The sequence below is a fragment of the Vespula vulgaris genome, chromosome 2, assembly GCF_905475345.1.
Source record: "Vespula vulgaris chromosome 2, iyVesVulg1.1, whole genome shotgun sequence".
In the NCBI taxonomy this organism is placed as follows: Eukaryota; Metazoa; Arthropoda; class Insecta; order Hymenoptera; family Vespidae; genus Vespula; species Vespula vulgaris.
Window position 1 is genome coordinate 14,689,390 of NC_066587.1, and position 139,726 is coordinate 14,829,115.

Sequence of the window (139,726 nt, forward strand, 5' to 3'; positions counted from 1 at the left end):
TTTATATGAGTACTTGCATATGACAACAATGCGATATTATCATAAATGAAAAACAAAATAATTTAGACCAAACAATAATTTTTTCTTCAATTATCATAACGCATATTTACATATATTAATATAACAAGGACGTAAAAAATAACATAAGGAGCACATTTATCAATATCAAATGCACATAGTAATTGTTTTTCCATTGTATAATAGTAAATATCTAATATATTTATGTTCACAAACGTTTTTCTACGAAAACTTCATAAATTATTCAACATTCTTAAAATTTTATAATCTAATTCTGTGTAAATGTAAATTAATACGAATAAATAATATATTAGTAATTTCAACAAAAAATGCTGTTGCTTTAAATTAAAAAACGAAAATATAAGCGGACAATAAACTTTCAAAATAATAATGTACATGTATAATATTTATTACATTTCATTATTAACTGCTGATATATAAAAGTGATATATAGTATATAAAAATAGATAAAGTGAAGTATTTGAAAGACTATGACGAAGCAAGAAATAGTAATCTAAATAGTTGAATATATGCAAGTTCATAAAATTAGTCATGAAATCGTTGTTTACTTAGAAACAGTTTTAAACGATTACAATAGAAATAGCTGCGAATGTATATAAACATTCGTGCGAACGTTCATACGATTTATTGTCGAAATTTTCCGAGTCGCGACGATATTAATTCTTTTTGGCTATAGAACTTCTCATTCTTCATACAGACATGAAGCTGTCGTTTCAATTGTTGTTACCATTCCTTTGGATACATATGTCCTCACAAAAAGTATTGTACAGTTGGAAATATATAGATTTTGATTTTGTTACTGAGAAGGAACGGGACGAATATATCCAGAAAGGACAATATCAAAAGAATGCTTCAGTACCTATCGACACAATGATTACAAGTAATAATTTGAAAATATTAAGAAAAGAAAAAATTCTATTCGAAATGATCAAATAACGATTTATTGTGTAGGTGACAAAATATTTATTACCATACCACGTTCGGAGGGAGTACCTGCCAGTTTAGGAACGCTTAACACAAAAAAACAAAATGGTGGAGGTCCCTTAATTCGGCCATATCCAAATTGGAAATGGGCAACTAATATACAAGATTGTAATAACAATATCATCAGTGTTTATAGAGTAGACGTGAGTATCAAACAACGAACGCAAATTTCTTTATTTTTTCTTTTAAAATCCTCTTGTTATTCTAGTTGGATGATTGTAATAGATTATGGGTTTTGGATAATGGAAAGATTGGAGAAGAACAAAAGTGTCCACCTAAGATTTTAGCGTTCGATCTGAAAACTGATACAGTGGTGGTACAAAAAGAGATTCCAAACAAATATGCTTTTAATAGCAATGGCAACGGACTATTAGTAACTCCTTTGGTAAAGACTTTAGGAGAACAATGCGAGCATATAACGGTGAGATTATTATCTTTTTCATTAATTTTTCCTTTTTGGAGATCGATTAAAACGATTATGATCGTTTAATTTAATCAAACAGGTATACATGGCGGATATAGAGGGTTATGGATTAGTAATATGGAGAGGTGGCGATAATTTTCAAAGAATCGATTCGCCAGATTTCGCGGCTGATAAACCATATTTCAAATTAAATGGTGATAGTTTTTATCTATCCGATGGTCTCGTTGGTCTGGCATTATACGAAGGCAATAAAAAAAGTAAAATATGATCTTCTTTGTTCTTCAACTTATCGCTAATCATATTAGTTTTTATTTTTCTTTTTTTCATTTTTCAGATAACAGTAAATTATACTGTAGTGCATTGGCTTCTTATAATATGTATCATATATCAGTAAATTCATTGGAACAAAGTATTAATGGAAAAGTTGATATCTACCAAGATAAAGGTGACATTGACTTTCACAAAGTAGCATTGGCTATTAATGGTCATGATATATTTTTTGTTCCTCTAGAAAGTAATGATTTAAGAATGTGGGATATAAGAACAAAATTCACCAAAAAAAATACGGTAAAAGTTTTATTATCATTGGATAAATATTATATCTGTGATCAATTGATTAGATTATGAATAATATGTATGTAATTTATTTTCTTCTTCTTTTCATTTTATAGAAAATAATAAAGAAAAACAATAACGTATTACAATTCGTTAGTGGTTTGAAAATTATGAAGGATAATAATATATTTTCGGGATGTACGGCCATCTATGGATTGTCGAATAAATTTCAGAAAACAGCAGCTGGTACACGAAGTTTAGATGAAATCAATTATCAGATTTTCAAATATCATTTATAAGGCGAAACTTCGTCTACGAATTTCCCGATCAGAATTATCTTAAGTATTGTACGTTTATTCTTCATTTCGAGGATAAAAAATCAATCATATAGATACGTTCTTTTGTTTTTATATTAATCTTTTATTTTTCTTCTTTAGTTGACCATTGCCTGCAATTCCATGGACTCTGGAAATATCTGTGCTCGGTAACAAGAGCATTTTTAAATATTATATAAATAATACATTAAAATGAAATAATAAAAAAAAATATATTTATTCGTTGAAAAAAGTTTATTATTATTAATCTTCGAAATCTATTCACGCGAATGTGAAACTTTTATAAGTTCGTTTTTCTTAAATTTTTTCCTCAATCTGTAATTATTAAATCATTAAATTTATTTTTAAATTACATTTTCTTTCTCTTTCTTCTCTCTTCTCTTCTTTCCTTTTTTTCGATCATATCTATGGGAAGTCACAAACATTATTATCGTTTCGTATAATGAAAATGGCGAATTAATCGGTAACATGCGAAAATACGGAAAGAGGTTAAAGAGTAAAACGTGATAAAAAGCGTTTTGAAAACTCAATAGGATCCTTTAGTACCGTGGTATCTACATACCAAATCCGCTTGTCGGCAGACTATTAATTCCAACTCTTTACTGCTAGATAGCGATACCATTTGTTATACCATGGAAACGCCAATTTCACAAAAGTTTCATTTCCTTTGCAAATTAGAACGAAACTCGAAGGGAGAATTCATTAATTTCCTATGCATCCCGATGGAGCCTAATATTCGTTCTTACTTTCATAGCTTTTCAACCAAAATTATATCTTTCAGCGAGTCATAGTTAGTTCATACGAATACTTGTACAATATTTCAATAGACTTTTGTTCCTTTTTTTTATTATTTAAATATATAAATACTTGCACGATTCGAATGTTAAATCAAAAAATATCGTGTACGACAACTTAAAATCTTTTTTATCAATAACACATATGTAAGTATATGTACATATATGAATTTTGTTACTATTAAACATATTAATCAGTATCGTGTAAGTTATGTTATCAACATATTATACATAATTAATTTAATTGTATACTAATTCTATTACATATATGAATTCATTAATAATATTAATGAAATTTCGTTATTTTTATATCTATATATTGTTATATCGTATAATAACAATTGATAATATGAATACATGTATTATTAAAATGTAAATCCATCGAATTTTTATATTGTAGTTTGATAATATATATATATATATATATATATGCGTGTGTGTGTGTATGTAATATTTTTCTTTCTCTTCTTTTATTTTTTTAATGAAGTCGAACGAACGTTTCTACGTTTGAACTGATCGAAAATATACTATTCAATTAACTATTACTGTTCGTCGTTTTAATAAAAACAAAAACAAAAAACAAAAAGAATCACGAGGGAAAAAGCATTCTTTCTTTAAAACGCAAATGCAAATAATATTACGCAGATGCGATCGTTATCGGTATATAGAAAAAACTGTACGTTAATATGCGCTCTTTCTTTTTTCTATTTGTTCAGCAATTTTTTCACGTAAAGTCCCGATTACACGCTCTGGAAATATTCTACGATAAAAGTATAACTTTTAGCATGTAGCGTTGCATTAATAAAATCGATAAGAGCTCAAATGGAAATATACGTTGTGTAATTCCTCATATATAACATTGCAACGCATTATCGTACTGACAGCGTAACGTTGAAAATAGTATCTTTGAATGAGATCTATTTATATCTGAATGAATATACACCAATTGAAATCGAATTAATTCTTACAATGCATTTCCTGTTTCATAATATATAAATAAATTTATTTTTTCCTTTTTCATCTACGCTTTTATATTTTTCCACTTTTCGATTGTTCGCATTTCCTTCGCTTACATTTATTTATTATTTTTATATTTTTCCAACAGAAAGATGTAAGCAAATCGTTTGGTTTCCATCGATCCATATCTATATACATAAGTAACATAAATCGTCGAATTATTCAATCGCATTCGATTATGGATTTGCCTCGTACATACTATGAAGTAAATAAATATGATTTATTTCGGAAGTAAGACCTTTTCACCTAGGCATCCATTTTCACTATCCATTCTCGAACGACGAATAATTCGCCTTTGGGATATATATATATTTTTTTCTTTTCCCCTTCGGTAATAGACGAAAAGACGTACACGTTCGAGAAAAGATTTCTCGACTTTTCGCTTCGGGTCGCTCTCGATACTCGATTCTTTGAAGAGGAAAGAAGGAAGGCTTGCAATTCGTGGAAGATCCCGAAAGGGCTCGGAATTTCCTTCGGAATCCTTTTATGGAGACTAATGCGTCGGTTTGTCATTTTCATCTTCCATTTATCTCCGTTGTAAGCCGTCGATATCGATATCGATTCACTACCCCCTTTCCCCTTCTCTGGCATATCGTATCACGGGGGTAACACCACCCTCAGAAATATTTCTAATCCTCGCGTAGAATCGAGCCAGCAGGAAGAGGATGAGCCTCACGGATTTTTCTTTTCAACGAAAAGCAGCCTCAGAAGTTTGAGCTTGAGCTTTTGCATTATCGGATTTCGTCAAAAGAAATCCATCAAGGCCGTTGCCACACATCGATATTCACGTTTCGTATTAAATATATCTTTAAGGATATTTTTGAATTTTATTTTACAATATCGTATTCCTTTATGTCTCGTCGGCTTCTCAATATTTTAATGTCCCCTTTTCTCGCTTTCTCTTTTTAAACATAATAAATTTATTTCATTCAATAAAAAGATGTTATTACACAGTAAATAATTTTAATTTTGAATTTGAGAAGCAATTTAAACTGAATTTCTCTAATCTTGTATAATTCGCTTGTTATAATTATTCCATTTTTTTTTCTCTTACCCACTACACATTTTTCCGTACGCTTTTTTCCATATCGAGCTTATGCTCTTGTGAAATAAATTATATTTCTCTCTCTCTCTCTCTCTCCCTCTCTTTCTCCCTCTCTCTCTCCCTCTCTCTTTCTCTTTCTCTCTCTTCTTTTTTCCTGTCCTTCCTTCGTCCTTTTTACGGCCCTCCATCGTCGAGTCCCCCGACGCGTTCTAGCACTTTTGCCTAAGAGAAATGCCTCGACTAAGAGAATACGCCGGATTTATTGAATTTCAACGTGGAACGACAAAACGTGACGGAATCTGGCATAGCTCGTATCACGTAAGCGTAATGGCCCAATTCGTGCTTTCGTGTTTCTCTCGAATATACGACGGCTGTGTGATATTCGTTATACGTATGAACAAGTCCAACGAGTGAGAGAAATGTTCAACTCAGAGAGTTTGAAAATTCGCGATATCGTTGTATTTTCCGAATTGTTTTTTCGATTTGAAATTCAACGTAAATTGAAACGATTCTCGCGATCCCAAGTTGTCTCTTTTGCGAATATGCTTATAAATGCTTACGAATATCGGTGAATATTGAAAGGAAGCTTAGTTCTTTCGCACGCGTTTCCTTTGATATGTAGACGAACTCGGGCAATATTAATAAAACCTGATGAAAGTAACAGCTCTATGGTACAAGTTAAAAGGAATTTTTGAATATTTCCGAGAACTACTGTCTCTCCTCTCTCTCTCTCTCTCTCTCTCTCTCTCTCTCTCTATATATATATATATATATATATATATATATATATAGACACACACACACACGCACATTCTACGAGTTAATCAAATTCAGAAGTAATGTAGAAGACTAATAATGAAAATTATTATTCGAAATTAAATTGCGAAAAAAGCAAAATAGTTAATTTCAAGTAGTTATCATAAAAATCAAATTATTACGAAATTTTATTAATCATTATTTCATAAACTTCCACGTATAATATTCCACGTAATTAAGAAACATAACTTTGAGTTTGAAACCTCTCGCGAATATATAAAAAAAATTATATCTCCGAGAGGAAAGAAAGAAAGAAAGAAAGAAAGAAAGATAGATGGATAGATAGATAGATAGATAGATAGATAGATAGATAGATAGATAGATAGATAGATAGATAGGTAGATAAATAGATAGAAAGAAAGAAAGAAAGAAAAGGAAATGGAAATCGTAAGAAATCGCCTGTTTTCTTCCGATTTAACCACTGACGGATCACAGACGCGGAAGTAACTTCTCCATTTGGTCACACGACACGCTCTCTTGGTGAAATACGATTTTCTTCTTTTACTTTTTTTCTTTTCTTTTCTTTTCTTTTCTTTTCTTTTCTTTTCTTTTCTTCTCTTTCTTCTCTTTTTTTTCGCGTACATTGTCGGACGACAGGTAAGAAAGACGGATGAAAATATTCAGAGTGCTTTTCTCGAGGACACAATCGCCGGGGAATCGAAATGTCAAGGAAACTCGTCAGGAAGACCGAGGTACGACGACTGCAAAGAGGTAGAAAAAAAAGAAAAAGAAGAAGAAGAAGAAGAAGACGAAGAAGAAGACGAAGAGGATAGAAGAAGAATTTCATCCTTTGTCGGTTTCTTCGCACTACTGTGCAGCACAAAGTTACTTAAAGGAACGGAAGGAAAAGAAGAGACTTTCTATCCGAGGCGACTTTTCTTTTGTTGAATTATGACTGTTATTCCATGCATTCATTCGCGATAACATCCCTCAAACCGGCCGTTAAGAGTTTGATAAAAAAAATCTTCAGACTTTTCCGAAATCTTACGAAGATAAATAAGAAATTTTGTTTGTGCGAAAATGATTTAAATAATGTGGAAAAATCGTCAGAATCCGAAAAGAAACGAAAGAAAACGATGGAAAAATCAAAGATTGTTTTGAACGTTGCTTTTCGATGTTCTCCTTCTTTTTTTTGTTTCTTTGTCTCTCTCTCTCTCTCTCTCTCTCTCTCTCTCTCTCTCTCTCTCTCTCTCTCTCTCTCTCTCACCTTCATATTTCCAAGGCGAGGCATTTACCACTTTCGCTCGATTACGAAGGCTAATTTCGATGAAAGACAATTTTCTTGAGCCGTTCTCCTATGCTTCTTTTCTTTCTTCTTTTTCCTTTTGCACAAGAATCTAGAAGGATGACGAAGTACATAAACCGTGAGATAAATTTCCACGCGAATTTTCTCAAAGTTTATCGACAAGAGAAAAGGCAAGAGCGTGCTGCCTGTTCGACGTTGTTCGACGATAGTTTGTTCCAAGTTGTGCTTCGTCGTTCGGGCATCTCGAACGTTCAAATGCAATTACCACTTCCTTGCGAACATCAAAGGAACCTAAAGGGATCTCTTGAAATAAATCTCTCTCTCTCTCTCTCTCTTTCTGTTTCTCTCTCTTTCTATGTTGCTAAGCTTGGAGTATTTCGAGGAAATGATAGATTTTTATCCGAGGACGTGGCTTATCTGTTTCTTTTGTAATCCATTGTTCCACGAAATTGGAGCTTATGAAGAGACATGCGTTTTTCCGTTTCTACGTTTCACCTAGCTGTGCACTAATACGTAGGTATGTGTAATCTGTACCTTTACCCATATATATATATATATATATATATATATATATATATATATATATATATATAAAGTACAGGGTGTCCCATTTGAAGTTTTGCATGTAATTATTTCCCAAACTCTATAGTTTGTTTCAAAAATTGTTTCGAATAAAACTTATCCTATTTTGAAAGGGGAAAGAGGTTGAGATAACATTTGAAATGGCTGAGATGATTATAAATTTCTAGGTGAACGTGCTTCAGAGATTTCAAAATGATCTTTGTTTGTTTATACGAAAATGTATGTTTTTATATAATTTAAGCGCGTAGACCATTCATTGATCATAACAATTTTTTGTTTTATTTTAATGTAATATACAGTAATTCCGTATAAAAAGAAATACAAGGGTCACTTTGAAATTACGGAAGCATGTCTACTTAAAAAAGATTTGTAACCAACTCCTCCTCCTGTCGCCCTCGAAACAGGGTAAGTTTTATTTGAAACATTTTTCGAACGATACGAGTTATAATATGGGAAATAATTGCGTGGGAAATTTCAAATGGAACACTCTGTATGTATGTACGTATGTGTGTATGTATATATGTATGTACAAGGAATATACGAGTTGCTTTAATTTAAAATTCCAAATCTAAAGAGAAAACGCGTTATCTCTGTAAAAAAAAAAAGAAATTCGCGATAACGAATATAAAATGAAATAATATTCTACAGTTATGCTGGTTAACTTTCTCCTCTTTTCTTACTTATCAACAACACGTGTTAGTTAAATCTGTTAAACGATCATTAAACACGATGACGAACGATGCCACAAAGTATATACATATATACATATGTACATATACCTATGTATTTTTATTCAAATAGGAAACGTATCAATACATAGATTATACATATATATATATATATATATATATATATATCTGCGTACATGTATATAGATATAGCGAGAAAACCAATATTGGTTATATATACATATATGCGATGTATCATGCGGCAAAGGTTTAATATCTCAACATGATTACTCGAAAATTAATGTTTCATCAAATGAAAATACTTTTTACTTAAACGCTAGAAATGAAGAATATTTCTCTCTCTCTCTCTCTCTCTCTCTCTCTCTCTCTGTATTTCTCTTTGTCTCTCATTTTCTTCTTTTATTTTTCTTTTTCTTTCTTTTTTATCATTTTTATCCATCCATCGACGGAAAAGCAGAATATACGCTCGAAAACGGTCCAATTCCACATCATTGTCCTGTCACCACGATTAACCTACTTCCATTCTCATATGAGAAAAAGGAGAATGTCGTTCCGTCTATCCATCCACTTATTCCTTTATTATTCCTTCATACATTTAGTATCTGGTCAATTCTTTCTTTTCTTTTCTCTCTCTTTCTCTTTTTCTCTCTCTCTCTCTCTCTCTTTCTCCTTCTTTTTATTTCTTCAAGTTCCTTCTCTTTATCCATTTATTTCCTTCTCGTGCGAATAGTCAAAGGACTTATTGCCCGAGAGTTTCGTTCGTATGCGAGTTTCTAAAGCAGCTTAGAGTCACGACTGCAAAATTTCAGCGCGTTTCGGTCGGCGAAATTGAATCCAGCCTCCGGGGAAATGTTGCTGCCATTCTCTTCAGAGTCCAGCGCTACCCTTGGCCAACCTTCGGCCGAAGAAACTTGATTACCAAATATAAGCGAACGGTACCTCTTACAGATAAATATATATGTATATATATACACATATATATACACGTATGTATGTGTGTATACGTAAGAAATATACAGGAATACGATCTTACTTGTGTAAACTTATACCTGTCTATATATTTAGATATATAATGTTTAGATAAGTTCTAATTGGGTCAAGAGAGAAGATATTGTGTTCTGATCGAAAACGGTACTCCAACGTTCTTATGATATTTCGAAACAAACGAATTGATTTTCTATAAGAGAAAACACGATAAGGGAATATAAAATTACAAAGAAGAAAAGAGCAGAAAGTAGAAAGTAACGGTAGATACATTTTGTTGAGTAAATGTTAAAACAGAATTATAAATTTGAGAATTTAAAACGCTTACGCATCTAGAAAGCGAAATAAATATCACGTGGAAACAGTAATGAAGATAAAGAAATAATACTGGTAAGTACTCTTATGTAGATCAAATTTATGTGATACAAAAATTACTATACTGTGATGTAAATATAATAGTAATAATATTAATAATAATAACAACAATAATAACGATAATAATAATAAAAAGAAAAATAATAATAATAGAAAGAAAATCGAACGAAATTATTTCTCTTCGGTTGGCCAATAGCGAGGAAATCGATTTATCGACAATGATAATTTAAACACGTTTATTTACCTGCATCGCTTTTATAGAGAAACACGACGTAGAACGTAGGAGCTTCCTTTTCGAAGCTTTCGCCGGCGATTTATCTTATCTCGGCATTCATTGCCGTTGCCGCTACCCTCGGGCAACACTAAACTACCGGTGAAATAATAGCGGCGCTTAATCCGCGTGTAGACGTTCACGAGTGGCGTATCCTCGAGGATTTACGAGGACGGAATTCGGATCTTTGCAAAACGAATAGATTCGTAGCGTTACGGGTTTGAGTGGTGGCAAAAACTTTCCTGATACTACCGTGTACATACATATATAGATATCTACTTCGTTTGTGTGAAAAAAAGTATGTGCACTTGATAAATCGATGCGACTTTTATTCGAAATAGGACGAACAGTGGCTGCTTTCTTGTTTCCTTTTCTTCCTTCTCTTTCTTTCTTTCTTTCTTTCTTCCTTCCTTCCTTCCTTTTTCTCTTTCTTTTCGAGTTCTCAACGAATTATCGAACTGCGCTTTGCCTTATGTATTCACGTTATTTTTTCCTGGAGTTTTCAACCTATATAGCTCAATCGAAACGCGTATAATGAGAAACTACGAAAATGTTCCTCTCTTCGTATTGATTAATAATTAACGTTTAGCCAAGCCTAGATTGGCATGACCGAACACTAGCGCTATCCTGTAAATTAGGTTTTACATATGTATGCTCGTTACTTGTGCAACGGACATCGTATCTAATGAACATGAGGAGAATATTAATGAAGCATACGAATTTAAAACTGTTTAATCTTAATATTCACGAAGAAACAATGCCTTACGATAAATTCCTTTTCCGAAACTTATTATAACTAAGTTATATCTACACATAATAGAGATATTTCTCAAGTGTTTTGAATAGTTCGACTAAGTATTTGTAAATCAGTGAAAGACTTTCGACAAACAAGTAGTTTCAAATATCTTTGAACAGAAGCATCCTGTGTAATATGAAACTTATAAAGATTCTAACTTTCAAAGGATTCTAATTCATAGCATATTATATTATTATAATAACGAACATTTATATATATTTATATATATATATATACTCCTCGAATGCAATGAAATAATTATATAAGTAGAATTAAATGGAGAGTTTCGAATAAAGGAAAAATAAGAAGCTACGTTGCTTAATAGGAAACAAAATTATAAAAACATTTAATAGCTTTATAGACAGTGAATGAATCGATACCGATACTATTGATGATATTCAATCAATTCAATACGAAAATACTCAATAGGAAGTATCAAATGCATATTGAAATTTTAGGTACTTGGTATCAATTTTCAATATTGATACTTCTTGGATCGATATCAAATCGAAAATTGCTTACACCGAATCAATGTCTATTTGATAACTCATGAAAGTATCGATATGTGTTTGATATCTCTGTGACGTATCGATAGAGAAACGAACGAAGAATGGAAACGATATGAAATTAAAGAACGAAAGCCTAAAGATAAAAGACAAATAAATGAAAAATAAAAAATTCTACTTAAATTTTATATAAGAGTATCAAATAGATATGGATACTTCCATAAAAGTTACATAAATGAGTATCGATAGCTTTGTAGAGGTATTGAACGGATATCGATAGCTTAATACAAATATTAAACGGTTATCAATATTTTTGATATTTATGACTTGTTAGATAATATTCGATACGGCAGCATAATTTGTTAGCTGATATCGATAATATCGATTTGGTATCGGTCTGATCACTAGCTATAGGCACGCGTACAAAAGAATAACTGAATGGCTTGGATAAGAAACGAGAGAGAGAGAGAGAGAGAGAGGAAGAGAGAGGAGGAACCGACATAAACGTTAAAGTAAAAAGAACGATCAGCATTGGTCAATGGTCTAACGGATTATATATACTAATACACGTATTCACAAATGCTGTAAGTATTTACAATAGATATCAACTCGACAGATTGTAATCTCTCAAATTTTGAGTCTAAATGGGATGGAATCTGCAGGCGAGATAAACCAGAGGCAAAGAGAAAGAGAGAGGGAGAGAGAGATAGAGAGAGATAGTAGACACGGATGTCCAGGTCAAACTACAGTTAATATAATAGTAGTAGTGATAGTATTACGAGGGTCGAGCTCTGCGGGCGAAACGATTTATTGAACCCATTATACGGTTGCAAAGCTCACTATCCTCAAATCCAAAGCCCAGTAGGAAAGAATCCAAGCGAAATAACGAGAGAACAGTAGACATGACCGTCTGAGTCGGACAGCAATGGATACGTTTCGAGCCACAACCAACATGATGTATATATTAATCCTTTAAGTGCTAAAATTCGTTTCCCTCCCTTTTCCTTTCTATCTCTCTCTCTCTCTCCCTCTCTCTCTCTCTCTCACACACACATTTTTGGTCCTTTGAACCTTTGCAGGTAGTACGTTTTTTTATAGAGAGAAAAAAAGATAGATAGATAGAGAAAAAAAGAGAAAAAGAGAGAGAGAGAGAGAGAGAAAAGAAAGAGAAAGAGAGAGAGAAAGAGAGAATGAGAGAGGGAGTTGATGAATATTCTGGAGAAAATTTTCCGTCATAAATTAAGGCAGCATACGGTAGAATAGAGATGCTGTGTTCCAGAATTTAAAAGGGAGAAAAAATAAAGAAAGAGATCTCTCTTTGCACGTTTCGGTCTAAAAGTCGAGAAAACATGGCTTCCCTAAAGTAATACCGTAAACGTTCGAGACTATAGGGTTGGAAAGTTTGCTTGGCCGTCGGTATAGTTTCGTGAATCTTTTTCGAAATTCTAGTTCCCTCGTGGTTAAATCCATTAAACGATTACATAGAGAGAAACGAAGAGAGGAAGATAGATAGAAAGAGAAATAGAGAAAGAGAGAGAGAGGGAGAGAGAGAGAGAAAGAGAGAGAGAGAGTTGTTCACCCTGTATTCTCGACGAATTCGAACTTCATCGTAAAGGAGACCGAACTCTAAATAACAAGCGAACGATAAAGGTAGACACGAGTGTCTCCGTCATGCGGTGTAGTATGTACGTGTATAAAGTACGTACCTAAGTATAATTCTATATATATATATATAGTTAGTATATATGCCGAGGAACGTGCAAAACGATTTATCAAAGCTATTATACCGTTAGAAACCGTGCCATCCACGGATTCAAATTCCAACGGGAGGAAGTAGACAATGCGAAATAACGGAAGAACCCTACTCTTCTCTGTGTTTGGAGCCACGTCGTATAAATTTCATTCGTACGAAGGTAACGGAAGGTTTTTAGAAACGAGGGTTGCTAAACTGAGGGGCATAGATAGATTGATATATTTTCATGTTCCACGTTTCTTCCAACGTTTTCCCTTGATCGTAAATAAATCAGCCAGATAACCGAAAGAAAGATAGAAAGAGAGAGAAAGAGGAAGAGAAAAAAGAAATAAGGAGAGAGAGAGAGAGAGAGAGAGAGAGAGAGAGAGAGAGAGAGAGAGAAAGAGACAGAGAGAGAGATTAACTCGCTAAATTCTTCACAAATCGTATTCGGCGTGAATGAAGGTAAGCAAGCTTAGTTTTACGTGCACGTTTGTTAGCTTATCCCGTTTTACGATCAGTAGGAAACACGATCGTGTCCAGTCTTCTTCTCTCGTGGTATAGTACGATGGTGGCAGTGATGATGGTGGTGGTGGTAGCGGTGATGGTGGTGGCAAGTAACAGAAAGGGGAAAGATCGAGGCCATTACACGTTTACAAGCTCTGGAATTCAACGGCTCGAATTCCAACAGGACGAAGAGTCCAATAGGAAATAACGAGCGAGAAGAGAAGGAACAGTAGACAAGGGCTTGCCTGAGTCAGACAGCTGCACTCGGATAGCCACTCGATTCGTTTCAGTTTCACATTGGGATAGTACATACATACATACGTACTAGCTAGCCCAGCTAGTAGAAAAAGAATTCACTGGTATTCTCGTTTACGACTTATAGACCAAAAAGATAACGTTTGAAAAGAGAGAAGAGGTTGACCGTACATTATTGTTGACTTGAACATGTCATCAACCTTATCTGATTTGGTTCGTAGTGATGTTTCGCTCATCAGCAAGGATTAATAGATCACTGGAGAAATTGTCAATCTCATCGGCGAAACCTCCTCTGAATATTCATATCCTTTGCTATACCTTCTCGCTGTCTCTCTCTCTCTCTCTCTCTCTCTCTCTCTCTCTCTCTCTCTCTCTCTCTGTCTGTTGGTTATAGAGAAAGCGGTAGCAAGCCACCGTTTCGACTACCGTTCGATCGAATCCCATTTTGTCGTTCAGCCAGCCACGAAAAAGCGATTCGTCGCTGCTTTTTCTCCAAGTCGAAGCTTTATTTACACGCCGTACTGATTTCCTCACAATTCTTTTTTCTATCCTTTTTTTCTTCTATTATTCTTATCTTATCGGAATTTATATAATATAAGCGAATAGGTATAATAAATCTGAACAGCGACTACTAACCACAACTACGACTACAACCACGACGACAACGATGCACTAAAAAGTCGAGAAAATCATTTTCCGTTCTGTTTGTCGCGTTAAAACGAGAGATTTCATGACGGCCATCGTGAAAGCTAATATAGTTTCTGCACGAAAGTTTTCGTCCATGGAAGAAGAGTAGAAAGAATCGTTTGTCTTTGCGACGCCAATAATTTTTATCTATCGTCGTTCGTGACTATACCAGAAAAGAATAGGATCTACGCCTTTCGAACTTCTTCCTATCGTAACTATCATAAAAATAAGAGGAAGAGAAGTAAAAGTAAAGAAAAGGGAAGAAGAGAATAGAAAAAAAAAGAAAAAAGAAAAGAAAGGGAGAATGAAAGAAGAAGAATCTTCTTCAAGGCTAGTACCTAGTAAGATACGATAGTAAGATCGGGAAGAGGTGGTAAAAATCGAAATAAAATCGATTGGAAGCTGATGATGAAAGGAAAATCTATTCTGACTTTCTTCTCGCGTTACAGATCGAATTGCGATGAAGAAAAGAAACGAAGAGTAATGAACAAAAGAATGTAAGTAAGTACGTCTTTTGCTTGATACTTATGTACAGATATGTCATATCTACATACATATAAACACATAATATATCAAGAAAAGATCTCCTTCGAATCAATAAGAAATGATCGACGGTCGTGGATTAAGCTGATGGATTATGTCTTGTAGGCCTATGACAGGGTGAAAAGGAAAAGGCTAAAGATTCGCCGAGGAGGAGATGGAGGAAGAAAGAAAAAGATGAAAAAAAAGGAAAATGAAAGAAGGTATTTTAGAAGGAAGTCAATTCTTGTTGATGTAAGTTGCTCGTTTCAACACGTACCAACGGCATATCCTTGCCGTTAAATTAAACCTTAATCGCTTATTCCAGACGGAAGGAGCGATCAAGGTAGGAAGATCCGGCCGACGCGTGTATTCTCCTGAAAGCGTACACAATTCAGGAGAGTCGTTGAGTTTGAAAGACTTAGAGCACGCGCGAGCGAGAAAGAGAGAAAGAGAGGAAGAGAGAAAGAGAGGAAGAGAGAAAGAGAAAGAGGAAATGATATAGTAGGGATAGGAAGAAGAGAGAGGAGAAGAGAAGAGAAGAGAAGAGAAGAGAAAGAGAGAGAGAGAGAGAGAATGATATAGTAGGAGTAGGAAGAATAGAGAACAGAGAAGAGAGAGAGAGAGAGAGAGAGAGAGAGAGAGAGAGAGAGAGAGAGAGAGAGAGAGGGAAGTTGAAGGGGAAGCTATGGGAGGATCTCAAATTTTCCCCGCGGGTGTAATCTGGCTGCGAAGTCATTGACTGGGACCGGATCTCTCCCTCTCTCTCTCTCTCTCTTTCCTTAGTCTAGGGGAAAGAGGTTCGTCAAGTATAGAGGGACGACAAGTCGAGTCAAGAGGGAGAAAGAGTGTAAAAGAAAAAGAGAGAGAGAGAGAGGTACCATCCCTCTCATCTACCGTTCGTCGATCTCGAAAAAAGGAAGATGGAAGGAGAAGAAAAGAAAAAAAGCAAGGAGAAGTACGAAACGAGGGAAGTAAAGAAAAGCAGTGAGTTTTAACGAAATCGATTAAGTGGTGTAAGTCCTTTACCGCAACTTCGTCTTTCCTCTTTCTTTCTTTCTCTCTCTCTCTCTCTCTCTCTCTCTCTCTCTCTCTCTCTCTCTCTTTTCCTTCTTCTCTTTTTCTCCGTTTTTTTTGTGGATAACTCTGGTTTACGAGAATGTGAACAGGCGATTTAATAATGAAAGCCGATTTAAGAGGGTATACTGGGTGTGGCTTAACTAAGGAAATAAAGTATCGTCTTTGACTCGTTTCTTGTCTGGTTTTACTCGGAATTGTAATTTTATTTCTTTTTAGAAAGTTCCTAACATATACCCTCTCTCTCTCTCTCTCTCTCTCTCTCTCTCTCTCTCTCTCTCTGATCGGTTAACACAGCGATGCCGGTTAAAGCTTACCCGAGGCATTCTCTCTTTTTCTGTGATCGCTGCACGTCGATTTGTACGAGAAAGAGACGAATAAAAAAGAGGATCCTCAAAAAAGGAAAAAGAAAAAAGAACAAAAAAAAGGGGACCAAAAATAAAGAAAATAGAAAAAACAGACCAATAGAAAAAAAAAGGATATACGAGAGAGAAATCGTATAAAATCGATTCGCTGCCAGATGAGATTTATCGTGGAGGGTAGGAACCAACCTATTGCGGCTTGCAACTTGTTTCCTCATTCGCTAAAGCCGCGTCCCGCTTTATATTACGCGTATAACCATGTCGTACAAGTACATGCATGTACGTCCAGGTATATATACACCTATACGTGCGACATACAAGCACTTTCTCTCTCTCTCTCTCTCTCTTCCTCTCTCAACAAGAAAACAACTACGTTGGTTTTGCCATTACGAACGACAGAACGGATTGTCGGTTTACACGAACATTCTACTCGCAAACTTGGAAAAGACGAATACATCGAACGTTATCGATACTCGTCGACATCGAACAAGAATGTAGAAGGGTGAGACTTCATTTCATCCCTCCCTTCCACCGCTCTCCTCTTCTCTCCTCTCGCCCTTTACTTCCATAAGTACGGAAATAAAAATCCCTCTTATATTTCTTCGCGTAAACACCTTCATAAGGCATTGCTACTACTAACAGCGCAAACCCCTGTAGCAAAGAACGCGGAGTCTGCGAGTCTGCGACGTCGAAGATAAACGGCATATCCGTGGACAGATGAGGCGGACGCAAGCTATACGCTAGCGTTAACATCCTTTTAATGACGCGGCCATTAAGGGTTGTGCGCGCGAGCGTACGCGCCAACGTTAAGCGACGTTATAAAGTATCCTGACAGTAAAGACTCTCCATTTTTGACGGGGCAACGAATTCAAGCTGGGCTTCCCTGGGCTACGACTACTTTGGGAACGGGTAATAAAGCGAAAAACGAGAAAAAGATATAGAAAGAGAAGATTCAGTTGGGAACGAATTTTCCTTCTGCAATTTTAAAGATACCGCCACGTGAATTCATCCAGAATTGATTTCATTCATCGACGTACCACGACTACGTATAGAATGCTCTATTAAATTTATATATACCTAGGTATATATAGAAAATACGAAGTTATACAGGAAATACGAATATTTTATACATATATACATACATATATATATATATATATGTATGTATGTATGTATGTATATATATATATCAGCTAGAGAAAGAAGTCGTCCGATTGATTCAAAAGGAAATGATTTCCATTTTTCATCTTTAATCCTCCTAATCATCTAAAGTTAAAAGTCATTATTAAACATTATTAGTTTAAATAATAGAAAGTATGATTTTTAACAAAATAACTTATTTCTTATTAGAACGTTCAATTTATAAATTAATCTCGACTGTATTTGACGTAAATCGAAAAGACTCGAGTATCGAAAAGCTGACTCGTAACTGGCTTTCATTCTTTCTTCCCCTTTTTCGTTTTCTTGCAAGACAAGAGAAAACATTCGCAATAGTGTCTGAGATAACGAGTGCAAGATGCAACCTCGGTGGTAAAAGCTGAAAATAAAGGAACGTTAGTTCGGAAAGGTTGAGATGGGTGAAAAGCGTGAAACAGAGATGTAGTAGAGAAGTGAGAGGACAAAGAAGAGGAGGAAGGAAGGAAGGAAAAGGAGATTAAAAAAAAATTAACATACCTTTTCGTTTGTTGTTTACCGAAAGGTGGCAATCCACTTGTTCCCTTAGCGAAAATTAATTGAGGCAAGTTTACATGAAAGTAATTATGCGCTACAGCAGGCACAAAGGTAGTATTGCTACTGAGGTAATTATTATGCTTGTGTGTTCGTTGTCGTCGACATTCACGTGTTACTTGTTAACGATGCAGATGCACGCAAGGAGAAAGCGCGTTTGAGTCGGATGAATGAGAATTTCTTTTATAGAATCTTTTACCTTTTAATCTGATCTGATATTATCCATTAGAAAAAGAATTCATGCGTGCTTTTATGTATGATAAATACGAAAATTTTTAACATACTTTAGTTTAATGTTTGACAAAAGAATTTAATAGAATATATATATTTATAGATACATACACACACACACACACACATAGAGAGGGTGTGTGTTTCGAAACTTAATATATATATATATATACTGTAAGGAATAGTTAGGGAAACCAAGACAAATATTTTTTATCCGACAACATGAAGCCAGAAATAGTTTGTTGATGCAGCATAACTAATGGGCAAGTATTGAATGATAACGAAATGAACCACTTACACTCAGTTACACTGTTTATACAAACAAAAACTTGACAACTGACTGATGGAAATCATTCCATCTGTACAAACTGCTTTTGCTAGTGCAAATATTGATTGATAACTTTTACTCTATGCCGACTAACTTAGTCTCGTAACGGGATAACGACACCTCATCGACCTCATCACGTTATCTAACAAAAACTGTTTCCCTTGACTTCCTTAACTACTTCTCACAGTTTATATATTGAATTTTGAACGCACTGTGTACATGCAACTAATATCAGAATTTTCAACTTTACGTTCAGAATATTTTCCATTAAAAATACAGCGCTGGTTATTTAGATATAAAATATTGAAAATTCCGACATTATTTATTATCCAATTCAATATAATATATATATATATATATATATATATATATATATATAAAATTTACACTGTTACGAGTTATCGGAATAAATAAACGAACCATCGGTATTCACCATCTCGTTTAATTTATACGTTTCTACAGAAACAATGGAAATAGGTGGAAGTTGGGAAAAAGGAAAAATAATGTGCACTCGATTGCACAGATTTAGAGTCAGCCATACCACAATAGGATAACGTAAAGGGATGATTCAATGCTTCTACCTTCTCAACCCATTTCTCTCTCTCTCTCTCTCTCTTCTTCTTCTTAAAAGTTTTATGGACTTATCAGAAGACGAAGAAAGAGAGAGCGAGAAAGCGTGAAAGAAAGAGAGAGAAAGAGAGAGACAGAAAATTCTTCGGAATTTTATTTGAAGATTTCTCGGTATTCGCTCGTACGAAGAAGAAACAACGAGGGAAGTTGGCGAGGATAAGGGAATGGCATCAAAGGAATGTGGAAAGCATAGAAGGAAGGAAGGAAGGAAGGAAGGAAGGAAGGAAAGAAGAAAGTAGACGGGTTCGTTGAGGCGATTCCTTCGAAAAATAAGATGCAAAGATGCACCCGTGTGAGCACGTGCTTTTAACTCCGGTGACGTTGATCAAGCGTATCACCAACTTCCTCCGAAGGATATATCGTGTAATCCTCCGCGAAATGCTACCCGGAAATACCTCGTGTATCTCGTTTCGATGCATATGCTGTTTGTCTGACCTCCACGTTCTCTTTCTCCTTCTTTTTCCTTCTCTCTCTCTCTCTCTCTCTCTCTCTCTCTCTCTCTCTCTCTTATCTCATAACGTGTATCTACATACATATGTCATGAATACAAAACGATATATCGAAAAGGTAAAGTCATTTTAGCACGACATCGTCCTTCATACTACTTTCTTTTCCATTTTTTATTTAAAAATATGACGATTTCAAAACGCTCTTTTTTTTCAACGAAGACATTCTTTCTCTATAAATTTTACTAACTTCATTGAGAACTTTTGAAAAAAAATATAGCACTTTGTAATACTTTCTAATATAAGAGTTAAGTGTACATTGTGATGTAAAAAGTATGATAATAAATTCTTATATATTTTATATTTACAAAAAGTTATGAAAAGATAACAGAGGAATATATCGATTTATGCAAGAAGTTAACGCGTTATCGTGCATGTAATTCGTAGATTTTGGAATATTCGAAAAGATCGTAAAGAGAAATGATGAGAAAAGGAAGGAAGGAAGGAAGGAAAGAGTTTAAGGGCGGATAATGATGACCGTGAAAGCTCGTAAAGGTGTTAGGCGCGATTGTGAAATCCCCGAAACGATTCCCGAGTGGTAACGAAGAGTTTTACGGAAAACTCTAGGAGGAAATCGCTGTTCTAAGGTCGGTCCGGTCATAAATCCAAGTTCGCTAGTGTTATCTAGCTTCCAGTATAGTTCGAGCCACCGCTTCGAGGCGTCCAGAGGTGACTCGAAAAAGAAAAGATAGCGAACGATGAGCGAAAGGATAGAAGAAAAAGAAAGAGAATGAGAAAAAGTGGAAGAAGGGGAAGGACTTTGCTCTCCTGGAACGACAATGCAACTCTCCAGGGAGAGAAAAACAAAATAGAGGAACGCCATTCGAAAGATCGTTACTTCTTCGTAACACGTTCGAACCGAAATGTCCAAGGGTATAAAGTTTTCACGAAGTGGTAATAGAGGAAATACAACGCTTTATTGTACAAGCTTGTTGATAAACAAATGAAAAAACAAAATAAAAGAGAAACTTGGATATAGTATCTTTTACGAATAATAAATATATACATATATGTATGTATGTAGGTATGTATGTATGTATGTATGTATACATATATATAAATATTCTCGCTCTGATTCGTACGTTAATGGATAGACCCAGATATTATTGTACGATTGTGCCATAATACGTAAATATAATTCCAGAGATAGATTTAACGAAAATAGGAAAAGAAAAAGAAAGAAAAATATTCGTAATAAAAGTAACAATCGTTCCCGTAATCAAGAAACTCTTGTTGGAATGATAAAAAAGAGATTAATATATTCTAACGGAGAATATTAAATATTATTATTAAAACACGAAATTATTCGATGCGATAGAATATTTGTATTTTCACTTTCGTATATCGAATCATATAGTTTCCAAGATATCAAATTTACTTGAACTTTGACGACAAACGCATTGGGTAATTTAATCTTATAGTATATACCGTTAAGAAGTGGCAATTTTCAAGGGTAGGTAAAACGGAGTCATCTCTTTCTCTCTCTCTCTCGATTTCTCTTTATGTTGGACCCCAAAGGTTCGTCCTCAAGGATGCGAGATTCCAAGGTGGTGATGTGGTCACGGCTGACGAGCTTTCATGTACATACACACGGAATTAAAGGCAATAGGAGTTCGCCACTTCGGCGAAAGTGCAGAGCGCTTCGTTAACTCGTGGCATACTCGAAGGACGTGTCTAGGATGCGAACTAAGAGCCAACGAGGCTGTCTCTTCGAATAGAGGTGATACAGCATTTATGGGACATCGCAGGCGGTTACTATCGCCGGTTACCACGATCTAACGGTCGTTGGACCCTATACTGTATTGCTTTGATCGAAACCCGAGCCTGGAGGAGTTAGACCACGACGAAAAATGGACGGGAACGAGGACGACGAAAAAAAAATAAATAAATAGAAAGAAAGAAAAAAAGAGAGAGAAAGAGAGAAAGAGAGAAAAATTTCCTTTCGAGCTTTACTAGTTTTTAAATAACAGTACATTGTTCACTCTCTCTTTTTCTCTCTCTTTCTCTCTTTTTTAATAACAAGTAATCGAGAATCGGTTATTGGCAAAAATCAAAAACATTAACTAGCATTCAGATTCCACCTACGTATTTTGCACGCCCGATATAATAGAAAGTATTGATCTATTGTTAGTAAAGCATAAAAGGACAACATGGAAATAGAAAGAGGAAAAAGGGGAGGTAGGAAAAAGGAACTCTCACGAGTGTAAACATATACAAATATACATACGTACGTATGTACATACATACATACATACATATATATATATATATATATATATATATATATATACCCATGTACCCTTTAAAGGTACATGTACATATATATGAACAAGTACATATGTATTTGTACGTTTGGAGGAACGTCGACGAGACAGACGTTTTTCGTTCGTCTTTTTTTGGTACTCCCGTAGACCAATTGAATCTGCAGTTTCAGAGAAAGGTAGCCGTCTCGCACGGATGCAGAGATTTTCTTCTACGAACTCGATCGGAGAGTTCCTTATAGAATTTCAAAGTCCAGCGAAGTCTTGCCAAAGCTAGAAGGCGTGGTGACACGCGCGCCATGACTCGAACCGTTGTACGTGAGCGCCAAGGCCAATCCTTTTCTTAATTCCACTCGAATATCACGTGGCGTCGACATCGAAGATCATTGTCCCGGCAGGTGAAACGATTCAAGCTTGAGATCCGTGAACATCGGTCTTTATTTCATTCATCCTCTCTCTCTCTCTCTTTTTCTCTCTTACTTTTAATAAAAAATTTATCTATAACAGTTCTCGAGAATATTTTCATCTTATACGTTTACGTTTGTCTTTTAATCCGATAAAATAAAATTGCAAATTTCACAAACTTATCGTTGGAAGAAGGAAAAGAGGCTTATCTTTGAAAGTGAAAGTATCGGCGAAGGATCGAATGATAGGAGAAAGAAAGAAGATAAAAGAGATAGAGAAAGAGAGAGAGAAGGAGAAGAAGAAAGTTGGTCCGTACGAACTTTTGTCTTTTCCTTTATCCTCCTCCCCTTTCTCTTCTTCTTCTACTTCTTCTTCCTCTTCTTCCTCTTCTTTTTCTCCTTCTGCAAGTCGAAGAAAGATCAGGAGAGAGTCAGATAGGCCGAATCGAATAAACCTTTCAGACCGGCTTGGTTATCTCGTGGGACGCGTCGAGAGTAAAGCACGAGACGAAAAGAGAGAGACAGAGAAGTAAGTCTCAAGAGAGATAGAAGGAGATAGAGAGAGGGAGAAAAAAGAGAGAAGAAGAGTAATGATTACTGGATTCGAATATCCACTAAAGAACGAAGCAAGTAAGTACGAAGGACTCTATATACGATGGCAGATAAAAAGAAACAAAAAGGATAAGGATATAGAAAGAGAGAGAAAAGAGAGAGAGAGAGAGAAAGAGAAAGTTGCCAAAAGGGAAAAGGGAAACGATCGTGGAAACCGTTAATTGCTCATGGCTCTTGAGCTTGGGAAGGATGGTTAGTTTCTTCGGTACTTCGTCGAAAGACTCTTTTTCTTCTTCACATCCTTTCCAGTCTTTCTACCGAGAAGAAAGTTAAAAAAGGGAAAAGAAAAATGGCGACGGCCATGTTTTCGATCGAATTAAATACAAGTCAATCGAACGTTCGACCACGAAGAGGAGGGCCACTGGTGGTGTCGCGCTTTCGCCAAGCTTTAGGATTCCTCGATGAAAATCGAAGAGAGAAAGAGAAAGAGAGAGAGAGAGAAAGAGGGAGGGAGAGAGAGAGAGAATGATGCAACGGTGGTCCGTTTGATCGATCGGCACTAGAATGTTCGTTGGCTCCGAGCCGTTACGGAGGACGCAACGTTGATCGCATAATTACTCTACGGATTGACGTGTATAGCACTTCTCGTCGACGTTACGAGGAAGAGTGAAAAATAAAGGATAAGGGGGATGCTGTCGAGAACGAACGAATGAGAGAAAGAGAAGGACAGAGTGGCTGATGGAATCGATATCAAAACCTTCAAACGTATGTATGTGTGTGTGTGTATATATATATATGTATATGTATATGTATGTATATATGTATATATGTATGTGTATATATGTATCCTCTCGACGCGGTTAACATTTAAACATTTTCATTTCAGCCACTTTCGGATTGTCGCTTAAACGAAAGCCACCAATTTCGAAATTGAAATTCAACTGAAAATAAAACCGATCTTTTCGCGAAACTCATCGATGTTTGCAGACGTTATTATGAGCTATTTTCTCTCACTCTCTCCCTCCCTCTTTCTCTGTCTTTCTCATGATTACAGAATATTTTCTCGTAGAAGAGATTTCAAATGTATAGCATAACACTCGTTGAAACTATAAAGTTTCAAGATTGTAGAGAGATGGGATATAAAGTAAACGCCTCGAGCTTTGTGTTTCTTTTTAACGTATCTAACGTAATGTGTTCGAGGAAGAAAAAGAGAGAAAGAGAGATGATGATTGTATCTCGCCACCTTTCTATCGAAGTAAGGGTGAACGTTTCACCCGTACGATCGATGCGAGATGGAATGTGAATCTTCTATCTTTTAAAGTATCATGCCGAGATTCGTAGACCCTCGATAATATACGCTTGATATCGCTAGAGATGCGAAAAGCATCGATATACGAAAACAGATCCGGAGAATGTATTGAAGGCGATACTACAAAGATATATGAAAAAGGAGCAAATGGCGATAGCGAACATTTATGCTCGCCCGATTTCTCTCTCTCTCTCTCTCTCTCTCTCTCTCTCTCTCTCTCGCGCGCGCGCTTTCTTTGTCTCCTTGAAATTTCTGATCGTAAAGATCGAAATCGATCGTCCGAGGACAAAGAAATAACGATTTTATTTCTGTTGAAAAGAGCAAAACAAAGGCTACAATCGGATTTGATAGAAAAGTTAAAATAAAATAGATACGTTCGCCATGTTCGAAATAAAAGAAAGAAAAACAAAATGAAAAAGATCTCTGGAAAACCTATGTGTGTGTTTTAAAGGATAGATATATAATATTTAGATATATATCACGAACACGTAGGCAACGTTTTCCTCCGCTTTTGACGAGCCCTAGACCAACCCTTAACCGTAAAGTGGAATGTTAATTTGCCATGAACGTCGTTCTGCATGTGAACGTCAAAACTATTTACGAATAACAGTTCGTATATGTTGGTTCGTAGTATGTATGAACGTTGAACGAAGCTTTCCTACGAATATATGCGTTCGCGACTCTCAAACCTGTTTCCATCGAAAATTTATCGGAACTGAAAATTCATCTGATACTACCACGAGATCGCCATTACTATCACGGCAAAGTTGGCTCGACTTAACCTGGATTTTTTATTATTATTATTATTATTATTATTATCATTATTGTTTATAATGGAGCTGGTTAATTGCTTTTTAAATTAAGCCTTGAGGAGAATTAACATATGTATTCAAGTATCTGTGAAAACGTAACCACCGGCGTTTTACGTTTGCTCACCTACAAATTCCCTATCTTTCCCCTCTCTCTCTCTTTCTCTCTTTCTCTCTCTCTCTCTCTCTCTCTCTCTCTCTCTCTCTCTCTCTCTCTCTCTCTCTCTTTCGCTTTTTCTCGTTTTGCATCTTTCCCCTCTTCTCCTCTTCCTTCCTTCGCCTCTTCAACTTCTCACGAAGCAGGAAATTAGCAGCGTTTTAGAGCGAATCGTCTCTCCGCTCGTAGTAAACGTAAATCGGACGTACGCAAACCAGCTTCGTGTGGACGCGACACAAATGCGAATTGGATGTCCAAACTAAGTAATCACGCGACTCGCGCTAACAAGCTATCTCGTTAATACCCTACGGACAAGATCATCTCTCTTACGAAAGAAACAACCTCATTGTTCCTGTCGAGTCGTAGGATATCTCTGAAAAAGTATGTGTGTGTATGTACATACATAAGAGAGATTGATTGTTTATAAAGCTTGGGAGTCGCGTGATATCGACCTTCAACGCTCCAGGCTAGGATCTTCTCTTTTTTCTTCAAACTTTTTCAACATGCGTCTCGTTAAGAATATCTCGATATCATTTGTCTCTCGCACGATGAATTTACAACAAAAAAACAACTTGTTCTCTGTCCTTCTCAATTTCTCTCCCTTTCTCTCTCTCACTCATTCTCTCTCTGTCTCTGTTTCTCATCTCCGCATATTATTGATCTTCGTATTTTCATTACTTTTAAATTTATTTGAGGGTAATAAAAAGTTAAAATTTCGATCAAGTTCTTTTATTTAAGTTTCATCCAATACGTGCCGGCATGCCAAAACGAAAGAAGGAACTTTCGTCTGACCGAAGTTGAGATCTAAGGATCGAAGGATCCACGAGATCGAGAGAGAGAGAAAGAGAGAGAGAGAGAGAGAATGAAAAAAGATGGTAGAATTTAACAAGGAACTTATTAGAATTTATTTTCTTCAAGACGAACTCGAGACTAACGAACTTTCGCACAACAAAATTATATTCCACGACGATTTCCATCTTCGCGGCAGGATTAATTAAAGTTAAATTTATCTTCGTATCGGGGATGGAGGCCGCATTCGATGCGAGTTTCTTTCCTTCAACTTAGCCGCTGATTGTGGATTACGAATGAACGAAATCGAATCGAGTATGCAACAAGCAATTAAAGGATACTTTTCTCTCTTCTCTCTATCTTTCAATGTCACTGTAAATACGAGTTTGAAGAAAAGTTAAAAGGATATTTACTTTCTATTTGTGTCAAACGTTCACTCGTTTCTATGCAAATTACGAAAGAGAGAGAGAGAGAGAGACGGCTTACGGTATAATAAATACACACAAAAAAGAAAAACGAAGAAACAGAAAAAGTACTTAAAACGAAAATATATAAACTGATCCGATATAAACGTAATATTAAAGTTTTTGTAACGGCGGAAGAAAACAAGGGCTCTTTTCAAATAAAAAAAAAAAATTATCTCCTATTGTATAGGAAAATCGGTTGAATATCGCATATATACGAGAATCTACGTGGATATACCTATATTAAATTATTACATTTACGCAACGCTCATTTTCGAGAGAAAAACCTGACGCGAGTCGAGCTTAAAAAGAAATTTAATATTTTCCACTAATTAATAGTTTATTAACTTACTCTTTACATAGGACGAATAACGTTAGCTCATAACCAACGTCACGTTTTCGTTCTAATAGGATCGTTAAGAAAAAGTCCGTCTAATATCGCGTTTAATTGCAGATCCGACACGTTGTTCTTGTCGGTCGATCAAACGAAGCGAGTAAAACGAAATTCTACCTTCCATTTTTCTCTTAATTTCTCGTGTTTTTCTCTTTGTATAATTCTCTTCTTTTTTCATTTTTTCTTCTGTTTTACTTCTTAAAAATTATTTTTATTCATATACCGATAAACGTGTTTCGACGGTAAGCAAAATACCTAATGTTTACCATTAAACTATTATCGCACGATTCTGCAAAAATGTTTGTTCGTTGTAAACGTAACCATTGTGCATGTTTAGAAATAAGAATGGAAATTAAAAAGATTCGAATAAAAACAAAAAGGATAAAGAAAAAAAAAGAAACTAAATACTTGGTTGAATATCTGAATATCGAATAATATTAAAACGATTTAATAAATTATCTCGTTGGAAAATGTTCAATGTAGAAAACGCTTACTATATCTACGAAGTATTTAAGACTGAAAGGATTAACAATAGAATATCTGACGCTGGTTCCGTGTAAACACTCGTATCACCCTAGCTTTTACCGTTTGCCATTCAACCGTTCTCTCTCTCTCTCTTTCTCTTTCTCTCTCTTTCTTTCTTTGAAAAGCAATGTAAAGCGTCGGTGCAAGTGGAAGAAGCAGTATGCTTTTCCGTTCTTTATCGTAGTAGTTAAACAAACAGTTGACTAAATATTTCATTGGCAATTTCACGATCTCACAAAGCTTGATCATCGAAAATCAACTAGCCCGAAGCTTAACTTTTCTGAAAGAGAGAAAGAAAGAAAGAGAAAAAAGAGAAAAAGAAAATATAAGCAAATATAAAATATATATATATGTACGCATGTGTAATCAAGGCTAAATCTATTGTTCATTGCTCTGTTATGTGCTTTTCTCTCGTCCTTCAATAGTCCTTACATTTCCTTTGTACCTTACTGTCTCTCACACGTTTCGTGTGTCATTGGGAAAATCACACGCGAGTAGTTTCGCCTTTCTAACGAAATTCCACGAAACTTTGCGTCTCTTCGCAAAAGGCTTATCTTTCTTCGCACTACTCATTCCTTTCTCCGATAGAATCGAGTCAAAGCGAATCCTCAACCCTTTTCGAAGTTTCTCTCTTTGCTTTTGTCGTGAATAGACTCTATTTAACACTTTCATTCGAAAGTATCGAATGTATACAATAAGAATGAAAGATTCAAATGAAATGTATATGTGTATGTATATATATAGATTTGTTCTTTCACTATACAAAAGATTTATCAATTAATCCAAATGAAAGTGGTCTCGACCATTTTCATAAAACGTTATACTTAAAATCTAATCGCATATTTCTTCGAAACATTATAATTTTTCGAAATATATAACGATGCAATTGTATTTATAAATACCTTTTGTTTTGTCTGATATATACGATAAGAGGTATATTTTGATATATTAGAATAATATTGTCGATAGTTCTGTATTCCGTTCGACGAGAGTGGTCAAGAGACGTAAACAAACCAGTTGCATGCTAAACGCGTGATAGATGCATGAGAGTCCCTAGCCATTGGACTGCGAACTATAGCCAATTGTTGAATTCAGGAACTATGAATTCATAGATCATGTACTTACTACAAGCTTGCTTCGACTTCCCACTTGTAAAGTATTACGCTATTTAAAGCTTATGAATACGCACTTGACCCAATCACGTAATTTGTTTATGTCTCCTGACTCACCTCTATATTAATTACTAATTAATTTTTCTTCGTGTTGCTGCGCTATTTCCAACCATCTGCGTGACGATATTAATCCTCCATATATCTTCCAACGCAAAATTGTACAACGCTATATAACGCTAACGAGAAATTCTGTCTAAAGTAATTGCTGTTTTAATTAAAAGAAAGAAAAATCTACGGATAAGTAATATAAATTCAAGACGTTTAGAAGCTGAACAACCGTCACGGTCGAGTGCCTACTTTCGACTGCGTCCTTTCGTTTTCTCTATCGACTTCGTCGTCCTCTAACGCTTATCTGTTCTGTTGTTTATTTTATCTCGCTCACATCTTTGTAGTTCTCACTCTTTGTCTCTCTCTCTCTCTCCCCACTTCGGTATCTTTTTCTCCCCACTTCCCCGCTAACCCTCACTCCCTCTCTCTCTTTTCTCTGTGAAAGATGATCTAATTTAAATCATACATCTTTCATTTTGAGATATTTACTTTATCATATTATTATTATAAAATAATTCTCTCGTGTAATTTAAAAATCGTTAAAGATAGAAAATATGTACGAAATTTTCTATTTAATTGGATCACATTCATGATCGTCGGTGGACATATTTTACGTAAAATTGCTTTACGTAAAAGTGATAAATCGAAAACTATCGAAAATTCTAACGACCATAATTTATATCGTTGGAAAGGAAATCTTTTGTCCGTCGAACAAAATCGAATCAAAAGATATCGAAATGGTATCAACTATAACAGAAATAAGAAGTTCAACGAAATATAGAATTCCGCATATCGATGAAAGATATAAAGACGAAGGAGAGAAGAAGGATGAAGAAATCTTGAAAGAAAAGGCAAACGCTTATGTAGGCAAGGAAGCGAGTTTTCTAGGAAAGCTAGGGAATCGAGTGTAGCAGGTGCTTCGCGGTCCGATGGCACAGGTCATCGTCGGATTTCCATTATGGCGCGATGCTCGATTCACCGGTCTCGTTGAATAATGAACGAGCAGCCGGTAGATAGGGCTGACGGCAGAGAAGCGTCCCTCTGAAACCACCAGTAAAATCGATGCGGGACGAGTTCGCAACCTCCTCTTCGTTGTTCTCTTTCTCTCTCTCATTCTCTCTCATATTCCCTCCTTCTTTCTCTCTCTCTCCCTCTTTGCCCCCTCTCTCTCTGTCTCTGTCTGTCTTTTACTTTTATTCTTCTATCGCGAATGAGAAAGCAGTCTACCGTCGCGTTGAGACGCACGAGAAATATGGAAAAGAGAAAGAGATAGAGATACAGATAAAGATAGAAAGAGAAAAAAAGAGAGAGAAAGGGAATGGAGAAAGACGACCTCGTGACCCGAACGCGTGACCTCGTCATTTATAATTTCGGCCATCCGAATCTTTAATATCCGGTCGAGGGTGCGATGATAGAGGAGTAAGGAAGGATAAGTAAAACGGGACGAGGGAAAGACAAGGGTATCTCTGTGGTTCGCGAGCCGAGGGCAAAGGCTATGAAACGACGAGTTTCTACGCACCTACCTTCATCGATCGTATGAGTGCGGGAGAGATAGAGAAGAAGGAGTTAGAATAAGAGAAAAAAAGAAAGAGGGAGAGAAAGAGAGAGAGAGAGAGGAAGAGAGAGAAAGACTTAGCAAGCGATTATGACGAAGCGACTTCCTTCAACTTTTGCAATTTATACTTTCGAGTTTCGGATTGACAAGCATGAATTTTTAAAGGAGTATACGAGAGCCTCGCTTTTCCTTCTTCCTTCTTCCCCCCCCCCCTCTCTCTCTCTCTCTGTCTCTTATACTCGTATGTATCTTATACGAGTACCGAGAGTCTCTTCTTCTTCTTCTTCTTCTTCTTCTTTTCCCTTCTTTTCTTCTTCGTCTACGTAGATCTTTGGAAGCGTCCCCGATGAAGAAGATACGAACATCGTCGATTTTAGATATCGCCAAAGGCTAGATTCTTTTCTCATTACGTACTTTTCCTCTTAGCCAAAGTAAATTAATTTTGAAATCTTAATTGAAACCAATCCTTCGAGCTTCGATATTAAGAAAATATTGAAAAAGGGGGAGAGAGAGAAAACGTGAGATAGAATTCTTATTTCTAAATTATTTAATCGGTTTGATTATCGAAAATGAAACGTTGCGAAAAAAAATGTTGTTCTCCTATTGCCTTATATTAATTAAAATCGCGAAGGACGTGATACGTGTGCCATATCGCTTGACTTGCAAATTCAATGTAATGTAACAACGATCGTTAGCAACTTTCTCTTCGAAAGTTCTTCGTGCTCTTAACAATATTAATGATCCTAATCGCGCGACGTAACCATTAAACTTCTTCTTTTTCTCTCTTTCTCTTTCTACCTCTTTCTCTCTCCCCTATATATTTTTTTTCACTATCTATAATGCCAGTTGTAAATCGCATGATGCTGCACGGTCGGAGTTTGACTCCGACATTCGTCAAGTATAAAAGATAACGGACTGGTTCGTATACATTGTTCTGGAAAAACGAATAAATAAATTCAAATCGGATATTAATACAATATCGAATTAATTAAAACCTTATACGAAAAATATAAAGGCTCTCTATATATAAAGGGTCATGAAGAAGTCGTTAGTAGGGATCGACCAAAAAAAGAAAAAGAAAAAAAAAAGAAGCGAAAAATTTTTTTCGTATCAAAATACGTCACTATTCGATGCGTAACTAAACGAGTTTTTGGAATATGATGGAAGGAGAAAAGATGCTTATAGGAATAGAAAAATATGCGAGATATCTACGGAAAGTTTCTTGACAGTCAGGCTAAACGTAAACACGTTGGCCCGTTCGTCTTCTAAAAGAAAGGGTATGAGGATGCCGAACGTGCGCGAACCTCACGTCACGTACATCTGCGCGTAAATTGAACTGCAGCCCGAATGTCTGCATGTGCGAGCGATAAAATACTTTTCCCATTCCCTGTCTCTGTCCAACATCCCCACCAATCTCTTTTCTATCACCCCGCTACCCGGTGAAGGGAGAGATCATCCCAGGTGTGTCGTTTCAATTAACGATTCATCGAAATGAATCTTATCTCTCACTAGACAACGCTAACGATCAAGATCTAGCGTTAATTACGAACTGTCGAGCGTTTATTAATTAGCGTTTATTTTCAGTTTTACCAAGAAGCTATATGGAAAGTCCTTCTCGCACAGCTAACTTCTTCTCACCCTACGAGACTTAACGTCTGGTAGGAAAGACGATGGTAATGAATCTTAGATACGAATACGTTCTTCCATTTAATGTTTCTTTAATGCTCACGTTCCTCCGCCTATTTTAAATATCGATCCAGTCAAGAATTATCTCTCGTTAACGTTAAATTATTACTAAATTATCAGGGCCGACCCTTTAGATCGATAAATGATTATCCAACTTCTTGGAAGTACTTTGCGTTGAATAAATATATGTGTTTATATATAATATAATATATAATATATATATATATATAAAGGGAGAACTATAATTTATAAAATACGTGTATATATTTATAAATATATATATATATTTATTAGAAGAACTGAGTCATCGATCAAGCTGTTCTTCCTACGTAAGCTGTAATACATCATAGAATTTCCTGAAATAAATATACATATACATATTTCGCGTCGTATAAAAGTCGAGAGATCTCATGATTATTAAAATACGTGGCGGGGGCGCGTCCTGTTCGACGTAAAACCATTCATAGGAAAAATGATGGACGAGGATGTGTCGAAGGGTGCGAGAGGCGAATGTGTGTTTTTTTTTCATTTATGCACGGCCGCGTACAAAAATAGCGCGAGTCGATCGAAGTCAGACGACGTTTGCTCTTTTTTAACCTATCTTTCTATCTCTCTTTCTCTTTTTTGCTTGAACTAGTTATTAACGTCAAAGAACGAATTTTACCTCGTTGCAGTTCATTTATCTATATGTGTATGTATATGTATATATATATATATATATATATATATATATATATATATATTTACGTTTGTATATATATATATATATATATACCTACCTGACTTTGTTATTCGACGATAAAAGTTACTACGATCATTGTGAAAAAGAAAAAAGAAAAAACAAACGTAAAACTTCTTCGAATGGCTGAGTGAATCTTCTCTCATGGCGTATCTTCGTCCTTGCTCTAAAAAGGAAATTGTTAAAAGAACAAACATTTTCAAAAGTTTTACTCTTTCTTTTTCGTTTTTATTATAAAATATAATAATATTTAACACTTACGTCACATCGAATATACATAACATGTATGTACACGTGATCGTATACACCTACGTATGTATATATATATATAAATATTTATGCATATGTACAGTCACCACATAAATCTTCTTAATTCCTTTGATAAAAAAAGAAAAAAAAACAAGCCATTAAAATGATCTTAGTATTAAAGTGAAAACGATTAGATCGTTTATAAAGATCGTTTCTGCAGATTATTTGCTTCATTATGATATTCGAGAGACTCAACTTTATATAGTCTTAACGTACAATATAACCATAAGCTTCCTAATCGCTTATCGCACTCACTCATATAATTTATTTGAAATTCTTGCGCAATATTTCTCTTTTGAATTTTTTTTATCGAGAAAACGAATCTCTCGTACGGTTTAAATAGTCACAAAAAGAGGAATACTTAATGTTCTCGTTATATTAATGTACAGACGAAGTAAACGCTCTCTCTTTCTCTCACTCTCTCTTTCTATTGCACACATTACTTCATTCCTGTCTACGTCTACATTTACACATATATCCGATTTCGTTTTTAACAATCATCCGTTATGTGTCACGTAACGCTTTATCTTTTCTTTTAGCAGACGGATATCCACTTTGCAAAGGGATAATGAAGAATAATTAGATTTCGAACAATGCTTCGAAGCCGATACTCCGAGCTAGATTACGAATTATCAAGGACGATATGCTCAATAATCAAAACGCGATGGGGCTGATAAAATCGTCTGGTATTCGGATCGATGCGCAAAACAAATATAGAAGGGTCGATGTACGATCTTGCGAGCGTGAAATCGTTTCATTACAGCAGACCGAGTGCATTTTTTCATTCCTATAGGTATATACCAGACGTATACACACATATATATGTGTGTGGATATATATATATATATATATATATATATATACGTCTGTGTATGTTTACTATATATGTACAGTCTTGCATTTATGTCACAATCTAAGTTTTCACGTTTTCCACATGCGACGAGAACACGTACATACTCTCTTAAATTCAATTTAAGACAAGCAGAAATAAACAGGGTAAAATGTACCTAGAAAAATATATCAGTACGTTTCATGACTTTATTATCACGAAATTTCATTGCCATTCGTTTCGCTCAAGAAGATAATAAAAAAATAAAGAAAAAAAAAAAAACCGATGAAACACGTTTTGACCGTACGCAAAAGATAATAAAGATAATAGTGATTGCGTTTATTTCGTCCTCAAATAAAAAAAGAAAAAAATGAAACAATATAACAGAAAAAAGAATGAAAAAAAAATAAAGAAAGAAATATAAATGATTCGTCAAATGTACTATATTAACGAAACTCATTTCGTTACGAAGACTTTGCGGTTAACGACATATTATGCGACAATGATATCTCTTCTCTTTGTAATGCAAAATGTTGTGGAACGTCGATGGCCGATTCGATATATGCTGCGTAAGGTCGTTAGAAGCATAAGCTCGTTCATGCGAGATAGCAAAATGAAGAGAGCTTACACAATGGCAGAAATTGCTTTACGAATTTCCAACTTGCATCGCACGAAGAATTAAGTAAACTCGATACGAAATGTTATTACGATAGATCGCGACAATATTGTATTATCTATGTATAAATACATATGCATAGTTTACAAGGCGTTAGATAGAAATCGTGGTCAACCTAGGAAAGTTATTGATTCATTAGAAAAGAAAAATTAATAGACATTGCGAATGTTCTTTTCTATTTCTATCGAAAAGAAAAAAGAAAAAGGAAAAGAAAAGAAAAAATAGAACAAAAAAATCAACTTTGCGAAAAACGTTTCTTTACTTTAATAGATCTGAAAAAAAAATAAAACGATAATTAATATAATGACATATTATTAATATCTTAATAGATATAAATACATTAATACGCATAGTTAAAAGCGTAATTAATCGTATATAATAAATGCATGCTCAACGCGTGCATCGTCGAGAAATATATTCGAGATAATGCATCTCTGATTTGACTCTAATCCCGACATCACTTTTTCAAGACGGATCACCTCTTTACAAGTTTAATCACGATTCCAGCAAGTGCTGACGAAGATCACCCTCAATTTTTATTCATATCGAGCTATTATCTTCGCCGCTCTTTCAACCGTCCTTTATTCCTCTTTTTTCTTTTCCTTTTTCTTTGTAATACAGATTACCCTTCAATACTGTTCACGCGTATCCCTTATCCTGATCCTTAAAGAAACTATCTCTCGTGGTAATCCCTAAGTTGGCGAATCCATAATGAACGAGAGAGTCTTCACGATTTTTAAAGAATCGATCGAGCAAAACACACACACACACACACAGATATATATATATATATATACGCACACAGGCATACAGAAAAATAGAAGGAGAAAGAGGAGAACTCGTTCGTCGAGCAGCTTCGACGTTTTTACTCGTCGGTATTGTAATTCGTTAAACCTTCTCTTCCTCTTTTCTTCTTTTCCTTTTCCACTTCAGCAAATCCCGCTCCTCTTACCCTCCCCACCCCTTTTTCACCTTCTTAGAAGATAAATGTGTTTCTCTCTTTCCTGACCAATGAATTCAATTCATTAAACTTTCAAGGAAGAAAAACACTTTGGTGTATTCTTTACGCTCAACGAACGAATGTTCGTTTTTTGTGTGTTCTCTCTCTCTCTCTCTCTCTCTCTCTCTCTCTCTTTCCCCCTTTTTTTATTGCCACTCTATTTTCCCTTCCTGCTCTATCGCACACACAACAAACGTGATTAACACTCACCTGCTTCATCTTTTCACATTTTTCGAGAGCCGCACATTCGAAATTAGGTTTACCATCAAAATTATCGAGGATTTCGTTCGTTAACAACTTAATGGGTACGCCATAACGGACGTAAGTGAAATAATAACGAACGCCTGAGGGTTTTAGAGAGCGGGGGAGGAATGGAGGTAGCGATGAAAATTATTGTCGACGCGACTCGTTCGCTCTAAACGTTCTTTTTTTCGTTTTTTTTTCGTTTTTCTCCTTTCTCTCTCTCTCTCTCTCTTTCTCTTTTTACGATCGATCGTCACGTTCGAGGACCGTTTCCTTTATCTATCTTTTTCCGTCGATGGTTCGAGTTATCTTTACCAAAGGATAGGTGTAGCAACTCTAAACGACAAAGTTACAACGGCAACGTTCAGCTTATCGGAATATTCTGGAAGTTACAAAGAGAAAAAGAAAGAGAGAAAGAGAGAGAGAAAGAGAGAGAGACGTGATGAGAGCGAAGCTTCCTGGCTATAAAATCGATCGGTGGTACGTGACCGTACGCAATTATATATTATCGTGTTTTCCTTAGCGAACGAATTATTAGCGTTGATTAGCGATAAATCTTAACCGGCTAAATGAAAGGGCATCTTGTGAACTTTGCGGCTACATCGAGCAACGACGAGAAGAGGAAGAGGGATGGATCAGTACGATGGAGTATTACCGTCGTCGTCGTATCTGGCCACGACTTCGGATACCCTAATTAATCACCACGTCTGCGGTCATGCCTGTCGGCAAAATCCTATTGTAGAGAGCATTGTCGTGCATTCGCACTGTAGATTCGACGCTTCGGTGAGCCGAGCATTTCAATGCTCGAATGGAAACTACGGTTCAGTGCTATCCATTGTATGCTGAATTCAGAAATCGCACTTGGGCATAGCGATGAGAGGGTAGATAGAGGAGGACGAGGAGGAGGAGGGAAAGGGGAAAGAGTGAGTGAACTCGAAGATCGATGTAAGGTGAAAGGTGTGGTAACGAAAGCATCTAGAAAGACGAAAAATTCGATACGGCCGATATAGTTTGGTCTAGAGAGAGAATATACGATGTATGATGTATATACATATGTATATTCGGTATATATATGTATGTGTGTATGCACCTAAATACATATGTATATATCGATACGTATGTATATATGTATGTATAAAGTCGAGAGCAAAGATACGACGTTCTTCTTTGAAGTCGTAAGAGATCGTATCTCTTTCTCTCTCTTGCCCTAGGTCGACTGCCCTCGACGTTATTAAGAAAATTCATTAAAGAGGAGAGACTAATTTCAACTACTGTCGAGTAATACTCCCTTTCAAAGTTATACCAAAAACGAAATCTTTTACGAGGCACTCGATAAGATATCAAAGCAAATTAACAGACGTCCTAGATATTCTACTCGCACATGTATATGTTAGGTCAGGAAATGATTACTACCATAGATAACCATTGTTAATAAGCTCGCTTAATTCGAATGAGTCGTAAATTTATCAACACGATCAATACGTTAATACGATGTTTATAAGTATAGTTAAAACGTATATATATATATAAACGTATGTATATAAATACATATCCGTATAAACACATACGGACGAGACGACTTTGCTGCTTTGACGCTCGTCAATTTACGAGTAACTATGTACACATGCATGTACGTAAATAATAGGTACATACGTTCAAACGTGATAAAAATTTCCATTACGATGCCATCGATTATTTTTACATGTCCATCGTGTTTACGTTAATATAGGCGAAACATATAAAAGAGACGTATTGTGCCAAACAAAAAAACACGAGAAAAAAAAGAGACAAAGAGAAAAAAAAGAGAGAGAGAGATCGAGTAATAAAAACGAAATTCTAAGTCTGCGACAACGATCGAGTAGGCGTGAATAAAATAAAAAGAATTGGTACAACGAATAAATGTATGCATTCTCGCGAGAGAACATTTTAAAACACATTTTATGAGACGTTTCTTTTTCTGTCTGATTTTTATATGTATTTTTATTTCACTATTTTTATTTGTGTTTCTCTCTCTTTCTCTCTCTCTCTCTCTCTCTTTTTAATCTTTAGGAAATAAGATGATAGCCTTTCCATCAAGACTTAAAACGACACGAAGGACCATTTAAAGGAGTTACGAGATGCGTTGCTTTCTCGTCGAATCTTGCAACAGGTAGCGATCGTCGATCGGCAATGATCGAGAGATCGTCGTCGTCGTCGTTGTCGTTCTTTAAGTTCCTTCCTTTTGTCCGATACTCACGACATAAAATTTCTTCTGGAAAGTTCTTTGATCCAAAAGAAATATCGCAGAGAAAGAGAGAAAATAAGAGAGAGAGAGGGAGAGAGAGAGAGAGAGAGCCAAAGAAAATTTGAACGTAAACGAGTAGTAGTATCTTTGAGTGTGCCAAGTTCTTCGTATTTCCAAGAACTTAAAGATCCATCCCCACTCCTTGCGACTTAGCATCGACATCACCAAGCACCAGGATCACCATTGGCATCACTCGAACAACTTCTACTACTCTTCTTTCTCTCCTCTTTTATTCCTCTTCCTCTTTCCAAACTTTCATCGTGGTACCATTTACTAAACTCTTTCGTGCTTCTTCTTACACCGACTTTCCGCGCGAAAGAATCCGTTCGGATCGCCGACAGTAATAATAAAATAGGCCATTCAAGTCGAAATACCCCGTGAAAGGCGTCCATTGTTGAGTTTATATTCCTCTCCACCCTTTCGTTCTCGTCGTTGTCGTCGAAGAAAGGGGAGAAAGAACTCGATCATTTTGTACGACAAGAGTTAGAGAGAAACAGAGACAGATAGATAGCCAAAGAAGAAGAGAGAAAAACACAGAAAAAGAAAGACAAAGAAAGGGAGAAAGAGAGAGACAGAGAGAAAGAGAGAGAGAGAGAGAGAAAGAGAATAAAAATTAAAGGATCATCTAGCTCGACTTTCCTGTTCTCTGAAATACTTCGGACCGTTGGAAGATCGATCATTCGTTGGAAACTACTTGCTCCGCGTCTTTGTATAAGTTCAACGAGAGTTTTAGCCCCTTCTTCCTTCCAGTTTGTTCACTCTTCCTCTCACTCTCTCTCTCTCTCTCTCTCTCTTTCCCTCTTGTCCCTTATCTCCCCTGTCTTAGACCCAGATTATCGGATACTTCCGACGACTAGCTTACCGCGTTATGAACTTGACAGCAATTTTCCTACAATCTCGCGAAGTAAGTTCGATCGCATAATCAACTACATACTATACATACCGGATTTATTTCATCGTGCTCTCTTTCCCTCTCTCTCCTCTCTTTCTCTCTCTCTCTCTCTCTCTCTCTCTCTCTCTCTCTCTCTCTCTCTCTCTCTCTCTCTCTCACTTACTCTTCCTTGAAGTCTCTTCGAACTCCATGAAATACGATTTATCTTTCTCGAACTGGAAGCTGTTTGTTCTGTTATTGTCTCGCTAATGAGATTCGCTGAAAACGTAATACACCAAATTAGAGTAACACAACAATGACGATAACAATGATAGATTAAAGAAGAAAATTTATAATTAAATGAAACATCGAATGTTATAAATCGATATTACTCCGTTAAGAGAATGTTACAAGGGGAATTTCAAAGATTTCTTTTAAACTTACTTTAAAGGAGGAAAAAAAGGAAAAGAATAAATAAAACGGACGAACAAAAGAATCGTTTCCGACTTTAACGCATTTTACTTGGCACCCGTTCCCGTGGTTAACGTTACTTGCTTTATACATGCGCACGCTCGTGCACACACACACACACACACACACACACACATACACACGCACACGTACACTTTCTCTTTCTTCTTCTTCTTCTTCCTCTTCTTCTTCTTTCCGACCACCTCCGTCTCTTTTGTACCACGAAAAGCTAACACAAGAGCCGTTTCTTCGGCGAAAGAAAACGGAAGGGAAACGGGAAAAGTCGCTTTTGTACGAACGATCGAGCTTGACAATCGCCTTATGGAAACGCTGTGCGTCTTGCTAGCAAACCGATAGGTCGATTAGTCGCTCTTGTCTTCGTCATTGTAGTTCTAGTCGAGAGAAGGATACTTTTCTCTTTTTCTATCGGTCTCCTTACTTTCATCCTTTTCTTCTTTACCAAGCTCGACGATTTCTCTCTCTCTCTCTCTCTCTCTCTCTCTCTCTCTCTTTATATATATATATATATATATATATATATATATATATATTCTACGCGGTTTTTCCTCTCTAAGTCTACCTTTCCACGATACGTTGTGTTTCTACAACGATATAGAAGCAACACGTCGAGTGCTTTCGGGAAGGAAGAAGGAAGTCGATAAAAGGCAAAATGGGATCGGCTCGATTGCGTAAGGACGTAGGAGTACGCGCATTTGTGTTGGAGTACATACGTATGTACTTACGTGTTTGCGTGAGAAAAATATAAAAGAGGGTAGACAGAATTTAACACGAGATGAGTTCCTTCGTGCACTGAAACAGAAAGGAGACCTTTTTGCTAGAGATCGCCGAACGATTCTCCGATCGTTCGATCGTACGATCGATCGATCCATCGCTCGAAAGTGATCCCTGAGAAAGCTTCTTCGTTGAGAAGTCGTTGCTACGCGAACTCTGTATCTCTCTCTTTCTCTTTCTCTCTCGTTCGTGTAGTACGACTCCATTTATCGAAATCTCGTTTATCGGAGTGGATTTTCATTGCGGACTACCGCTAAACCGTATCGAAACTCTCATTACGCGGTTAGATTCTACCCAGCAAATCTGGTTATACGTATACGTCTGAAACCAAATAAGTATATATTTACCTTCGGTCAAATAACTTTTTCATTAAACAAGGAATCATCTTGATCTTTATCTATACACACACACACACACACACACATATACAGATAATATCATTTTCCGTTGTCGATTACAAACAATTTCTTCTGATAATTTTCACGTTATCGGAAAAATATCGTATTTAACTTACCGCAAACCCATCGAATACACAAGCTACGTACGCTTTGGACTATACTCATTTTGCTTCAGTCACGTTCTCTCTTTCTCTTTCTCTCTCTCACTCTCTTCCTTTTCCTTTCTCTTTCTTTCTCTTTCTAATCTCCACTTTTTTTCCATCGTCGACACAATCGTTCTACCAATGCCTTTTATCAAAAGAAAGGAAAAAAGAAAAAAGGGTCTATCGTTCTTCTCGCTTTTATAACAAGTGAAATTCACTATAATGAATCAAACCATCATCGTAATATTGTAGTAGTAAGTGCGATTTTCAACTGGTGCATATAAAAGAAATACTTTTCTAAAGTGGATTACATTTCATTATATCCTCAAAATAAAGTTTAAAATTATACCTTCGAAACAAGTTCATTGTACCTTCAAAGAATGTTTCTACTTTTCTTCTTTTTTATTTATAGCATGAAATACATGAGCGCTGTAATCGTATCCTTAAATATTATTGCAAAATAAAAAACTGAACAAGAAAAAAAGAAAAGTAATGAATTTTATTATATTATATATTCCAAGAGAAAAATTCAATTTCCTAAACGTCAGACGTTAATGCGGAATGAACATAGTAGCTCTAAAGAGTTAATATTACGTCCTGATAACGATGCTCTTAATCATTCTTCTTTCAAAGAATAAACGTTAATTCAAACGAACCGATCGATAATGAACGAGACGATGGAAAAGACGTGAATATACTTAAAAAATATTCCAAAATGGAATCTTGTTACGTAAATGCTATGCCCTATTACTTTTTTTTTTCCCTCTCAACACTATTGTCATCATCCTCATTATTATCGCCATTGAACTTCATTATGGAAAAAGCATGGAATTCGATCTCGATGGAAAAATGTTTATGAAGTATCGCAAAGAAAATAAGAGTGTCTTTCCATTTTCGGTTGCAATAGTATCCGATTTATTTTTTTTTTTTTTTCGTGTTATTTTACTATCCTTTTATCGGTGAAATATCTCGACTGGCTGATTCTAACAGAAAAAAAATACACCTACATACAAACATAGACACAAACACACACAGGAGAAAAAGAACAAAAAACACCTTGGATTTTACCACAGATTTTCGTATCCATTGAAAAAGTTCGTGTGATCGTATTGTTGAACTCATAGTGAGGGAGAAAGAGAGAGAAAGAGAGAGAGAGAGAGAGAAATAAAGGGTGAAACACGCGTAGCGCGTACTACATTTCAGTAAAAGGAAATCCGTATTAGTGTGTAAACCTAATAGAATTTGCAACTCGACACTGAAATTTGCGTTTAGTCAAGCGACCTTTCTCTTTCAATATTTTATCGAGATTACAAATCCAATATTCGTTTTATCCTTCGATAAAACGAAAATCGAAATTATGTGAATAAAAAAAGTTCTAAGCTTATCATTGTTGTTAATTCTTTGGAAATGATAAGAATCAAAATATATTTGATGCATACATGTGTGAGTATAGCATACAATGACAAAGTGCTATAACTATATATATATATATACACACATATATACATACATATATATATATATATATATATATATATAGATACATACATACATGTATACATATGTGTGTGTGTGTGTAGAGAGAGAGAGAGAAAGAGAGAGAGAGAGAGAGGAAGAAATATACAAGTAGAGAGAAGTTAAAGCTTGTGTATGTACGAGCTTTAAATCCGTGCACAGGGTAAACGTACTTACGAAGTATTTGTTTACGACCTAAAACCCCTGGGAGACAAGTGTCCACGCGAGAGGGTAGTAGAATCCAGCAGCAGCACAACGCGGCTTTGCCAGAGATAAGCGTGCCACGCTGTAAATTCCATCACTATATCGTTAAACATATATATATAAATATATATATATTCACATATATATATATTATACACATATATATGTAGATATATATGTATGTATATATATATATATATATATGGAACTGCATAAAGTAAGAGGCATCCGAATTTAACGCTTCCATTTGTACGTCATTTTCTCTCGTCGTTTCTTCATTCCATCTTTCTCTCTCTCTCTCTCTCTCTCTCTCTCTCTCTCTCTCTCTCTTTCTCTTCATCTCTTACTCTCTCTCGCGAAGAAAGACGGAAATCTACCTGCGGCCAGCTTTTAAAAGCAACCTCAGAAAGACAGATAGATGGATGAATAGAAAAGGAAAAAGAAAGAGGAAACCAGTTTCTCTCTTTTTCTCGAGAGTGGTTTATAAAGGAATTCAAATCTTCACAAAACGAAAGGATTCGAATGAGTTCGAAGGCCGCGAGCAAAAGTGGAAAAAAGATGCCAACATGAGAGAAGGTAAGAGCCAAAATTCCTTCTCCAATGCAATGTAATACTGCGCTGTGCTATGCTATGCTACGCTATGCACAAGAGCCAAAGGCGGTTTTGTGAGAATCGATTTTACAAGAAGTATTCGTTCATTTTGCCTTAGGTAATTTTTGAATGGAAATATTTAAAGAATAAAAGAAGCTTCATAGAGAGAGAGAGAGAGAGCGAGAGAGAAAGAGAGAGAGAGAAAGAGAGAGAGAGAGAGAGAGAGACAGAAAGAATTCAAATCGAATCCTTTCGTTCGAATTTCCAAGAGAATTCCTCTTACGACGGTACAAGTAAGGAAGAGAAGGAAATGATAGGAGAGTGTCAAGTAGGATGGCGACTCGACAACGAACCCATTATATAACAAGTGCGATTGTTGAAATCGCAAGTACTCGACTCTTATATTAGATAGGTCTTTGTCTTCTTATTTTCTCTATCTACTAAGTCATACGTGCGTATACACATAAACAAACACGCAAATACATACGTACACCTACATACACGTCAAAAGATGACACACATACATAGATACGTAAAGATACATACATACATTTGAAACTCTTAAAGAACAATCGATTTCGTATTCTCGCGAGTATACGTAACAATATTCGAAGAACGGGAATAGAGAATCGATGCTATTTCTCGATGAAATACGAATTTCGTAGTCGCGTTAGTGCTTCTTCGATGAAGTATATGGATGCACATGGTCACACGTACACATACATACACACGCACACACGTATACACGTATACAGACAAACGAACACACAAGATACGTACGTACGTACGTCATCGGTTGACTACAGAGTGACGATCAACAGACTGTGACGAAGGAGAGAGTGGTTGTTGTCGTCTTCGGCGAGGAGTAGGCGCGAATCGATTGTCAAATGCGCAGGGGATCCGTGTGCGAGTGTGACGGCTTGTGTCGGGCAGTGCAGAAACTCAGACCGAAGCACAGCATCAGCAAGATTACCGAACCGATGAGGAGATGGCTGGACCAGGACAATGAGCATTTGCCTGAAACGTACAAACCGTTGACAGGTCATCATCGACTCTAAACCTGTCCTCTCTTTGACCGATGAATTTCTGCTTTGCTGCGGGACTAGTCTCTGTTGTTCCACCGTTCAAATACAACTTGATTCTCTATCTCCATCTGCATTTCTATCTCTATCTCTATCTCTATTTCTATCTCTCTGTCTGTCTCTTATATATGGTTACGTATCACCGTTCTATCCTATCCCATAAGCGATTACGTGCACTTGTCACAACAATACGCTTACCCTAAGGGACACTTCAAGTTCAAGATTTGAGCTTAATCGAGAGAAAGAGAGAGAGAGAGAAAGAGAGAGAGAGACAGAGAGAGAGAGAGAGAAAGAGAAAGGGAGAGATCTCTCACGAGACACCGTCGAGCCAATTATTACGAACGATGCATCATCCTCGGTGATTCAAACGAAATGTTATTCAATTCGATTGAAATTCTAGAAGCACTTGTCGATTCCCCTAAAGAATCATCGTAATTTAGTTCACGAGCATATTACGAATATACATATATGTATCTTACGAAAGTTCGTTTATTATTTTTTCCGATGTTAAATAATTCCATAGTTGCGTTTAATTCGGTGAAAAGGAAAGTGTCGTTGGCGTCAATAGTTTTTACGATAGAACGGATAATATTGTAAGAACTTACTGCTTATTGTAGTACGTAGGAAGAGTATCGGAAAATCTTTTTTTGAAAATCGAAGAAAAGAGAGTATCGGAGAATAGGATATACTTAGCGTACAAAACGTGTGAAGATAGAATCGAACTCACGTACATACATATACAGACACGCACAAATACGAATGTGTGTGTGTGTGTGTGTGTGTGTGTGTGTGTGTGTGTATGTATATATGTACATGGCAGTTTTAAATCTATTTCGTTAAGGAAAATGACTTCCCTTTCCCTACAATCTCTCTCTTTCTCTCTCTCCTTCGATTTAAACTTTCTACAAAAATCCTTTTCGACAGATTTTCTTCCAAAGTACATACTGCTACTATTCACGAAAGCAACTTTCAGAAAAGCTTTCAGAAAATCTTCCAGCTATGTCAACATAACGGAACACGAAATATCGTTAAACGTCCATTAAAATTGCTCGAAAATTAAATGGATCACCGAAGTTCGATTTAATAGAAAGTCTGCTTATAATCAAATCGTTGAACGAACCGTAAGAAACGTGACTCGACAAACGTCTCTCTCTCTCTCTCTCTCTCTCTCTCTCTCTCTCTTTCTCTATCTATCTATCTATCTCTTTTGCTCCTTTTCATTCCTCAATAAATCGCGGAAAAATCTCGGTGATCGAAAACGTTCTCGCGAGAAGTTAATTCCAGGGGCGGTCGCGCGTCGTAACAGTTTCCTGTCGGGTCGATCGGTCGCAGATAAGTTCATTTCTCCTGGAATCCTTGGGGAATTCTTTGGGATAGGGTCGCGACGGAAGCTTCAAATTGATTAACCCTTTCCGGGGAAACGGAAAGAGAATAGGAAGAGAAAGAATATAGAAAAAGGGAATGACTGAAAGAGAACTGAAGACGAGAGCAAATTAGATTAGAATTTTAATTCGATGTTTATTAGTACTGTCTGTATGCAATAAATTAAAAAAAAATATATATATATATACATGTGCATGTATTATAGACAGATATGGAATAATAAAAAAAAATAGATGAACAAAAAATGAAACAGAGAGAGAGGAGAGAGAGAGAGAGAATGAGATATAGTAATGTAGAAACAAGAGAAACAGATAGCAATAAACGGTTAGGAAGGTTAGTGTTAAGGTCGAACGAATAGCGTAAGTCCGCGAAACAGCCTAGGTTCATAAACTAACACGAAAAGGGGTGAGAGGGCTCGTGCCTGCCTCGAGGATGCAGAAAGTTCTGAGAGAGAGTGAGAGAGAATGAGAGAGAAAGAGAGAGAAAGAGAGAGAAACCGACAGTAAGAGCGTCGTTAGTTCCGTGGTTATACGAGGTGCGTAATGATCGTTGCGCGGTCGACCCTTACATCGGCGATTAGCGCCATTCTACGAGAAGGAAATGACGAGCTTGCTTCTACAACGAGAGAGAGAGAGAAAGAGAGAAAGAAAGAGAGAGAGAGAAATAGAGATAGAGAAACAGCTTACTCACCGAGATTGTACACGTTCGCAGCCTTGCCGCAGGACTCACGTACTTCTTGATTGTCCCATCCAATAGGGTACATCACCAAACCACCACATATCATTGCAGCTGTAACATAGAGACATAAGACAGCTGGAATTTCTCTCATTAGTTTTGATATTCTATGCTATAAGATTATACAAACTAGAGAATAAGTAAGGAGGATAGGAAGAAGGAGAAAGAAAATGAGAATAGAAAGAGGAAACGTATGTTGTTTCTGTGCCTCCCTTTGTATGGGTGAACTAACTTTCCACGTAGAGATACCATCGATCTTCCCACTCTCCTTGATAGAAACACGCTTGAAACCGAGAAATTCCAGAAATGTCACGGTTCACCGCTGTAAGGTGGTTGCTCGACGAAGAAGAAGAAGACGACGACGACGACGACGACGACGACGACGACGACGAGATAAACTCGATTCTGCGGTAGATTATCTCAAGGATAGCAACGTCGATCGAAGGATTACCTCGAGGAACTCGGTTATAAGCGGGACCATTTAACAGGAACGTGGAAAGTTCGATAGGCTTTCGGTAAAAGGATAAATTTCTCGATTTTCCGAGAATTCCAGATTATTGCGTGATCCAATGTGGTTTCTCTTTCGATGATCATTCAAATTAGACTTAAAAAGTACGAGGATAAATTCGTATCGAGGTAAGACACGATCGAAGAATATTAATGATAGCGAATAAATTGGAAATATTTTATTCGGGCGAAACGCGATATAGACATTCGTAAATCTATTAAATGTTTTTCCCATTATAAATGTATTCGTTAATTTCGTTTGAAACGCCCGGTATATAAACGTACAATTAAATTAAATTGAATAGCTACCTTAGAAGCAACCAAATGTTCTACGTTCCATTACGGTATACTAGCACAAGTCGTAAAGCTATTTACTCTCGATCAGAATCGACGAGAACGATCGAGTAAATTTTGAATGCTATGATACTCTCCTCTCCTTTAGGAGCAAATTGCCGACAAGACGCGAGACGAGTTAATTCGACTATTCCGGCAATTGGAACATGGTACGCGTTAGAATCGAAGTTAGTTGTTAGACGAGACAAGGATTACTCACCGGCTATGAAATGTATGGAACCAAGAAGCCTCGTATGCTTCGGAGTCCTTAGTATATGGGGTAGAAAAGAAGATGCTGCTGCTAGAAGAGTTAAAGCACCGATCACAGCAATCGATACACCGATCCCCATCGTTACCGTGCTAGCTTGCCACCATGCGCTTGGTATATCCCAGAAACTGCAAATTTTATTTTATTTTGAAACCTCTTATTATGAAATATTCCTTAAACATTTTCAATCTCTCATTCTCAGAGAAGGAACGAAGGGGGTGAGAGGTTGTCAAGAAAATATTCAAAGACTTTTTCAAATTTAAAAATATTTTCTAAATCGGACGAAGTACTTGAAGTTTTTATATATAGATATGAAAACAATTTTTATGCTCTATAAAGTACGTAAAGAATTTCAAAGAGGGTAATGTTTAACACGTTAACTGAAAGTACAGTGAAAGTTACTACTCACCGACATTCGATTTTGCAAACTTTATTTCAAACATTTTTAAGATATCTTTTGTAATATTTAATATGTAACAAAACTTTGTAATATAAAAGTAAAAAGTATGGCAATAAATTCTCATGTATATTTTATTTGCAAAAGGATATTAATCGTGTGTATGATAAAAGATATAAAAAGAAAAAAAGAAGAAAATTTCTTCGTCATTTTTCTTCGAAATTAACTCTTTAAAAGGATATTATTTTATTCCAATGCAAACATTTTTCTGATAGTTGCAAAAGATATCTCTGAACGTATGTATGCATGTATTATATGTATATGTGAGTATGCCGTTCACAGCTTCGCTTGGGATACTCCATCCCGTGTTGATAGTCGTCATTGTTTGCCTCCGTTACGTTACGCTCGGGATATCTGTTGCCAGTTACAGAATAATTTATACGTCATCCCTACCGCAATATACCTTACACACTCGTAATTAATTCCAAGTTCGGCTATCAACGAATTGTTGAGAAAGCCGTTCTCGCATTGTTTTGAATGCTATGAAATATACATATATATGATTATTATATTATGACTCAAAAGAATATAGTTTCTTAGCCGAGTTTGAAAATTAATAAAAGGATTTCGAGTTAAATAAAATAACGTGTTCAGTTTAGCAGAACTCTATAACGCATAGTTATGTACGTATAATAATAAAGTTATTATTTAAATAACAGTACCTATATACTTAGTATTAAGTAATAAGACGTATGAATGTATATATTTGAAATTGAATGCTTTAACAATGATTAGTATCGTCTCAAAAACTTAATGCTTTTAAAATATTTCATTCTTAATCGAACAAGAAAGTTTCATCTCTTTCGAAAGATTATTTTTATTTCATTTCGATTATTCGACGATTATTTCAATTTATCGTACGACGTATATTTCAAATGGCATTCGTTTTGTTTTCTCTCTTCTTATTTCTTTTACCTCGAAACTAATATCGAACTACAAATGAAACATTTGACAGATTAAATGAAAGTAGATCGATTAATGATGAACAAATATTGATGCATATGCACGATATCGATAGGTAATCATTAATGTGAAGGATTCCTCTCTATCGAATACGCCTGAGGGAAATGCAAGAGTTAAATCAATTGTATCCCTCTGAATTTGTCGGTCTCACAATTATTTATTTTGCATAGAATACTAAGAGACGATATGTTTTTTTAATTTTCTTTCTTTTTTAAACTGTAATCGGCCGTGAACGTTCGTTCAATTTGCATTTTGTCGTGAAATTAATGTTTTATTAGTATGTTTCTTTTACATACCTCTTTCACGGCTAGTACTTTGACATGTTCGTTAGTAACAATTTATTTTCAATAAATGTATTTACGCTCATCGATAAACCCCGTAAAATTACATTTTTATATAGTACACATACGAGAGTATATATTTATACCTACACATATGTGTGTGCGTGTGTGTGCGCGTAATTCAACGCACGCTCAAAAAAATATTTCCTCGCTACTCTCAAGGAAAAAAGAAAAGGACAACAAAAAAACAATGATAATCTAAACAAATTCTTCCTCACTTGTATACGATATAAAATGAAAAATAAAAAAAGAGCAAGTAATTCTTTTTTCTTCCTTTATTCGTCATACTATCCATAAAACCAACCTAAAGGCATCCTATAATAAATATACAAATATAAATAATATATATATATATAGATTAATAATTAATTATAGGAAATTTCAAACGAACTTGCACTTAACAAGATTTCAAAGGGAACGCTTTGTTTTTCCATGCGTCTCGAATTTCTGTATACCTCTCGAATATCTTTCCGCTTCACGTGTACACGCGTTATGTATTTATGTGTACTTACGCACACATACAGGAAGAAATACACGCACGCACGTATACGCGAAAATTCAGAGGAAGAGATTCAGTTTTGGCAAACAATGGGGCGGACGATATTTGCCATTTTCGAGCAGGCACAGTGGTGATACATTCAGGAATTTCTGGTCGCGCTAAACGAGAAGGATGCGGTTCCGGTCGCGGAAACGCGGGTAAATGGGCGGCACGTGTATACACAAACGTACCGCAAACATATACATAGATATATCTATAGGGACTGTGGAGAAGGCAATGAATGTGAGAATACGCACAATCAATAAATACACAAATGCATACATACGTACCTAGAGTACCGAGCACACTCGTAAACTATCTCAGGAGTAGCGTTAGGTGCTCTGATTCGTGGATAGTTGCAACGCCGAAAGGAACTGAAGTACGCGTCGGCCTTTCCCAGCAGTCGTCCCTGAAAAGTGTAGACATAAATCTAAACAGACGTTGGTGTGCGCTTACCGTTCGCTATTTTAAGGTCGTATGTACCAGAAAAAGGTCTGCCTCGCGCTTCACGCACCGATCTTATGCGGCCGTGTTTTACGAGGCGATTCTGTAGAAAAATATGACGGGAAACCTTTGCTGGAATTTCATCTTAGAGAGGAATATAAAATGTATAGAGTATTTCAAAGGGAGGAAATGCTAATGACGTATAAATTCAATTTCAAGCCCTTTAAAAAAGTGTCTTTAACGATAATGAGTTCATGAACGTTATAATCAATGAATATGAACGAATAAGAAGACAGATCGAGCTTATTAGAGAGAAAATAAATTTATCATTGATGTCAAAGATGTCGTTGATTTCATTTTACATAAAAAACAAGTGAGTTAACGAGTTGTAATGAAACGAGGAATCAATACATACGTATGTACATGTGTGTGTGTGTATACACATCATACATACATACATACATACATATATATATATGTATATATATATATAAAAGAGAAAACCAAAACGTTTCGAAAGAAGCTTCATTAAACATGAGCTTGATTAATAGATACATAAACGAACGCGTGATTAAATTCGTATCCATTTAATTTTTCCGCGTTTACTCTGCGTAAAATCGGATTAAAAAAAAAAAAAGGAAAAATACAAAAAAATAAGAGAGAAAGAGATAACGATCAGAGAACGGTTTCTAAATATTATCGCTGCGTTGAATGCGTTCATTTTTCAACGTTCTCGTTATTTCGCATTTCGCATTACGCTGTATATCGACCAACCCGCTAAAGTATTTTCATAAGTAACTAAGTACGTAAATAAGTAAGTAAGTATGAGGAAAAATTTGCATGCAAACGACGAAAGAGGGAGAATATTCTCCGAGTAAAACGGTCACACGCCGTCATTTTTTATTTAAGAAAAAATATAAAAGTAAAAAGAAATAATCTACTTACAGAAATCCGTGTAAAGAATTTCATCGAGTCGCGAAATACCCTTTTCGATCAACGATAAATCGAATTTCGCACTGTGCGAATTTTACGACTTTTGTAACTCCTAATTGGCTGAAGTCCTAAAGTTTCGTACATAAATCACACGATAAAGTCGACGAAAATGCCGACTTTCCCAAACCACATGTCTTTCTAAATCGAAATTGCTGCTCGAAGGGGTGTTAATCTAATTACTTGCATATGATTTCGTCTTTCCTTTACTTCGACCGAATAATCGTTAAATTATATATACATTATAATGTAAAAGAAAAAAAAAAAAAAGAAAATAGCTTTGTGTTACGAGAAGGGTTCAATTAGAATGTACATATTATTTTATTATATATCTGTCTCCCTCTCCTCTATATACAATTTCTCGTTCGTGCTCCATCATGCTCGACGAAACGTTTAAAACCCTTACCCTTTCTCTCTCTCTCTCTCTTTCTCTCTCTCTCTCATGCAGAATTTGTAATGTGGCAATTTCGAGAACCATCGGTATGCTAATAACCGCGTTACCTCGGGCTCGTACGCTCCGCATATTCTTCCAAGGTATCCTTTGCCAGGATACAGCACACTATCTTGGCGTTATCTCGAGCAAAAACGCGCGGCGACTTCGAAACTACAACGGCGCCAGGTTTCGGTCGATTAAGAATCCTAATCAGGCAGCGTCTCCTTGAGAGGAGGCTCGAAAAAGAAAAAAGAAGAAAAGAAAAGGAAAAGGATAAAAGGAAAACGAAAGGAGGAGACAAAAAAGGAAAAAGAAAACTTTGCGAGTTCGTATAAATCACGGTAGAGAAAAAGGATGGCAAAAAATCGTAGGACTTTACATACATATGCAAGATGTATGGTACATCATTTCTTAAAAATTTATGGATATTATCCTCTCTCCTTGGATCCTCCTTATATATAGCTTCTAATCCTTTATAGTTTGATCTTTTAAAGATAGAGATATTTATTCAGGAAATCTACGTATTTTTTAACATTTTATCTTTATTATTATCAAATAAAAATAATCTTCTCATACGTCAAAGTACTAAATTAAATATTTAACATCGTTCTCTATCACAAATTCCTATTATTTCTCTTGAAAGATTACCCCTAAAGTAATTCCTACATTGTCGTGAAAAATAATGGGAGAAAAAAGCTTATTCGAAAGTAATCACTCTGCGGTGTTTGAAACTCTTGACTAGGGAGATTTTGTGAATGTGTATATGTAGGTGTAGGTCCGAGGAGAGATAAAAAAGAGGTAAATTCGCAGTTGGCCGACATATTTGCGAATAAAAAGGTAGGATAACGCGTTTGGAGATTCCTGTTTTCTTATGCAAATGTAACGCAGCGGTGGTTCTGCACGCTTTGATCCTATATGCGTAAAATTTTGTTCGCTTCTATCTTCTATCTATTTCTTTCTCTCTCTCTCTCTCTCTCTCTCTCTCTCTCTCTCTCTCTCTCTCTCTCTACTCATACATACTCACTTACTCGCAACCGTTTTGTAACGAGACGACGCCGATGAATATAACATTAAATATCCATTGTTTCGTCAGAGTGCGCCCGCTTCAGTGCGACATTACGCAGATAATAAAGTTCGAATCCGCTAATACTCGAATATTGACTCGGTAGACCGCGTTCGCTCGGTGGTAATTCCCAACAAAGGAATACCTACTACCGACTAATTTATTGAAATATACCGACGTTCCTATAATCCGATTACGTCATGTAATTACGAGACCAAAATCAAGTATTAACCACGGTGGCCCTTAACTGTCACATACAATCCTACGATTCGTAACTATTATATTAAGCGTTTGTGTGCGTGTGTATGTATATATAAATATATATTATATATATATGTATATATACCACATACATACATACACACACACACTCGTGCACATACGCATAAATTAAAAATATAGTATATTCGAAATCTGTTACTTCTTCTACTTAATCTATTATTGGATCAAGTTCGTTTATTATTTTTTCACGTGTTACCCTTTAGGCTTATTTCGGTTTGCAACGCTGTTTTGTCGAAAACCGAATATAATAAATCAATCTAACTCTCCCTCTCTCTCTCACCCTCTTTTTTCTTTTACTATTTTATTTTCTTTTATTTCTTTTGTCTATCATTCTCACACGTACGCATAGATATCGATCGACTCTCTCTCTCTCTCTCTCTTTCTCTCCCTCTTCCTCGCCATATCCTTCCATCTTCGCGAGAAAAGACAGGAGGGAACAAAAAAAAAAGAAAAACAAAGAAAAATAGAAAAATAACACGGAGAAAAAAAAACAAAAAAGAAAAACTGCGAGTACTATACTTTTGCTCGGCGATAAGTCTCTCCTTTCTTCTCCTTTCGTTGCAAAAGCCCGATATTTATGTGTGTTAGTGTATGTCGCAGAAGAAGGCGTCTCTAGCAAAAGGAAACGAGTGTAGAGAAGCCGAGAAGAGGAAAGGAAAGGAAGAAGGAGAGAAATACCGTAAGGAGGGTGGGTCTATGAGACGAACATTTCTCAACGGAGATCGGCCAATTGCTCGGACGTATCGCGCTTTTCCGCGAAGCAACGAAGCAACGGCCGGATATCCGTCGCGGCTAGAAACGTCATCCGTATCGTCGTATAAAAAAGGTACGAGTAAAGTTCTACGTCGGGGCAACCGCTCGAAGCAACCCCTACTTTTCTCTATCTCTCTCTCTCCACTCCCTCTCTCTCTCTCTCTTTTTCTATGTTACACTACTTACGGACGTAAACCGATCGTACGGCAAAGACGGATTTATGTGCTACTAGGAAAAGGATACATGTGTACGATGTTCTACGTTACACCGCCATCATTTTTCTATTTCCCTCTTTTTCTTTTCTTCGTTCGTTCATTCGTTCGTTCGTTCGTTCGTTCGTTCGTTCGTTCGTCGAAGAAAAAAAAAAAGTTACCTATCTAGGTAATATAGAAATATAAATGTGAAAATTATTTAAAAGAAATAATATTTATATCATACATTATATCGCCATTGTCAGACCATCGACACAAAATAATTTCAATTTCTATAATATATCATTTTTAATAGTTGATTGAAAGGGAACATTTTATCGTACTAGCATTTCTAACCGTTCTGCTTTGTGCGGTTTCAAACTCATTCTTTTGCAAAATGTTAACAAAGTGTGCTCGATCAACGATATCAACGAACATATAATATTCATGCGAACGTGTGATGTATGAATGGAACGTGCATGTTTAATTTCTATGTGTATATACGATGTATCGAAGCACTATTTTGATTTTAACGAATAAAATCGAAATAAAAAGGATGAAAACAAGAATATGTATGGAAATATATATTAAAAAAAATATATATAAAAAAAAAACAGCTCGAAAAGATTTTCGACTAGGATTTCGAACAAGCTTATATAACGTACAGTTTTTCAAATTTCGATTGGAATATCAGTGATCCGTGAATTTCTACGTGGTGTATGATATAGGTTTATACGTGTCTCTACGTCCTTTGATTTGCTTTATATCGTCGATCGTGATTGTTAAGCTGTTTTCATACAAACGTGTTCGTGGAAACGTATCACAGAAATACGTTACGAGCATACACCACAAAACGTAGCTACTAAAACGACTAACGTGTAAACTATTTGATGGATAATAGTGGTTTTGTTTGTTTGAAATGATCGCGCGTTTCTATCATAAGTTCATTAACGATTTCATTATCACTAATAAGTAAATTAGTTTGATGGAAATGTTAAATCCGAAACGGATTCGTTGTGCATTTCTGCATAAACGATTACATTTTGTGATACTACAAATGATACCAATGAAGTTTATGGTAAAATGAAATCGTAAGCACTCCTTCAATTAATACGAACGAATTCTATTGATAAACGATTTTTAAAACGAACATCTATTAAAACATGTATAACGCTTGATGTAAGAAAGATATATATTCGTGCTTTCGAAAAGTACGCATAACTCTAGTACATACGTCAGCACAAGTAAGGATCTCGTTCGTTCGATGTGTGTGGTGATATCGACTGTAAAATAAAACTGAAAATATCTACACGATTTGCTCGTATCGCTGAACGTAATATACGTGCTAAACGATATAACAAGGGACTTCGATATATCTGTCTCGTAACGCATCTCGTTCGAACGAAACGAGCCAAGAGTAACAGCGAAATATAAGAATGGGAAAAGAGAGAGAGAGAGAGAGAGAGAGAGAGAGAGAGAGAGAGAGAGAGAGAGAGAGAGAGAGAGAGAGAAAGAGGGAGAGAACAACGATTACAAAATAAAAATAAAATGCAATATCTTCGAAAACGAAGATATCGAGTTATGTACCGGATCTTGTGTATGTATATATATACATATATATATATATATATATATATATATATATATATATAAAATATATACACATACACACACAATATATATATACATGAAACTACTTTCAAGTAATTACCGACGGAGCACGGTTAGTTAGAAAGAGCGAATTAAAGCCATTCGATTTCAATTTATTGCAGTCCATTAAAAGTTCGAGCTGAAAATTGGTAAATCGCTTAAAGCTTTGACTGTAGAAACCACGGCTCCTTTTTTTTGCTTCCTTCCTTTCTTTCTTTCTTTCTTTTTTCTCCCTTATTCTTTATTACTGCTCGAAACAACGATTTCGACGAGCGAGCTTGAATTTCTACGTGAACAAGCGCACGTAATTTGTAATTCATAACTAAGAACACACCACGAACGGGAAACGAATTTAAATAATATATCGTGCGTCTATATATATATATATATATACACACACACACACACACACACATCGTATACTTAAATATTACTATTATAAAACGTTATCGCAAACGTTGAAACGTCGAGTTATTTGCAAAGTAATTAAATCAAATTTAAAGAAACGAGAAAGAGAGAGAGAGAATAAAAAATATTATATATCATTTAGATTGATAATTTGTTCGAATTTATAACTAAATTATTATCGGTATTATAATAGAAATGGGAAATAAAAAAAAAAAGAATGAAGAAAAAAGAAAGAAGGAAATTTTTCCTCGAATGAAACGTATCGTTCGACGGGAGAAACTCTTGCAAATAAACAAGTTCTTGGGTCGAGAGAAAAGAAAAAGCACACTGTGCTGAGAGTTGATTTTCTTAAGAAAACATTAGTAAGGAAAGGTGGATGCTGTTCTCCTTCCTCGTCTTTTTCCACGTGGAAGCTACGTGAAGAAGATGAAAAGAAGCTAATTTAGCGTTGATTCTCCGTTACGATCGAAGATGAGATAAACGAAAAAAATTGAGAGAAAAGGAAAACGAAGGAAATGGGGATAAATGGGAAATAACGAAAAAGAAAAACAAAAGGAACAAGAAGACAGACAGAGAGAGAGAGAGAGAGAAAGAACAAGGACATAACTTTTAATAATTTTGATTATAGAAAAAAGCAACGAGATGTAATGAAAAAATAAAAAAAAGAAAATAATAAAAAAAAAAAGAGAGATAAATAGAAATGGAGATCGGGCTAGTGAATGTCGCTTACCTGTATCCAATAAGGCAAATAAAAGCCAGAACACGCTAGGATCGATGCCACAGTGGACAGAGTAGCCCACAGCACGCACAGCACTGTCATCTCATCGGTTTGAAAGCGTTCGCCTCATTCGCACTACCCTTTCACGTCGTTTCACGAGGTTCCAACGCTGAGACGAACGTCGGAAGCTCGAAAATCGAAGCCCGTACTGTATTCTCCCGCTTTCTTTTTATCCATAAAATATTCTCGTTCGAATAACTTCCGTCAATCAAAAAGATTCGCAATAGAAAACTTTGTATCTTCTGATGATTATTATTTTTTATTAGGATTATTATAATTTTATTACTACTACTACTATTATTATTATTATTATTATTATTATTATTATTATTATTATTATTATTATCTTTCTTTCTTTCCTCTATTATATTATTCCTTTCCTCTTCACTTTCTTCGTGTTCTCAGTCTCTCGATGAAATCGAGAAATGCCATAGTATCAATTGAGAAGAAATAATAATCGTTCGGAAATCATTAGATATCAAGGAAACTCTTCGATTCGTCTTCTTCGTATTTCTCTATGACCTTGTCCCACTGTCTATTTTCTCGAGGAATATATCAAAATTGTTTGTGTCGTACGCGTTGTATACATACAGAGGAGAGACTAACTAGCGATCGGTTTGCTTGCTTGCTTGGATGACGTTAAAGTCAAAATCGGAGCTTCCCAGCCGAAGAAGCTTTGTCTCTCTCTCTCTCTCTCTCTCTCTCTCTCTCTCTCTGTCTCCCTCTCTATCTTTCTTCTTCTTTTAGAAAGAAGATGAGAAACACGCTCGAAGCTAATTATAACTTAACGCATGGTCTCGTATACACATCTCTTTATATATTTATACACACGCGTATAAGCGAATGCGTACAAACGAACGTGTATACTTCGAAGAACACACGCGTCCCTAAAAAGAAGAAAAAGAAAAGAAGAAGAAGAAGAAGAAGAAGAAGAGAAAAAAGAAATAAAGGAAAAAACAATCGACCGTATTATTTATGACTTTTTCTTCGCGTGTTTTTTTCTCACCGAGTCGAACGCACGAAATTATATTTATGAGAAAATTTCCATTTCGTTTCGACTCGTCCGAAAAAACGAACGACGGTTAAACGTTAGAGTGGACGTTGAACCAGCGAAAAACAAAAAAAATATCATGCACGAATTTTCTGATACCTCGTATGTGTCTCTATCTAATCCGAAGTTGACGCGCACGATGCCGCGTCGGAACTGCGACTGGACCGTTCTCCTCTTCGTTCTTCATCCCTCTCTATCTCGTTCTCTCTCTCCCCCTCCCTCTCACTCTCGCTCTCTGTCTTTCTCGTACTCCTACTCTGTTTCTCTCCCACCACTAGCATCTCATCGCTCTCTCGCTCGCTCCGTTTGCGTCCTCTTCTCTCGAACAGCGTGGTGCCACAGCATCTCGGTTGAACCATCTGGCGAATGTACCAAAATATATATATACATATGTATATATATACATATATATCCATATATATACATATATATATATACTTATATACATGTATATACATATGCTATACGTACGTACCTATATATGTATTATATTTCTATATACGTATAATACATATATACATCGAATTACCGGTAGGAGACGCGTGCACGCTTCTCTCCCATTCTCTCTCTCTCTCTCTATCTATCTCTCTGTGAAGTCGCGCAAGCTCCATGTATATATACATACATTTACTCGTACGTATTTAGCTTCCCAAAAGATAGAGAGAGAAAGAAAAAGAACAAATAGAGAATATACATGAACGAACTAGTATACCTTAAACACCTTGTGAGCTTTGATAAATCATGCAATTAAGACGGATACGATACGATTACGATTTTATATACTTCAACGTTATTTAATTTATGAATTAATTGTATTCAATATTTACCATACAATGACAATCTTTTGTATTATATCAATGAGACGAGAAAATTCTATGGAACTTGTTTATATACTCTAGATTTACCTTTAGCTGATTGTAAACCTATCCATTAAATTCTCCCTCTTCCCTTTTCCTTCTCTCTCTTACACACACACACACACACACACACACACACACACACACACACACACACACACACACACACTATTCTTCTTCCATTAAGTACGTTCTCCTGGCGGACAAGAACGCACCTGCACGTGATCACGGCCAAGTACGAGGCTTACCGCTGTATCTAACCCAACGTTGAGGATTCATACCACCCCCTAAACTACCCCCCTTTCTATCACCGCAACCACCGTCACCACCAACATCATCACCACCAACATTACTAGTACATACACAAACGGACGCACGCATGCTGTGCGTGCTAGTTGCGTTCTCCTCTCCTAACATCTCATGGTTAGCCAGAAAGTAGTCTGTGGTTTGACCTAGTTAACACCAAAACGTTACTACCTTCGATTCGTCTCTCTTCCTCTTCCTCTTCCTCTCCCTCTTCCTCCTCCTTCTCCTTCTATTTCTCATCCTTCTCCTACCAAGGAAAATGTCAACAGCATCGACGAGCTTGCCATTGCACCAATTGGTTTCCGTGTTTAACCGACACAGTCACTGATTCCTGCTTAATCGCTTCGACGTGAACTATAATATCAAATTGACTCTGGCCGACACATTCTACGGTTCAGTTATTTTCTTATAGAATCTTATATATTATGGGGAAATTTTTATTTGATAAAAAGTCTAAAATTTAAATCGATTTTAATTGGATCGTTCCAATGTAAAATAAATAAATATAAGTATTTCATTCCTTAGCGAGTATTTTTATCTCTCTATTAAATCAATCTTTAATTGGCATTTAAATAAAAATTATATATAATGTGATAATTATATAATATTATTTGTACTAATATATTATACTATACTGTAATATAATTTATACTTAATAAAATATATATATAAATACATATATAAAAAAATGTATAACTAAGTTAATGAACCTTTAAGGAAACAAATTTTTATCCTAATTTCTATCAAGATAAAAATTTCCATATTTTCCAATCAGTGGGTAATAACCGAGTAATTATCTGTCAATGCCACACGATGATAATATAATTTGTAATAAAATATTTTTCTTTCAAGAAAATGAAAAAACTACAATCTATTTTGAAATACATGAAGAAAAAGGACCAGTGGAAAACTAGCGAGAACGTCATAACATCTCCATGGAGTATTTACGTTATTACGTGATACTACTTTGGCTGGTAATTTTACGTCGCTACTCATTCGCGTTACATCCTTTCTCTTTCTCTCTTTCTCTCTCTCTCTCTCTTTACCACCCTTTCTCCACGAATTGGAATCACACGAGAAAAGACGCATGATAGCACATTCGCGTGCACGGCCTCCCTCGTCATAATTTTCTCATTCGCAACGACGATAATGCTGTTCTCTCGAAAACGGGCAAAATACGTGATGTCTCTGGAGATCAACGTATGTTGGTCTCGAAAAAAGAAACGTTTCGTTCATCTTCTTAGGAATGGGAGAGGAAATTTCGGAGGTAAAAATTAAAAGCTTTCTTAAAGCGAATATGTTGGGATCTATAAAAAAGAAAGTGAAAAAAAAAAATGTAAAAAAAAATCTTTTCCTTACACAGAAAAAGAAAGACAGAGAAACGGGGAGAGAAAGAGGGAGGACAATATTTTACTTCCATCAAAATTAGAAAAAAAAAATCATTAATATAAATAGAAATAATATTGTTAAAGAGAAATAAGCGATATAAAAATTGTATTATTTTCTTTCATTTAAAAAAGCAGATAGAACTTTCCTATAAACCTATTATTATCTAAAATATCGCCAAAGAAAAAAAAAGAGAGAGAGAGAAGAAAATGATGATAATAATTCAACAAATCATAATAATTAACAACAATCTCGTAAAACACAAACTAAGAGAGTAAAAAGCAATATCACGGTAGTAAAGTTAGAGGAAGAAGTTATAGAGAGAAATCGGAGGAATGAGTAAAGACAGCAAACCGAAGCGAAGGAAAGCACAGAAGTAAATATTTTCTCTTAGTACGAGGGTTAACTTTCCTTCATATCTTACGAGACGTAAGGCAACGCGTTTCCATGTAAAATATAACCATCGTGGCCTTAATTTTTTAGCTTTGGGTGCCTACAACATTGGGCCATAGATCTCCCGGGTAAATAACAACCCCCCGACATTTCTCCCATCGCTCTTCAGCAAAATTTTTTTCTTCTTTTTTTCTCTCTTTTCCTTGCTTCCCTCCCTCTCTCTCTCTCTCTCTCTCTCTCTCTCTTCCTTTCTTTCATTTCTCTCTCAAGCTCAATTTCATGTGGAACCACTCTCTCACCCTTTTTATCGTTTCTCTCTTTTTGCTATCCTTTCGTTTTACTTTCTTTCTTTTCGGAAGGACTCGATCACCAACGTCTCGGACATTACGTGATCTTGGAGAAAAGCAAGAAAACGAAGAACGAGTAAAAAAAAAGGAGTTCTGAAGGTAAGCTCGATCTCCCTTAAAGCCAAGGGACGAAGCCGTTCGCGGTAGGATTCGAGCCATCGTCACTGCCCTCCGAGTTCCCCACCCCCGTTTGGCACGACTCGAGCGCTCGCATTAGGGAAATGAACTGCTGGTTTTTATGGTCTCTGAGAGCTTCTCGCATAGAGAGAGAAAGAGAGAGAGAGAAAGAGAGAGAGAGAGAGAGAGAGAGACGAAGGAAAAAGGCGAGTGGCGAAGGATCGTATAGGAAAAGAGAGAAGGTGAGTATAGAGAAACAGTAAGAGAGAGAGAGAAAAAGAGAGAGAGAGAGAGAGAGAGAGAGAAGAGTAGAGAAAAGCGACGATGCAGAAATGGTACGGTGTAACGTTCTATTTCGTAGAGAACGGAATGAGAAAGTTGCCATTCTGTCGGAGTGGTGTAGGAGAATTACCAACTGGCTCGGTCGTCCTCTGTCTCTATCTCTCTGTATCTCTCTCTCTCTCTCTCTTACTAACTGACTTTCCAACCCTTTCCCGTTTCCTTGATAAGGGTGGATAGGGACGCAGGGGTTGTCGCTCGGGATGAACCTGGCAGGGCGGTAAAGTCTAATTTCGGTGTAAATTCCGGAGAGTTTTATTGCCTTGAGTCCGTGGCTTTAGCCTGCCACCCTCGAAATCTCGTTCGGCTAAGCATATATTTATGCGCATACCCGTTTCGAACCTTCCCGACGAACCCGACGTTTGAGATGATAATAAAAAGCGATAATTTTGTGCTACGGACAAAAACAACGTTGATTTATGTAAAAGTATATGTATATATATGTATGTAGGTATGTATGTATGTATGTACGTGTACGTGTGTGTGCGTTAGGAAAGACAAAGGATATCTAACAGTTGAAGATTCAATGTAGTCATTTTTTTTACGGTAATCCGTAATTGTCTGGCGACACCATCAACTGTAATAACCGTAACAATCACAACGATGACGCTCGAGAAAGTCTGTAATGAAAATAACGATAATAATAATCTTGGTTGAGTCTCACTGTCACGTTCTTTCTATGAAAGCAACGAAAGAAAACTATGGTAGAAAATTCTCTCAGCATATCCATCGTCCAAGACCGTAAGACGAGGACAGTCGCTATCATTTCGAACGGATTATGCCAGCAGATTTATTTTTACGAGCGGCCAAATACACTGGCCGATCTCGATCTTCTTCTCGAGACGACGAACCGATAACGGTTTCGCCGATTTACAGAGAACGTCCAATCGATAAAATACTGCTCTCTCTCTCTTTTTCTTTCAGTGAATTCTATGAGACGTAGGGAATGCTATTTTCCATAACGTGCGTTTATACTCGACTCCATGAGTCTATAGGGCTTTTCGTAACGGACGTTATTCTTTAAAATGGTTTCGCATTTAACTAAATTTTACGGTGTCTTGCAGAAGTTTTCGTCTTTCGTTGTAAACGTTCATCGCCTTGTTACTTTACTTTCGAAAGCGTATAAACGTTTATTTATGAAATATCTTATAGTTGTACTAAATTATAAGATGAAAAATTAAGGAGTAATAATTTATAAATAGACGTAATATTTCGTTGATAGACAATAATGACAACGATTGCGACGAAACAGAACGGTTCATCGACGAGCTACCAAGCGATAGAACTTCAACGACAAAAACCGGCGCCAACGTCCGACGCATAGTCTCTTCTATAAGATGAAGTAGCTAAAGTACGTTCGTCGAGATAAGAAACGATTTCACGGAGGTGAACTCGGCGAGATAAGAACTTTACCAAACGACGGTGTAAAATATATCTGTAAAGTGGATGGTCTACGCTTCGGAGTGCGAGATGCAAGCGAATGAAAGTAAATCATTCGTCGAGGTACTCTCAATTCTTAATCGTAAAATTGTAATACCTTTAAAGAGACCACCAAAGGATCTAAGCTTTACTATCAGCTTCGCCGGATTCCACGAGGCAGAAAAACTGGTAATCCTTTCTGTAAGATAAGAAGAATTTTATTAAGGTCTAGATCCTTCCTAGATCAATTCTACCGATCTATCTAAACAATTTCATCAAAATTGTTTTTAAAGATAACTTTTCTTACTGAAAATAATAGTATTCTATAAGAGTCAAAGGTGTCCTCAAAGATCTAAATCATCTTGATCATTGATATGATACAAACATTATCTTAGAATATAGAAATAAACAATTGTAATTTATATTTTTCATGAAAAAGATATAAATGATATTACATCACTCTTTGAACATTATATTAATTTCATATCTTTTTTATATAAAAAACTCAAATAGCATAGCTTTTTAAATATGGATTTAACATTCAAGTTTGTTCCATGTAATATCTTTATTATTATTAATATAATTATTATTATTAATAATAATATTATTTTGTTTTTCTATATTGTATCACCATACAATTATTCTCTTACCTATATCTATTATAAGTACGACTTTTATATTCATAAATTCTTATAAAATGTGATATTTAGATCAGTTTCCATGTGCTACGTAGATTTATATGAAGAATTACAAATTACCTACAAAAAATATCTTTATCATTAAACGCTTTCAAATAAAGTAAATATTTAATGAAACAATGAAAACCTATACTTACCGTAAATTCTCTTGCTTCTAGTTTATGGACATATAACGAATTATCAATTTTAATATACTCGACCGAATTTAATGTACAATTTTAATTAATCTGCAGTTACCTATTTAAGCAAGTAATTAAAGAAATAAATAATAAATCAAATAAAAAAGATAAACAAGAAGTAAAACAATTTTAGTTAATTAATTCTATTACCATGAATATTATATCAGCTTCCTTACAATTTACTCTACGTTGCTTCTACAATTTCTACTTCATCCTCTTCCATTATTCGAACTAATCCGATTAATTTCCTTGCACCTATAATATAAGCACTATTAATATTATACTATTAATAAAATTAATAATTTATATACTTATAATACTTTTAATGAACTGAAATTCATTATACGTTTTCACACATTTTATATTTATTACATAAATAACCACAAGCACAATATTATCGTTATTAGAAAGAAAATAAAACAGAAAAATTAAAAAATATGAAAAAAAATACTTGTAATATTTCTTCTTTATGTCTTCTTTCGTCAAATTCAAACAGCACGTTAACCTGCATGATGCTTCTTTCGCGATCATCGTATCTAACCTTAAAAATACAATATTGATTATAGTTATCATATTGAAATAAATCTTATTCATTAAAAGCTTTCAAAATGAAATATTATATAAAATATTCAATCTATGTCAATATTCGGTCGAATTCAATACTGCGGATTTAATTCGTACTGCGTAACATGCAATATGACGATGTCGAGAGTAACGATTTAATTTCGATTATCGATCGAGATTCGAGTATTGAATCGAGCGCCATGTACGGCCCTCTTTATAACGATCACTTCGTATGGTCTCATCCGTTCGTATTCATTACCACATATTAGTCAGTTATTCGATTCTTTCACGTCAACACTAAGTACTTACTTATCTAATTTCCGAAGGATTTTTTTATATTATTATTTGTATTATAATAAAAATCGTATATATTCGTTAATATATTCGTTATATGTGAAATCGCATTTACGGTTTCCCGCTTTTTTAACGCAACGACAAGCATTTTAATCGAATAAATAGTTTTCCTGAAAGTTCCCTAGAGCAACATCTATAGATCAGTCAGATGCATTTACATACGATGCGATGCACAGCCTCAACAAAGCCGATTGCGACAAATTCTACAGTGAAAACCAAGCTGGTTAATAAATTCGGTGTAAAGGTGAGTTTAATTAAAATAATATATCATCGATAACGTTTCGAATAATCCTTTCATTTTTGTTTTATTTCCGTCCTTTTCGTTACGTTAATTCGAAACAAAAGTACAGGTGTCCTTTCGTCAATGTAAATTCGAATCGTATCGTTCTATAGTCAGGATAATACATGTAAAAACGCAACGACATCATCGCATGAGAATTTCTTGATGAGTGTCAACGATATTTCAGTTTTCTTCTTTTCATACGTATGCGTGTGTGTGTGTGTGTATAATATATATATATATATATATCGTTGATACAGCTCATTATAACTCTCGTAAATAGAATGATCCGTTTTATTATTTCCGTTTTACATAAATACCTAATTTTACATAAACATCTGATTTTATTAACCTATTATTAAATTTATATTATTTTGGTCAAAAAAGTAGCAATAATTTATCGTTCAATATCAATTATTTTGTTCGATCTTTTATACGGATGACGTCAAAAGAAACGTGGCAAGAGTACGAGAAATCAAAAGACACATTTGTCATTGATCGAGGCTGATTCTATTTCCATAAAAGTATCGAACTATAAAACTATCGAGGAGTCTCGATCTCGATAACTATCGATCTATTCCCCATATATATCCTTTAGAAGATTACAAAATTACGAAGGCAAATCGATTCATCAAATACGTAAATTCGAAAGGATTTACCATTTTTAATGGGACCGAATAAAAATCAAAATAACAATGGGAAACAAATGAGAAGCGTTTTCTCTTTTGGTAAAACGTTTCCCTCTGAAAACTTTCTTGCAAAATTTCTTTGCTCTTAAACAATAGCCAAATCTTTTCCGAGCATAATACAACGATTCCGTATCTCCGAGAACGAACGAAGAAAGAAGAAGCAAGCAAGCAAGTAAGCAAGTAACCAAGAAGAACACATACAAAGCCAAACACACAGAGAAAGATGGAGAACGCGAGAGTAGTAGTCTGAGGAAGAAGTTTCGAAAACTTTTCCTTTCTTCTCACACCCTTTCTCATTTTCTGTCTCTTTCCCTCTCTCTTTCCGTCTCTCTTTCTCTCTGTTCTAAGAAATCTGAGAGCCGAGTTTAACGAACGAACTTAACAAATTTTCACTGAAGATCCTTAAAGACTCCATTGGAGTATATAAATCGACGATACTGCACAGGTTAAGCACGGATTTTCACGTTTTAAGACTTCTGTGTTCCCTCTTCTCTCTGTCTCTTTCTTTCTCTCTTTCTCTCTCTCTCTCTCTCTTTCTTATATTCTCTGGCGTGGTAATCGCACCGCCATCTTGTTTCGACGATTTAAGCGCGGAGTTTTTGGACGGCGAAGGTGCGCAATGTACGCGCTAAGTAAAAAGAAAGAGATAAAGAGAGTGAGAAAGAGAGAAAGAGAAGGATAGACTAGGATCTCATCTCGATGAGTCCGTTGGATATTTCAGTCTACTAGTCGCGGCAGTGGACGTTAATACGCGTGGCGTAGAAGAGGCCGGTAGAGCGACTACAAACACACGTATTCTGACTATAGATACGTATACGCTCTCGCTTAAGTGCTTAGTGTGCTCCTCTCTCTCTCTCTTTCTCTCTCTCTCTCTCTCTCTCTTCTCTCTTTCTCTCGTGGCTCCGCCATATCTATTATTAGTCCTCAGTCATCGGAGTCGGTTCTCTCTTCGTACGGTCGACAACGTTACCGTAGTAGTGTTCGAGATACGCAGAAAAAAGGTGTAAAGAGAATTTTTCTTCTCTTTCTACTTATCCATCTCTCTCTCTTTCTCTCTCTTTCTCTTTATCAATCTATCTTTCTTTCTTGTTCTCTCTCTTTCTATCTCTCTCGTCGCTCTCTTCGTTACTCTCAAACTTACGCGCGTACAGACGCAAAGAAACTCTTTCTCTCTCTTTCTCTCTCTCTCTCTCTCTCTCTCTCTCTCTCTCTCTCTCTCTCTCTGATATTACTTTCTCGCTTCGCCGCATCGTCTTTCTTTTCACGTCGGGCTAATCACGAAGACGGGACAATAGTCGATAGAAGAAACGAACGAGTGAGCGAACACGAGCGAGCGAGCGAGCGAGCGAGCGAACGAACGAACGACGAGCAAGCGCGCTTCTTTCGACGCCAAGAGTAGCGGCGCGTTCTAGCGACGCGCTTTTGCTAGAAGCGTTGTTCGTTCTCCGAGACGAGGATTTACCTTTGCCGATACTTTCAAGGATCTTCAAAAGGATGATCCTCTCACGTTCTTCACTGTAAGTTTAATCCCACTCCGTTTTTCATACTCGTCGTCTCCGTCCTTGCTATTTTCTCTCTCTCTCTCTCTCTCTCTCTCTCTCTCTCTTTCTATCTCTATCTATCTATCTTTCTTTTTCTTTTTAGTTTCTATACGTCTGTCTTTTTTCTCCGTCTTTCTCTTTCTCTCTTTCTCTCTTTCCCTCTTTCCCTTCCTTCTCCCACCCTCTCTTTTTCTGGCTTCGAGACTTTCTATACACAGTACTATATGGCATTGACAAACGTATGAAATCGAACGTCGAACGTCGTCGTCATCGTTGTGTCGTCGTCGTTGTCGTTGAAAAACCTTCGTCCAATTCGAGAAATCAACGTCAACGCGTGTACGTCTCTCGCTTACGCGCGTCGGTTCATTAACCGTCATTACTGGCGCGAAATTCAAATTGACGCTCGCCTTTACGTTCGAAAAGTAAGAATCGATCGTCGATTTCGTCGAGATTTTCTTTTTTCATAATAAGTATTTTTCTGCTTGCAATAGAGTAAATATTAGAGTTTGGTAGACGTAGCTCTTTTATTTTGTCAAAGTTTATTCTACGTGCGAACGAAAGATATGATTTCGAAGCACGAATATATATATGTATGTGTGTATATATATATATATATATATATATATATATATATTCATTCATTGTTTCATGTGTATTTTGTGAACGTGTATGAGTATGTTACATGATATATACGAACGAATGGCAAATACGTGAGAGATTGCTGTGCGAATTCAAGTAGTCAATAAAAAAGTATTGAGAAATGAAAGGGTATATCAAAACAATAGAAGAACTACCTAATATCACGTGCTGTTATTGCTTTTCTCGTCCCTTTAAAAACCTACGTAATTGTTCGATATTAACACTTAAATGCCCGGTCACGCGTTAATGCGTGCTTTTATTTATTGCTCTTAAAACTTGATCACATGTTACTATTGTTTCTTTTTATTTTCTTTCTTTCTTGTTTTAATCGTAACAATTTACTTTTTTAATACGTAATAATTTAATTTATTTCGTGCGAATCAGAGTAATTAATTTTTGCAGAGCAATTTCATAAAACGTGCGATATAATCCCAATTGCCGGGAGTTCATCCAATTGTTAAATAAAGTTTTATACGATGAACAATGTACGTTTTGTTATATATTATTTTAGATGAAGGATGCAATTCAGCCGAAAGGAACTAACAGCATAAACAGTACTAAAACTAAACCATCGTTAGAGATTTATCGACCACCAGGTAAATTTGTTATATGTTATTTCACAATGTTACTGTATTCGTCGAATTGATATTAAATTTATCGTAGGTTTGTGATCCAAGTTGTTTTTGAAAACTTCATTCATTCGTGATTTTCATAGGTGGAAGAACGGAAGGAACAACGGCGAACGTCACTAATCCACGATTAAACGTACATGCTAAGGAGTTCACTATGAAGCAGAACGATTCGCATCCATCTAAGTGAGTCCGCGTTAGAAGACGTACAAAAGAAATATCTAGGATCGAAGCCTATTTGATAACGACGAATAAATAGGATTTGAAGCTTATTTGATAACGACGAATCGTTATTCTTTTTATCTATTTTAAGATAAAAACAAGTTCGGACGAAAGAACGCGGGCGCGTTCTAATATTTCATTGAAACAGAAAGCGATTTAAAGTTCGTATCGTCGATGCATACGAAATCGATTAAAATAGTATGAATCGTAATTGATATGTGCTGACCTGGCCATTGATAGTTTTTAATCGAATATGAGGACGCTTGTACGCGCGTAAAAAATGCAGAATATTTCGAATGAAAACTAAAATACTTTCTCTCGAGTGAAACGTTGTGTTACATTTATATTCAACGTGATACATTCGAGTTTTGCCGATCTGAATACCGTTCGATGATTTAATTTAATCATCCTGGTGATATAATGAGTAAGAAAAATAATCATCCGATGGCAATCTACTTACTTAGCTTTTTCTTTTCGATGCACGCGTTATGTAATTGCAAGAATACGAATTAACATATAGTTTGACATTTAAATAGACTGACATTTAAGCGGGCATGTCTGGATCAGGTCTCGGACGAATGCTTCAGAGCGTACCCCGTATTATCTACAGCACAGCAAATCGAGTGGGAACGTTCATCGATACCTCTACGCTCAGCAACAACAGCAACAGCAACAACAACTGCATCATCCTTTGCATCAACAGAGACATTCTCATGGTAGCCATCATTCGAGCTCATCGAGACAGGGACATCCTTTAGAAATGGTTGCTTCCAGCGGAAGTATCTTACACGTGAGCTCGATCAGAATATCATAATTGACAAGTACTCTATAGCGTCCGATCCGAACCAGCTCGATATATTGAAAGATTTAGCAGTAACATGGATTACTGAGGTTATTGTTTTCGCGTGACAGGGTACAAATAGAGTTCACTTTAACGTGGATCAAAACGAAGGCAAATCTAGCACACCAAAAGTAGGAAGACTTACGAAGTCTTTATCCTTCGTGTCCACTTACGGTTTGAAACGTTCGAAAAGTCTGAACGCTGCTGATGCTCTCGCTGCTAAAGCAATTAATATCTCTGATGCCTCGGAATTAGGAAAGTTTCCAGGCCCTGTTCAGGACACCCTTTTAAGAGCCATCGATGGTAAGTGACATCGATGTCTAACTTTAATATTTTAAGAAATATTATCGTTAGAAAGAAGTTTGAAAAAATACTCATAAAATTCTCTCCCATCAGATCCAAATCTATTGAACGCACGGTCGCTTATGGAACTCGTACGACATATATTAGAACGGACCGTTGAAAATCGTCGATATGCGGAACCAGCGGCAAAGATTTGCATTACTATAATAGAGGTATCGATTGATAAATCCATACTTATTTTAATGCGTTCTTGCGATGCTACATTCATTCCTACTTACGTTTATATTTTGTCATCCAGAAAGAAAGCAAGGAGACCTTCTTGGAATCTCTCTTGAACATATGTCAACAATGGTACCAAGATCGTGCGAGAATACTTCGAGACGAATCAGGTTGTCACCGTTACTCGGCCTTCATGATGTTCCTCAACGAGATGTACTGTCAGGTGTGGAGAATGTATCTTCTACTGAATTGATTTGTGTCTTCTCGTAGCGACTAACTAAACAAAAAAGCAAATCAAATCTGTGTCTCCTGAGTAACTCTTATACAGGTACAAAAAAGCTTCGCATAAAAAACTCGTTGAATTCATAGCATTTATTACCTGCGGCAAGTGATTGTTCCTTGTTTCAATGGCTTACTTACCAACATATTGTGCAACCTTGTTTAACTCGAGAATGTATATGCGCGTAATAGGTATGTATTAAGTTTATCTATGTAATTATATTGCACTGCAGCTGAAACGACGGCAACTTCAACTCAAGACGCAACAAGAAGGAGTACCGCCAGGCCGTGTGCTTCTCACATTACTCTGGAAATGTTGTCAGGATTGTTTGCAACCACCGGTTGTAAATTCTCTCGCTGAGGTAAGAGTCAACAATTCTTTGTATGGAACGAAGGTGAGATACAAATGATAGTATTTATCATTCAAAAAGCGACGTATACGTATAAGATACAAAAAAGTATTTTTTAATTACGTCGAATGAACGCATATCTATGGAATACGTGTAATGAAGAAATATGCACATTACGCGAATATAACTATGTACACGTTTGCGCTAATATCGTTGCTCACCTTCGTTCAGTTCTTTCCACCTTGACCGAGTAGTAGTGATCTATTTAGCTCAATGACATAACTTTATGATCTTGATATATTACTGGGAATTCCCCATTCACCATAGACGGATTGTCTCTTCTTCATTCTCACCTGCATCGGCAAGGATCTTGATGCCGAGTTACCTGCACAACTTCAACAACTTCTTGGAAGTCTACGAGACGCTTTTCTAGCCGACGAGACGACTCTTCCATCCGTGAGGAAAACGCTTTTACAATTGATTGAACTCCATGCCGCTCATTGGCAATTACCAGCGCCAGCAGTCGTCTACTATTATCCTGGATCGACTTCCAAATGATCTTTGTTCTTTTTTTCGATCTATCCATCCATCCATCCATCCATCCATCCATCCATTGGTCTTCACATTTCTTTGTGTGTCCTGCGTTGTCGGCGCTCGAACTCGCGTACGTGCGTTTATTCACGTTTTATTTTTTTCTACTCGATTGAAAAAGTTTTCACGGATTGATTCTTTTAACGGACCATTCGCTCTCTCTGTCTCTCTCTCTCTCACTCACTCATTTCCTATTCTCTATTTTCTTTTATAAATCACGACAAATGTGTATGCTATATATATATATATAGCATATATATATATATATAGAGCAATACGTATAGCAATCGTGCCATTCGCAAAATAATCCTGTGTTTTCTGATAGGAGCAAAACAATAATCCTCGCTTCGGTGAATCGAAAGGAAGAATGCATTTAAAAGCTTTTTTTCTTTGCTTCCTCCTTTCCTTTATCATTCAATGGACCTCTCTTGTGACATGACTTATATGATGCTTATAACATCAATAGCCGTGATCTCGTTTATATAACGAAGTAAAAGCTCCCCTATCTGTATATTTTTGCATTTCCGTGGATTATAAAAAGCTCGCATCAAAGATTCTTCATTGCAACCGTCGACGATACGGAATATTGAATATCGAACGTTGAACAGGATATTAAAAATATTCTTTTCATTATAAAGAATTTTGTTTGCTAAAGAGTAATATCAGGAAATTCTTACTTTACTTAAGCAAATCATTCTAAAATAAAAAAGAAAAATAAAGAAAGAGAAAAAAGAAAATAAACAAAATTAAATGGATAACTTAGACATAATATAAGCTAATGAGAAATTCATTATTTATTTACTACTCGAGTGACTTAAAAAAAAAAAAAAAAAGAAATCATTGAAGATAACGAATGCAAATAATTTCTTTCATTTTACAACCCGTTATACGATATATTATACGAGTATATTTATTTCACGATAAAACGTTTCTCATAGATTTAGACAAGTAACAAGAGTTATAACGAAAGAAAATAAGAAGCAATGAGGTGCATTGTAATCTTGTAATTTGATTAAGTAAATCAATATTGAATTATATATGCGTATATCTAATATTTTTTCTTTTTACTGTCTTGAACGATCGTCCAAAGTTTCCTTTACTTCCTGGTTGAAAAGATGCCGTTATTTTGTCGAATATAAGGTGAAAGACCTCGGTCGTATAAATCAGTAAAAATGTATTCAAGGCACGAAGAGACGTATTCCGACTGGAACGTATGGTCTCAACGAGGGAAGTATACTCGATCTCCACCAAATGTAACCGTCTTTGCCGATCCGTGCCAAGGGCGATAAAAATCGACCGGTAGCCGAGTAGGCGCGATCTCTCTTTGTGTGGATTGAGTCATAACATAAGCCTCTGTATATACACGCTTTTATATACTTACATATATGTATAGATACATACATTGCACCTGTGATTCTCAGGCAAAAGAATGCGATCACCAAATATCTCGTGCGTGCGGTGATTGATTATATACGAATACCTCTTTAATTAAGGAAAAAGAAAAGCAAAAGTTGCTAATGTTACTTTACAAAGTAAGAAAGATTTCACTAGGAATGATACTAATGTCTATTTAAAAAAAAAAAAAGTTAGAAAGTATCAGGACGAATTGGACTTGAGTCAAGCCGTACAAACTCCAATTATTTGCTTGATTCTGAAAAATAAGCTTTCTCGTCAAGGTTGTGAGATTATGAACGATTAAAAAGTGACGAGAAAACGATACGGATTATTGCGGAAGAAAACTTGCTTATCCGTCAGACATGCCATTCGATAGGTCTCCTGTTGTTTTGCGTATATATAAATATTTATCTAATGTCATACAACAGGACGAGTTATTCATATAAAAGATTATGAAAATCATCCGGATAACTGCACTACCATTAAATTTCTTGTAAGTAAAGACTATCTTTGGATATATTATGTGATCGAATATATTATGTAAAATGAAAAATATACAATCTCTCAGTTTCACTGATCACACTTAACGTTTCTTTTCTAGCTCTCTGAGAGACTTTTCCATATATTTTAATTTGCAAATAAACTTTCTCGAGCGTTGGGTTAACAGAAAACAGTAAAAATAGAAGAAAATATTGCGATATTGTCTAGACTGTTTCAAGAAGATGACTCATGCGGATCCAGGAGGTAAAGAATATCTCAAAGGCAGTCACGATGAGGGTCGCTCAAATGTTGTTGAGAGAATCCTTCTTCGTTGAAAGGATCAGAAAGAAGAAAAAAAAACAAAAAAGAAGATGAAACGTTGAAACACGAGGCTAGCGAGGATCGTCGTGAAGCGTCGACCTTGAAACGTACTCGAGGCACAGAGAGACTCGGGAGAGGTTTCGCCTTGGGTAATCGGTGCCGCGGACTCAAAAACTAGGCCTGCGCATATGGTGACGTCACGAACGATGCCGCCTCGGTAAAACGTGCCGACTGGAGAAAGGAATCGCTTGCGAGTAAGAAACCTGGTGGGGGTCTGCTTTGGTTAGAGAGGCTTTACGTATAGAACGGGTAGGCTCGTTCGTTCTCGTTGAAAGGAAAGAGAGAAGAAGAATATGAGAAAAGAGAAGGAGAACGACGGTACTCTGGTGGTGGCTGGTAAGAACGAAGCAAGTAGACCGGCGACTTTCACCGTGCAGCTAAGATCGGCTGGTGTCGGTTCGTGGGTTGGTTCTTAACAACTTGGCCACGCTCTTGGCCCAAACCACGTTATAAAAATCCAAGAGAAAAAATTAAGAAATAGAGAAAGAGAGAGAGAGAGAAAGAGAAAGAAAGGTTACCGATCTTCGATACTTCTTTTTAAAATCTCATCGTGTTATCTTCATTTTCGTTGTCCTACACACCAAAGTGGAAAAAGACTGATCACTACGGACAAGGATTCTCAAGAACCAGCAAGACTTTTTCCAACTCGATCGACACGCACGTGACGTCCTGCATTGTTAGCTGTACCCGCATTGTTGGTTTTGCCAACTTTTTGCTTCACGTTTCTATCTTAAAACAACTTGTGAGGTGACTCAATTCAACATTTCGAAACGATTTTCTGGATTTTACGTACAAATGTGTCCTTTTACCTGGTAATCCGGTTTGTGGATTCAAAAGAAGTGAAACAAGGAAAATGGATCGTTCCAATTGTCGCTGAGAGAACGTGAAATCCTCTTCTTTCTTTCTTTTCTTTTTTTTTTGGGTCACATAGAGATCCAACAGATCCTGGTTTCCTTCGTACGAACGAGATATGGCATTGGTTTAGATCCTCCTGAAGAGAAAAGAAGAACAACGATGACAGGGAAACGTCTTTTTTTGGCCCGCTTCTTCAAACGATTGCGTTTGTTTCTCTGGGCTCTCTGGATCGTGTTACTCGTTGAAACCGGTAGGTGCTGGCCGCGCAACGAACTTTCGCTCTTGCCAGAACCAAGCTCGCCATGAGCTCCGTTTTATGAAGCTTTCGTTTCTAAACATTCATACGTTGCCCCATTAACGATGCTCGCGTTACATATTTTTCATTCTTCACACGAGTCACTTGTACTTTGTTTCTTAACGTTACGCTTAAATCTTAATAATTAACGTTGGACCACGTAAGATTTGCGAATTTAAAAGAAAAAAATTAATCTTTCATGGAAACGTCTAATTAAAATGTTATAATATCGCTAATCGTTAATCTTGATATCTATAGGAGCGTTTCACAATGATGTGGAAAAACAAAGATACGATGGATGGTACAACAACTTGGCTCATCCGAATTGGGGATCGATCGGCAAGTAAACGTTTATCTAGAGGAACTTTCTCAAGGATCACTTAATTCAGCCTCTAAATTCCATAGGCAGTAGGCTGATAAGAAAGATACCTGCAGCTTATTCGGATGGTGTCTATGCATTGGCTGGCCAAGACAGACCCTCGCCAAGAAAGCTAAGCGATCTCTTTATGCAAGGGGATGAAGGTTTACCCTCCGTTAAAAATCGAACTGCTCTCTTCGCCTTTTTCGGTAAATAAAAACATCCTACAAATGTTTACCGAGCATAAATTTTAATAAAAGGTCTTTTTTTAAACGACAAACATGTTTTTTCTGAAATATTTGTAGTCGAGTTTGCTCAGAACTATAGTCCGATACATATGAATGAAATACGTAATCCGTAGCCGGAAGCGTATCAGTTTAGGTCCTGTTTAGTAAATCCTGTTATGACTAATCTCGTTTGACTTCCAATCTATAACATCAAGATTTAACAACGAGATTTGAATTTTAGTGTACATAACGAAATCATTTCAGGACAACTGGTCACGTCGGAAATAATCATGGCCAGCGAAAGTGGCTGTCCTATAGAGTTCCATCGTATCGACGTGGATAAATGCGATCCGGTTTTCGACAAGGAGTGCCAAGGTAACAAGTACATTCCTTTCCTACGTGCCGATTACGACCGCCAAACTGGACGTAGCCCGAACAGCCCTCGCGAACAGGTAATTTCCTACTTTTCCGTATCCATTTTGAATCGATGACTTTACTATTCTTACTTTGCGTGACTTGAAAGGAAACGATTGTCATCTTTTTCCAATTGAATTTTTTTTTCTTTTTTTTTTTTTTTACAAAAGATAATTTAATCTACAACGCGCGCACGTTAGACATGACTTCATTACGTTGTATGAAAATAGAGAAACGTGAATGACACGGTTTTCTAAAGTATCGATAGAATTACGTTTACTTTATGGACATTCGTATGAGAGAATGAAACGGATGACACATTGTTTTACGTGCATGACCGATGACGATGACGTAAAAGAGAAATATTGGCTTATAAACAATAACATGAAAAATAGCTCTGAATATGTGAGGTTGCAGATAAATAAAGTAACAAGCTGGATCGATGGTAGCTTCATATACTCCAGTAGCGAGGCATGGGCGAACACGATGCGAGCATTCAAGAACGGAAGTCTCCTCATGGAACCGAGCAGAAAATTTCCCGTGAGAAACACCATGCGCGCTCCACTCTTCAATCATGCCGTTCCGCACGTTATGAGAATGCTCAGTCCAGAACGGCTTTATCGTAAGATTACACCTTGTTCTTGCCGTTTACCTTAAATTTCTCTTACAACATAGCTTGCTCATAATATCGAAATCTCTTTATCTTTTTCTTTTGCAATATCCAGCCACGAATGCGATTCGTATTTGTTCGAAATAATTAAACGCGTTGGCCGACGTATTACTCTTATCGAAACATAAGATCGATCATGATCGTTCATATGTAACAACCAAATTTCATTAGGTTCATCGTACTCTCAGGACTATTTACGCCACAATAATATTTCATAATCCCATTATCGAGTACGATCTATCTACGAGTGCTCTTTTTCTTATCTTGACTTTAATCTGTTACATAGTACTCGGAGATCCAAGAACCAATCAACATCCACCGTTACTCTCATTAGGGATCCTATTCTATCGTTGGCATAACGTTATAGCGAGCCGTGTACAACGAGAATATCCCGACATGTCCGACGAAGAAATCTTTCAGAAGGCACGACGTATAGTTATAGGAACACTACAGGTACAAATCGAGTTTCCATTTTCTCCAAGTATGAGAGATGAATAGGCGATTCAATTAAATTTCTCCCTTGTCCTCTTTATCTTAGAACATCATTTTATACGAATACCTTCCCACGCTGTTGGACGAAGAATTGCCAGCGTATACCGGCTATAAAACTGATCTCCATCCAGGAATAAGTCATATTTTTCAAAGTGCTGCTTTTCGTTTTGGACATACTCTTATACCGCCTGGTATATACAGACGTGACGAAAGATGCGAGTTTCGAAAGACTAACGCGGGTCAAGCCGCGATCAGACTCTGCTCTACTTGGTGGGATTCGAACGTGAGTATTCGTAATAAATCAAAAAAAAAAAAAAAAAATGCTTTGTGCAGTGTCAAGAAGTTTGTCGACTTCTTAAACTCTTCGATCGTTTCTTTTCAGGAAATTTTAGCGAATAGTACGATAGAAGAATTAATCATGGGAATGAGTTCTCAAATAGCTGAGAAGGAGGACAATCTTCTCGGTACGGATATACGAAACAATCTATTCGGGCCAATGGAATTTTCACGCAGAGATCTCGGTGCTCTTAATATCATGCGTGGTCGCGATAATGGATTACCGGATTACAATACCGCGCGAAAACATTTCAAGTTAACGCCAAGGAAAACATGGAACGAGATTAATCCTGACTTATTCAACAAAAATCCATCTCTACTGCGTACTCTCGTTGAAATCCATTCGAACAATTTAAATAACGTTGATGTTTACGTCGGCGGTATGTTGGAATCCAGTGATGGACCCGGGGAACTTTTTGCTGCGGTTATTAAAGAGCAATTTTTACGCTTGAGGGACTCCGATCGCTTTTGGTTTGAAAATGAAGAGTCTGGGTAAGATTGATATTCGCTTGGAATTCAATCGAATTCCGCCGTATTCGAGCGTATACGTAATAAAGTATACCTTTTACATTAAACGTCTACCTTTTACATAGAATTTTTACAAAAAGCGAAATTGAAGATATACGCCGTGTGACATTGTGGGATGTGATCACAAACGCAACCAATATTTCGCCGGACACGATTCAAAAACGAGTATTCCTATGGGAGGAAAACGATCCGTGTCCTCAACCTTTCCAATTGAACTCATCCGTACTCGAGCCCTGTTTACCGTTGCAACGATACGACTACTTCGAAGTAAATCACGTGAAATTATTTTTACGAAGTTACTTTTTATAACGCCAAACAAACTTTCGAAATATTATTTTATCGCCGGGAATCATAAATCGTCGTAATGTTGTTTTCATTTTCTCTTTTCTTTTCTTACTTTGCACAGGGTAGCGAGTTCGTCTACATCTATGCCTGCGTTTTCCTCGGATTTTTCCCAATTTTATGCGCTGGAGCCGCTTATGGCTTAGTAAAACTACAGAACCGACGGAGACGTCGTTTACGTATACTTCAAGAAGAAATTCAAAGGAGAAGCGACAACCGAATTTGCGTCGACAAGATGGTCGTTCGCGAATGGCTGCACGCAAATCATCGTCGCTTGGTGAAAGTTCGTTTCGGTCCTGAAGCAGCTTTGCATATCGTCGATCGAAAGGGCGAGAAACTTCGTACGTTCGATTTTAGTGGCGTTAATACAATAACCATAGAAGAGTCTCAGGTACTTTTTTCTTTTTCGTTAACGACTTCTTCTTTCTTATATAATCAATTTTCATCGATTTTTTTTCGCATACGTTAAGAACTTAAGATCTCGTCCAATTGATATCGAACTTCAATAAATATTTAAGGAAAGCGAAAGCGGGCATAGAAAGGCGCTGGTATTGTTACGTATACCGCGTGATTACGACCTTGTCCTTGAACTCGATTCCTTGGCCTCGCGCAGAAAGTTCATTGCGAAATTGGAAGCGTTCCTGTCGTCCCACAAGAAACATTGCACGCTTTTCCAAGTTAACCGCGATGTTATGCTCGCAAAAGCGGAAACTAAAGAACGTCGACAAAAGAAACTCGAACAGGTTGGTAACTACTTGTTCAATTTCAAACGAAATTTATATCTCTTTCTTTACGTTAAACGTTTCTAAAAGATTTGCAATAGTTATGAAAACCAAATGAAATCAAAAAAAAAAAAGAAAAGAAAGCAAAAAATAGAGAGAAATAATTGTATTCGAAAAGAAAAAGAAAAAAGTAAAAACTTTAACAGTTTTTCCGAGAAGCTTACGCGCTGACATTTGGTCTACGACCTGGGGAAAGACGACGACGATCCGAGGATAGCGATACAGGCGAGGTTATTACAGCGATGCGCACATCTCTGTCGAAAAGCGAATTTGCTAGTGCTCTTGGTATGCGTCCTGATGCAGTTTTCGTGAAGAAAATGTTCAATATCGTCGACAAAGACGGCGATGGTCGCATATCCTTCCAAGAATTTCTCGATACCGTGTTGCTCTTTTCTCGTGGCAAAACCGAGGACAAATTGCGTATTATTTTTGACATGTGCGATAAGGACAGCAACGGTGTTATCGATAAAGAGGAATTATCCGAGATGTTAAGATCGCTCGTTGAGATTGCACGTACTACCAGTCTTTCCGATGATCATGTCACCGAACTCATCGATGGAATGTTTCAAGTAATTAAACGTCAATATCTTTTTTTTTCTACGTTTAGGCAATTCAATTTAATTTGGAATGAGTAAAGCCAATTATTTTTTCATGACATAGGACGCTGGTCTTGAAAGAAAGAATTATCTTACTTACAATGATTTCAAGTTAATGATGAAGGAATACAAAGGCGATTTTGTTGCAATTGGATTGGATTGTAAAGGAGCGAAACAAAATTTTCTGGATATGTCGACGAACGTCGCTCGAATGACAAGCTTTCAGATCGATCAGCTGCCACCCGAAGATTCGAAGAATTGGGCCCGCAAACAATGGGACGCGATATCGACTTTTCTCGAAGAAAATAGACAAAATATATTTTATCTTTTCGTGTTTTACGTTATCACTATAGCTCTCTTCGTCGAAAGGTTTATACGTGAGTTTAACAAAAATTTTACTGATTAAGAGATAACATAATGATTAGCTTTGAAACGAACCTTTCTTTTATAGACTATTCATTCATGGCTGAACATACGGATTTGAGACACATTATGGGTGTTGGTATTGCGATAACTCGGGGATCAGCAGCAGCTTTGTCATTTTGTTACAGTTTATTACTTCTCACGATGTCTCGTAATCTATTGACCAAATTGAAAGAATTCTCGATCCAACAGTATATTCCACTGGATTCGCACATACAATTTCACAAAATAGCCGCGTGCACGGCTCTCTTTTTTTCCATTTTACATACGGTCGGACACATCGTGAATTTTTATCACGTATCGACGCAACCGATAGCGCATCTCCGCTGCCTCACAAACGAGATCAGTTTTCCAAGCGATGCGAAGCCAACTATTACATTTTGGCTCTTTCAAACGGTGACAGGTTTGTAATGAAAAAAGTTATTGAACTTTGAATACTATCCATGCGCATATAATGTAATTAGATTTTATTATCTTTTTCTCTATTCTCTTTTCTTTTTGTTTAGGCTTAACCGGTATTCTACTTTTCCTCGTAATGACGATCATTTTTGTTTTCGCACATCCTACGATACGCCAAAAGGCATATAAATTCTTTTCGTTAACTCACAGCTTGTATGTATTATTTTATGCATTATCCCTGATCCACGGTTTAGCCAGATTAACTGGTTCTCCAAGATTTTGGATTTTCTTTGTTGGTCCGGCGATCATCTATGCTTTGGACAAGGTATATCCTCGTTGTTATATATTTCACTGGAACGATTAATAACACGTGTTAATTTTATTCAGGTCGTAAGCTTGAGAACGAAATACATGGCTCTTGATATCATTGAGACGGAATTGTTACCCTCCGATGTAATAAAGATAAAATTTTACAGACCTCCGAATCTTAAGTATCTCTCAGGTCAATGGGTACGTCTCTCATGTACAGTCTTTAGATCGAACGAGTTCCACTCATTCACCCTCACTTCTGCGCCCCACGAGAACTTCCTTTCGTGTCATATCAAAGCCCAAGGTCCATGGACCTGGAAATTACGGAACTACTTTGATCCTTGTAACTATAATCCGGAAGACGAGCACCCTAAAATACGAATCGAGGGACCGTTTGGAGGTGGAAATCAAGACTGGTATAAATTCGAAGTGGCAGTTATGGTCGGTGGGGGAATTGGAGTTACCCCGTATGCTTCTATGCTGAATGATCTCGTCTTTGGTACTTCCACTAATAGATATTCCGGAGTTGCTTGTAAAAAGGTACGTACAGTTCGTTTGAGTTTATCCTAAAACATATGTCTCTCTCTCTCTCTCTCTCTCTCTCTCTCTCTCTCTCTCTCTCTCTCTCTATCTATCTATCTATTTATCTATTTATCTCTCTCTCTCTCTCTCTCTCTACGAATCGTTTGACTTTTCTCAACAGGTATACTTTCTTTGGATATGCCCATCGCACAAACACTTTGAGTGGTTTATCGATGTTCTCAGAGATGTCGAAAGGAAAGACGTAACCGACGTTCTCGAGATACACATATTTATAACTCAGTTCTTTCATAAATTCGACTTACGTACTACCATGCTTGTAAGTTTAGAAATTATCGTCGTTCAACTTCGTAATGGATACTTTCATAAATGGATTTATCTAAAATCTGACGAACCTAAAATTTCATGTTTCAGTATATTTGTGAGAATCATTTTCAAAGATTATCTAAGAAGAGTATATTCACTGGACTGAAAGCCATTAATCATTTTGGTCGACCAGATATGACCTCGTTTCTAAAGTTTGTTCAAAAGAAACATAGTTACGTGAGTATTATAAAAGTACTTGAGGCTTTGCGTTATTAAAAAAGTCCAAAGTTCAGCGATTCGAAAGCTTCCGTTTTTTCAAAAGTACTTCTAACTAGGAAAATGTATTATTGTACTTTATACGAATTACCATTGTAATAATTTTTAGTATCGCAAGAGTTCTCGCAGAAATGAGAGGACGAATGAAATGAATTCTTCGATGTAAAAGAACTTTGATATTTTTATATTTTGCAGGTCAGTAAAATAGGAGTATTTAGTTGTGGACCACGGCCTTTAACTAAAAGCGTAATGTCTGCTTGCGACGAGGTGAACAAGGGCCGTAGACTACCATACTTTATCCATCATTTTGAAAACTTTGGCTAGTTATTGCGAGAAGAGAACCGGAAAGTCGCTACTTTCTAGCGATTCCTTTGGAACTTCCTAACGAGAGTGTACATATTTATTGTGCTAGTGCGCGTGTTTTATTTATAATTAATATTATATTTCTTATTTATGAAGAGAGATTACTCACGTCATTGAACCATATCCTAATTTTCCAATAATAGGATTCAATGAATGAATATTTTCCGCTTTTAGTGGATTACTAGTCGGTGATGATAATTAAAAAAATTTAATAGATATACCAATACCAGTCAAAAATAAAATTTAAAAAGTAAGGAATTAGGTATACGTAGCTAGTTTCGAATTTTATTGAGCGAGTTGCGTATATATATATTAAAATACATTTATTTCTTTTAAAATTCAACGCAAATATCAAGAGTTCACCATCCTTCTTGGCGCCGGAGGAAAGGGATAAGACCAATTGCTCTTACTAGGATCATCATTGTTACGTTCTTGTTGAAAGTCAGAGGATTTGTGAGGAGCATAAGTTTTATTTATTACACCCTGCGTATCCTCTCGATCCGTATTTCTGTTTTGAAGCTTCGACGACAGCTGACTGAAACATTTCATTTTTTATATATCTACCTAACGTCCGTACGAGATAAAAGGATGAATAAAATATGACGAAAGAACAAAACCGATATCGACGTTATAACTTTATATAAAAAGCTTTATATAAATAGATTTAAAAAAAAAAAGAAAAAACCTCATGATACGATCGCCCAAGGAATCCTCAATTTTCGGCAATTTTCTTCTAACATTTCTTGTATCGAAACTCTCTTCGATGATAACATGTCTGTCATAGGGAGTGTCATAATCAACTTCGAGTATGGTTGAAAATTGATGAGGAAATATCAAATCGATCGCTGTCACCACTGTCCCAGCGAAAAGACATCCGATACCTATTAAATATCGTTGTAAATGATATATATTCTATATGCCGAGAAATGTGAAAAATAGGAACGATTTAATCTCTCACCTGCAACCAAAACCAACCAATAATTCCAGCCCATGTCGAAGGCGAGAATCGAACCGTCTATATGAGCAATTAACGGTTCGCAAGGTAGTAACGCCCAATAAATTAGGTTTGTGGAGAGCATACACAATCCTGTCATGATCATACTGTATGCACCATAACGTGGTACGACCATAAGCAATAAATTCATCATACACCAAGAAGCGAAAGACGTCCTAGGAAGAGAGTCAAATTATCATTGTTTGATATCCTTTTAAAACATTTCAATTGTAAATAAAATCTCACCAGAGCATTATAGACGCATAGTAACCAGCTTCACGATATTTGCTACCCCAAGAAAATCCTTCCTGATGAAGGCTAAAATATTCCGCCAGGGAAACGATTGGAAAGGGAGCTCCTTGATAGAGCGCTTGTTTGAAAGCACTCGTCATTTCATTAGAACCCCGCCACGAGAATCTCTCATTATACTCAACATCGTCGTTCGTGTGTTCACTGTCTGGTAGGTCTGATGAAGGCAATCAAAGAACAGATTAGCAATTAAAAGAAGGAAGAGAAAAAAAAAGAGAGGAGAATGGATGAAAACGAATGAAATATGTAACTAGCGAAGAAAAAAAATTCGTACGACATGAGATTCTCTCATTTTAAGACGTCATCGGTATCAAACGTTCTCATTTCCGAGCACGTCCGAACGTTAGAGATTCAGCAGCATTTCTAGGATAAATTTTTCAATGTGCAAACGTGGACTTGTCGTTCCTTTTAAAGGGGAACAACCAAAAGCTAATACGTTTCGTTTGTACGTTTTACATCTTAATTTGCAAAGGAGTTTATACTTTAATAAACTAACTCCCTTGGAATTTCACTACAAGTTCGTCATAATCGTACGAAGTAGTCACAGTCGTTTGATATTGTGACTCACGTTTGTAGGTAATGTTGATATGCATGAGTCCAATGTAACCGCCGATTTGAGCTCTGGTTCTATGTCTGGAGAAAGCGCTGTACGAACTAACGATGGTTGCCGAACTGGTGTGCCAAGATGAACCATACTGAGCGACTTTAAGCAAATTAATTTAACTTGAATTTTTTGTAAAAGGAACCATCTTGTATGCTAATCAACAAGGTCGACACTTTGAAAGGAGTATCGTACAGACCTTGAATCGTAGCTCCAACGAAGAGGCTCAGGGTTACGATCAGGAACGTAGTTAGTCTCTGCAAATACCATTTTGACCAGATTCATATCCTCCACGTATATCATTTTTTTCTTTTTTTACTTTCTCCGATAAAAATTAATTCAACTCACTTCCTTCCGTATACCAGGAAATATAACTAGAAAAGCTGTGAATATTGTACCGAAAATAACGAAGACGATAACAAGAGCAACATCGCCAGTGACGGGTGTACGATTACTATAACTATAGAGAGTCGGTCCACCATCGTTTCTGAAAGCATCGAACCATCCCTTCATCTTCACGGATTTTCACGAAGACCAACGAGCTAGTATTTATTCCTTTCGGAACATTGACAAGAAAAAAATATGGATTGACGTTAAACGAGAAGTCGATTAATTGAATCCAATTAATGCATTATGGACAACTTACTTTGTGAAATTTCGAACGTCAGCGTGTTCTCGTTAAACTACTTCGTAATTTCTCCCTGCTTTTGTAACCCGACAAGTTTCACGTTGCATCCTACGATCTTCTTCAAGCCATTCAAGGACAAAATGATTCCGGTAACGTGATTATATTCGAAACGATGAATCCTTCTTATCGAGATACGTGCACCTGCGATAGCTAAGCGAAAGACTGAAATACAGAACGTATACTGAAGACAGCAGTAGGTCAACGGGTTCTCTCGCTTTGAAAGTAATTTCCACCATCGAGCAACGGCCTCGTCGGTGGAGGGACAGAACTTGGGACAGGTGGGGCGTTCTTCGCTTTGCGCCTTGCATGAAAGAGAAAGAGAAAGAGATAGAGAGAGAGAGAGAGAGAGAGGGTAAAGAAGAGAAAGGAAAAGAACGGAGAAAAGAGGGAGAGAAACGAAAATGCATGATCGTGTGCGAAGGACTACGGATCAGCTGTGAGAAAGCGGACAGAATGCGTGCCTCGTGCTCATCCTGTTTTTCTCTTTCTTTTGCTCATTTTCTATGATATTCTATAAATTTCTATGATGATCCATAGGGAGTCGGAGATATCGATGCTTGATCGAACAATGTCGATCATGTATGCACATCACATCGTATCTCTTTTTTTCTATGCTTCCTACAGTAAAAATCGATCGGTACGTACACATATTGAAATTTTTTTCAATTGAACATATTGGACATGTTGGATTTTCCGATACATTGTTGTCGTAAAATCAATCAAATGGAATAAGTTCTTTTAATACCTGGCATTAACTTTATTAGGTGAGTATCCACAGCTGTGGTTTCTATTCGAGATTCTTTTCGATGAAAAAGAAGACAATAGAAGAAGAAGAAGAAGAAGAAGAAGAAGAAGGGGAAGAAGAAGAAGAAGAAGAAGAAGAAGAAGAAGAAGAAGTAGAAGAAGAAGAAGAAGAAGTTCCATTGAAAGAGGAAGAACCGGTAGTCCGGTCTTCCGCATGCTGTGGAGAGAATCGGTCTCCACGTTAGCGTCTGTGGACAGGATACAAGGTATGCATCGAGAGCATCTCTCTCTCTCTCTCTCTCTCTGTTTCTCTTTCTCTTTCTCTCTCACGTACATAGCGCCGGCAATAACTCGGGCTATTTCTGCTTGTCTAATTCGGTCCGGGTGACGCTATGCCTTTAGGCAGCAGCTTGTGGCAGAGCATCATCCACCGTCGTCACCGACGCCACCTTCATCGTCGTCGTGGTCCTCGTCGTGGATCGTCGATCGTCGTTGCCAGGGAAAAGCAACGAGAAGAGAAGAGAAGAGAAAAAAAGAAAAACGAAGAGAATAGAAGAGTTTACGGCGTGTTGGCAAGAAGTTCCTTTTAGTCCCTTCGCGAAGAAGACAAGCGAGATCACGGATCCATCTCTACTTGGCCATATCCCTGTTTTTGATCTTTTCTTTCTGTCTATCTTCTATATATATATATATATATATCGATACATACATACATATATATATATATATTTATACGTAGTCATATATAGATACATATACATCGATCTATCTCACTTCTCGCTCTTCACACACGCTCGGCGGCTGCTCTTACTCCGAGCATCGGAAGGTAATCGATTGAACCATCTTTTTTCCAGCGAGCCTTTAACCGCACGCGGTCGATCGATGTGTCAGGACCACCACCAACCATCCTACTCTACTACTCGTGCTATTCGTGCTGCTGCTGGTGCCAATGCTAGTGGTAGTGGTAGTGATGATGATGATGGTGCTGGCTGGTGCTGGTGCTAGTGGTGGTGGCGATGTTATTGCTACTATCGCTTGCTACCGGTGGTTTCGCGCTTTTGCGAGCGATATACCAAAATCGTAATACGATTCGAGTTGGAGCCACGTAAAATAGCTTCTACGATAACGGCATTTCGTGACGCGTTATTTTTGGGGGATCACTCGTTGTTGGAACAGACGGACGGATAAACGATTTCGGTATAACGATGAAATGTTGATGGATATCAGAGAGAGTGAAAAGTTTGTGGTTTGAGGTGTATCGAAGAGATATCGGGCTATCGATATACGAAAGCTATCGAATCGAATCGTTTAACGTTAGTCCCTTGCTACCACGAGATATTTCCTTCCTGCCTTGGTATCGGTCCAACGCCGAGTGCCCGAGACTCAATCGTGGTGAGTCTTTTAAATAAAAGTCAGAGGCGGATAGAAAAGTTCGTGGATCGAGACGATAGATCGTTGATGCGTGGAGAGAGGAAAAGGGGGAAGAAAATCGAGAAACCCCGAAAGTCGTCGCCGTCATTATAGTCGTCTTCTTTTAGCCACGTCATTGTCTATTCTCGTGATCGTGTTTTTTGATCAGACATGGTGGTGGTGATGATGGTGGTGGTGGTGATCCATTGTATATCAACCACGTTTCAAAAAGAATCTCACTCAGCATCCCTTCCCTCGTACTCCTACTACCTATCTTAAGAAAATAATTTATTCATCCAAATATTGTTAAGAACGTTCGCCGAGCCGACAAAATTGTATAATTTAACTTCTTTTCTTCGCGTCAAGAAATATTCCTAAGCTATGAGTAAACAAAGAGAAAAAGAGAGGTGAACGTATCAATGAATAAGATTATGCAATAAAACGTTCTGAAGATAGCCAGCTTGGCATCGAGCGAACGAAACGAAAAAAGGAATAGACTAGCATTCACGATCGATCCTTGAGAATGACTTGAACGCTCTATTAAAATATTTCCCAATAATTTATTTAGAAAATCTCTCTCCCTCTCTCTCTCTCTCTCTCTCTCTCTCTCTCTCTCTCTCTCTCTTCTCTTTCCGTATAATTAGTAATCCTCGCATCGAGCGTCTTGACGTCATTCGACAATACTAAACAATAGGATTTTATGTAAATCAAAGCAAAGACGAAAAGTCGAAGAAAAGTCACGTTCGTTCTTAAGAATCTTCCAGATCTTGGATCCAGATGAGGTCCTACTAATTTCCGTACTCGCGTAAACAGGTCAAAGTTATTTTCGCGCTCTAGCCAAAGACGCGATGGCCAACGCCTTTAAACCACGGTGAAATGCGTAACGATGATCGTCAAGACGCGAAACCGCTCCGGATTCTTCCGCCTCGATGAAGAATTATTCGCGAGGCTACAGTGCTTGGCATATGGCCAAACGAAAAGAGAGAGAGAGAGAGAGAGGGAGAGAGAGAGAAGAACGGAGTATGTTTCTAACTGGTGCCCGTGTTTGGAGACCAAAAATTAATCGAATGCTCTTGTGATTAATCGTACCGACCTTCGTTGCAACGTCGTCGCTTGAATTGTCTTTTCTTTTTCTTTATTTTCTTATGTTTTTTTTTTCTTTTTTATTTTTTCTTTTCAGAAAGAAACTTTCCACGTTATCCTATATCAAACTTATGTAAAATTATTTATCAATTCTAAAAGTATATTAATATAACTTTTATAGAGTTATTAGAAATAGTCGTGAGAGTAAAAGCGTAACGATCTTAATCTTCTTGATTTTTTTTCTTTTTTTTTTTCTTTCATCCGTTTGCTCATGATAATACGAAAAGGGAAAGGATAATTAAAATACTCTCCTTTTACTTTCAGACTCTTGTTCGAAAAAGAGGTGGATTAAGAGAGACATGTCCGATGCAGAGGGTAAGAATTATCAAGATATATATACCTAACAATCTCTGACATTTGTCAAAGTAAATGCATTCGAAAAAAAAAAGAAAAGAAACGAACTTTGAAGCTGTTTAAGAAAAGCTCCGCTCTTAGAATAATCTATCTTATGATCTTTTTTTTTTATTTCGAACGAGAAAGAAAAGATTCTAGTGCAAGTATATTCTCGGTTGAATGGTTACAGTAATCGTGACGGAGAACGATGAGATTCGAAGTGAGATCGAGGAGAACCGGAAGGAGGAGGATGAGGACAAACGGAAGAGGAGATCGACTTCGGTAGATTCGGAAGTCGTCGATGAGCTACGGCTGTTGTCACCGAAAGAACAGGAGCAGGAACAGGCTGATGGAGAAGAAGATGAAGAAAGGAAAGCGGAAGAAGAAGAAGAAGAAGAAGAAGAAGAAGAAGAAAAAGCAGAAGCAGAAGAAGAAGAAGAAGAAGAAGCAGAAGCAGAAGAAGAAAAAGAAGAAGTAGAAGAAGACGATAAAAAAGAGGAGGAGGAAGAGGAGGAGGAGGAGGAGGAGGAGAGATCAGAAGGAAAAGAAGAGAGAGTCGAAGAGGAAAAAGACGAGGATCACAGCGAGAAGTCACAGGGAATCGTAGAAACGAGGGAAACTTTGGAATCAGGTTCGTGATGGATCGCCTTCTTTTCGATCGATCTTCTCGATCACGTACACATAGACATATACGTAAAGTCTCTCTATCTCTCTTTGAGGGTAAAGCTTCCACGACGCAGAACGTTAGCTCGCGGCAGCTGCGAGGCGTTGAACGAGCGAGCGACCGAAAATAAATCCCACGGAGAATACCGTGCGTTTTAAATAAAGCGAGAGCGAACGATGGTCGAAGGCGGTCAACCCGCTTCTCTCTCTCTCTCTCTCTCTCTCTTTCTCTCTCCTGCGTACATCCTCGATTTATACATATTCGTTCTATCCATTAAACGTCTATCCACCGGTCGATTTATTCCATACGTTATAGGATCCTCTTTCGCTAGCCTATCCGTTTGTTTTTCCCTTCGTTCGTTCGTTCGTTTATCCCTCAAGTCTCTTCTCTACCAGCCTTCCCCTATTTACCCGCTTATCTATTCCCTCTTCTTCGTTCGTCCAGACGTTCTCCCTACCGCAAAAAGTCTCTTTCTCTCTCTCTTTCTTTCTCTCGCAGACAGTATGAACACGTACAAAAGATTCGTAGTCTGCCAAATGGGCAAGCAGCAAACAGTAACACGCAGTAGTAGTTATTGCAGAAGTAGTACAAGTAGTAGTAGTAATAGTAATAGTAGTAGTAGTAGCAGTTAGGAAGCAAGCAGTAGTAATGGGTAAGACGAGAACACATTCGTATAGAGCGAAGTAACCAATCGCAAGAGGAAAGCTCGCGATCTTTTACCCCTCCGGGGTTATAACAACGCGTCCTAATATCAACACACATCTGGCCACGCAGCGGAGAAATTTCGTTCGCTGTGCTTTCAGTATACTTCTCGACCTTCGTGATACGCGTTTCGTCTTTGCTCTTCTCTCTTCTCTCGTTTTCTTTTTCTGTTTCCTTTTCTCTCTTTCTCTCTCCCTTTCTTCCTCTCCTCCACACAGAGAAGTTTTTTATTCTTTAAATTTTTCAAACACTCCAATTTCTCTCTTTCTATTTTTCTTTTAAATTCACAATCTTTTTGCACGCCTACTCACGCGTAAGAATAGATTCGACAATGGAGATTCAACGTCGCGAAAACGCACGTATACACGTGTCGCGCTTTTTGTCACGGTCTCTTTCCCTCCGTGAAAATGGCAGCAGACGCAACCCGCCAATCAACACGTTTTCCTGTGCGTGAATCGTTTAATCATTTAAACCGTACTTTTTTTTCTGATCCGTAACGAAAGATAGAAAGAGAAAGATATATCAACCCTTCGATCCATCGTTTATCGATCTTCCGTTTCTCTCTTTAACTCTTTTTCTTTCTTTCTCTCGTATAACATTCCCACGCCCGTCTGCTTTATTTTCATCTCGAAGGGCATTCTTTACACCGCGCGAAATAAATCTATTACAGAAATAAAGAGGAAGGCAAAAGAGAAAAAAGAAAAAAAAAAGAGAAAAAAAATGAAAATAGAAAGGCGTCGCTCGCGCGTTCGATTTGATCTTCAATTAAAAATAGAACGTTTTCGCGAGAATCTTCTTACGAGGGATTCCGTAACGATTCGATAACGAAGAAAGGAAAAGAAGCAGAACTAATTCCATCCATCCATCTTTCCTTTTTTTTTCTTCTTGAATCTTTCAGCCAGATCATTTGACACGACGTGCCTGCAGTCGTCGAGATCGGCCGATCGTGTGACCGAACCAGCAAGTTCCTTGGTCAACGAGAACGTATCTTTGGCTGAGCCACAAGAGGAAAAGATAGATACGAGGGTAGGGGTAGTAGGCGAGTCTCTTCCGATCAAGAGCAGCAGCAACAGCAGCAGCAACAGCAGCAGCACCACCACCACCACCACCGCCACCGCCGCCGCCACCATCACCACCACCACCACCACCACTACTACTACCACTAACAGTTCGATTCCAAGAGCAACGACGGATCAGGGCAGCAACGAGAAGCAAGCAGTCGGTGAGTGGAATTCATTACCGGTACTGGTAGAGCGCCTTCGTTCGGTGCTCGAGCTCTCGCTCGCGATAGCCGATACGTCGTCACCGATCAAGGAGGATCCACGAGAACTTGCTCTCGATGTCAATGATTCACGAAAGGTCCGTTCCATGGACGAACGATCAACCGCTAGCAAGAATAGCAACGGCAAGGAACAAGACCTGAAGAATGACTTGAGGTTCCTCGAGGATCTCTTGATGTCCGATATACACACAGCCCTTTCCCGTTTACGAGAAACTCTCGAGAGGATCGACGTTGGCGCGTTAGCAAAACACGGTGCTGCTTCCGATCCGAGTAGTAAACTTCAACTTCTACGACTAGTGTCGAGTTTACTTTCGCGATTAGAGATGCCACGTGAATCGCAGGAAGAAGAAAAGAAGATTCTTACGCAAGAGGAGAAGCTGAAGTCTTCTTTGATAGCTGCAACATCGTCCGTGACCAATCGTAGACGACGAGCTAGCAGACACACCATTGGTGTCTCTGCCGAGGAATTGGCATGTGCTAGGAAATGGTTGCAGGAGGAAAAGAATTTTAACGACGTTACGCCGCTTACGAAAATAACACCCTCTCCGTTGTTTTCGACCACGTCGAAGGCTATAGATTCTTCCGAAGAAAAACCAAGGCCCGAAGAGATACATGACAAATATACGAAGGACGCCATCAATCATCGACAATCTCTACGCGATAGAAATAATATTGACAAAGGTCTGGAAATGCGTCCACGTGCTGCTCCTTTCTATGCCGATAAAACGGACTTCGTCGTCACCCAGTCGACGATCGCGTCGAACGAAGTGACTCATCAGTCTCTACGACCTAGTCTCGACTCGAGAAACACATTGGATAACACGGAAGTTGGCAACGTAGAAGTTGGTCGTGTTGGCAGATTGGCTGCGGCTCTTCAACAACGAGTAGAATCCTCGAGCAAGTGTACTTCTTCCAACAGATTCACTGCAAAAAAGTCAAAGATCAAACGAGCCAATACCATTGACATTCCAAGTTACCTCAAATTACAAGCTGAGAGTTTCAAGCAAGAAGGTAGCGGTTGTGTATCCCTGAAAAAGCCTATAAATGTCAGTGACAAGGCAAATTGTAATTTGATCAACAGCATGATCATACCATCCTTCCAACCGAGAACTGAAAATGATAGAAAATTCATGGCATTGATTAGCAAGAATAACGATACTCCTATATTCAACGCACCGTCATCGTTCAAATCATTTGGCTATACAAAAACGATGGATCCATCGTCGGTGAGCAACGAGAACTGGAACAGTCGTTTTTCCAACATCAAGACGGCCTTCGATAAGACGGCGACTTCTGGTGATGAGTCTGAACAGCAAGTTAACAAGTATAAGCTTCCGAAACGACCACCGATAGTTCCTCAAGTGACTCAACGATATAATCCTGGAAAGGAGAAACCCTTCAACGCGAATGTCTTCTGTAACTTTGAACACGATACCTCTAACGTTAGTCAATCGATCTCTCCTGGCTTCAGACATGCTCCCTCCTCTCCTTTTCGAAGGATCGAAAAGCCAACTGGTGTATCGAACTTCGTTAAATCTTCACCGATCTCTACCAATCCCCCTAAAAGCAATATACCCATGCCTGGCAATACGTTACGTGAGAAAGCAAGAAAGATGTTCGATCGAGGTAGCAACAGTAACAATGTTCAGCAACGAGCTTCGGAATACAAAGTTCAAGTAGACGGAAACTCTGAGAAACGTACCTTTCCACGACCACCTTGGATCGAACACGAGAAATCATCAAGTGCAACGATCGCAGAAAATGGACGTCTCGATTATCGTTCGTTCTGTAAGCAATTTGCACCGTTCGTTAGCAAAGGTACATCCTCGTCATCCTTGGAAAAAACATCCTACGAGTCCGATGATATTCCTCAACAAAATCCAAAGTTGTGTCAACCTCGAAATGAATCGACTGGTGAAACTAATAATCCAAACGTAGTGGATGGAAAGATTTCGTTCAAGATGATACCAACGGATTACAATCGTTATAATGTTCAGGGAATTCGTGATTCTCGTGATTTTATTCGTGAAACCGAAACTACAGATGGATCTCAACAAGTTGACCTTACTCTACGTGGCAGTGCATCGGTAGCTGTTCAAACTGGTGCCCAGGATGAAACTTTCGATGAAGTTAGATCTTTCCGTGTTGTTCCAAAGATCTCGAACGGGCCACCTTTGATTTATAGCAATGTCTCGATACAAACGTCGAGTGATGTGTCTCCTAAAATTTCAGAAGATGTTCATACTTTTATTTCGGACAATCAGAAAAGTCATGGCGAGGAGAAAAGTCATGAGGAATATCGTTCGCGAGATGAATCGGATCGTGTTCTGCCGATAAAAGAAAACGTTCGCGAAACTGTGCCTTTTCACGATTATCGTTCCGATACGATCGTTACGAATCCACGCGTGCAAAATCAGACAGCTTTTGTGAAAGCTTACGAGCCAGTGTTGAAAGCTGAACAAAATGAATACGAATCAGCGAAAGTGAATTATGCTGAAGATGATCGACCTCGATCTAAAGACTACGATTATTTGGATGCAAAGAATATTCAAAATCAAGACATAAGCGAGGAGGAAGGTGTCGTGACGAGATACACATGTGCTATAGCTACAGTGGCGTCCGTCGAAAGTCCAGAAATCCAAGGAGAAGTTGTAGAAGCGTCGTACTCTAGGGATTACTCGACTCCATCTGTATCACCTGTCTGGTCCAACTCAAGATCGAAAGCAAGTAACGACGAAGAAGTTGACGAGGAGATACGTAGACACAATATGTTGCAACAGAGTTTGATACAACGACTCCATCATGAACGTTGTACGATGATCGATCGTCCGACGAAACGATCACCTATCGATTATCAAAATGAAACACATGGAAATACCAGAAAGGAAGAACAATCCTATGAACAAGGTTATTACGTAGCTCCACGAAGTAGTAACGAGTATATACCGATGGAAAGTGTTAACAGAATCGAATCGGTCTCACCCTCTCCTCTATCCAATCAATTGAAACGTATCTGTAATCTTCCTCAAGCAAAGAAATTTCTTTCACCGGATTTACCAGCGAGACAGACTCAAGTCACACCTTCCACATCACGCGTTGTCAATCAAGTTTCAGCACTCAGAGAAGTTTATGAACAACCAATTGCTGTTCCGAACAAACCCATACGTAAGGAACGATCACCGGTACCAAACGGAACAAATCCGATTGATTCCAGTGACGAATATTTAATGTCTTGCGCCAATCAACCATCTAGATCCATCGTTCTATCAAAATCCGAATCTTGGCATCAATTGGCTCTGTCCAACAGTTCTTCTCGTATTCCTCGTACAAGCGACTCCAGCCCGTCCTCGTCGAGAGCTTCTTGCTTACCTAAACCCCCGAAACCTAGATCACCGTCCTCCATGAAATTTCGAACGAAACAATTCGAGGCATCTTCCGACAGCGTTAAAAAGATGGAGGACAAGATAAGAAGATACTTCGACAGTCCAAATGAAAGTTCAACGAACGAAACAAAGGAATCAAAGAAACGTTCCTCTCCTCGTCATGCTCATGGAAAGTGCATGATCGGTCTATCGAGAAGTCGTACCTTGCCTGGTATCTGCGAACAGAAACTCGTCTTGACGATACCGCCGACACAAGTACCTCTCCTACAAGTTAACAGTGCTGACGTCGACAAGGTCTTCGACGATATCTTCCAGGAAGCCACGAGGATGGACAGTCAGCATTGCTGACCGATCAACTTTATCTCTTTCTCTCTCTCTCTCTCTCTCTTTCTTTCTCTGTCTGTCTGTTCTTCTTCTTCTTCCTTTTCTTCTTCTTGCATCAACCACTTGTAATGGGTAGCGGTAGATGCTACGAGTACGCAAGAAATTGAATTACGCTAGAAAGTTCTTCGCGTGCGAATCCGATCAAACGCAAGATACAATGTGATTTTTATACTTGTGCATTACTCTTTTATTGTTATACTTGTTATTGTTATTGTTATTGTTATTATTATCAAAAACATCGTCCATAACGATACCTACGTATATACCAAGTATCACGTAAGACGATGACCGTGTTCATAAACCAAAGACCGTGTTAATATCGTCGAGTGAGAAATAATCGAAATCATACTTATCCTTGGTTCAGAATACGATCAAAATATAGGGGATGTTCGAAGGGCTTGCCGACCAAAGAAACGTATTATAGGACGAATTAAATGACGTGACATCTACCTCTATTAATAATTTATATTGGAATAATCTCTATGGGAATGCAGTAAATCCGAAGTTGAAGAAAAATGATCGATCATACGTCATCGGTATGCGTCAGTCAACAGTTGCATGTTTAATCTAAATGAAAAAAAAAGAAAAAATAGAGATTTTTGAGGACTTGGACTGGAAGGACAAAAGTTACCCTGGATATCCCATTACGTTGCAACCCGAGAGAGATTTTATCGAGAAACGTAAGATAGAGAGCTCGAAGAAGACGAAGCAATTCGACTTGTATTATTTGGCTAGGAGGCACCGACTTTTGGCAGTCATTTCGCAAAAGCATAGACGTGCATATATGTCTTTTTTTTCTCTTTCTCTCTAGCGCATTTAGTCGCACGTATGTTTCTATTGCGTCTTTTGGACGTAGCCACACGTTCTAAGGACACGTTCTAAGTGAGAACAAGAAAGAGAGAGAGAGAGAGAGATAGAGAATCGCTAGAAGGTCGTACAGATCCCCGAATAAAGCAGTGAGTCACAAAACATCTTTCTGTAGCTCCTTTTGTTGCGCCAAATAGTGTTATAGTTTTCTCCACACTACTCTGTACAATGTGTGTGCAACTTTTGCCGTAGATTATATTCGTAGCTGTGTGGCGTCATATAATAGCGGTTGTACAGTTAACATCATCACCACACTCAACTCAATTCGCGTTACCTACGCCAGGATCTTCCTGAACGGGGACATCTGCCGTCGTTGCCAAGCCTCGAAATTATAAATTCCTGTTGCTGCAAATAAACACGTTACACTTCACGGTTTTAGCATGCATCTACATAAATAAGACAATTTATAGTTTACCGTGAATCCTTTTTAACAACGACGACCATCCAATGAAGAACAATACTATTACACGAAAGACGATTGGAAAGCTTGGAGTGAACTTCCTCAAGATCTTGAAAAACCTTTTGTCTCTCTATCTCTATGCTTGGAAAAGCAAGCAAAACCGATATTAATTGGCCAACACTTGAACTAACTCACAGCTTTAATAGTGATATAACGACATAGTCGAGAACGTTTCAAAATCCATCCCAGTTAACTATAATTATACTCCGAAAGGAAACTCTACTTATTATTTTGAATTAAGAGATTGATACTGACGATTTTTGAATACTTACAAACTAAAGATTTACTCTTGCAAGTGTGACCAACTCGATCGTACAGAATTCACCGATAATCACATTTTCTTTTTCAGCCACCAAGAAACCATTATCGCCGTTCGCCAAATTTCGTCAACTAGATCGGCAATATAGTTCTTCTTTGCCGTCAAGGTAATTATCATTATTTTTGCTCATCCCAACGAAAGAATTATTCGAATATAAAAGAAAAGCTCTTCTCTCTCGTTATCTCTTCTATTATATCCTAAATTCCAATTCTTTTGTGTCTTCTAATGTTTTGTCTGTCCTTTCCGATCTCCGATCCAGTCCCATAAAGTCGCCAGAAAAGGAGTTTCGTTTTAGATTTACCGAACCTACTGTGACAAATAATGCGGTACAGATAAAAGAACGATTGTTATCTTGGTGCCGTTCCAAAACCAAGGAGTACGAGGTAAATAATAAATAACAAGTTTCACATACTTAGTCATTATCGGCTTCGTCATTGAAATTAATATATACATCATTGATTTGTAGAATATACAACTTGACAATTTCTCAACAAGTTGGAACAATGGTTTGGCATTTTGCGCTCTGATTCATCATTTTAGACCTGATGCCTTTGATTATCATTCGTTACGTCCACAGGACCGCAGGAAGAACTTTGATCTGGCATTCAAAACGGCTGAGTGAGATATCGTCTATATTTTCGTATTATCCTCCTAAAACAAACCAAAAATATATGACGTATATTTGTTCATTGTGTTTATATAGTGAAGCCGGTATCGCGCCCTTGCTTGATGTCGAGGACATGGTAGTTATGCGACGTCCAGATTGGAAGTGCGTCTTCACTTACGTTCAATCCTTTTATCGGCGTTTCAAGGACGAGGATTGAACGGAAAAGGTTTTGAGATATAAATATATACATTTTTTTTTCTCACTATAAACCTCTGGCTCCTAGCAGACCTCGCAATTTAATTAATTTACGTAACGTAGTACTTTATGAATCACTAAGAGATAAAACACAAAGTAGATCTTGATATAAGAAGAAAAATCAGTGATTTCGTTTCTTTTTTTTTTTTTTAATTTCTTACTTTTCCAATTGTTACGTTTCACAAACTTTCACATAAATCTATGAATTATTTCACATAAAAATATAACCATCGTACTAAAGTACGAAGGCACGTTGTTACATACTTTTCTACTATTGACTATTATCAATAGAAAAACGTTTTTAAATAAGTATAATTTCCTTTTTTTTTTTTTTTTATTAAATCAAAAAAATATAATTGTTATTAAATGAATTTATAGAGACTAACTAGTTTCATATGAGTCGTTACAAACGTTTCATTATTTTTGTGTAACTATTTAGAAAATTGTTAAATATATAATCACGTGCGACTCTATGAAAAAGTTATATATTTATTTTATTTCACGATATAAAATTGACAAAGTGTTTAGATATAAATATAATATATACAGACAGATGAAAAATCAGTACAGTCGAGCAATATAAACAATGTAGGTAAGAATGGCGTAAGTTGTGCTTCTTTAAATTATTTAAAAGGTAATGAAAACTATTATAGATGTTCAAACTATTAAACTCTAAATATAAAGTATATAAATTTGTTTAGTCTTAAATCTCTGTTTAAGCTTTTCTCCAATATGGAGATAATGTATAAAACATATTTTTATTACTCTTAAACATCTAATATAAAATTAAAGAGCACTATCTTCCAAAGAATTGTTTATGTCATTTCTATCATCTCCAATCATTTCCTGTAAATAAAAAATCATGATAAAAAATTATGTATTATCAGAATCAATCATTAACTAAGTGCAATATATTTTGTTATCTTACTTGTAATACTTCAACCAATGCCCGTGTTTCGTCCAACATTTCTTTACATAAACGATTTTCTTCCTGCAATTTTGATATACGTTCACGTAATTCTTTATTTTCTTCTAAGGCATCATCAAGAGCTATTCGTCGTCTTTCTGCTAGTACTTCCCAATAATTCTCACTTGGACCAGCTATGAGCAAAACACAAAAATATAATCAGAACCTATATAACTTCATAATATTATAAACATTTATTACAAGAGCAATTCTATATATACCTTCAGAGGTCAAATCTTCTACTTCGATTTTAATCTTTTCTCCTCTCGCTGTTTGAACTGCCTTATGTTTGTAAACGATTTTTTTACGTGTTTTGCTTTCTTTTTTCGATTTCTCTGATGTGTTTTTAATATCCCTAAAATATAAAATCGTAATACAATATTAATTTTTGTAAGATAAATTTACTGCATATAAAATATAAATAAATAAATATATTTAAATACTTTTTTAATGCATCTTTGAATGGCAAATCTGCTTTGAACATCCTTCCACCACCCACCAGATTTTCTTTGTCTGTAGCTGCTGGCTGCAAAACGTGCAAAGACTTTCTGACCTTAGCCTGTTTCGATAAAACAGAGAAAATTGTGATATACCACCTTTGGTTGAACAAAGGCACGATTAATCTAATCTTCTATTTATTAACACTCTGTTTTCAATAATTATATTAGTATATTTTGATAAACAAATATTCTTTTAAACACTTCTATTGATAATATTCATTTATTTAATAATTTAAATAGAATCAACCGTCATAAAGAATGCTTCTATCATGTGTTGTAAACTGTTACTCAAAACATTCAAAAAAAATTTGTTCTTAGACTAATCCATTTCTACAATTTTTCTCATAAGCAAAAAATCTAATCTGCGATTAAACTTTTTTATAATATTTATGAAAGAATAAAGATAATAAAATAACAATATTTACACTAACCTCTGAAGTAGTAATTTTGGCGCCAGAAACTTTCGTTTCCCCTGTAGGTTTCATGATACCGATATTTGAAAGTAAAAGCGAAATCTGTCTACGTAGATTATACAATTAACCTTGTCAATAAAATATTTTAAATATTAAATGTATACTTATACTATGAATAGACGACAGATTAAGATATTTTATAACAGTGATAACCACAAAACTCTCGAAGACACATCAAATTATGTTTAATAACCATATGAACTTTCTTGCAAAGAAACGTTACTCAGATTTGTCCAGATGATTAAAAGAAAAATTACATCTAGTCGAATCAAAATCCTAAGCACTGAAGCGACATCTATATATAGATGTCGCACCTCGCGCAAGACATTTATATACAAATGTCGTGCCTCGCGGTAAAGTCAATAGGCGGCGCACATATCGTTTGAGAGGAACATTTAAAAAATAATTACCTATGACTGAGAAGTTACATATATTATTTCATAACATGATTAACTTAGTTTATAAATATATAAATAGAAATGAAAAATTAATACAGTCAGACAACATAAACGATGTAAATAAAAATGTTCTAAGTTTGCTTATTTCAATTATTTAAAAGGTAATGAAAATTACTATAGATAATTCAAACTATTAAATTCTAGATATAAAGTAAATACAAATTTGTTTAATCTTAATCCCTGTTTTAGCTTTCTTTCAATATGAAGATAATGAATAAAACTAACATTTTATTACTTTTAAACATGTAATATAAAATTACAGAGCACTGTCCTCCAAAGAATTATTTATGTCATTTCTATCATCTCCAATCATTTCCTAAATAAAAAATAAAAGATTATGATAAAAAATTATGTATCATCAGAATCAATCATTAATTATTAATTGCAATATATTTTGTTATCTTACTTGTAATACTTCAACCAAGGCTCGTGTTTCGTCCAACATTTCTTTACATAAACGATTTTCTTCCTGCAATTTTGATATGCGTTCGTGTAGTTCTTTATTTTCTTCTAAAGCATCATCAAGAGCTATTCGTCGTCTTTCTGCTAATACTTCCCAATAATTCTCACTTGGACCAGCTATGATAAAAACACAAAACTACAATTACAATCTATTATACACATTTTTATAAAACCAATTTTACATTTACCTTCAGAGGTTAAATCTTCTACTTCGATTTTAATCTTTTCTCCTCTCGCTGTTTGAACTGCCTTATGTTTATAAATGATTTTTTTATGTACTGTGCTTTCTTTTTTTGGTTTCTCTGATGTCTTTTTAGTATCTCTGAAGTACAAAATTTTATAATAATATTAATTCTTATAAGATAAATTTGTTACGTATACAATATAAATAAGTAAATATATTTAAATACTTTTTTAATACATCCTTGAGTGATAAATCTGCTTTGAGCATTCTTCCAGTGCTAACTAGATTTTCTTTGTCCGTAGCTGCTGACTGTAAATTTTGCAAAGACTCTCTGATCTTAGATTGTTTCTGTAAAACAATGAAAATTATGATATACCACTTCCTTTGGCCGAACAAAGACACGATTAATTTATCTTTTTGCTAAGCATGTTGTTTTTAACAATTACTTCACTTCAACATGTTTTAATATGCAAACGTTATTTTGAACATTTCTGCTAATATTTGTTTACATAATAATTCACATTGAATTATCTGTTTTATTTTACATGTGCTTTTATCACGTGTTCTATATGTTGCACAGGATATTAAAAAAATATTCGTTTTTATACCAATTCATTTCTACAATTTCTCTTATAAGCAAAATATTTAAGCTATGATTAAACTTGTCTACTCTATGATTAAACCTTTTAACGAAATTTACGAAAGAATGAAAAGAATAAAATAAAAGTATTTACACTAACCTCTGAGGTAGTCATTTTGGCGCCAGAAACTTTCGTTTCACGTTTACATGATATCGAGGACAGAAAGAAAAAACGATTTCTTACCTATGCAGAGTATAAAATCAACTTTGCGTTAGAATTATATTTTAAATATTAAATTGTAAATAATAAAATTATATTATAATTTAATTATATTATAGATAAACGAAAGATTAAGATATTTTATAACAAATATTCTTCATACAAATCTATACTACTTGGTCCTTAGAAAATTTGACGCGTTCGACATAACCTTTAAGCAATTCAAGTTTAAACGGTACTGCACTAATTAGCTCAAACGTCTTAAGAATTGACAAATGAGTTAGAATATTTTTGTAATATAATAAACTAAATATTATTTCCTGATTTTATTGACAACTATTTTTTTATAACAAAAAAATAAATGCTAAAATAAAAGCCAACTTTTGTATTCTTCATTTTCAGCTTTTCTTAAAGCTACATAAATAATATTTTTTAGAAATATTATTCCTATTTTATTCTTTTTGATAGAATTTATCATAGTAATGATTCTCGTAGAAAAATGACATTGAAGTTTTTTATGGACAGATAATTTAATCATACATTTGTTTCCCCTAGTAATTTATTAATAATAATATTAATAGAAATTAAATTTCAGTAAATATCTTTATTGATAAAGTTATACTTTAATAACATAGTTTATTAAATATAAAAATAAAACCTCTGTAAACCTATGTTGTAACAATAAAATACTTGTACTATATAAACAAAGATATATGAATAATGACTACCTAAGTTATTTATTTTTTGTTCATTGTATAGAATGTTAAACTTCCACCTTCTATCTTGTAGAAAAACTTTTGATTTTTGTTAGCATATTTACTTCTATATTACAAATGGATTAGTTTTTTACCAAATCGTTATTAATAATTTGATAACTTGAATATAAGATATTCTTACACAATTTAGGTTATTTTATATAAAAAATATTGCCCTAATGTAAAACTGTAAACATGTTACACTTGATCAATATATGACACAGTACAATATGTTACAAGAATAACATTTTTTACAAAGATATTTCATGTAACTATTCTTTTCATATAGTTACATTGTCGAAAGAATTTGTGCATCCGTTTTTGCTGCAATTTTCCAACACGATCCATACATGTTTCATTCTGACAAAGAGCACAAAACTCAGATGATATAGCGTGGAATGGTGATCGAAAATATACATTAGCATTTTTTAATGACTTATTTTTGTGATGCGCCCACACATGTAAAATAACTTCAAACGTCATAAGTAATGCCAGAAACCAACGGGAATATATAATAGCTGGTAGAAACAAACAGATTGGATTTACTTGTCCGAATGATGATCCAATCGGTACAGGTTCCATTTCCATATTATCTAATTTACAGCCCGATTTCTTAGGCATCATATTATCTTTTATTTGTTTTGGTATCTGCAATAAATTATATTAGCCAAACTTATATAAAAGTCGAATAGATATGTATATATATATATATATATAAATAAATGTGATTTAGAAAGCACGATTAATTGTATCGCATATCATTAATCACAACCTAATTCGTTACCTGGAAAGGCACTTTTCTACTTCTTTGCGTTGCAATCTTTATGAAATTAACTTCAGGTTCACCAGTTTCGACATTATTCACTGAACTAACAGGATCATGTATGTCTAAGTTGTCCCGGAAAGATTGCATCAAGCTTTCACCTGTCTCTTCATCTATGAAAATTTGCTTCATAGCGTATGTATCTTCGACCATTTTCTACACTCGTTTTACTTGAAGAAAAAAGTTAAGGATATATGTAGAAATGAACGAATAAGGTCTCTGAGGTCACTTCCCGGACGTCGGTGTTGGCACGTTTTATTCTAATAAGCTTGTCCGCCTGAAATGAAACTTGAAAGCGATCGAAGCGCTGATTAATATCCACTTATTTATTTTACTTATATATTTATTTATTTGTTAAACAGGGAAAATAAGTTAATTATGGATTTATTGTGATCGATTCGTAAGGTTCACGCGAAGAAAGAAACGAGTTTGAATAAAATATTGTAAAACAAAATGAAAAAAAGGTATGATTATTAATAATTATATTTATAATAGCTAAATAATAAACGTAAATAATCGTTTGTCAGATAGTACATGGATAAAGCATTGAAAAATTTCTAATTACAAATAAGAGAGGTTAACACATTGTTGCATAAAAGAAAAGAAAAGAAAAAAAAAAAGAATTGTATCAAGAAACCAATAAGAATCGAACTTTTCTTTCTTTTAATTAGAAATATTTAGATGTTGTAATCCTGGCGTAAATAAGATATGCTTTCAAAACTGGAATCATCGTCGATGGAGTCCCCAAAGCAAGTACAACATATAGATCCGTATTTTCTGCAGAGAGATGCAATGTACATGCAAAATATGTGAAACATACAGCACATTGTTTTTTTTTGTTCTTTGTTTTTTTTTTATATAGTCTTATTCTTATTTTTGATTTTAGTTTAACGTAAAAACACAATAACGAATTTTCAACTTTATTAGCCGTGACAACAAATTAAAAACTATTATCTAACCGTATTCAATAAAAAAAAAAAAAAAAAAAACAACTTTCATTTGTTTCTTACTTTTTAATATTTATGAGTTCGTTCATTTTCTATCTCTAATTTAGAATAAATAACTAATGTGTTTCCTATCGTAACAATTAAGAAACGAATACTATACGTTTTATAAAACTTGTTTCCATTGCAGACTTTTAAGTATTAGAATTTTAATAGTACACTTTTAACACGATTAATACAATCGTTTTTATACCATATGCATTTAAACGTATACCTTTGTATACAATTTATCTTGAAACGGTTAGATAAGGTTAATTTAAGTTAAAATAATCAATTATCTCTTGACGCTTTTAACTTTCCACAAATTCATTATATCTAATTTATTTCCTGTTATTATTTAAAAACGATATTGTGTTTATCCCTTTTTAAATATTGTATCATTCTGTTTCGTTTGATAACAGAAAATAAATAAAAAATATTTATCATTATCGACCAGGATAAAAGAAAGATTAAAATAATATTTTATAAAAACGCTAATAAATTAGAAAAACTTTTAAAATTATTATTATGAAGTAGCTTACGAAAGAAATAAATAAATCCTGCAGGAAGTACGTATCTGAATTATTCGATAATAAAATACATACTTTCTTCCCGATAAAAGCAACTCACGAAATGTCTGCCATGACTGAAGGTAAGATACCTAGATAAAAAAAGGGAATCTATTGCATGTGACAGTAGTAAATATATAGAAACTTTTTATTATTTAATAATGTAATATTTAATATTTTTAAATTTTTATCGAAGAGATAATTTTTATCGAAACCTAAAATAAATTATTTCGTAGCATAAAGTTGTTTCTTTGTTAAAAAAAAAAAAAATTAATTTTGACAATTTCATTGTAACCAATCAGTTCTTGGATCGCAATACTTTTGACGTGATATATGTTTCGTTTTAACTTTATACAATACTTCTTTATGATTGGTTGACAATTCTCGAACTTCAGATTTTCACCGTATTGAGAGATGTTACATAAATATAATTAATATCAAGGTGCAGAAATCAGGTAAGCAAAAAACGATAAACTCTGTATCTTTCCGCGATAAAATAATTTAAGTGGCAAATTTAAAATTTATATTAAAGTTTATAGTTTTCTTCAAATTTATTTAAATAAAATAATACAAATTATTTATAAAATATACTGAGAGAGAGAGAGAGAGAGAGAGAGAGAGAGAGAGAGAGAGAGAGGGAGAGAGAGAGGGAGAGAGAGAGAGAGAGAGAGAGAGAGAGAGAGAGAGAGAGAGAAATTAAATATGTATAATATCAGTTTCAAATTTTACTACTTATATACTTCTTGAATGAAATTTTGTTACATTACAGCTAGTCTTTATAACTTATTAATAATTTGAATTACAGAATTCAGAATAATTTACTTATAAGAAGTAACTTAGTAGTAAGTTAAGATAATAATCTTAACATTTTTTGTCTCCTCTTTAAAATTAAAGAAGTTTTCATAATCTGCAAAATATGGTTGTACAGAATCCTCTATCATATCAAATGTCCAATTAACAAATATATTTGTTTCTTTCATAAGATCGTAAATTTTACTGAACTTATGCAATAAATAATTTAAATTTGGTTTTTTATAAGATCTGTTAATTTTATATGTATAATTTTTATAATATGTAAGCATATAAATATAAATATAAATAAACTGTTAGAAATGCTTATAGAATACTAGAGAAAAGAATATCATGCTTACTAATTATATAATTAATTATAATAAAACAAAATGTAACAATATTAACTTTTTTCAATTTGTAATAGCAATAGTATTTTGCCTAAGAAAAATTATTACGTTTATCTAATAATTCTCACTTTCATTTTGATAAATTTTCATTATGATTTTTCAATATTGCTCTAGTACATATTAACAATAAAATAAATAACTTCAAAATTATATAGAAGGAACGTAGAGATATGTAAAACAATTTGTTGTTACTTATCCATTGTAATTGCGTGTTACAATAAGTTGTATAATTTTATCGAACAATTCTCGCGTAATGGAAACGTATACTTACATTGATCTCTGATTTACTTTATGAATTTTGTTTATTCCGATTGCTAATCATATCAGTGAATGTTTTCATTTCTATCATTTAAAAAATTTCCTCACATCTCTTATCGTCTTTTCGAAAGAGTCAAATATATCGTATTAACTCTATTTCCCGACTTTACTTTTTATTTCTGGTCAATATAAATATAATACATACTTATTAAATTTTATTTTTGTGAAACGTATATACATATATATGATATGTTGCACGTATAAAATATTTTCAATATGCATGTAACATTGGCCTATGTGCGTTGTTATCAATTCTAATCAGAACTTATATATCATTAGAACAATTACTTTTCTTTTTTTTTCACATAAAAGTATTCAGTCATAATTCGAAATTTTGCAATAATTGATTATTGGAAAATACAATGTATAATTATTATGAGAAACGTTAAGATAATTTCGAAGATACGCGAAGACGTTCTTCTAATATCATTGATTCGAGAATGGAACGATTAATTGATTGTATATACCTATACATAATTAAATATTATGCATTGAAAAAAAAAATACATATGTAAATAAATGGTGATACTAAAAAATATCTTCTTTTCTAAAAGATATCTTAAATAACAAGACTTATAATCCCTTCTATTTTTTCTCTTGCGTAGGTGTGTCCGTCTTTTGTTCCGTTTGTTCCTGCCCCGAAGCTAAAAATTGTGTTAAATGAAGAATCGACACAACGCTAGACATATATTGCGCCACGTCTTCTTTCTTAACAGTTTTTAATTGTGCTACGACCGAATGATAAACGCGATGGGCAGTTTTCGTAGATAATTGTCCGATCGTTTGTACGGTGTGCAAAACTTTGTTCTCATCAGCAGAGACTGGATCTATAACATATAAATCGATACAATAAAATCGATATTCAAATTCTTTCAAAATTAATAGCAAAAAATTAACAACATACTTGGCATAGTCTCTTCTCCATCGACAGCAGGGAAATAATGATCCAACAAACGATTGATAAGAACGCTGGTATTATCTACACCTTGGACAGCTATACTACCATATTGAGTATTCAATAATTCGTTCGTTTTCGTTATACTTATTTCTTTGAGCGCTGAAGCATGTTGAGTTGCCGAAGCTTTCGCGGAATGAAGTTTTTCTATCGTCGGATGGAGAGAACTGCACATGACGGCTTTAGCGGCGTCATAAATCTAACAAACAAATCATTTATCTTCCATAAATGATTTTACATATATCCATATACATAGATATTATCGGAACTCAAAGTTCATACGAACCTGTTGTGGCGGCTTCTTAACAATCGGAACTTTTTTTTCAACGATGTCGAGTCCTTCGCAAAGTTTCTGATCAACAGCATTTATTTGTCCTTCGAATTTCTTCGCCAATGGCGCTGCGATTGGTACCGCGGTTGCAGTAGCATAATTAAGTCCAACTTCGGCGTAATTCAGTGCCCAATTTATCAAGTGATGAGAATCTTTTAAATAAGAATACGTCGATCCTGTTTTCTCCATAGCCGTGTGAATAACGGGAATTTTTTTTACTCGATTTAATACCTCCAATTGAGGACCCACACCATTTTCTTGCTTAGTTTCCGCCATTTTTATTTTTTTTTCTTTTCAAGCTGTAAACAAGAGACGTGAATAACGTTTTTGCGTTATGAATTTTAATGTGAATACATTAAACTTTACTATATTACCTACTATATAGTTGTTTTAACTAGTTTAAAAAAAGATTAAAATTTATTAAATATTTTTATATATGTACGTACGTATATACTTTTACTATATCATCGACTCTTTCTCGTAATTGGTTTGTTCATTATAGTTACGTCAGATCTTGAATGAAATTATACTTTGACCCGTGTAACTCAACGTACTCATTTTAGAACGTCGTAGAGATATCCTTAAGTATTTATTTTAATGACTATGTAACTATCTGAATAATCAGACAAATTTATATCGAATATATATGTATGTGTACGTATATATGTATGATATATAAGTGTGTGTGTGTGTGTGTATTAACTCGTACACGATTTGTCTAATATTTACTTCTTTCGTTTCTTTTTTATTATACAAATTAATTAACATATATCTCCTTTTTTACTCCATCGATTTATTTTTTACATTTTGCTCGTTTATTTATATACTTTGTTGATCAATGCAAATTAGAAAAAAGATTATTAATCATTCATGTAAACGATATCATCGCTACTCGATAACCCAAGATTCTTTTATGATCTAAATTCTAAAACGAACGTTTAAATGTTGACCTAATATTATCGAGATACCCTTTCATACAAATATTTTTATCTAAACACAGAGTCTAATTTTATTGGAGTATTTCTGTGACTATATCTGTGACACAGATATATATATATATATAGGAGGTACTCGTAAGAATGAAACAGAGTGATCGATCGATCGACGTTTAGAAAGAGAAAAAAAAATTCGGAGAAATACCTCAAAGAGAAAAGGAGAAACTCGTATCGTCGTCGATAATATTTCGAAGACCATCATATTAGAAAGTGATTTTTTTTTTTACTCATACACTTTACATTACACCAAGTGCTTCATAAATAAATGAGTAAATTAAGAAAAAAGAAAAATTGATAATTGAAATAATTGAATAATTGAAAGCATTGTTCATCAGTCGAGTACTATTCTTAATTGGATTACATCATTAATCGATAAATCGATTCCTTAATCATCCTTTGTGCTTTTCTATATAAACTACGACACAATGGGAATGCATTTCTTTTTTGGTCTTTTCTCTTCATTATTTTTTTTAAGAGAGGATGCAATGCGATATTCTCTTTGTAGAAAAAATCGAATCTGACTCGATAAGCTTCGAATTTTGATCACGTAAGTAAAACGTTTATCGATATTAAAAGAAAATCTATGAAAAAGAAATTAAAAAAAGAATAATCAGAAAAGAGTAAACTAGAAAAGAAAGAATATAAAAAAAATTTATATATATATATATATATATAAAATTTTAGTTTATTGTATATATATAAAAATAGTTAAATTATGAACTTGTAACGAACCATGTACGTGCACGTATCCACGCATCTTTGATCGTAACAGAAATACAAGTTAACTTTCTTTTTCTTTTCTTATTCTTATTCTCTCTCTCTCTCTTTCTCTCTCTCTCTCTCTCTCTCTCTTTTTCTATCCCTCTCCCTCTTTCTCTCTTTCTCTCTTTCTCTCTTCCTCTATCTCTTTAACATGCCTAACAAAGTATAATAATATTTCTTAACAAATGATTGGTTTACTTTGAAAAGTATACTTACAAAAAAAAAACACGATTTAAAACGTCTTGAAGTTGTTGAACGAACACCAATTACGTCTTACTTCGCTCGAAGAGATACTGAACGTTGTCACTGCCGGCTTGCGTGCATTTCTGTCTCTTTTATAACATCTTTTCGTTGGTCAGCGAGGAAGAGGAAACACCAATAAGCGACGAGGAAATAAAAACGATGTAGACTTGATGAACACCGGTGGGAAGGTGAAGTAACAAGATTGAATGCAGCGCCATCTTAAACACCGTATCGATCGACAGAAGCACCCTCACTTTTACTTTTTTTTTATTTCTTTCTTCGTACGTTAATTTTGATGTACTATTCTAAATTAAAAGTTTCATAGATCGTGAACGACTTATAAGTGTTTACATAAAGACAATAATAATAATTAAAAATATCAAATTCTTAATTTTTGTATACGAACTTTCGAAAAATTAGCGACCTCAATTTTTTTTACATTTAATAAAAAAAAAAGGAAAATAAATTTAATTACAATTAAATTTAAATTAAAGGAGATAAAAAGAATATATTTCTGGTGGTACGATGAATCCGTAGGTACGGCCCTGTTCTTCCTTAATCTACGCAGTATAAAAGTACATCTTGTTGATTTCATGACGTGGAGGTTAAAACGTTGGCACTTGTTGCTAGCGAATTACGTGTTGATTTGTAATAGATGGTACGTTAAATTGTACTATGCTCTCACGATAAATCACATTGCGAATCAAATTTAGCGGGAAAATATGAGTCACGATGAAATGCAAGTCTAGTATATAGTTGCGTTATATTTTTGAATTATTGACGTTGAACCATTATAGATTACTGTATAAATCGATTTGAAAAGTCGATTTATAGAAATATGACAAAAATCAATGTATATAGATATAAAAAGTGTTTTTATTTGTGCTGTTATATATATATATATATATATATATGAATTATTGCTATTATTATTATATTTATATCTCTTTTAATCTTATTTAATAATATTATTTCAGAAATGCAGATTTTTTTTTTAACGTATTTAATAAAGAAGATGGTTTTATGAATAATCTGATTGATATATCTAAGATAACGAAAATCAATAACACAGGGAAGTCTGACAGATTTAGCGTTGTCATTCGAATATAATGTTCAAAGGTTGAAACGTTTCTCTTCGACTTATCTCTGTTTATGATTTACATATATAGATTTGGAACCTGTCTATTATCCTCATTTTAATATCGCGAATTGAACACACATAACACACATAGATTAATGCGTTGGACTTTGGACTAGAAATTTGAAGTACATCACGGAAAAATTTGAAATGCGGACAATCAATATGATATACGCACAAATATGCGGACAATATGATATAAGCAGAAATTTCAAGATCGTTTTTCGAGAGTACGATTTGTATTAATCGATTTATATTTTCCCTCTTTTTTTTTTTTTTTTTTTTCTTACGAACAATATTTTTACTTTTCCGAGAGAAATACGTTTGGTTAAATGATATTAATTATATAATCAAAATATAATGAATCATGATAAAAAAATGCTTATAAAGATAAAAAAAATGTAAATTATTACAAATTATTTCGAATTTGAGTTCTGGTTATTCGACGTTTGTTTGTTAACGGTCTCGCATTTATGAGGACTGGTTAATTCGATCACTTTTTCATTGATCGCATGTATGTATTGTGTAAGTTGTAAAAATTCCAGGAGAAAAGCGATATATCTTCTTAAGTTGTCCTTGCTAAGGGTTTTTGTACGATGAAACATATTTATATAGACACGTCGAGCTGCTTTATTGGATAAGCGGCCAACGGTTTGCAAACTATGAAGGAGTTTGTCCTCTTCTTCCGTCTTCACCGTAGAATCTGTTAAGTGAAAGTCCATGTTATTTTTATTGCTTATCGCTTTCAACTTTTCTCCTTAGCTATTTCCTATTTTTTTTTTACTTCGTATTTATTTCATTATTACTTTCTCGTTTACGATTACTTACCAGTTTGATCTTCCTCTCCAATAGCAGGAAAATATACGTCTATCAAATTGTCCACGACTATTGCGGTATTGTCCAAGCCTTTCACAGCTGCTGTACCGTAATGAGTTTCCAAAATTTGATTCGCTTTGTTCCAGCTGAGATCTCTCAGATTTGTAGCCTGTTCTATCAAAGTTCCGTTCACATGATAAATCGTGGAAACTGCTGGTTGAACTTTTTTTACGGCTAGGCCGTAGGCATTCGCTAAAATCTAAAGTAGAAAAGGAAACAACAAAATAAGGATAGTTTCGAAGGAGAGAATATTTTTTTTCGATGGGAGAGAAAAAAATACGTTTGCTCTATATGTAAGTTCTTCCTGTTGCATTCTCACGAAGCAAGATCGATTTACCTACCTGCTCGGGTTTCTCCTTCACCAATGGTACTCTTTCTTCGATTTTGTCGAGACCGAGACAGAGCGTGTGGTCGACAAAATGAATAGGATTCTCGAGTTTCTTAGCTAGGGGAGCGGCTATGGGTACAGCTTGTCTGGTAGCACTCTCGAAAGAACTTTCAGCTGTGGTTAGAGCCCAATGTACTAACCAATGGGAATCTTTTAACTTACTGTAAGTTTCTACCGATTTGGTTAAAGCCATTTCAATCATTGGAAGCTCGAGAACACGATGGAAAACTTCGAAATGAGGTATTTGAGCAGCTTCCGTAGCCATTTTTATTTCGATGAAAAATTCCCTGAGAATATTATTCACATAAATTGATTTGGTATAATCATTCGATAATGATAAAACCTAGAATCTTTCTATAAATATCCCTATATCTTATTCTTTGTTTTCGATCTTATCGTCTGGTACAATTCATAAGTTTTGACAACATTGAATGTAATACTACATTTTAATTCTACAGATAACTATATATAATAATAACAATCCTCGAGATTATTATGTATGAGATATTTATATTTCTCAAGTACGTTTTCTGGATCTGTGTAGGATATGTATATATTTTTATATATATATACATGTACAATCAAGATTCAAACGTAACGTTTAGAAAGTAATTTCATTTTTCTTATGTCTTTCTACGAGAATATAATGCAAAATCAAAGTCAGACATGTTTCCGTTGCGACAAACGTTGATGAGGTCAACGGAATGAAATTCCGTGTATCGTTTGCTGGAGATACGTGAACGCGATGCTTCTTCCTACTTTCTCGAACGAAAACGACCCTCCTATAATAGATAAAAGCGTCTCGCGATAGTCTAGAAATATCTCTCTAGTGAGCGTTGGTGCATTTTAAATGAAAAAACTTCGTTATTCACAGCGATATTACCAAGTTAAAGTCTTTTACAATACATTTAAATAAATTTAGAAAAATAATAATTTAAATATGAGATAAGCATGTCTGTTGATTCTCATATGAAAATATGTATATAACAAATGTAAATTTTTAAACATCAATATATAAAACATATATATATAATAAAATATATGAATATATATTCTGTGTGTATGTATATATTAGATCATTATATTAGATCGTATGGAATGCCCGATTTTATAATATGAATATAATATGGAAAATTAGATATTTCATACGTAACAATATATATATATATATATATATATATATATATATACTTACAAAATAATTACAATTATAATTATAAATAGGCTTATATTAAAATTAAAATACACCTATGTTCTTTTCGTTTAAACAATAAAGGTTCTAGAATTCGACGATGGTGAAGTAGAAAAATAAGAAGAATCGTTAAATAAATGTTATACTTACGTATTCGAAAATAAGTCCTCTTGAACTTCAAAGGTTACGTGAGTTTACAAGAATACCGAACGAAAGTACGTCCTCCCCTCGTAGTGGGCGACGCGCGTCTGGCGTCGTACACCTTCCACGAGCTCGTAAGGTATCGTATCGCGCATGCGCGATATACACAGCGGCTTTCATTTCATTCGCGCGCAGAGAATTTTCAATCTCGTTTCGTACAAACGTCTATATATTCTAAATAGTTGTTAACAAATTTTTCAATAACGATTCGTATACTTTATAGATACATTTATTTTTCACCAATAGTAATAACATCGAATTACATTAGAACCAATACAGGTAATTAGACGTCCGACGCTTATATTTACGATTATTGTTAGAAACGGTGAAATTGATGATCTTTCCTCGTTAGCATATTCAACGCGCTTAAACTCTTAATTGTAATATCCCGAATCATTATACAATACGTAGATATATGCATATGAAAAGAAGAAGAAAAATCAAAAAAATATTTAGATGAAAAGAAAATGAAAGAGAAAAGAAAAATAAAGTGCGTGCGTTATTATGATAATACATATCTTATTCCCTCTGTTTCTCTCTCTCTCTCTCTCTCTCTCTTTGTTTCTATCTCATTCTCTTTAAACGTTATAGACATGTACTTTTATCATAAGAAAGGAGTTAGTAAACATGATGGGTTGTATCTTGGAAATTTTCTCGTATAAGTAAAACCAATATTTTTGTTTTCCTTCTTCTTCTTGTTCTTCCCCCATTCCTTTACACATTGTCGATTAAGAACGTTTGCCGGCTACACGACGACGCGAAGAAGAAGAAGAAGAAGGTGACAATGATGTCGACGTTGTTGATGGTGATGGTGATGACGATGACGATGACGATGACGATGATGAAGAAACAGCTCTAGAAGCCGTAACATTTCTATGTGCCGTTGACCTTGGCGCGTAATCGAGAAGCTTTCCGTCGGAAGGGGAAAGAAACCCACCCGAGACAGTTTCCAGGCTTTGCTTCGTTACTCGATACCGTTTATCGGTGGGTCGGAAATCATCTGTGTGTGGTTGTTGTGGTTCTGCTGAAGATCCTGCATTCGGCGCGACATCTTTAACGACGCTGTTGTCATCATTGCAGTTTCGGTGCCTGTTGTCGTTGTTGTATTTTCCGTCCCTGTCTTTGTTCCCGTCGAGTTCACCAACGCCGTCGTTGTTGTAGTCGACGTGTCCCGTATACTGGGAGGATCGGCGAGTATTGCTGCTAATTGTTCCTAAAGAAAAATCGCTCGCAGAATAAGTGAGTTGATTTTTTTCAAAATAAATTCGATCTAATCGTTTAATAAGAAAAGAATCGTCCTCTAATTATTTTTCTTCGTTTAATTAAAATATTAATTAATATATTCAAGATGTTTTTCACTTAAATGAAAAAACTTGAAATATCTTTGTTGCTTTTGGATGATATAAAAAAAAAATATGGAAGAAAAAGAATTGTTACGCGTTAATTGTTGCTTGTTAGATTAATGAATGAGTTACGATTGAAATTTTAAAAAGAAAGTTATCATCGTCACGGCATGTTTTCTTTTTTTTCTGTTTTATTTATTTCTTTTCCTTTTTTTTCAGAGTTAACGAGTTGAGATGGGAAAGATTGCAACAGGGTTTTACCTTTCGATTCTTTATTTCAATGAAAAGAAAAAAGAAAAAAAAAAGACAAAAAGAAAAACTATATATAACGTTAACAAAAACAGCGATATTATCTATATATTAAGTATAATAAATCTCGTTGAAATATTAAAAGAATAAAAAAAAAAATTAAAACAAATATCGTTGAAAGAACCGTGCCGATAATTCTCTTCTTTTTTTTACTCGTTCGGTATCTTCGGTTTCTAGAGGGTGAACAAGGATGAAAAAAAAAGAAGAGGAAGGAAAAAGGGAAAAGAAGAGGTAAAATAAGATCATTCCAAGGATTCATGCGAGTAACGACGGACTGTCCTCGTGCAAAGACGTCGTCGAGCCCGTCGTCGTCCTCGTCTTCGTCGCCGACGTCGGACCGAGTACTTACGCACCAGCAACCTACTCGTGTTCGTTCCGAGTTTCCGTACCACAGAACGGATCGTCACGGACATCTGCTTCGTCTTCGCTGTCTCTCCCTTTTCGATTATAGATACCGCCTACGCATCAAAATCAAATCCTTTGCCAATTCTCTATCTCATTTTGTAATCGTCAATTCATCGTTATCTTTTTTTTTATTTTTCTTTTATCTTAAGAAGGACCGAGTCAATAGGAGTAATAGTCTTAAGAGTCAACCGAGTCAATATTGTGTTATATAATATTAAAATTATATGTGCATGTATCTATTATTATTTATTAGGGTGGTTCCAGGTAGATTTGAATCTCTTTTCTTTTTTAGAAAAGAAAAAAAAGAAAGTATTCCATTAATTTAACCAAGATTCATTAACATAAATCAGAATCGTAATCCATATTATATATTGTCGCTTCGAAATTCTGTTCTATGTTGTAATTATTATGCATCGCATAAGTGATATAATATTTGATACGGTAGAGACCGTAATCGACGATGAAGAAAGGAAAGAAAAGAGAGCTCAGATCGACCTCGAACCATTTTCGAAATCGGCCAAATTCGGATCTAAGATTCGGAGATTCGACCTTCAAAGTGGCATCCGTTAGCGTCAGTAAACGGCGGGAAATCCTGATGAGAAGTTTGCCAATCCATCGTGGGGTTTTAGCGGCTAGAGATGTTGCACCATTCACGAGATGAACTATGCGTCTTGCTGATTCTCTTGTCAATAGGACGAGCAATTGTTCCAAGGTTGCTGGACGTGCTTGATTCTCAGGTTCGGGTAAGCTCAATATGTTCCATAATTCTTTAGCTTTCTGCAAAGCTAATTTTGGATCCGTTGCAAGCTAACAAAGAAACGAAATTATTTATAACTTAATGAAAGTTGCAATTTTTGATATTATAAAGAGAAACCAAGAGCTTACCAATTCTATTACATAGAAAAACACGTGAATGCATTCAGTGCCTTGTTCTTTGAGAGCACGAGCCTCAGCCAATGTACGACGTGTCAATCTCCTTTGTAATTTTATTGAAAATCTTGCACCGTGTTTAATCGTACGAGTCGTCTTGCTGACAGGTTCGTTCATATCAACTTCTGTTAGATAAAAACATAAAAAAAAAAAAATAAAAAAAATAAAAAAATAAAAAGAATTAAATTTAAATATCGCACATAAACTTTAACTTTCCAATTTGAATCATTAATCTTTTGTATTTTTGTGTTATTCCAATAATAACTCTATATTAAATTTATATATAAATAAATATCGTTTTATCACGCAATTCAAAACATATCGAATAAAAGTGTATTGATCTAAATCGATAAGATCTTAAATAATACGTATAGAAAGAAATGATACCATCAACTATTTTATCAGCTGGATCAGGTAAATATCGATCAACGTATCGATCTGCAACAGTGATAGCACCATCCAATGTGTCGACTGCAACGCTAGCAGCGTGACTCCCAATTTGCTTCACGCTACCAGCACGCATCAGAACCGGTCTTAAAATTTTATTTGCTACGTATTCTCGAGTATTCCAATACATCTATATGTCAAAAAATAAATAAAAAGAAGAAAATAATATTAATATCGTTAGATCGTAAAATGATCACGAATCTTAAGAAATATCGATATTTAATCACCTGTTGAGGAGGGATATGTACCGCCGGTACTCTGTGCTCAACAATATCGATCCCTTTACAAAGTAATTGATCGATCGTCATGATTGGTCCATTAAAAGTGTAAATCGCTGGTTTAGCCGAAGCTGCTGCCAATGCCAAAGATTGTTCCGCTGCATCGAGACTCCAATTCATCAGATAATTCGAACTCTAAATACAATTTTTTTTTTCATACGTTTAATTTACAATTAGGAGAATATTTATTAAAGAAAACAAAAAGAAAAGCTTACTAATGATTACAAAAATGAGTCAAAATTATTAAAAAGTTGCTATGCGATCGTTTAATATCATTTTAATAATAAAGAAAGATTAATTATCTATATACAAACACTTTCGTAATCATCAATTGCTTAAAATTCTTCAAAGATGACGTAATTGTCAATCAAGGGAAAAAAGATAATTCGATGGTACCTTTATTCTTTTGTAAACATGTCCAGCAATGTGTATGCTACTTTCGACGATTGGCAGACTCGATAGTTTCATTATCGATTCAAATTGCGGCAGATCCGAATGGACCCGTTTCGCATTGGTTCGTGCCATCTGTGATCGTCGCTAAAAAAAAACAAAAAACAGAAAAAACCAAAGTATGTTTTTGTAGAAGAAAATGTTCTACTTTGGATGGTATATACTTCATGCGTGTGTAGATACATATGTACAAAATTTGAACAATCTCATGTTAAGAAATGTCGTCTGAAAAGAAAGAGAGAAACAGAGAGAAAGAGAAAGAAGAACAAATAGAAATGACGTCGTATGACGAAGAGCAATGACATTTCTCTTTTCTGTCTTATCGATCAGTAACATCGTTGCTATTGCGATCCATGACTATCGTGAAAGTCGAACGAGACGAAAGACGGGGTGCATCGATTTTTTTGACAATTTTTTGTCTATATGAGAGATTTTTATTTAATTATCGTAAGAGGGAGAGAAAGAGAGAGAGAGAGAGAGAGAGAGAGAGAGAAATAAGAAGACTGTCTCGTGATTAAGTCATGATCGAGAGACCCGAGCTCCTTATCGGATTTATCCAAGATCATCGAAATCATTTTAACCTTTTGTAAAATATGGCGATGACGATTTCCCGTTTTAACGAAAACTTTTGTATAATAATATTGTATTGTGATATATGTATATTTTTATGTTTTACTTTTTTACGAATTTACATGATCGTAAGTTTGATATAAAAAGAATCTTGTTTTATTCGTTCGATTCATCTTTTTTTTTTCATATATTAATTTCTACAGATAAAAAAAGAATGAAAGAAAGAAGGAATATGGAAAGGATTGCGTATAGAAATGAATGCCACTTTAATTTACGATTAAGTTAGCATCACTTCGCCGGATACGCAAGCGCGAGAAAGTAATAATAACGCGAAATAGATAACAGGGGAAAGTGAGAACGAACGAGAAAGTAATTAAGAATAAGACGGACAAGATAACATGAAAGAAAACAAGAGATGAAGAGAGAGAGAGAGAGAAAGAGAGAGAGAGAGAGAAAGAGAAAGAGAGAGAGAGAGAGAAAGAGAGAGAGAGAGGGGAGGGGGAAGGGAGGGAGGGAGAGAGAGAGAGGGAGAGAGAGAGAGTGGGCTGACCGAAAGAAGTACACACACACACACTCACATACACACACATATTTATCTATTTATATAAATAGATAAATATCATCTTCGAGCACCTCCAGAATTTCAATGCACGTTATTATTATTTTTCAATAACAAACCAATCGACATTCCTAATTCTTTCCTAATTATTTTTCCTTTTCTTTTTCTATCTATTTTAGTTGTAGTTTATTTAAAATTATCCTCAAAAGGATTCTCATAAAATAAAAGAAGGAAAATAAGCAGATTATTCGATCGTTTCATTTGAAGCGAAATCGACATGATTGAAGTCGATTTATCGTTACCATGTCACCTATCGCTCGTGAACCTTCTTTGTTTCCTGGGACCTTTCGTAACGGATAAATGATCGCTCTCTAGAATCTACTAGCAATCCAAGAATCTCGTTCTTTATTTCCTTTATTTGTAGAAAAGAGATTGATATTTGTTACTTATCGATCAATCGTAAATATCTATAAATCTATCTATCCATCTATTTTTATTTTACGACTATTATATCATCTACATATACATATGCGCATACATATTCTTTCTTCATGCACACGCGTGTACGAGAGTGTCAATTTCTCTGTTTCTGTTTTTTATTCATTCTCCTATCTTCGATCCATACACACACGTGCGCGCGCGCGCGCGTATACACATACACACACATACACACACATACACGAACATGCACACACATATGTAGATATACGCGGATGATCATGATCATACATATGGAACGATAGATCCTCCTCTTCCGAAAGAGTATCGGAGAATTATCGCGATCTTTACGTACCTCGGTAATTCGTACCTTTAAATTTCCGTCGACGATATTAACGCAGTCGATTACGTGTCGCCGGTTTGGATCCGAACAAACGACACAGAATTAAAAGTCCGGTGTTTCGCCTGAGAAGGCGTCGTTGACTGCACGTCGAGAACTGCGAAACGGTATCTCTTAAGTTTGACCTATGACACGTTGCCGATTACGTGCGGCCCGCAGAATGGCAACAGTAATGGCGCATCGAGAAAGAATCTCTTTTTCTCTTTCTTTCTTCTTTATTTTTATCATCCTTCTCTTCTTTCATTCTTCCTCTCTCATCCATCGATTTTCGTTGCATTTCTTTTGTAATTAGGATGAGATTGGTTAATTTGACCTCTTGTATGTTTCTTATCGAAAAAGGGAAAGAAGGGAGGACAAAGAAAAAAACCAAAAAGAATATAATTATATAATCATGCAATTAACCCTTTGTAATGCCATGTAATTTTTAAATCAAACACATATCTATATTTTTGAAATCTTATTTTTCATTTTTATTTGATACAAATTAACGCTATACATGGTATAGTATAATTATATTATGAATTATACATTATATAATATTTATTTTTAGGTATGAAAAAGGAAAAGAAGAAAAATTGAGTTATAAAGCGTTAACATTACACTTTGATACATCGATCGACGGGATCGAGTTAATGTTCGAAGTCTAGCTCGTTAATTAAATATCCATGATATTGTCAAAAGATAATCATTCATTTAACGATTAACTACTAATTGGCAAATTCTCAACTGTCTCGTTCTAAGCAAATCGATCGAACTTTTCTATGGTGGAACGTCTCTCTTTAAAAAAGTTTCTTAATGAGCTCGATCGTCTATTTTTGATTTCTTCTCTTCTTATCATCATCCTCTGAAGGATTCTCTCTTTCTCCCCCCCCCCCTCTCTCTCTCTTTCTCTCCCTTTCATTCCTAAGAAAGAAAAAGGAAAAGAAACTACGAGCGGAAAAGTCGAATTTATCTCTGGCAGACGTTCGTAATTATGTTCAAAGTCCAGATCGTGTCGAAGCTTTCGTGTTTGGGCTTTATACGGGAAGTCGAAGATTTAATCTTTGAGTTGTATGCTCGTGCGAGCACGGTATGCGTGTAAGTGAGATAGATGCGTTCGCATGTACATATGTATATATACTATACAAGTTTGTAAACGATATATGTACACGCATATGTTTTAAGGCGATTTCTCAGTCTCTACATTTCCACGAGATCCGATTGTCTCGCATCGAGGTTTCGCATGCGTCGAGAGAAAAAGAAAGAGATGAGAGAAAAAGAGCACCAATGGCTTCTCTTCCTCCTACTCTTCATCATTCTCATTCGTCTTTTCTTATTCGTCTCGAGTTCGCGTCTGCGCTATGAAAAAATCTCTCCTCGAAGAACCACTTTTCTCTCTCTCTCTCTCTCTCTCTCTCTCTTTTGCTCTTTTTTTTTTCTTTTTCTTCCTTCCATTTTTTTGTCTACTATTTTTCTTTCTCTTTTTTTTTCTTTCGATATCAAGGTCCGCTTTTATATCTCCTGCCTTTTCTCTCTCTATCGTAACGAGACTTTATGCCATTTTTATACGTAACATCGATGAGCAAAACGAGTCATGACGTGATGAAGGAAAATTTCAAGGAAGTTGATCCATTTAGAAAGGGATAACGTTACGTCGAATTAATTTGCTCGTTCGGTGGAAGAAATCCTTCGATCTTTTTTGTTTGTCTTCTTTTCTTTCTTTCTTTTTTCTTTTTTCTTCTTTTTCATAAGTTTCTTAATAAAAATATTATCCTGAATTTAATTCAAGCATCCATTTTGTATTTTACGTTTAATTAATTTTATATATTGACCATATACTTATGTTGAAAATAAAATAACATAATGCAAAAGATATCGAATTTAAATATTATATAAAAAATAATATTATCTTAATTATATATTAATCGTAAAAAGAATTTTTGAAGAGATAAGTAAGTTTAGAATGAGTGATATTCATCAATATCAATTAGTGACACGTCTGTGTAAGTCATTCCTAACAAATTATTAACAACAGTATTTGTATGAAAACATGTTTATAAAATCTAATATATATCTACTATTGACTAGAACAAATTTTTCTACAAGCTAAGCTTGAACTTTTCTACCGAAGAAGATAACCGACAGATAATGTTAATTAACTTGTTGATTATCGATATCATCGGTTAATTCTAATCATTGACATTAATTAGCTTTAAGCATTAAAATCAACCCAAATAAAAGAAAAAAGAAGTAATTTGCTTTTCTAAGCGCTTTAAATTTGTCTAATAATAAATTTAATTTAGATTACGTGTGTATTTGATAATTAAGAATTACATATTTCATGTTTATTTATAAAGATTTCAAAACATTTAGAGTACTATAATATGCATGACGTCTGTTTGAGTAAAGTATCGATATTTATCATAACTCTTCATCGGAATGCAACGGAAACGGTAAGCTTCTTACAACATGCTTGACGAACATGTTAGGGAAAAAGAAGATATGTATTAAATAGTGCTATCGAAGTCAATTTATTTTAATCTATGCCTATATAAATACATATATATATATATACATACATATGCATGAATATATCGAAAAGATAATAATCGTATTTGTTTCGAAGTACATGATTTAATCATATATGTATATATAAAAAATACATAGAAGTATATAAATATGTGTGTGAAGCAACGTTAGTCTGTTTGACATCTCTTTTAAAAACGTTTTTGCGTCTTAGATACGACAATTACATAGAATATAGATCAATGCAATTTAGCATATGTATGTCATCTGTAATTGGAAATGTCTTTTATTGAAAAAAGAGATGTATTATTCTTTAGATCGAAGGATAACAAAAATGCGAGAGTATTTTATTTATAAATGTTGTAATACAAATGATGTCCGATTAAACAAATTTTACTGAATTTTAACACAATTTTCCTTCATTGAAAAGTCAATTCCTAGTTTTCTCACTGGATGAATACTAGCAATCTTCCGTTTGACATTGCTAGTTAGTCTTTGTTAGTCGGATCCAGTGATAGATCTCTAGATAGAAATGCTCTTTATTAATCCGACCTTTTCTTTAGGCTATGATCGTGAAGGTACTTTCGTGTCTTTGAGAATTTCCAGATCTTCCAGATGTATTTATTTATAGAATTATTCTAATTTTTTTTCCCATGTAATTTGACATTTAAATACGATGAGTGATGATCAAACTTCGTTGTATGTTTCGTAGATTTTTCTTTTTTTTTATGTTATCAATTTTTATTTCAATTATTTCTATATCCATAAATGGTCTAGCTGATAGATCTCCTGACTCTGCACATGTTTAATTTATCGTTGTTGACAACGTTAATAGACAATCATTTATATTCACTAAAAATAAATCACAAATGGGGTTGCCTGAATTATAAGATATGAATAAAGAAGATGATGAGTATAAGATATTTCTTCATGTCATTCATTTAATTTTGTTTGTAAACGCTTCGCACTTTCGTTGATACTTCGAACGATCAAAAATGCCTGATTCTATCAACGATTTATTTCTTATTCATTGATTTTAAGTGGATTAATAATTTAGAACAATGTAGTTGCGAATACATTGAATGACCCAAATTATATGACAACCCGTTTTACATCGGTACATGGATATTATCAACGACGACGACGATACTGAAGCAATGATAAAGAAAAAATGTTGAATATAATAATATTAAAATTATTCGATTAGTTGTTCTGAAATATATTTTCAAACGTAATAGATAGAATGATGTTGCTATATATGTTGGATATAGTGAACATAAAAAATGAACGTAAAACTGTAAACATAAAGAATATTTTATCGTTAAAAAAATCATTCGAGACGGAAATGTTTTCTAATGCTGGGACGTGAATCATTTTTTAACGCTCGTAAATTTATTTATCAGTAAAAAAATTTTTCTTTCGAGAAAATATCGTTTTTTTTATTACTTTTTAAAATTCTTGCTTGAGAAAAGAAAAAAATATGTCTGTAGGATTCGTTTCTTTTTTTTAAGCATGTTACAATTCGCCGACTATTGTAACGTTGTAACGTTTTACACGGGTTATGCAGGACATGTCTCGTGCAACGCTTCTAATATTAACTTCAATCAGAGGCAATAAGGAGGAAATAACTCGACACGTGCACGCGCTATTATTTATTGTCTCGGATGCTCACGTGATGATGAAAATAGGCATATAAAGGTGTCTTGATCTTGAACGGACTGACATATTCCTTCGTGGGCGTCGTTCGGACCAAAGTGAACGTTCGCCTGCGTCTATAGGAATATCGTTTATTTTCAAAGTTAATAATTATTTTAAACTGTTAATTCCGTGATTATATCGTTTTCCTTATATTCTTGTTTCATTTTTTCCCTAATTCCTCGAAACGTCAAGAAAACTATTTCCGAAAAGAAAAAAAAAAAAAAACATACAAAAGAAGAATTCTACGGGACAGGACAAAATGCGTAATCTAGAGAGTCAAAGAATTCTGAAGGACGAGGAATGTTTTGAAGTGGTAAGGAAGAAACTTCATCGAGATTGCATGGAGGATTTCTCCTTGATCGATTACGAGGTAGTGCCCATAGACGGTGTCAATGGTTACATGGGTCAATATTTTAAACTCAAAGCTAGGGTGGCGCGTCCGATGACACCATTGGAAACGAAGGATTTAAATTTCTTCACAAAGATACCACCGCCTATCAGTAGTCCACAATATGAGTTCATTCAACAGTATGGTACCTTCAAGAAAGAGGTCGAACTTTATACCAGAGTATTTCCTGAAGTTTTGGATGGTCCTGAACAAAAGTATATACCAGAGTGTTTCTTGGGTTTGGAGAATGACGTAATCGTGTTGGAAGACATGGCACATAGTGGATTTATTATGACAGATAAATTTGAACCATTCGATTTTGAACATTGTCAGGTGTTGATGAAGACACTTGCTAAGTTCCATGCAAAGTCGTTCATCTTCGAGGAGCAATACAAAAAGAATTTACACGACGAATTTTCTCATTGCATGCAAGAAACACTTTGGTCTCACAAAGATGGTAAAAGCAAGGCCATGTTCGATGCTGCTGTTAAGGGTACAGTTTCCATGATCGAGATCATACCAAATTTGAATAAAAATCAGAAGGAAGTTTTCAAGGAAAAACTCATCGATTTATCGGCAAGTCACATGGATAAATTATCACCCTCGTCTAAGCACAAAAACGTCTTGTGTCATGGTGATTTATGGGCAAATAATATACTATTTAAGTATGACAAGGATAAGAAACCGATCGAGTGTTGTCTGATAGATTTTCAATTAGCCAGGTGAGGATCGTCATTCATTGAAAATTAATAAGAAAAATGACAAAATTGAGTGTTTAATTTTTCTTTTTTTTTCAAAATCATATCTCTTTTGTAATATTATTTTAAATCTTTAGGTACAATCCACCAGCGCATGATATTCTATGCTTTTTTCAATTCACGACTAGTCGAGAATTACGAGATAAACATTGCGAGACCTTGTTAAAAATTTATTACGATTCGATGACAGAAGCATTGAAAGAAGCAGGCTTGGACATATCAATGATCTTTCCATGGATCGAATTTATGTCGTCGATTGAGGATTTACGTACTATGTGCATTATTCACGGTATCTTAAATACACCGATCATGCTCTTGGATCCTGGCGCGGCCAGCAAGTACTTCAGCGAGGAACCTGAACTTCTCGAAAGCGTTCTCTACGTCGATAGGACACCTCTTATTTGTGGACAATTCGAGAATGTACCGAAATATCGGGCCAGAATGCTCGAGGGTTTGCTCGAGTTATATGATCGTTTAGTCGATTAAATTTCTTCATTTCTTCGTTTAACAAAAAAAGTATTCCCTGTAGTCTAATATTGGATTACTATTCGAAATAATCTGTATAATTAAAATATTAAAAATATTGTAAAAAGTAAGAATTTTGAAAATAATTATTCACTCATTTGAATCTTTGATATACATCGAGCTTGGCTCGATTACGTTACGGATATATTGATTCGGTTGATTTAATAGAAGTGTCCGAATAAATCCAAGATTCTAATAAACTGCAAAAGTAATTAATACTCTTTTTTTTTAATTTCTTTATTTATTAATAGAAATTATACTCACCTTGGTATAATATTACGAATAAATCTCGAATAATAAACATCCTCTTTGTATTCTGCAAGGAAACGTTTTTAAAGAAGGAAGGATATAAGAATTGTATGTAAAATAAAAATTTGATTTCAAATTTGACGATGGTATCGCATGTTGAGAGACAATGACAATCTTATCGATCATGTGAACGGTATGACCCTATTCGGGACACGCTCGAAATAGGACATCCGTTCTCTTTTATTACAAACTCTGATGTGAATATCGCACACCGAAACGTGAGGCATAATGGGACTCTTGTAATTTCATACCTTTTATGTATATAATTATTTATATCGTCAATTATAATGAATATATAGTTATGTACAATATTGAATCTCATTCTTTAACAATAACATCAACAACATGATTAAACAACGTTCCTCATTGGTACACAAATTGTAAATGTACAGATAAAAAAGCATTAGATGAGGTTCAATGAGGCATCGAAGGTGGGCGTACACACTCGGCGCGCCTGAATCCCTTCTTCCCTTCGTACACAAACGTAATCCTTTTATCTATTTATATATATATACATATACATATATATATACATACATACATACATATATATATATATATATACATATATATGTATGTATATACATTTACACATACACATACACATATACATACACCTGTCGAAATATTTTCGATCCTATGTCCATATAAATCTTTCATTTCCATTTACCTCTTCGTCTTCCTCTTCAACCTTTCCATCTTCCTCGTCGTCTTCTTCTTCTTCATCTTCTTTATCCCTTCTCTCATATTTTTCTCTTTTATTAAATTTTATTTTATTCTTTTTTTTCTTTTTTTTTTTTCTTTTTCTTTTTACGTAAGCCTTCGTCACACACAGAAAGTGATCCCTTTATCTAGATCACTTCGAAAACGTTACTACCCGTGCGTTATTTCGTGGCACGAAAGAGTCAGAGTGCGTTGATAATGAAGTACACCCGTATATAACTTCACGAATAGAAATTATTATGTTTAATCATCCACGACGACCCTTACCATCGTTAATTAATTAATTACACGGGCCACCGAAATCCCCTTCGAATGTTCTTCATGCAACACCGAACGACATTTTTAATTTCTTTCTCTCTCTCTCTCTCTTTCTCTTCTCCCCTCTCCTTTTCTGTTTTTATTTCATACTACAATTTCTTTCCATGCCATAATCAAACGCAAAGGTGTCGTTCGACGTGGCGAAGGTAAAGGGATTAACGCAAGAATACAATCGCACGTACATACACACATTATGAGCACGCATATTATACGTATATATACACACATTATTTATATCTTTATACTCTTTATATATATATGTATATGTATCTGTATACATACATAGATACATACATACATATATATATATATATTTGTTTATTATTTATACGTATATACCTAGCAATATTTATACTTCGTTTATACACGTACACGTTCCACATGCACGCAACAAAATATACGCCGTGTATCACTCAAGGCGAATTAGATTACACGGTATGTATCGATCGAGTCGGTGCATGATTTAATTATTAAGGAGAGTGCACGACGCTTTTACTTCCTCGCGAGGAACCAGCCAGGGCCGACGCTTAGCCGCTCTTGTACAACTTGTACCTCGATCTTTCGTGATTGTCGACGTTTTTTTTTTCTTTTTTTTTCTTTTTTCTTTTTCCTTTTTTTTTATTTTTTTCTTATATTTTCTAACAAAACGACAAGAATCTTAATAGATAAAAATATTACATAGAGATGTTTACTAGAAACTAGTAAATAGTGGAAAAGAAAGAAAGAGAGAAAAAAGAAAAAAAAAAGTAATTTTCGTTTTATGGGTAGAAATAAAACGTCGACGTTAACGAGATCGAGAACAAATATGCTGGACGATCACGATTCTCGAAAAATCCTTCTTTCTCTCTCCGTTTTGTGCGTACGCATCCTGGGTTTAAAAAAAGGAACTCGACGAAAGCATAAAAAAGTCGTTTAATCGAAAGCGAACGAACATCGAACTGTCTCTCAGTTTGAAAATCGATCACGAACGAAGCTTTCCCTGGCTCCGTCGCGACAGGACGCAAATCGTCGACCGATTCGTCTAGACGAGACTTTACGCAAGGCTCCAACGAGTTTCTCGTTTTATTTTAGTTTATTTTATTTTGTTTTTTTTTGTTTTTATTATTTTTTTTATTTCGTATATTTGTTTCTTCATCGATTTGTTTATTTTTTCATCTTTCATCGGATCGATTTCGTACTCTTTCGTTTATTATTTTCTCTTATCAGTTTTTTTGTCTTTTTCTCTTATCATCTTTTTTTCCTTTTCTTCTTCTTTTTCTTTTTCGAGTCTTTTTTGCCTCGAACAATGTCACGACACATGACAGAGCACCGATCATACGTGACACGAATATGTCTGTATATATTGCGCGACGGGACGAGCCCCGAAGTCGGGCTTTCGTTAATAAGATTTACATTTCATGAAACTTTAACTTCTTATTCTTATTCCTTTTTCTTCTTTTTAGGTCGACGAGAAAAGAGACTCTTTCAAAGATTCAAACGTATCTTTTATCTTTTCCTTTTAATCATTTTCTTTTATCAATTAATGAAATTTAATTGGTAATATTCGATGGTAAATATCTTATAAAAAGAAAAAGAAAGAAAAAAAGAGGTATAAAAGTTGAGATACGTGCCTATATCTTTTTTTTTTTTTTTTCATTAAAAAGAAATCTAACTCCAATTGGATGCAAAGAAACAATTCAGTCTTCCTTTTATACGTTAAGTCAATTCATAAATAAGTTAAGAGTTTATTACAAAGAAATGACACTTCTCTATGAATCAGCCGGAATAAACAGGATATTTTTTAAACAAGAATTTCTACTGTGCGGTAAGTTAAGTCATAAATAAGTACTATTTTATCGTAATAATAACTCCTTATTTATAACGACACTTATACTTATGAATCAACTTGACATATTTTTCTAGACGAGAAGACTTTCGTCTCGTTCCCGTTCCACATTTTTCTTTTCGAAAATAATTATAGTACGTTTATTTCCTCAATTAAAATATCTCATCATCCATTCGGTATCCAAATAATAACGAGCTTCGATCGCCGTACGACGGAAAAGAAGGACGTACGATTTTTCTTTTCTTCTCTTTTCATTTTTCTCTCATCCCGTCGCGCGCGTTCACGGATCCTCCGTAAGAAATTAAAGGAGGATCTTTCGAGAGGAAAGAGACAAACAGACAAACAGACAGACAGACAGACAGACAGACAGACAACGTACATATGTACAGATTGACGGACAGAGAGGACACACACAATTTTTGCAAAATTCTAGCTCGAAAATTTTCGTCTTTCACATTACATGCCAAGTGCCCTCATTGATCGTTTGCACATTTTTTATGCATGTCTACATTCTATTACTTCTTCTTTTTTTCATCGTTATCATAATCATCATCATCAGCATTATCATCATTATCATCATCATTAATGTTCAACTTCACAAGCTTCGAGACATTTCCCCGTCGCTTCGAAATCGAGCTGTACACACAGAAACGTTTATGTACAACGAATTAAAATACGAACTGCAGTGGCAGTGAACAGTGCAGATGAATAGGTACTCCAAACAGCAAGTTAATTAGCGGCACAGCGCAACAGCGGCGGCGGCGGCGGCGGCGGTAGCGGCGGCGATTATTTTTTTTTTTATGGGTTTTTTCTTTTTTTTTCTCTTTTTTTTTCTTAATCACATTATTACAAACACACACACACGCGCGAGACACGACACGTCTATATCATTATCTATTCATTTAGCTCGACATCTTCAGCTTCCCTTTTTTTTTTAATTACTCGTTTATTCTTTTTCTTCTTCCTCTTCTTCCTCCTCCTCTTCTTCTTTTTTTTCGTCTTTATTTTTACGATTTGTGTTTATTTATTTTTTTTTAATACTTTTCTTTTTTTCTTCATTTAAATTAGTTTCTCCTTTTTCTTTTTATCGCTCTCTGTGTCCTAGGCTAATTAACACGCACGTTCCGTTCCTTTGTTGGCAAGAAAATCGAGGGTATAAAGTAGATGAGAAAAAGGATGAAATAATAAAGAAAGAAAAAAGAAAAACGAAGTGAATTTACTGGCGCGTAATTAACATTTCTTTTATTCTTCCCTTCGTATTTTGATTTTCATCCGCTTCTACCCTCGTCTCCAGCCACGTGGACCTACTCACGCACACACATACACGTATACGCGACCAACACGAAGAAGAAACACGATTAGTCGCGTCGTCGTCGGGTTTCACGACGGACGTAAATAAGTACCGAGCCTTTTTACTTTCACGTCTATGTGTGTGTATGTTTACGTGAATTTAACACGTACACATATACGCACTATCGGAGATCGAGAGAATATATTAATGAATGAAAGAAGGAACAAACGAATCAATGAATGAATAAATGAATGAATGAGTGAATAAATGAATAAATGAATGAATGAGAGAGAGAAAGAGAAAGAGAGAGTACAATACCTGTGCACAAGTTTATCCGTTATATGTAGGTATGTATATTTATATCCTTTGGCATATGTGTATATATATGTACGTCCGTTATATTTTCTTATTTGTTGTTTTTCTTCTTCTTTTTTTTTTACTTTTGTTTTATACACAGGTGAGTTTCACAAAAATATATAAAAGAGAGAGCGCTATGTGTACATATATATGTGCATATAATACCTATATATAATCGATTTACTTCACGTCGCATGGAAAAGTGTATTTATGTGTGTACATCTGTTTTGTGTGTACGTAAACGTATGATTGGCTTCGTTAGAATAATTTCTCTTTTCTTTTTCCTTTTTTTCTTTTTTTCTTTTTCATTATCTTATCTAACATTTTTTCCACTTTATCTCGAATCTTAATTTAACACGTACACGTTATACGTTGCACGTGTATCTTTGTGTGCGTGTGTGCGTGTGTGTGTTTAACGTCCAACGTTTTTTCTTCGATAAGATTACATCTCGCTTACTTTCTTATGACCCCTTCTTCTCTTACACTCGTGTCATTGTAAAAGAGTCCTTTTTTCGTCGCTTATCCTTACGTCTTATAAATGTCTTTAGGCTTTGGGACGTTCACGAATGAACAGCACTCTCGTATCTCTTATACGTACATATATACAAAAAAATTAAAATTAGTTTATCAGTTAGAGAAAGAGAAAAAGAGACAGATAAAGATAGATAGATAGATAGACAGATAGATAGATAGATAGATAGAGAGAAAGGAATCGCATGAAAGTTATACATGAAGAAAAGAAGACGACGGTGAATGCAGGCCGAAATAGCTCGAGGATGGAAATGCGAGCGACTTCGAACGTTTTTCATATTTTTTCTTGTGATTTTTGTTCTTCTTTAATTACACAAGAAAACGTACATATATACACGTATATGTACGTGTACTTGCTCTGTATATATATGTATATATACATATATATATAATGTATTTGTATATATATATATATATATATATATACATATATGTATATGTATATTTATGCGCGCACACCACACACGCACGCATGCACGCACACGCACACACACAAAACGTTCCTTTATCATACAATGATAACTCTCGAATGAAACGAACGCGAGAGATCAGAGTTCTTTCTTTTTTATGCAAGAAAAGACACATACACACATACAGACGATGCGCGACTCTCAACTCTTTCGACGACGTTCGACGTCATTGTTTAGGATTAGGAGGGGGTTGGGGGCTGCTCCTCGACGTCCCAAAGTTTTGCGATCATGGTAGTCATCGTAGAGAGAACCGGTAAGCTACACGATACGTACGTACGTACTTACAAAAAATTATTTCAAAAAACACAGTTATATACGTTCCCCTTCTTTTTCCCTTCCTATTTCTTCTTTCCTTCTTTTTTTTTGTCGTTCTTTTTATTTTTGTTTCGTTCCTTATCTTCTCTACCTCATTCTCATCTTCTTTTGCACCGATACGATGTGCGTGTGCGTGCGTATGTGTAAAACCTGTACAAAGTGCTCGAGATTGAAAATTTGTATTGTTTCTTTCGTATTTGGTTGTGTAAAGCAAGACACACGAGGTAAAGGTTACAACGTTTTTGTTTTTGTTTTTTTTTATATTTTTTTTTTGTATTTTTTTTTTATATTTTTTTTTGTTTTTTTTTTCTTTTTATATGTACGTAGTAGTTCCGGGCACACTACGATTTTCTTCTCTCTACACGCACTCATCAGCAGTGTCACCTTTCAACCCTTTCGGTACTCCTTCTCATATTCTTCTTCGTATTTATTTTTGTCTTTTTGTTTTTCTTTTTTTTATTGGTTTTTATATTTTTTATTCATCTTTTATCTTTGTCGCCGATCTCCTCTTTGCCTTTTCTTTCTTCATCTTCTTCTTCATCTCTCCATCGTCTTTCCCTTTGGCCTCTTATTCGATGCACTTCCTATCAATTGAAATCGTTTGTCTTTTTGCTTTTATAATAATATCGTTTCTATAGTTTTATCTCTTCGCTTATTTATTCTATTTGTCTTTTGTTCACGTCTCCACGTCTTACTTTTTCATTTTCTTTTTCTTTTCTTTTCTTTTCTTTTCTTCTCTTTTTTTTTCTTTCTTACGTCGAGGTATGAAAAGAGTCAGGTTTGAGGGGACGAGAGGGAAAATGGAGGAAAAGAGAAAGAAAGAGAGAGAGAGAGAGAGAAAGAGAAAGAGAGAGGAAAAGAGAGAGAGAAAGAGACAGATAGATAGAGAAAGCGAGAGAGAATAAGAAAGAGATAAGGCGAACGTTGGACAATTAATTTCTGTTTGAATTAATCTCGACGAATCGCTTTCGGCTTTTCCTCGTTGCACCGTCTTCTCCTTCCTTTTCTCTTATCTTTCATCTTCTTCTTTCTCTTTCTTCTCTTTATACTTTTGTTTACAAACGAAACAACTCTCGTTCCTCGTCTCTTTAATCCTACGATAATTAAATAATCTCGAATGAATCACACGGAGGCGTTGATTTTTTATCTGATCTTGTGTTTTTTCTTTTCTTTATTTTCTTCTTCTTCTTCTTCTTCTTCTTTTTTAAGTTGCTTCGTCGCGTTATTCTTTGTGATTATCTTTTTTTCTTTCTTTTCTTCTTTTTTTTTTTTAATTCACTGCGAATCATCTTACAGTACGTCGGGGAAGGCTCCGCGAATCGGTGAAACGTCAGTCCTCCCACCTGTTCTCTGTACCTTCTCCTTTCTCCCGTTGTTTTGTTGTTGTTGTTGTTTGTTCGCTTTCCTGCATCTTAACTTATTATACATATACGCTCCTCTCTTGAGCTTTCTTAGGTGTATAGGGGCAAGGGGAGGGGGTGACTCGATCACACATTTTGTCTCCGCGATAAGCCGACCAGTCCTTGCGTTAATAGTTGTCCTTTTACGGAAAAGACAACTTTGATTGATTTTTGAGAGCACCACGTGTAGCTACCCTCGGACCATGTTTCACCATGCCACTTCCAACATTCCCCAATTCTCCTTCGATTTTCTTTCTCTAATTTCCTCTCCTCTTCATCTTCAATTTCATCTTCCTATCCACTTTTTCCATCCACTCAATCCTCTCCTTCGTACTGCAAACTTTCGTCCGTTCTTTTTTGACCTTTTTCTCTTCACGATCACGCGTTTATTGCACAGAATTTGCAATATTATCGAAAAAGGAAACGTGGAAGTTCTGTGAAGGATATACGGTTGTGAAAAAATGAAAAACAAAAAGAGAGAGAAGAGAGATAGAGATAAATAGATAGATAGAGAGAGAGAGAGATAGATAGATAGATAGATAGATAGATAGATAGATAGATAGATAGATAGATAGATAGAGAGAGAGAGAGAGAAAGAAAGTGAACGAGAGAGAAATATAAAAATAAATATAGACAGACAGATAGATTGAGAGAAAGAAAGAGATAAAAAAGAAATAGAGAAAAAAGGAAGGATTCGCGTGGCTGGCTGATAATCCTGATTATCGTTGATTAGAACAGAAAGAACGGACGTTTTTGTAATTTCTTTCTTTTTTTTTCTTTTTTGTTTGCTTGCTTGCTTGATTTTCTATGGACGGGGCTCGCGTAGGCTCGATGATGGACGCGTGATATTTCATCTCCTTTCTCGAACGACGAAGAAGACGGGATGAGTTCAGGAATGATGAGCGGCATGATGACCTTCGACGCGTGAATTAGATGTAAGAGTAAGGTCCGTCGGTGAGGGCGCTACACAGCAACAGTCAGGAGGCGTCGTCTTTGCCACGGGTACCTCTGCTGGGTCTGTACTCCAGTCCTGGATCGAACTGCATCAGCACGAAAACCTACAAATTTCGATTAATTCAATCATTCGAACAAATCAAACGATTATTTCAATGATAGAATAAAAAGATAGGTAAAAAACTATAAAGGTAATTATGTTTGAAAAGTATCAAACAAATGTTACGAATTATTGCTTTATGAATTGTTACGTAATATTTTATGAATTATTTCGTTGGTACCTGATCTGTGGGTAAGAGTGTGAAATCGTCCGGTGGATTTGTAATGACGTATCTCTTTGAAGAAGCATCGCACGACGAACTTGTATCTCGAAACCTAAAAAACGCGTTCATTCGTAAGTCTCACTGATCTTGTACTCACAGTCCAACAACATACACTCATAAACACACACTCACACGTAAGCTAAGCTAAACATAAATAAACTTCACGATACGTTTTATCGAATCTTTAAGATATACTACTTTAAGATATACTTGAATTTAATAAAACAAAGTGTGAACTCAAGTTACGGGAAATAAAGAACAATCTACTCGTAGAAGCTAGATAATCTATCTTAAATCGAATTAAGATAAATAGAATAGAAATGAAATTAAAAAAGAAAAAGAAAAAAGAGAAGCTACGCTAAGATAAATGAAAAATAGCTAAAGATTCTTTGGAGTAGACTAAGCGTGTATATACAATTAGCTTGGGAAGCTCAATTGTTAAGCGTATGTAAGTAAATGAAATTTTGAAGAAGGAAATTGAAATGTTAAAGAAAGAATAATAGAAAGATTATTAGGAATATAATACATCAAATGAAATTAAAGAGAATGCTAAAACTAAAACCAACACTGAAAAGAAAACTAAACTAAAATAAGAAATAACTAAACTAAGCTGGTTTAGTTTGCAACATTAAACTAAACGCTAAACAAATAGATGACAATAAAAAATGATAGGTATTTTTTGGATGAAAAAACTCACGATCATCGTTTTGTTCTCGTGACGCAAAAACGGAAAATGCAAAACTGTGCGACAGAAAATGAAAGAATCACGGAAGTAATTATTACAAGAATGATATACGATAAAAATGTCATAGACTTTGATAGCGATATATAATATGGCAGCAATCAGAAAGATCATTGTAAGCCAGAATACATATATTATCCAATAAATACCATCGAGAGAGGGAAAAAATTCCGGTACCTGTACCTGTACAGACCAATGCACAGCATTCCATACGATTTTAATGCTGCGACAAAGAGGTCACCGTACTTGCCTCCTTCGCCGTACTGAGCCAATGGCCCATCGTACAATGCGATTTGACCGACTCGACATCGATCTCTATTGGCTAAACTGTCCGCGGTGCTAAAAAATTCAATCCAAAATATTGTCATTACTGCATAAATATGTATCGGTGAATAAAATCTTAGCGATAATATATGATAATTAAATGTTACGTGAGAAAAGAAAGTTTTATTTTCAACACGCAGGCGTTGTTGATAAATAATTTTTCACCTGTAACCCCCTCTCAAACCGGCACCTTCTGCTAAAATTAACTCCAATTCTGGCGTTGCTCCACCGGTTATCAGAGAACGGATCAGAGTGAGCGCGTTTTGATTGAAGTACGTCTGTAATGTTTATAAGAGAATATTATTTCAAATAATTTTCAGAGTAATATCATTGAAATAATTCAATTTATTTGTTTACCGTCGACATGAGCGAATCTAATACGCTCACAGCGAAAGCGGTACCGCAAGCGAACGGTTGTGTGAGGTAGAGTTCCGTGTCTGGGTCGTCGTCATCGTCCTGATCAAGGAACTGAACGTTGCTGTCGTTTACGAGTTCTATAAATACGAGATGTATCGTTATCATTAAAAAAGTTAATATTATAACACAATGGTCTAGATTATACTTGTTTTTTTTCGAGTTCTGGCATACTGAAAAGATATAAATCATTTGAATTGCATCGCTATTATCTTATTGTTATCTTTATTTATTCATACCTGTGATCATTGGCACGTTTGCCCCGTAAACGGATCCTCGTCGCTGTAGTACGATCGGGCTGCCAACTGTGGTCAAATTACCTTGCTCATTATTCGCTGGAATTTTCACTCATGGTTTAATAATATCATCGTGAATACGTCCAAACGAGAAACAAATGAGCAAGCATATATACATACATACATACATACATATATACACACACACACACACACACACATATATTATCGTAATTAACACGTTGATATGACCCAAATCAGTTTTACAAGCAAAGCTTTTAAACGAATTTTCTAAAATCGTGCCATCGGTGAGCATCGATGTCGCTCAACGTGTTAACGAGATAACGTAACGTATAACCCGTAGATCTAATTCTAAGCTCGGAGAGCTTACCTTGACTTAACACGCCGATCGTATCGTCGAACGTCATGGCCTTTATATTAAGGGATGCGAGGATGGCTTCCTTGTCGGCGAGGGTGGGGTCATCGTTGCTAGGCACTTTTGCCGACAGGATGCAACACATGTCGCATAGATTCACATTGACTGCTCGCAGATCAGCTCTGCTCAACGGTGAACCCTACGAATCAATTTATCTATTCAGTACATAATCATTATTATTATGATATTCATGACGCGTAACTGTTTGATATTTATACTGATTATTAATGATAACAAACAATATATACACATATATATATATTTCTATAGCATTAAATTTTACAAAAGATGGAATCATCGGCTAATCAAACTGTTTTATATTGGCTTACGTTCAACACCGATATTTTTGGTAGGTTCTGCAACATTTTCCATTCGCGGCGGATGTAGTCCACAGACCCAACTATCACTACGTGTTTAAGCTCGTGGTAATGGAAATTGGAAGCTCGTAATGGCATAACAAGGTTTCTCAACCCGATAAGAGGCGAGTCGGGATCGGCAAACAGACAAACAACGACGTGTCCATTTAGAACTGTCATGGCCGCCTGATTACGATCTAATATGCAGTCTTCGAGGTTACGGGATGGACTCCAATGGAACATGCCCGTTGAGTCATATTTCATTTCGGTCTTCTCAAAGTCGAAATCCTTTGCCTGATCGTCGGCGATGCCAACTTGAAGACCACCGTTGTTGTTTACGTTTGTACCACCCGAGGCTCTACTCGTTGGCCTAAAAAAAGAAAGAACACCACAAAAATTAACAAGCTGATCCAAATTTGTTATTACCATCGTTTCCATTTCATTTAATTAATTTTAACGGTAGCATCGTACATAAGTTTCTTCACTTCATAAGCGAGATGGTAGCCAGCATATGCGGATTCTTCTTGCGATCTGAAAATCAATAAAATAAATCGTTAATAACGATATGAACATTTTTGATAACGACGAAGGAAATTTGTTCTAAAAAAAAAAGAAAGAAAAAAATTGACTCCAAGTTAATACCTCTGATTATAAGGCTGATTGGGACTCGACAAACTATCGTTCGTCGCTCGATTCACGTTCGGTTTCACCTTGTTGACTTGCTTCGTCGAATTCATCATTGTCATTCCGACAGAATTTCGATGATTCCTCATTGCTACAACACATAAAACGTTAGGCATTTCTATTAAGTATAAACATCTTTAAGCGATCAAAACTGAAAATCGTACAACATATATTTGAAATTGTACAAATTTCAAGAAGGAAAGAGAGAGCAGGATCTATTTAAAAAAATAAAAATAAAAAACTCACCGTTCGGATCTTCTCGTTCACGATTGATCTCACCTAAAATATATAAGATACTATTAATTTTTTCACGATCGACGATCTAACCGTGATCGATGATGGGCCACATTAATGCCGGTCACGTATAAATAAAATATTTTTTCGATTGACAAAATTTAAAGGGATTAATTCTTTTTCTTTTCTTTTCTTTTTTTTTTTTTTATACGAAACAAATAACCAGCATTAATGAGACACAATAATAACACGATTGTCACATTGTTCGCGATCTAACTTCCCCCCGTTGTTACTGCGCATATTACTTTCATGGATAAAATCCTACGGAGCCCCATGCTTACAGGCGCGCATACCTCAGCTTAGACATGTAATTTATATAGTTTTTAGCACGTGCCAGAAAACCAACAAAAATAAATAGTACGGCCAATGCTCGAAGCCTGACATTTATGTATTTAAATATTTACGAAGCAGCGTAGTAGTTATACGTACGTCTTCTTCTGATTTATATATTTTTTATTTGTTTTTTATATTTTTCCTTTCATTCTCAATATTTGCATTATTTCAACATTGTATATAAGAGAAGACGCACGTTTCTTTATCGCAGCGAGCGATTATCAAAGTTCGACGTGTATCCACGTCTATTTTCGTGTGAAACATCGAATGTTTAATAATTTCGAGCGTATTGCGGCAAGAACAAAAGAAGCGCACATACATGTAATATATGCGAATATATAATAATAATCAATAATAATAATCAATAATAATAGTAATAATCATATACGTACGTTTATAATATGTATGTATAAGTAAGTAAATCTTCCACAGTTTTTAATAAATGCATTCGTCGATAGCTTAAGAGGAAATAATGAAGAAGTAATACACGACGAGTCTACGACACGAAGCGCTTCCATGCATTAAAAATATTGAAAAAAGAAATAAAAAAAAAAGAAAAATAAAGAGAAAAGAATTAAAAAAAAAAAAGAAAGATAAATAAAAAAGAAAAAAATCGAGATAGAAATCAATATTTCCTGACTAAAACTCTTGTAACATCCAGTGTCAGTCGGTTCGTGTATCGATTGCGATTGATCTCACTGATAATGAAAAATATTTTGTTGTGTTTGAATTAGTCGTCTCGAATATGAAGAGAACAAAAATAATTAAAAAAAAAAAAAAGAATATCATACTTTAAGGAAAGCTCTTAAGCACAATTACGTAACGTTATTCGTTCGATCGATGATATTTTATTTTGCAAAAAGCCGCACACATCATTGTTACGATATCGTCAAATTAATTATTATTTAGGCAGAGCAATTAAAAATTAAAAAAAAGCGATTCTCGTACATCTCCTTTGTTAATAACTTTTTTCTTTTTGCTTTTGTTTCCTTTCGGAAAGTGAGAAAGTTAGATAGATAGATAGATAGATAGATAGATAGATAGATAGATAGATAGATAGAGAGAAATAGAGATAATATTTTTCTCGACATCATGCTTCTCGTTATCGTATTATATTTTGTAATAATTTCTTTTTTTCGCGCTCGTTGACGTTCGGAAAGGCAGTTTGCGAGACTGTAGCATGGATTTGATTGAGGTGTAACTGTACCTCTCACGTGAACCATCTTGGGCAGTTCTGGCGGAGTGAATGTGGGGGGAGGATGGTGGTCGTCTGCAACAAACCACTACACATGTTAGCTACGCTAACTAATTAACTAACGCCTAAACTCGCTACTCTAGAGAACTAATCGCTAAATACATTGGTGACTGTGCTTGCAAACTTTCCTCTATTTCGTTCGAAAACTCACTTTTTATTCTCTTTAATTGACAATAGATAGATAGAATATATATATATATATATATATATATATATATATATATATATATAGACACACACAATAGTACTGATACCAATTAAATGTTATTTTTCTTTTTTTCTTGTTGTTGATACGATATTTAAGTGAATTTTCCATCGAAGTTGCAACTAATTTCTACGTCATTACTACTATTACTACTACTACTACCACTACTACAACTACAACTACACTACTATTTGTTTATTACTTCTATTACTACTGTAATAATGCATATTATTTACGAAAACGAGCATACATACAATTAGGTAATTATAACTCGGGTAAACTACTTTACCAAAAACAGTTCGCATCAACACGGACGAGCCAGAGAAATTCATATAAATCTCTTTCGCAATCGCAGAGAAAAAGTTTATATCGTATTAATTATGCAGAGATTTGTGAAGATGCACAGTGGAATCAGTTAGAGAGAGAAAGAGAGAGAGAGAGAAAGAGAGAGAGGGAGAAAGAAAGAAAGAGAGATGGATAGATAGATAGACAGATAGACAGAGGACAAGTTATAAAAAGAGAAAGAGAGAAATAGACGTAGACAGAAGGAGATTAGACAAATCTAAATCGTCCATGTTATACCAACATATTTCTCAAATGCGCTTGCAAGCTGTGCATTGTGCACTTTGATATCACTTCTAGCATGCATTGGCTGGCAAGCTAGGTATCGTCAAGTGTTTGCTTTTATGCTCGCATGCGAAATAGAATTTTCTTTTCTAAAAATAGACAACGAAGATGTTCC

At 35.4% G+C, this 139,726-nt stretch overlaps 14 protein-coding genes and 1 long non-coding RNA gene across 94 annotated transcripts in view; 7 read left to right on the plus strand and 8 right to left on the minus strand.

The window, feature by feature from the left end:
* The first annotated feature begins 643 nt into the window (after positions 1-643).
* LOC127061374 (major royal jelly protein 2-like) lies at positions 644-2,665 on the plus strand. Its single transcript, XM_050988167.1, has 7 exons — positions 644-919; positions 991-1,166; positions 1,232-1,444; positions 1,527-1,704; positions 1,782-2,014; positions 2,119-2,349; positions 2,440-2,665. The coding sequence occupies exons 1-6, from the start codon at positions 739-741 to the stop codon at positions 2,299-2,301; spliced, it is 1,164 nt and encodes a 387-aa protein (XP_050844124.1). The 5' UTR covers positions 644-738; the 3' UTR covers positions 2,302-2,349; positions 2,440-2,665.
* Positions 2,666-39,592: 36,927 nt separating this feature from the next.
* LOC127061381 (LHFPL tetraspan subfamily member 6 protein-like) lies at positions 39,593-70,353 on the minus strand. Of its 13 annotated transcripts, none has more exons than XM_050988183.1 (12): positions 70,242-70,353; positions 64,353-64,442; positions 64,052-64,156; positions 63,860-63,959; positions 63,675-63,782; positions 63,143-63,223; positions 57,960-58,219; positions 56,762-57,696; positions 50,108-50,226; positions 47,471-47,646; positions 46,366-46,464; positions 39,593-44,227 (listed from the first exon to the last, which is right to left on the minus strand). In XM_050988183.1, exons 8-12 carry the CDS (start codon positions 56,849-56,851, stop codon positions 44,094-44,096), a joined length of 618 nt encoding a protein of 205 aa, XP_050844140.1. In that variant the 5' UTR covers positions 56,852-57,696; positions 57,960-58,219; positions 63,143-63,223; positions 63,675-63,782; positions 63,860-63,959; positions 64,052-64,156; positions 64,353-64,442; positions 70,242-70,353; the 3' UTR covers positions 39,593-44,093. The 13 variants fall into 13 exon arrangements, 11 of the variants coding, with proteins under 11 accessions (XP_050844140.1, XP_050844138.1, XP_050844136.1 ...); XM_050988181.1 differs by lacking the exon at positions 70,242-70,353 and adding an exon at positions 66,167-66,291; XM_050988179.1 differs by lacking the exon at positions 70,242-70,353 and adding an exon at positions 65,990-66,123.
* On the plus strand, positions 64,915-72,454 carry LOC127061368 (CBP80/20-dependent translation initiation factor). 3 transcript variants are annotated; one of them, XM_050988155.1, is made up of 9 exons: positions 64,915-65,063; positions 68,480-68,564; positions 68,684-68,783; positions 69,387-69,609; positions 69,732-69,963; positions 70,057-70,175; positions 70,262-70,405; positions 70,695-70,823; positions 71,139-72,454. In XM_050988155.1, the coding sequence occupies exons 1-9, from the start codon at positions 64,968-64,970 to the stop codon at positions 71,367-71,369; spliced, it is 1,359 nt and encodes a 452-aa protein (XP_050844112.1). In that variant the 5' UTR covers positions 64,915-64,967; the 3' UTR covers positions 71,370-72,454. The 3 variants fall into 3 exon arrangements, with proteins under 3 accessions (XP_050844112.1, XP_050844113.1, XP_050844114.1); XM_050988156.1 differs by lacking the exon at positions 64,915-65,063 and adding an exon at positions 67,157-67,305; XM_050988157.1 differs by lacking the exon at positions 64,915-65,063 and adding an exon at positions 67,495-67,751.
* A 132-nt stretch (positions 72,455-72,586) lies between these two features.
* On the plus strand, positions 72,587-82,411 carry LOC127061354 (dual oxidase). 3 transcript variants are annotated; one of them, XM_050988069.1, is made up of 20 exons: positions 72,587-73,290; positions 73,399-74,763; positions 75,067-75,151; positions 75,218-75,375; positions 75,658-75,845; positions 76,225-76,429; positions 76,764-76,930; positions 77,016-77,252; positions 77,352-77,797; positions 77,899-78,100; positions 78,240-78,566; positions 78,694-78,918; positions 79,104-79,526; positions 79,618-79,930; positions 80,005-80,379; positions 80,483-80,700; positions 80,763-81,224; positions 81,388-81,543; positions 81,639-81,767; positions 82,002-82,411. In XM_050988069.1, exons 2-20 carry the CDS (start codon positions 74,673-74,675, stop codon positions 82,128-82,130), a joined length of 4,536 nt encoding a protein of 1,511 aa, XP_050844026.1. In that variant the 5' UTR covers positions 72,587-73,290; positions 73,399-74,672; the 3' UTR covers positions 82,131-82,411. The 3 variants fall into 3 exon arrangements, with proteins under 3 accessions (XP_050844026.1, XP_050844028.1, XP_050844029.1); XM_050988071.1 differs by having other exon boundaries at positions 72,587-74,763; positions 75,067-75,147; XM_050988072.1 differs by lacking the exons at positions 72,587-73,290; positions 73,399-74,763; positions 75,067-75,151; positions 75,218-75,375 and having other exon boundaries at positions 75,743-75,845; positions 76,218-76,429.
* Positions 82,412-82,427: 16 nt separating this feature from the next.
* Positions 82,428-85,942, minus strand: LOC127061373 (dual oxidase maturation factor 1). The gene is made up of 9 exons (XM_050988166.1): positions 85,840-85,942; positions 84,720-84,923; positions 84,422-84,628; positions 84,273-84,330; positions 84,041-84,175; positions 83,410-83,629; positions 83,128-83,339; positions 82,855-83,050; positions 82,428-82,704 (listed from the first exon to the last, which is right to left on the minus strand). Exons 3-9 carry the CDS (start codon positions 84,584-84,586, stop codon positions 82,521-82,523), a joined length of 1,170 nt encoding a protein of 389 aa, XP_050844123.1. The 5' UTR covers positions 84,587-84,628; positions 84,720-84,923; positions 85,840-85,942; the 3' UTR covers positions 82,428-82,520.
* Positions 85,943-86,200: 258 nt separating this feature from the next.
* LOC127061353 (uncharacterized) lies at positions 86,201-96,043 on the plus strand. 5 transcript variants are annotated; one of them, XR_007780847.1, is made up of 5 exons: positions 86,201-86,331; positions 88,323-88,373; positions 88,582-89,022; positions 90,656-95,762; positions 95,866-96,043. XR_007780847.1 is itself a non-coding variant. In XM_050988065.1 (4 exons), exons 2-4 carry the CDS (start codon positions 88,358-88,360, stop codon positions 94,768-94,770), a joined length of 4,572 nt encoding a protein of 1,523 aa, XP_050844022.1. In that variant the 5' UTR covers positions 86,201-86,331; positions 88,323-88,357; the 3' UTR covers positions 94,771-96,043. The 5 variants fall into 5 exon arrangements, 4 of the variants coding, with proteins under 4 accessions (XP_050844022.1, XP_050844023.1, XP_050844024.1 ...); XM_050988065.1 differs by having other exon boundaries at positions 90,656-96,043; XM_050988066.1 differs by lacking the exon at positions 86,201-86,331 and adding an exon at positions 86,363-86,897 and having other exon boundaries at positions 90,656-96,043.
* On the plus strand, positions 95,295-97,276 carry LOC127072333 (smoothelin-like protein 2). The gene is made up of 5 exons (XM_051012683.1): positions 95,295-95,299; positions 96,415-96,558; positions 96,712-96,835; positions 96,919-97,070; positions 97,156-97,276. The coding sequence occupies exons 1-5, from the start codon at positions 95,295-95,297 to the stop codon at positions 97,274-97,276; spliced, it is 546 nt and encodes a 181-aa protein (XP_050868640.1).
* Positions 97,277-97,694: 418 nt separating this feature from the next.
* Positions 97,695-101,388, minus strand: LOC127061383 (geminin). 4 transcript variants are annotated; one of them, XM_050988197.1, is made up of 6 exons: positions 101,322-101,388; positions 101,099-101,182; positions 100,585-100,706; positions 100,363-100,496; positions 100,119-100,291; positions 99,668-100,028 (listed from the first exon to the last, which is right to left on the minus strand). In XM_050988197.1, the coding sequence occupies exons 2-6, from the start codon at positions 101,111-101,113 to the stop codon at positions 99,969-99,971; spliced, it is 504 nt and encodes a 167-aa protein (XP_050844154.1). In that variant the 5' UTR covers positions 101,114-101,182; positions 101,322-101,388; the 3' UTR covers positions 99,668-99,968. The 4 variants fall into 4 exon arrangements, with proteins under 4 accessions (XP_050844158.1, XP_050844153.1, XP_050844157.1 ...); XM_050988201.1 differs by lacking the exons at positions 99,668-100,028; positions 100,119-100,291; positions 100,363-100,496; ... (1 more) ...; positions 101,099-101,182; positions 101,322-101,388 and adding exons at positions 97,695-98,160; positions 98,243-98,415; positions 98,503-98,636; positions 98,725-98,807; positions 99,213-99,533; XM_050988196.1 differs by lacking the exons at positions 99,668-100,028; positions 100,119-100,291; positions 100,363-100,496; ... (1 more) ...; positions 101,099-101,182; positions 101,322-101,388 and adding exons at positions 97,696-98,160; positions 98,243-98,415; positions 98,503-98,636; positions 98,725-98,840; positions 99,213-99,530.
* Positions 101,389-101,699: 311 nt separating this feature from the next.
* Positions 101,700-104,431, minus strand: LOC127061382 (uncharacterized). 5 transcript variants are annotated; one of them, XM_050988191.1, is made up of 3 exons: positions 104,325-104,431; positions 102,698-103,024; positions 101,700-102,561 (listed from the first exon to the last, which is right to left on the minus strand). In XM_050988191.1, the coding sequence occupies exons 2-3, from the start codon at positions 102,887-102,889 to the stop codon at positions 102,178-102,180; spliced, it is 576 nt and encodes a 191-aa protein (XP_050844148.1). In that variant the 5' UTR covers positions 102,890-103,024; positions 104,325-104,431; the 3' UTR covers positions 101,700-102,177. The 5 variants fall into 5 exon arrangements, with proteins under 5 accessions (XP_050844148.1, XP_050844149.1, XP_050844152.1 ...); XM_050988192.1 differs by having other exon boundaries at positions 104,262-104,394; XM_050988195.1 differs by lacking the exon at positions 104,325-104,431 and adding an exon at positions 103,844-104,159.
* Positions 104,432-105,668: 1,237 nt separating this feature from the next.
* On the minus strand, positions 105,669-109,212 carry LOC127061379 (lipid storage droplets surface-binding protein 2-like). Of its 2 annotated transcripts, none has more exons than XM_050988175.1 (4): positions 109,065-109,212; positions 107,047-107,390; positions 106,710-106,959; positions 105,669-106,632 (listed from the first exon to the last, which is right to left on the minus strand). In XM_050988175.1, the coding sequence occupies exons 2-4, from the start codon at positions 107,365-107,367 to the stop codon at positions 106,391-106,393; spliced, it is 813 nt and encodes a 270-aa protein (XP_050844132.1). In that variant the 5' UTR covers positions 107,368-107,390; positions 109,065-109,212; the 3' UTR covers positions 105,669-106,390. The 2 variants fall into 2 exon arrangements, with proteins under 2 accessions (XP_050844132.1, XP_050844133.1); XM_050988176.1 differs by lacking the exon at positions 109,065-109,212 and adding an exon at positions 107,538-107,677.
* Positions 109,065-112,994, minus strand: LOC127061378 (lipid storage droplets surface-binding protein 2-like). The gene is made up of 4 exons (XM_050988174.1): positions 112,836-112,994; positions 111,447-111,780; positions 111,058-111,304; positions 109,065-110,932 (listed from the first exon to the last, which is right to left on the minus strand). The coding sequence occupies exons 2-4, from the start codon at positions 111,756-111,758 to the stop codon at positions 110,646-110,648; spliced, it is 846 nt and encodes a 281-aa protein (XP_050844131.1). The 5' UTR covers positions 111,759-111,780; positions 112,836-112,994; the 3' UTR covers positions 109,065-110,645.
* Positions 112,995-113,099: 105 nt separating this feature from the next.
* LOC127061367 (lipid storage droplets surface-binding protein 1-like) lies at positions 113,100-119,148 on the minus strand. Of its 3 annotated transcripts, none has more exons than XM_050988153.1 (8): positions 118,986-119,148; positions 116,995-117,135; positions 116,548-116,733; positions 116,261-116,450; positions 115,829-115,998; positions 115,493-115,750; positions 114,888-114,996; positions 113,100-114,099 (listed from the first exon to the last, which is right to left on the minus strand). In XM_050988153.1, the coding sequence occupies exons 2-8, from the start codon at positions 117,121-117,123 to the stop codon at positions 113,615-113,617; spliced, it is 1,527 nt and encodes a 508-aa protein (XP_050844110.1). In that variant the 5' UTR covers positions 117,124-117,135; positions 118,986-119,148; the 3' UTR covers positions 113,100-113,614. The 3 variants fall into 3 exon arrangements, with proteins under 3 accessions (XP_050844110.1, XP_050844109.1, XP_050844111.1); XM_050988152.1 differs by having other exon boundaries at positions 118,971-119,134; XM_050988154.1 differs by having other exon boundaries at positions 113,702-114,099; positions 114,892-114,996; positions 118,971-119,134.
* Positions 113,986-114,647, plus strand: LOC127061391 (uncharacterized). The gene is made up of 2 exons (XR_007780855.1): positions 113,986-114,125; positions 114,449-114,647. It is a non-coding gene; the product is annotated as an uncharacterized LOC127061391 (long non-coding RNA).
* Positions 119,149-123,238: 4,090 nt separating the features above from the next.
* Positions 123,239-125,107, plus strand: LOC127061371 (uncharacterized). Its single transcript, XM_050988159.1, has 2 exons — positions 123,239-124,328; positions 124,442-125,107. Exons 1-2 carry the CDS (start codon positions 123,478-123,480, stop codon positions 124,848-124,850), a joined length of 1,260 nt encoding a protein of 419 aa, XP_050844116.1. The 5' UTR covers positions 123,239-123,477; the 3' UTR covers positions 124,851-125,107.
* Positions 125,108-125,313: 206 nt separating this feature from the next.
* The window catches only part of LOC127061356 (calcium-activated potassium channel slowpoke), a 78,623-nt gene continuing 64,210 nt past the window's right edge, over positions 125,314-139,726 (minus strand). For 26 of the 50 annotated variants that reach the window (XM_050988083.1, XM_050988087.1, XM_050988111.1 and 23 more), the window contains 12 exons: positions 138,732-138,794; positions 137,144-137,176; positions 136,856-136,988; positions 136,685-136,744; positions 136,187-136,583; positions 135,813-135,996; positions 135,425-135,520; positions 135,129-135,265; positions 134,937-135,049; positions 134,625-134,786; positions 133,664-133,757; positions 125,314-133,486 (listed from right to left, as the gene is read on the minus strand). In XM_050988083.1, the coding sequence (XP_050844040.1) occupies positions 133,406-133,486; positions 133,664-133,757; positions 134,625-134,786; positions 134,937-135,049; positions 135,129-135,265; positions 135,425-135,520; positions 135,813-135,996; positions 136,187-136,583; positions 136,685-136,744; positions 136,856-136,988; positions 137,144-137,176; positions 138,732-138,794 (1,553 nt within the window). In that variant the 3' untranslated portion in view covers positions 125,314-133,405. The remainder of the gene's footprint in view (positions 133,487-133,663; positions 133,758-134,624; positions 134,787-134,936; positions 135,050-135,128; positions 135,266-135,424; positions 135,521-135,812; positions 135,997-136,186; positions 136,584-136,684; positions 136,745-136,855; positions 136,989-137,143; positions 137,177-138,731; positions 138,795-139,726) is intronic. The other 24 variants (XM_050988115.1, XM_050988112.1, XM_050988109.1 and 21 more) reach the window with 4 other exon arrangements.

What these genes read in the sequence shown, in the direction of transcription:
- LOC127061374 (XM_050988167.1), top strand. Translation starts at nt 739, where the DNA reads ATGAAGCTGTCGTTTCAATTGTTGTTACCATTCCTTTGGATACATATG. An exon ending in TATCGACACAATGATTACAA is followed by an intron (nt 920 to 990) that starts GTAATAATTTGA and finishes TTTATTGTGTAG; the next exon opens with GTGACAAAATATTTATTACC. An exon ending in AATTCACCAAAAAAAATACG is followed by an intron (nt 2,015 to 2,118) that starts GTAAAAGTTTTA and finishes TTCATTTTATAG; the next exon opens with AAAATAATAAAGAAAAACAA.
- LOC127061381 (XM_050988183.1), bottom strand. Translation starts at nt 56,851, where the DNA reads ATGACAGTGCTGTGCGTGCTGTGGGCTACTCTGTCCACTGTGGCATCG. An exon ending in TTCCATACATTTCATAGCCG is followed by an intron (nt 46,465 to 47,470) that starts GTGAGTAATCCT and finishes TCTATGTTACAG; the next exon opens with CTGCAATGATATGTGGTGGT. An exon ending in TGCGAACGTGTACAATCTCG is followed by an intron (nt 44,228 to 46,365) that starts GTGAGTAAGCTG and finishes TGTACGTTTCAG; the next exon opens with GCAAATGCTCATTGTCCTGG.
- LOC127061368 (XM_050988155.1), top strand. Translation starts at nt 64,968, where the DNA reads ATGCATTTACATACGATGCGATGCACAGCCTCAACAAAGCCGATTGCG. An exon ending in AACGATTCGCATCCATCTAA is followed by an intron (nt 68,784 to 69,386) that starts GTGAGTCCGCGT and finishes TGTCTGGATCAG; the next exon opens with GTCTCGGACGAATGCTTCAG. An exon ending in CCAGCGGAAGTATCTTACAC is followed by an intron (nt 69,610 to 69,731) that starts GTGAGCTCGATC and finishes TTCGCGTGACAG; the next exon opens with GGTACAAATAGAGTTCACTT.
- LOC127061354 (XM_050988069.1), top strand. Translation starts at nt 74,673, where the DNA reads ATGACAGGGAAACGTCTTTTTTTGGCCCGCTTCTTCAAACGATTGCGT. An exon ending in CGAACAGCCCTCGCGAACAG is followed by an intron (nt 75,846 to 76,224) that starts GTAATTTCCTAC and finishes GTGAGGTTGCAG; the next exon opens with ATAAATAAAGTAACAAGCTG. An exon ending in GCTCTTTCAAACGGTGACAG is followed by an intron (nt 80,380 to 80,482) that starts GTTTGTAATGAA and finishes CTTTTTGTTTAG; the next exon opens with GCTTAACCGGTATTCTACTT.
- LOC127061373 (XM_050988166.1), bottom strand. Translation starts at nt 84,586, where the DNA reads ATGAAGGGATGGTTCGATGCTTTCAGAAACGATGGTGGACCGACTCTC. An exon ending in TTCCTGGTATACGGAAGGAA is followed by an intron (nt 84,331 to 84,421) that starts GTGAGTTGAATT and finishes TGGTATTTGCAG; the next exon opens with AGACTAACTACGTTCCTGAT. An exon ending in TATCAACATTACCTACAAAC is followed by an intron (nt 83,630 to 84,040) that starts GTGAGTCACAAT and finishes TGCCTTCATCAG; the next exon opens with ACCTACCAGACAGTGAACAC.
- LOC127061353 (XM_050988065.1), top strand. An exon ending in GAGGGAAACTTTGGAATCAG is followed by an intron (nt 89,023 to 90,655) that starts GTTCGTGATGGA and finishes TGAATCTTTCAG; the next exon opens with CCAGATCATTTGACACGACG.
- LOC127072333 (XM_051012683.1), top strand. An exon ending in AGTTCTTCTTTGCCGTCAAG is followed by an intron (nt 96,559 to 96,711) that starts GTAATTATCATT and finishes TCTCCGATCCAG; the next exon opens with TCCCATAAAGTCGCCAGAAA. An exon ending in CTGGCATTCAAAACGGCTGA is followed by an intron (nt 97,071 to 97,155) that starts GTGAGATATCGT and finishes GTGTTTATATAG; the next exon opens with TGAAGCCGGTATCGCGCCCT.
- LOC127061383 (XM_050988196.1), bottom strand. Translation starts at nt 99,266, where the DNA reads ATGAAACCTACAGGGGAAACGAAAGTTTCTGGCGCCAAAATTACTACT. An exon ending in TTCAAAGATGCATTAAAAAA is followed by an intron (nt 98,637 to 98,724) that starts GTATTTAAATAT and finishes TTTATATTTTAG; the next exon opens with GGATATTAAAAACACATCAG. An exon ending in AGAAGATTTGACCTCTGAAG is followed by an intron (nt 98,416 to 98,502) that starts GTATATATAGAA and finishes TTTTGCTCATAG; the next exon opens with CTGGTCCAAGTGAGAATTAT.
- LOC127061382 (XM_050988191.1), bottom strand. Translation starts at nt 102,889, where the DNA reads ATGGTCGAAGATACATACGCTATGAAGCAAATTTTCATAGATGAAGAG. An exon ending in GTAGAAAAGTGCCTTTCCAG is followed by an intron (nt 102,562 to 102,697) that starts GTAACGAATTAG and finishes AATTTATTGCAG; the next exon opens with ATACCAAAACAAATAAAAGA.
- LOC127061379 (XM_050988175.1), bottom strand. Translation starts at nt 107,367, where the DNA reads ATGGCGGAAACTAAGCAAGAAAATGGTGTGGGTCCTCAATTGGAGGTA. An exon ending in TTAAGAAGCCGCCACAACAG is followed by an intron (nt 106,960 to 107,046) that starts GTTCGTATGAAC and finishes TTTGTTTGTTAG; the next exon opens with ATTTATGACGCCGCTAAAGC. An exon ending in TGGAGAAGAGACTATGCCAA is followed by an intron (nt 106,633 to 106,709) that starts GTATGTTGTTAA and finishes TATATGTTATAG; the next exon opens with ATCCAGTCTCTGCTGATGAG.
- LOC127061378 (XM_050988174.1), bottom strand. Translation starts at nt 111,758, where the DNA reads ATGGCTACGGAAGCTGCTCAAATACCTCATTTCGAAGTTTTCCATCGT. An exon ending in TGAAGGAGAAACCCGAGCAG is followed by an intron (nt 111,305 to 111,446) that starts GTAGGTAAATCG and finishes TTTCTACTTTAG; the next exon opens with ATTTTAGCGAATGCCTACGG. An exon ending in TGGAGAGGAAGATCAAACTG is followed by an intron (nt 110,933 to 111,057) that starts GTAAGTAATCGT and finishes TTCACTTAACAG; the next exon opens with ATTCTACGGTGAAGACGGAA.
- LOC127061367 (XM_050988153.1), bottom strand. Translation starts at nt 117,123, where the DNA reads ATGGCACGAACCAATGCGAAACGGGTCCATTCGGATCTGCCGCAATTT. An exon ending in TTTTCTATGTAATAGAATTG is followed by an intron (nt 115,751 to 115,828) that starts GTAAGCTCTTGG and finishes TTTCTTTGTTAG; the next exon opens with CTTGCAACGGATCCAAAATT. An exon ending in TAACGGATGCCACTTTGAAG is followed by an intron (nt 114,997 to 115,492) that starts GTCGAATCTCCG and finishes TTTGATGCGTAG; the next exon opens with GCGGTATCTATAATCGAAAA.
- LOC127061371 (XM_050988159.1), top strand. Translation starts at nt 123,478, where the DNA reads ATGCGTAATCTAGAGAGTCAAAGAATTCTGAAGGACGAGGAATGTTTT. An exon ending in ATAGATTTTCAATTAGCCAG is followed by an intron (nt 124,329 to 124,441) that starts GTGAGGATCGTC and finishes TTAAATCTTTAG; the next exon opens with GTACAATCCACCAGCGCATG.